Source organism: Calonectris borealis, chromosome 3 (genome assembly GCF_964195595.1).
Source record: "Calonectris borealis chromosome 3, bCalBor7.hap1.2, whole genome shotgun sequence".
NCBI classification, from domain to species: domain Eukaryota; kingdom Metazoa; phylum Chordata; class Aves; order Procellariiformes; family Procellariidae; genus Calonectris; species Calonectris borealis.
In genome coordinates, this window is record NC_134314.1 from 49876465 (window position 1) to 50016328 (window position 139864).

General features: G+C 42.2%; 1 protein-coding gene across 1 annotated transcript; it reads left to right on the forward strand.

The window, feature by feature from the left end:
• Positions 1-22943: 22943 nt before the first annotated feature.
• On the forward strand, positions 22944-113105 carry LIN28B (lin-28 RNA binding posttranscriptional regulator B). Its single transcript, XM_075148067.1, has 4 exons — positions 22944-23328; positions 30436-30623; positions 73378-73562; positions 112736-113105. The coding sequence occupies exons 1-4, from the start codon at positions 23295-23297 to the stop codon at positions 113103-113105; spliced, it is 777 nt and encodes a 258-aa protein (XP_075004168.1). The 5' UTR covers positions 22944-23294.
• The last annotated feature ends 26759 nt before the right edge of the window (positions 113106-139864 follow it).

The window sequence follows — 139864 nt, forward strand, 5'->3', positions numbered from 1 at the left end:
TCAAAGTGTGTTTAAATGGAATTTCCAGTATTTCTTCTTGTGCCCATCGTCTCTTGTCCTTTCACTGAGCACCACTGAGAAAAGCCTGGCTCTGCCATCTCTCCTTCTTCCCCATCAGGTATTTATACTCATTGATCAGATCTCCTTGAGCCTTCTCCTCTGCAGGCTGTACAGTCCCAGCTCTCTCAGCCTCTCCTCACATGGCAGATGTTCCAATCCCTTAATCGTCTTTGTGGCCCTTTGCTGGACTCACTCCAGCATGTCTCTCTTGTACTGGGAAGCCCAGAATTGGACCCAGCACTCCAGATGCTCCTCCTAATGCAGCCCAGGATACTGTTGCCCCTCTTTGCCACCAGGGCACGTTGCTGACTCATGTTCAACTTGGTGTCCACCAGGACCCCAGCCCATTTTCTGCCAAGCTGCTTTCCAGCCAGTCAGCCCCCAGCATGTGCTGGTGCATTGTTCCTTCCTAGGTGCAGGACTTGTCACTTCTCTTTGTGGAACTTAGAGGATGCCTCTCAGCCCATTTCTCCAGCCCATCCAGGTCCCTCTGAATGGCAGTGTAACTATCTGATCTATCAGCCACTCCTCACAGTTTTGCACTAAGAGCAAAAGAAAAAGCTTTTGTAACACTTACAACTGAAATTCATCTTTACAAAGCCTCTTACTTCTCTAAGACACTTTTTAGTCTTTGTGCAGGCTCTTTCTGGGGTTTGTCTCATAAGAAAGAATACAGCAACCCAGGTCTCTCCCTGTGAAAACCCATATCAAAGCTAGCATGACTTTTAAGAAGAAAAGGGATAGGCATTTTTGTTGTTTTTTCTTTATGTCTGTCCCTTCTTGTAGAATGCATCTCAAGTTTACAACTCACATCAATCCTTGGCTAAACTCCTAGAATGACCTGTTCTTCAAACAAGATTGTTGCAAGCTATAAATCTGCCTTAAAGGGTCTTTCGTTGCACAGAGGAGCTAACTGATGCCAGGAAATAGTGTCTTTTCTCTTAGTAACTCTCCTTTCAAAAGTAAAACTGAATCTTTGATAAAATCCTGCAGGTTCAAAGGAACTTGGTAGAGACCAAGGTCTTGGAAGAGATATTTGCAGTGTTTTTTAGGTTTTCCTAGAAACAATCAGTGTTTGAAGAGAAGTTGGAAAAGGCAGTACCCTAGTTAACTTCTATATATGGCAGGTTCTGAAGCAATGAAGGTTATCAGTATGTTTGAAACAGTAAGAAGGGCACTGCAAGCTGCTAAACAATGTCACATATTTGAAGTATGCACTTAGACCAGGTGATTGTCACCTGGGAAAGGCATATGTTTCTAAAAAGTACTTGTCAGCTGTGACTATTCACTGTGATGTTATAGTCCTATATACCTATATAGTAAGTTGAGCAGGTCCAGCGAAGGGTCACTAAGATGATTAAGGGATTGCAGCATCTATCATACAGGGAGAGGCTGACAGCTGGGGTTGTTTAGCTTGAAGAAGGCTTTTCTCAATGGTATCCAGTGACAGGACAAGAAGCAATGAGCACAGATTGAAACACAGCAGATATTACATTTAAACATAAAAAACATTTTTACTGTGAGGGTGGTTGAATGCTGGCACAGGTTGCCTGGTGAGGTTGTGGAGTTTCCATCCTTGGAGATATCAAAACCTGACTGGACATGGCCCTGAGCACCCTGCTGTAGGTGACCCTGCTTTGAGCGGAGGAGCTCAGAGGTGGTCTCCAGAGGTCCCTTCCAAACTCAACCATTCTGTGATCCTGTTTGGGGACTGTTTTGTTGAATGAGCACTGAAGCACAGTTTTAAGGTATCCTAAAGACCTCTTCTCTTTAAGCTACAGAGCTACACTGTCTTACTTGAAACTGAGTAGCAGCTGCATCATGACAGAATGAAGTAAGAGATCTGCAACAATCTCGCACCCAAGTCTTTGTCTCATCATGCCGTTGTCACAGCTCAGAGCCTGCTATGTCCACAGCAGCCTTCGATAGCTCTGTTCCTGCCTTATGAACACAGCAAGTCAGGGACTAAATCAGACATGTCAGGTGGGGTTGTTTTCCCCCTCTTGCCACCCAATTCACTCTCGTTCACTTGCACAGTGAACCACAACCATGGGATTTATCTAGCTGAAAAAATCACCTGTCTGTAAAAAGTATCTAACTGAAAAAAAAATTACTTCAGCCATGCCCAGGCCAGTTCCCAGCGAGAGAAGGCACCATTTGTGCCAGAATCGACTCGAGGCAGGATACTTTTTTTGTTGCCTTTCCAGCTTAGTGAATGGTTCAAATTATGATGCGTCAGAAGGTATCCCTATGAAAAGAGAGCAGGCCTGGAAAAAGATCAAAGACCAACTTCTGAGACAGGTATCGTGTCATCTAGACTACACTCTTCCAAATTGTGTTCTTATATGTGAAAACAGACCCTCTAGGTCAGGACCAAAAGATGTTGGTTCTTGCAAGAACCCAGCTACTTCCCATGTTGCAACTACTGTATATCTGATTACCTTTCAGAGGATTGTCAGTTTGTAATCTTTTATTGGTGTTACACTTGATTATGCAAGGAAAAAAACAAAGCAAGTACAAACCCTATGTATATCAGCAAATATCTTCTGCTTTTTCCAAGAATGTCTTACCCACTACTTGCTTGGTATCTCTTCACTGTTCCAGGCTGAAGAGAGCTCAGTTTTCATCTCTCTCATGAATGCTTTATCTCTTTACTTCTTTCCAGGTTTGTTTGTTAGCTTTTCCCCTTTCTTCAGAAGAAAGCAAGCTTGATACATTTTTAATAACAATCAAATCATCTCCTCAACGCTAACTATAATGCACATATAATTAACGATGGAAGCAAAAGATTGAGTAAACCAAAGGTCATGGCGATTGAGGCTGATTTCATTAGACAGTGTGGGTATGTTATTGTTCCCAATGCAGACATCTAGGTTTAAGGGAAGATAATGCCTTCATGAAGCTGGGCCACAGGAAATGATCATTCTTCCGTTACTTTTGGATCACCTGCAAATATTACTTTAATTAGGGTCACAAGCAGCCACTGCTAATATATAACCTGAAAACAATATATGAATAGAGCTATTAATTTGCTTTCATCAGAATAATTCACAATTAGATTCTTCCACACCTACTTATTGGGTAAAATTTCCCAGTATGAATAATCAATCGTATGTGTAAGGGTGGAAAAGTCTCTCCACTGATTTGTGTCACTTCCATTTTCATCTCTTGGTAGTAAGAGAGGAACAGGACACTGGGGTCCATGTGTTTTGATAAATTAAAATACAGCTAGGATTAGGAAGGGATACTTTATAACATGAAAACTGAAGCATGGTACTTACAGAAACACACAAAAAGAGCAGCTTTCAGCTCCTTGGATGAAGGATGTGTTGCTGAAGTACAGACAAACTGCTTGGGGAAAAGGACAGGGTTTAAAGCTACAAGTTACACACTAGGCTACTTAAACACGCATCAGTCTATATAAATTGCAGTACTGGTGGTCTAGAATAATTTTTTTGATACTTCCATTGCCTGCAGTGGAGTTTTTCTAGCAGTGGATTTAGCGCTGCACTTTAGTAGCCTATATTACTAAGCCTAATAACCTCAGAGTATCGATGAGATGATGCCAGTGCTCTGTTCCTGAGAGAGAGAAAAATGCCAGACACCTGGCATTTTTATATATTCACAGTTCATCACCCAGCTTTCCAGCTGCTGAGTGTCAGCCCTGCCTCCCTTCTTCCCCCATGTCCACCTGGCTTTGGCATGGAGTCTTCTCTTCAGTGGCTTCATTAACCAGCCAAATATTGCCAGTAGTCACACTACTCAGTCCTTCAGTGATTGTCAGATTTTTGATGCTCCAGTTTCTCTGTCCTCCTTTTCATCATCAGTAATTCTTCCCTGATTGCACAGAGAATCTTTGCCTCCATCGCCATTCTGTAGCTAACTGATTTGTTCGCTTTATTTTGAGCCTCAGACATGCCTTTGTTATTTATACTCCAGAATCTGTTGGGAAAAGTCCCGAGATCTTTCTGTTCCCACAGCAAGCTGATCCTCCACTTCCTAGCTCAGCTTTTTCTTTGGCCAAGGAGCAGCTCTTTTTCTCTTTTCATTCTGTGGTTTTTATCTCTAGCTGTTATCTGTCACTTCTTTTGCATATCTAAAAGATTAAATAAGTAGGATTTGCTAAGATTTCCGTTCCATGCTTCCTTCCCCACTCACATTTTAACTTGGACTCTGTCTGCCTGATCGTTTTCCAAATTAGTTCTGATAGTCAGTACAATGGGACTTAAACTATACTAACTTTTAAAAAAAGCCAGAAAACAACTCAAAATCTATTAGAACACCGTACTACTATTTCCATTGTCTTTTTTTTTATTTATTTAAAAGGGTATGGGAAACATGAAGGGAGGCTCTCCTGTATGAAAGCAGTTGCCATTTGAATCCGCTTTCAATCAGTTCACCCTTTAACATTGTGGTTTAGTTCTACAATTAATCTACGAGTGAATTCTGATTGACTCGAACTGAAGTGGCAGAGGTAAGCCAGGAGTAAAACAAAATCTTTTGAGACAATATTTTTGAGCACTTTAAGCCTTGCTTATCAATTAAGGTTTCACTCTTAAAATTTGTGATTAACAATAAAAGTGATGCTGAAAATGAATGCTTGGAAATTATTATTCTAGTTGCATATTATTCTAGTCCAGTGGAGATGCAGAGAAGCTCCTTCTAAATCACATTAACTTCTCTACCTGTTTTTTCAATATTCAATAGAATAGAGAAATGCTGACGTAAATGACTGTAATTAGTTCTTGTGATTGGAGTAATGGTAGATGAAGAAACAAAGCGAATGTATAAACCAACTGTGGCTCACCACCCACAGATGCATGAGGCAGGCACTTTCTCACTCTATGGCCCCAACTCCAAGCAATCATTTCCTTTCTTCACCACTGTATACTTTGAAAAATGTTCTGTAATTTTTTCCTACCAGCTAACAATTCAATTTTTTGAGGCTGCAGTTCCCCGAGGAAACTAGTTCAAACTCCTTAAATCAAGCTGCTATAAGGAGCCAGACAGTTTGAGCTGATGAAAACTGCATGCAGTGTAATGCAATAAAACCCACAGACCAGTCTCGGTCATAACAAAACAAAATTTATTCCTAACGTTAAACTAACATTTTCTTATGGTTGTTATTCTTAAAGGCTATACATATTGGTTTTAAAAGCATTAAAATGTTAATGATTAACCAAGTATATGTTGCTGAATTCCTAAAAAAGTATTTGAAAATGACTGTGGTCCTTTTGAAATAATGGTTTAAGTCTGAAGATCTTGTGCACTAATTCAGTTTTACCATAAATCCCTCGTTCTGCATCAGACTCTTTGCTGTTGCTGTTGCTTTTGATGAGCATTAGATGAAAAGCAACATACTATTTTTCCTTTTTAAAAAGTGCCACAACCACCACTCTGATAATTATTCTGTAGAGGAGCATGCTCAAACTTTTCTGTTTGAACTGGACCGAACAAGAGTCCCAGCATCCTGGGATCAGTAGTAGTTTAAACATTTAAAAATTTGGCTGCAAACTACCACTTTGGGTAGTCAGCTCAACACAAGGAGGCCTGAGCTTTTATTCCCTCCCTACTATCTTTTTTTTCTTCAGTGTTGGTGTAATGTAAAATACAGAAGCAATTCAGACCAGCAACCACTCAATCATTAGTCTCTTGTTGGAGCTGGCTCTTACAAAAGGGGTCCTCATAGTAGAGACCCTCTGCTCCCCCTCCTCCCACCAACTTCATCGTGGGGTCAAGACTCAAAGGCCATGTCTATTCTGGTAAATAAAACAGCACAGGGCTCATTTTCTGACCCTGTGGCCAGCTAGCCTGGCACATCTCACAACCACACAAAGGTTTAAACCGGCTATCCCTGCAACCAGGCCAAGAGCAATCTGCATATTAGGGCTTGGCTTTGGCCCATGCTAGTTCCCCAACCACAGCCCGGCACAGATCGTTTCGGCAAGGCCTGGTTGGCACAAAACCACTTCATGGACTGTGCACAACCAGTGCTCTGGCGTTTGCCCTGGCCCTCTTCTTTCTGCTAATTCAGATGTGGCCAAAGAGTCTTCATATCCCTGAAGGAGCAAATCAGCAGTGAGGACCCAGGCACAGGATTTTCCATCCGTGAAACAAAACATGATGGGGGAACAGACAGATCAAGAGCAGTAGTCCAATATACTCTGTTTTGTGAGGAGCAAAATATTTGTCTTTTTCGTTGATGTAAAACCAATTCCTGTGTGACACACACGTGGCACGCTTATTCACATTAATAGGAAAGCCCAAGCCAACAACACTTTTTCTGGAGTTGCATGTGTGGCCTCACTCTAGAACGCAGAAAGCAGGATCTGTGCTGACTGCTTCTTCTTTGGTTCGGTCTTCCTGGTCAACCCATCACCAGTTGATACCATGGCAAGGTTCTGGATGCACACAACTCAGTTTCTGCACCAGTTTAAACGAGCATAACCTCAGCTTTCATTCCTATTAGCATATCTGAGCCACTGAACAAGGACAGAAATTATCACACACTTGAAGAAGGCAAAGTAGCACTGGTTTGGAATTAAATGTACCACCTTGTAAAGCTGGTAAATAATGGTTTAGAAAAGGCATGGAGAAGTCAACAGCTGAGGCTTGGCAGAGTGCTCTTAGTGTGCCTGTAATAAAGGCTTGACTGAAATGCAGTTGACTTGGCTGCAACTAAATAAATGTCTAAAAAGGCATTTGTGATATATTGAATGTTCATGTGCTTAGATATCTCTCTAGGTTTGCAAATGGAATGTTCTTGAGAATCTTATATTAAAATTTAAAGCTTCGTAAAATGCTGCATGATTTTCACAAGGCCACAAAATAAAGCAGAACAGCATATTTTGGCACAGCTTTTCCAAACTAACTTAAAAATATCACTTCCTTTCTTTGGCCCCATTGGCAAAAGCAAATAAAATAGGAGGAAGACAGAAGAAAAATAGGAAACTTCTCTGTTACTAACATTTTCATTGGGTCATTAAAAAATTAGAACAATCCCAAAAGGCAAAGAAGGAGACTAACAGCTAAAAGGAGAAAAAATTAAGTTCTGTAACTGCATACAGCCATTGCCAGCTAAGAAGCAGAGCACAGTTTGGACCTTCATGAGGCATAAGCAGTTCTGAGGGAAAGAAAACAGGAAACGGAGAACAAGACCCTCACCAGGGTTCTTCTATAGCACATTTTATATCAGTTTTGCTGCCAGCATGCAGGGAACACTTAGCTTTGCAACTGCAGTAATTTTCCTTTGATTGAGTTTTACAGTACACTTGAGGTGTTTTTTAAAAAATAAATGAAAAGGGGGTTAAATGGAGTACATGGTAGTCATATGATTTATCACCAGGCTTGAAACCATCAGGGCATATACCTGGTATACACCTTCCACAGCTGAAGGAGCAATCCTGTACGATACTGCTCCTGAGACCACTGGTGTAATGTGAAGCCGTAGGAAAAGGTCCACGGCGAGTCCGCAGTGCCGGGGGCAGTGAGGGGAGGCTGCTCCGCAGGGGAAGGGGAGCCGGGAGCCACAGGTGACAGCAGGGCCAGCGTAGCAGGGTTTCACTGACAAGGGCACGGAGCAGGTCTGTTGGTGGCAACCAAGGCCAGCCAAGAGTCCAGACGGCCAGACAAGCACATGGGTATGAGCGAGGGCTGAAGTCAACCCTGTCACCAGTCAAGGTCCAGATGAACAGGCATGGGCATGGCTGCAGCACAGCTGCAATGGAGCTTAAGCCCGGGAGCAAGGGTGAGAGCCTCAGCTTAAAAACAGCTCCTGGGCGAAGGAGCAGCAGGCCCTCACTGAGGTTTCTTCTAGCTCTTTCTTCCAAGACTACCAGCTACACTATCTCCAAGCCCGCCCTGAGCCCAGGCAGCCACACACCCAGAAGGGGGGATGCACACAGGACCCCCACACACCAGCCATGTGTACATGTTCCACTCTCAAGTTTTTTCTACGTTTCTGTCCTGCCTTCGCCTACCACAGTTCCTTATCAAATCTATTTCCATACTCTCGTAATCCCCATTTTGCAGACAAGCATCTAAACAATTTTTTCTTTCTCCACTGCATTCCCAGACCCTTTTTCTCTTCCTTCTTTTAGTGTATCGCCTATTCGCCCACTAACTTCCCACGCTTCCCTCACGGTTTTGTAGTCAGTCTCCCCCACGCATACTCCCAGTCCCTGCCTCTCACAACTAATAGGGGAGATGCTGCTACTTCCCACAGATACATATGACAGGTCTTCCAGCCAACAGTAACCCTGTTGGTCTTCATTAACTCGTACTTCACATATTGTGGATTACGCTATGCTGGCAAATAAACACGCCGATATGAGGTGAAATGCTCTTGGGCAGTGAGTCTCTGCCTCCTCTCCCCGGTTTCTATACATAGCTTTTTGCCCCTTGAACAGTCCTGATCTCAAGAGACTCTTCCTCTTAATCTTTTTTTTTCCCCTCATCCTGGCCTCGCATTTGTCTTTTTTCCATTTGACTCAGACAGCTTCTTCCTTCATGCTTCCAGGGTGTTAGCAGTAGGGTCACCAAAAGGACAAGAGAGAGAAATTCCTCATTCTTAGTTCCCAAACAAGAACCTGTTTGGGAAAAGGAGCAGCTAAAAGCATCCATGGAAAGTTTTCCCTGCGATTCTGTAGCCTGGACAAGGAGGGGGAGTATGTATGTGAACTGTACCCATTCGCTGTAGAAGACCCGGTGCACAGAGGCTGCTTGGCGTTCAGTGTTGGAAGTGACTTGGGTTTTTGTTGGACCCAAAGTTTTTTAGATTTTAGCTGCTAAGAAAGTCTCTCATTGTGTGCAAACTGTGGTTTGGCAAGGGGTGATAGCTCAGCCAGATCTGGACAGAGTACTGCATGAACAACAAAAGGCATTTTCCTGTCATTACACCAGATTTGAAGTGCCTGCTCTAAATGTTGGGACTGCTAGATCATTTTGAAGAAAATAATTTTTTAACATGGACCAGATATATTTTTTTTTTATCTTCTTCCTGGAAATGACTGGGAAAAAATGTAAACAGCCTATAACAGGAGGCATGAAAAATTTCATACCAAAGAGCTAGCTTGCCAAAGATACAAGCAACTGGAAAACTGTCTTATAATGGGAATTTTTTAGACAATTTTAGTAATAGCTGACACAAATACATCCACTTATAACAAATAACAATTCATAGAAATATTGCAGATAAACTTGTACACAATCCCCAGAAGTGCCTACTCAGACCCTGGTTAAACTGGCATAAAGCAAGACCAATGAAGGGGCTGGCAACTGGGAGATGATACCGTCAGGAAAGAAAATGTAGCACGATTGAAACAGAACGCCAAGAGGATAAATGTGGAAGGACGGGAAACCTGAAGCAGCACAAAGCTGTGGGAGCAGAAGACTCTCTCTCCGGCACAAAATGAGTAAATGTACTCTCTGGTCTGAGTAGCTGTAGGGATGGAATAGGAGCAACTGCTCTCGGTCTAAAACCTTTGGCTTTGGACTGGTTTCCGACACCTGGGAATGTGCTGGAGGTGGTGTTTCCTGGAACCTCAGAAATTCCCTCCCCACGATCAACATCTCAGCTCCTTCTTCTCAAACGTTCAATGAATATTTCCCACAATTGGAGACACCATTACAGAATGGAAAACAGCGCTATTTACTGAATGCTTTTTTTTTTTTTTACTGAAGTGAAACAGCTTTAGTAGACCTCACTAGAAAAATATTCTACATAATGATTTTATGACATATTTTCATGAACTATTCCAGAAATTATTTTTGATTGCAGCACAACACAAATAGACTAAATGTTTTGTTTTGCGTTGGGTGGAACATATAGCATGAAAAATTAAAAGTGCTTTTTCAAGTACTATTTTTTTTTGCAAAGTATCTTCAGTGCTTTTTCTTTTTCACCAGGGATGGCAGGTCATTTTAACAGGTCACCTTAGGAAAAAATCTCATACGTCATGAAAATGCCTGGAACTGTTTAATCTGCATAGGAAGAAAGAAATTTTCCACCAAGTTCTCAGGGGAAACCCTATGAACAAGCCCTGTGAAAAAAGGCTCGGAAATGGAAAGTAATAGAAAAGAATGTGCAGTGTTTTCACAGCCTTTCAAACTGTTTGAAGTTCAGTTATTTATTGAAAGAGTTCAATTCTGCTTATGTTCCGTATATAACTTGTTTTTACAAACTTGCTATAAAATTAGATTGTTATATGCTGAGGGTACAAAAACAAAGCAGGTGGGTTTCTTTTTCTGAAAAAATATCTCAGCACAAGTACCAGGGACCAGGAAGGAACTCTTCCTCATCTATTAGAAATAAATGAAAAAATTAAGTGAGAAATCAAGTTCTGACCATGCTTTGGTTTTGTTTGTTTGTTTTTCAGAAAAGATAATGCATTCTAAAACTATTAGCAAAATACAGCTAGAGCTGTGTTAGGGTAAGATAACTATATATTGGGCTAGATTTATTTTTACATATATATATACACACACACACAGAGTGCACACTAAATTTTATGTAATATCGTCAAATATTAGGAGTACTAGCAAAATGTGGCTACTTAAATCTTATCTGGGAACCATGAATGAAGTAACTTTCTAGGGCTGCGCCTAGATAAGTCTAAGTGGAACGGCGTCATTTGGTGACTCTCTGCACAGGACTTTCTCCTGAGCCTTGAAAATATTTCACTATCCAATGCAAAACGTTTCTCAGCTAAGTAAGTCACAGTATTTGAAGGCTCGAGGGGCTCCATAGCTTCTTTAATCACAGGCTAAGATCACATAGCAAAACTCTGTGTAAAGCTTTTTTTGTGAAAAAGAAGTTAAAAAGCTATGCACGGTAAGTATTTTAGCACTGACTGGGCCCTTAATTGCACTGAAAAAGTGCTGATAAATTCTTGAAAGTCTCACTGGAGCCTCAAAAATGAAATCCACAAAGGAAAGCCCAAGAATGGCAAGTTGTGATCAAGGCAGGCATACTAATGTGAACCAGGCTCACCACAGAGTAGGAAATGAGCACTTCAAAAAAGCCATCTGTTCCACGTGCCACATTTTTATCTTGGTCTCTTAAGAAAACGCAATTCACTATCCATTGCATTCACTATCCATCTCCTTGCTCCCAAATAACTTTAGAACGCTTTTTACAATTTCAGTCAAATTCAACATAAAGGACCCAAAAATACTACATGTCATGAAAATCAGCAGTCAGATAAAAGACTGCTAAGCAGTGTCCCCACCAGAGGAAAGACGGTGTGACCTACCAGTTACCCACTGCTTGACTTACCAGTTGGCTGATGCCTGGTGAGCGTGCCAGCGTACACACCGCTGGGAACCACCTCCGTCTCGCTGGTGCGTGTGGGAAGAGGGGACTATTGGAGCCTATGTAGAGGGGATGGGTAGAAAAAGGATGTGGAACGTTAATCCATAGGTAACCAAGCTTTGTTAGCCCTGCTATTTCTAGAACAACATACTATATATACTATATACGCTATATACACTTGGGTGAAGTGTGTTCATGACGGTATGTAAACTGCCATTGGGGTGTTCTGTGGGTAAGTCAGAACGAGCTAGAAAAATGAAACTTTGGGATTAATACAGTCTCACACGCCATGAAAGGAACCCCATCGTGGTGCAAGACAACTGGGAACCGACACGCTCCGGACAAGCCACTTGTACAGCTAGAAGCCTGCCTGCTTCGGGGATGTGGACAGCACACGGTGACACCCACCACCACCAGCAGGTCGCGGCTGCAGCTGGTTAAGCTCTCGCTGTGCCAGATCCTCCACACGAGAGCGCAGCCCCACCTGCCAGCGGCAGATTTGGGGGTGGGCAGCAGCGCAAGCGGACTGGACGCGCTGCTGCCGGGGAGTCCAGTCCTCGGGGCGGTGGAGCCAGGTGCAATCACAGGAGCCAAATGGCCTCCACGATACGCAGCCGTGAGACACGGAGGTGCCTTCAAACGGCGGGGGAGAAGTGGCTGCTTGGATGCGGTGACCCGGGCCCCCAGGCTGGCTGCCGGAGGAGGAGGCCCTCGACCTCTGCGAGCGGGAGGCCGAGGACTGTGAGGTGACCTGGGCCCACGCCGTACCGGGCACAGCGGGAGCGGCTCGGAGGGGAGGGGAAGGGGCCTGCGGAAAGCCCGAGCCCGCACGGCCCCCCCGGCGCCCAGGGGGCGGCGGCCGGCGGCGGGAGGGCAAGCGGCACCGGCGGGGCGGCGCTGACAGGGCTGCGCGCGGGCGCCGGGGCGCGGCGGACTGGCGGGCGGCTCCCGGGGGGCGCGGGCGGCCCCGCCCCGCCCCGCCCGCCGGCTCGCGCTGCCCTCGAGCGCCCCCGCGCGCAGCCGCCGGGCGCCCGCCCGCCCGCGGGGAGGGCGGCGGGCAGGTGCGCGGCGGCTGCGGCGTGAGCCAGCGCTGGGGCCGTGTCTGCCCGCCGCCGCCCCTCCTCGCTGGCTGCCGCCGCCTTCCCGGCGTGAGCACCGGTTCCCTCCTGCCGCTGCGGCTCGCTTCGTCCTCCTCCTCCTGCGTTCCGTCCTCCCAGCGGCTCGGGAAGGCAAAGCCCCCGCGGGTGCCCGTCGGTGGGTGCGTGCCCCCAGCCCCTGCGCTCGCCTCCCCACCGCGGCAGCCGCAGGCGCAGCCCCGCTTAGCCCGGCCACCATGGCGCGCGGGAGGTAAGCGAGCTCCCTTCACCTCTCCTTCGCGGCGGGGCCGCCGCCGGGTCTCGCCCTCCCGCCGGCGCCGCACCTGCCGGGGCGCGCGCCTGTCCGCCTCCCGCCGCCCGCCGGACCCGGGCGGCTGCGGGGAGGGGGCGGCAGGCGGGTTTTTCCGATGCCGGAGGAAAAGTTGCGCTCGGTGGAGGCGAAGCGGCTCCGCATTGTTGTGTCGGGGCGCGGGTGTTTCCCTGCGGGCGGCGGCGTGGTGGGTGTACTTCCGGGTTCGCACCTTTTTTTCCTTCGCCGCCGCTCTGCGCCCCCTCCTCCGGCCGCGGCCGCTGCCCTCGAGCCGGGCCGGAGCTGCCGCCGGCCCGGCCGCCAGCACCTGAGCCGCGGCTCCCCCTCCAGGACGGGGGAAAGGGGGTGGCGGGGCTGCTCCGCACGTCAAACACGAACGACGGCAGCGGTCCTAGTAGAGGAAGGGTGAAGGGACGGAGCCTTCCCCGCCGCCGAGCGGGGCGCGGGGCGCAGCGCCCCGCCGAGAGCCGCCAGCGCCGCGGCCGGGGCCGAGGTAACGGCCGGGCAGCGGCCGCGGGGACGCTGCGGCAGCCCGACGCCAGGGGGCGGCCCGCCGCCGCCGCCGGATGGCGGTGACCGCCCGGCGAGCCGCTGCAGCCGCGGGGGGGGGCGGGCGAGGACCGGCGCGGAGCGCCCGCGGCCCGCCGGCCGGGGCGGAAGGGAAGGCCGGGGAGGAAAGTGGACGGACGGCGGCATGGGACCCGCCGGGCGGCGCGTCCGCCGTGAGGCGGTCGGGGAGCGGAGGATGGGGCCGCGGCGGTGCGCCCCGGAGGGCGCGGGGTGTGACCGCCCTGTGGTAACTACCGCCGGTGCGGGCGGGGGCGAGGGGCCGGGGCAGGCGCCGCCGCCGCCGGGTGTCACGCGCAGCGCCGTGTGCGCGGTGCGGGGGGTTTAAACGTGAGCGGTGGCGGGGCCGCCATTTTGAATGGTTCCCTGCCGCGCCGCAGGGAGCGCGGGGTCGCAGCCGGCCGCTGCCCGCCCTCGGCGGCGGCCGCCCCGCGGGGCTGCGGGGAGAGAGGGCCGGGGCGGTGCGGAGGTGCGTCCCCGCCGGCGGGGGTGCGGGCGGGCAGGCGGGCTTTCCAGATAACGGTCACATGTAGCCTGGCGGCTGGCTGTGAGGCGGAGTTGCCGGTGCCGACGGGACGCAGCGCGAGGGAGAACAAATAAAGTGCAGAAGTGCCTCCGGAGCGCCTCGTTTCTCCTTGTCCGGTTCCACGCCCGGGGGGCAGGCGGCGGAGTCGGTTTGGCCGGTGGGCGGAGGCTGGGCAGGCCGGCTACGACGCTGGCCGCCCCCGCCGGCCGCCGCGGTGGGAGGTGCGGTGGCATGTCAGCCTGTGCGGGGCTCCGGGCGCCCGGCCGCGGCCGGTGGCATCGCCCTGCGTGCTGCTGGCCGAACGCCGGCAACGTGGCTCGGCTGCAGCGATTAGACTGTAGTAGATCGTCCAGTGAATCAGATAAACAACTAGTAAATTAGTAGTTCAAAAATAAGCAAACATTTCAACAGCAACGCACGTAGATGTGTTGTCCAAGCTGTTACAGAATATGAAATTGGCATATCTAAATAAATCTGAAAACTCTAGGTTAATTTTAAATCTCTTGCTTTACCACGAGGGAATTATCCATTTTAATCTGATAAACAGATGACCTAAAGAGATTTGATTCATTTACTTGTTTCTCTCTTACCAGTTGTTAGCTTGTTAGTGGTTGTGAGTAAATTATGTATGATGTTCTTACAGTGATGGGACAAAATAGTAGTACGCTCTACCAATTTGTTTACGGACTTTATGCTTTCTCCTTATATAACTGATCTTGCTGTTCTTTTTAAATAGGCCGTACACGGGGCTGTTTTTTTCCGCCATTTACTAGCCTGTTTTGGAATTTCACATCTTGCATGGAAGCACTATCAAGAATTGCAAGTACAGAGAAATGTCCTGTCATGAACAAGTCACCACATACTCAGAAAATAATTAGTTAAATTTGGTTGTAGCTCATTTAAATATAGTTGTGTATAGTTTTAGTGGTATCTGGATATAATATTGTATATAAAATGCAATAGTGCATGTTTACTCTTAGATTGATATCTGTATGCTTTGCTTTACAAAACTACAAGTAATTTATTTTTTAAAACACACTAAAAAAACCCTTAAAACTTCAGAGGAGACACCACTGACAAGCTTGTTTGGAAAACTATAAGATATGCAACTAAGCCAATAGTTCTTTAAAGAATGATGATGGTTTTTTCCCCTTGGTATAGAGTAGTAAGAATCAATATTGAATTAAATTATGACCTTAATTATTAATACACCAGGAAGCCAAGTTTCCTTTGCTGTAGTGAAAAGAATCATATATGTAATGGCAAAAGTAGTGATTACGGCTGATGTTTGCCCTGTGTAGTAGTTACAAAAATGCAGCTGTAGTAAAAACTCTGCCTGTGTGCGTATGACAAAAATAGCTGTCTTCTACTCTGTTTTTAAAATACGTTCTGTAAAGGGCATGTGCTGCCATCTCAGTTTTATCAAAACTTCTTTCTTTTTTTTTTTGTAAATCTGAAAGTTTATTAGCTGGCACGTATAAAAAATTTCAGAAGAGCAAGAATGGTGATAAATAAGCGAAGAAGGAAACCCCAAACCCTCTCCCTCCTAGGCCTGAACGGCGGCTGCCTGAGCCTCTGCGAGGATGCGGTGGCAGGCACGGGCAGCGTTTCAGATCGCATCCCCAAGCACGGAAATGACTTTTAAAGCCGAAGCGGTTAAAATACTTGTTCCTCCTCTCTTTCCTTTTCTGTACCTCCGTGGTAGTGCTGTGTCTGAATCGCAGCCGAGACCCCCCCATACGCGGGGTTGCGTGAGCAGGCACGGCCCCAAGTGACGCCCCGAGCCGGGCGCCGGGGGGGAGGCAGTCTCCAGAGGAACCATTTTCCCCTCAGTGCGGTGCCAGGCGGGCTGGCGTGCGGCGGTCCCGGTGGCGGAAGGCGGCGAGCGGCGGGGCGAGCGGCGGGCCGGCCGGGGCCGCGGGTGCGGGCGCAGCCCCTCCCTCCTCCGGCCGGCGCGCCGCTGGCCGCGGTGCTGAATGCCGCCAGCCATCTTGGGTCGGCCGGAGCGGGCTGCCGGCGTGCCCTGCCCGCGGCCCGGGGGGTCGGGTGTCGCGGGCACGGCTGCGGGTTGTGCTCTCCTCCGATATTCGCCTCGTATCTTTGTGCGCCGTTCACAAGGGGTCACGGTAGGGAAATGCTGTCACCAAGAGCCTCTGTGTAATACACCCTATCACTTTGGTATCGAATGCTGGTCACGAAATCAATGACAGAAATACTATAGCGCTTTCTTGTTTAGAAAAGGAGCCCTTCCAGCAATAAAGATTTTTTGTAGACCACTTGCGAAGCATAATGTTACTTACATGAAATGGCATGCTGAAACCAACAACTAGACAGGGACTTGCTATGTGCTATTTTTAACCACAGGTTCAGTTTATGAAAGGACATTCTGAAAGCTAATATCAAAACAGCATGTCATCAGTGAGAGCGAAATAACCACTGATAGTATGGGGAAGGTTCAAGAAAAAACAGGTATCCATTAGCAGCAATACAAACACACACATGAGCTTTTTTCCTTTCTTCCTCTTTAAGAAAAGGCAGTTAAATTTCAAAAGGCGTGCATTCTAGAAGATTTTTTTTTCTGAATTCACTTTGATGTGCTTCAGCATCTCTAGTACATTAAAAAAATAAAAAAGCTTTTTTTCACCACAGAGACAAGTGTTCATTTTCTGTAATTGCATACTGGGTGTTTCAAATGCAGTTGCACAATAAAAAGCAAATACGCTACTCTGGTTTGATGTGTAGAGCCTAAAAAGACAAAAACAACCTGATGTGTTTCATATGGGAAGATAACAATTTTGCAAATATACAGACTTTTTAACATTCTGCTTCTAAAAATAGAATTAATTGATATGCAGGGTCTTCAAATTAAAGGTCAGAGGTGACAAACCGGGACAAAGGTCATGCAGCTCATTTTCAAGCAATCAGTTTCTATTTTTTTCATGGTTGAACAAAAGCTTAATTATACAGAAAAGCGAGGACTAGTCAATTTAACTAGTTAATTTGAACAGAGAAAGTTTTACACAATTACCTCTTTTCCTGATTGTGGCTGTAATACGGAATTATTTGTGCTACTGTTACTGATATAAAAATAGGTCTGTCTAAATTTAAACATTTAAATACATTTCTTAATTTAACATTTAATAATCTACAATCTGTATTTAGTATTTGTCCTTGAGAACTAAGAGTGTGTAGCCATTTTCCGCTTTTTCAGTGATCTTAGCAAAAAACAGAGGTCTATCCTGATGATACATGATTTCAATAAAGTTAAATTGTAGGTCCGTGCATTTTGGCATTCATGCACATACTTATCATTTCTAGCAAAGCACTTCCCGTTCCAAAAATCCTACTTCTAGTCTGCAGCATTCTCTATGTCACTGTGCAGTACTTACACAGACCTAAAACCTGATTGTTTAACTAGTATGTGTATGTGATTGTCATTTTATTATATGCAGTGTAGTATTCTTTCACTAATTAAGATTGTGTTGTTAACAATTTGAAGGGATTCTTTCAATGTTTATAATTAATAATATAACATTTACACTAAATCATGTTTTCATAAATATTCTAAAGGTATTTAATAAATATTCTATAGGTAACATTTGATATATATTTAGACCACATGCAGTATTGCAACCCCTAAGGATAATGCCCACAAATTATACTTTTAAAATTTGTACAGTCACTAGTATTTTTGTATCGCGTGGTACATTTTTGCTTTTCTTTCAGACACTGTGTCTCCTGTACCTACTTCAAATACTGATGTGTGCACTGATTTTAAAGATTTTCATCTTTGATTTTAGAGATTGTGAATTTTTAGTTATATATCACTGATGTTCCTGTGTACATTTTTCTGGTTTGAATTAATGACCTATCTGCACTAAAGTTTGTGAAAAATGACCATTTTATTTGTTCAGTTGTTTTAAACAGTGACTCGGCCAGAAGGTATGAGATGCAGGACTGCTGTCCACTCCGGTTAAAATGAGAAAAATGTCATACACCCTTACTATCCATACTTCTAGGAAAGTGAATATTGGTGTTTAAAATATAAGCACTCATCTGTTGTTTTATTTTTATAAGCTTTGGTTTGATTGTTTTAATCCACAATATCCATAGCAGTATTTGATGAGCATGTTATGAAATACAAATGATAAAAAAATTTCCATCTTTATTAACGCTTTCAAGTAATAATTCAGTGACTAAAAAAACGCCAAAAACCAAGAAAGAAGATTCTGTGTTTTGTAGGTAGATGGCATGTACAAATAAAACAAAAATTCTATGCAAAGGAAAGGATATGTGAAAGATGTGTAAATTCCATGAAACAAGTATTAGATTAATGTAAAATATCTCAGAAAGGAAGTCTGAATAAACCATGTTAAAGTTGTAATAAAAACAAATAAAAATCCATAGAATATATTTTTTCAAATAAAACTTGTTGTAGGGCCATCACTTTTGAGGGGATGATGTTAAAGTCTTAATTGGTTAGAGTATTTTTATAACGTAAATGAAAGTTGTAAGTTATACCATTTGTTTATAGAACAGATTTAATCTTGGTTTAATAATGGTTTTGCATTGAGGAAAAAGCATGTATAATTCTGGATTAAAAATGTAACATCTCTACATCAAATGTGAACAATACACATTCGATTTACTGTAATCGGGGAGAATGGAAAAAAACGCATTTTTCTTTAAACTAAAAACTTAAATACTGAATTCACCTTGTTGCCATAATGGCTCTTTCTTAATTTGGCCTTTAACATGTATCTTTTCAGGGCTTCATTTGGCATTGTTTTGTTTGCAAATGGTTTTCAGGTGGGGAAATAAAATCTTACTCTCTCTATATATAGTTTCTCATATAAATAAATAACTACCAAATAAATCAGTGATCAAACTATGAAAAATATGTTGATATGTCTATGATTTGAGGATTGTGGCTTTCAAAGGTTTTTTCTTTCCAAAGTACTGATACTAATTAATTTAAAAAACAGAAAGAAAAATACGCCTGAAAACAAATGTAATAAGATCACAAGGTAGTTTTCTCATTGTTTTATTTGCTGTATAGCAAATCAATGTGTGGCAATTTCAATATGCCCATGCTAACAGTAAACTGGGAAGAAAATACTTAAATATGAAGGAATTAGAAAAATAGTAGTAGTAGAGGGTGTGTTTTATTTTTAAATTGTGTATTTTAAAAATTTCAGCTTTGAATCTTACAAAATATTGTTTGAAACATACTTATTTTACATTGCTTTTTATTAAATAATTATCATAGTTGCTTAATATATGTACAATCAAATGCAGACTATATGAAATGGCAGATTATACTAAATCGAATACACTAAATATGAGAATTGTGTATACCTAATTTCAGTACTTGAAACAAAAATAATGTTGTTCAGCATGTTCCTTTAGTACATATTATTAAAGTTTTAACCTAAATAAATCGTAAATAGTTTTTAATGCTAAAATAATTGTCAATATTAATATAATAGCAGTATTTCATTTTGAAGAGAAACTTTGATCCTATTTAAATAGTTGGCAGGCTGTCACTGGCTCCGATTCTGATACGGTGGGTTTTATTACTCCTTTTTATCGCCCAAAAGAATCAGATTCGTAACAACAGTGGAAGCACATTTTACCTTTCTCTGTTCCTGTTCTCACTGTAGTCAAATGACATTCTTACAAATAGTTAAAAGGTGCATAACTGGATGTTTAATCTTCAAAAATGTGTGCTTCATTTCTTAAAAACTAAGGTATGCTTAGCCTCTTTTTATATCTGAGAAAAGCATGCCTGGACTATTGCCAAGCTATTTTATTTAGTTCAAACTGTAATTACCCTCCTTCAGATCAGTGACAAAATTGGGTGAAATTAGTAAAGAAAGACTGAATTTTAATTTGCTAGTTGTTCAATTAATTTTCTTGAATCAGCATTTTTTAAATGTTTTGGCATCTCATATGCGCTTGCTTTTATCTTCACTTGCTAGAAAAATATTGTAATGGTGTAAGAACAAAAGTATGGAAGAAAAGCAAAGAAAATTATGGCTAGACTAAGAATAAAATTGTGAGAGCTTTCAATTTCCGCCCCTCCTCCCCCCCCGTAATTACATAAGGACATTGACACCTGAGTGTACATTTTCAGGAAATTTTAATTTTTCTTACTTATGCATTTCAAACTAACTATATTTTACTGAATGAAACGAGAAGAAAGAGAGTTAGAACAATGAAAACATCTCAGGAGGAAATCCATTATTTAGAATTCTACATTAAGGAATCCATGTACATACTCTTAAAAAAAGTAAGACAACACTCATTTGTGATGTTTGAAATCAAAATACTGGGTGCATCATGCTTCTGCCAGCAGTCAAGAACTGTAAATGAGAATAAAGTGTTAGTTAATTTTTACTGAGTGGTTCAAAAGATAGACAGCAAAGTTTGTTAATTACAAAATGCATTTTCTAAATTAATATATCTGATCAATGTGTGTGTGTATATATATATTTAAAAAGCTGATGGTTTATGCTCTTTCTATGCTTGAGTTCTGTATACAGAGTTTTAAAATTTTGTATATACTTTGCAGCATTCATCCATTTAAGTCCTCACTCCTGATGAGTTAACTAAAAGAGGTCCTTTAACATCAGAATGTTTTCCCCTATTCCTTTGCATCACTATCATACTTGTTTGTTATAAAATAAAGTATTGGTGGGCTTTGTTTTCTAGTTCTTCTGCACTCTGATTGTACTTATAATATCAGGCATTCTTAAAAAAAATGCTACTGGTTTTACTCTATGGAAGAAATTAGTCCCCTGGCTACTATTGGCTGTGAAAGAAACAGGTTTAACATCTGAATTTTTCTTTTCAACTTATTTTTGGAGGAAAGCATATAACTTATTTAAATAGGGTAACTATGTATGTCTGTTTTACTTTCATTCAAATTATGTTTCTGAATCTTTTGGCAGCAAACTTGCTTAAGCTAATGAATTCAAAACAATGCTTATCAAAGAGAATTATTTTCTTTTTAAATAGGTATAAACTTACTATTATTTTCCACTGACCAGTAAGTTGTCAAAAAATAAACGATATAAGCTGTTAAGTAAGTTGAATTACAGGATGTGCTACCTGTAAGGAAAGGTGGATTACCTTTGTTGGATGTCTGTCAGTGTGTCTTTAACTGACAGAGATACTACTCTCTTCATTGTATTTATCCTGCAATAATTCCATATGGTGCTCTGTTGCATTATTTTTTGTGCCTACTGTTATTCTTCCACATGCTGTGAATGCGTACTTAAAACAAGGATTGCTTTCAAAGCAAGTAACTTTTTCTCTAAAAAAATCTTGTTGTCTAGTACATAATTCCTAGACAGCATTTATTTGGTTATTTGCGGTTTCAAAGTTCATGTAAATGCCAAGATAGTTTCAGAACTAAAACACCAAAATATTTTTGTTTTGTACAGCATAAGGAGGCATAGGAGAGCTCACCATGGGCTAATGGAAGCCCAAACCTGCTTCCATTTAAGTTGGGGACTGTTTTCTTATGGCTTTCAGTAGGATGCAGTAAAATACATGATAACTAGTTTCTCATTTAAACTATCTGGTTTAAATGAGTTCATAGAATTGGAACGTCTAGGCTTTTCTATGCTAACGTCCCTTGTGCTAAGTTTTGTGTATCATACTGGGAAGCTTTTTATAACTACTTTATTAAAAAAAATTGCATCTCCTTTTTTCTACTTAATAATCTGATATGTTTATGTGACGCTCTAAAGTATGTGATACTTACAAATGTGTGATGAAATGGCGATACTGGAAAGAAGAATAACTTGAGCTTGTGCTGTTTTCTGCTATAATTTTTAAGAACTGTACTTTTCCCCTTTGAGTCCCGACACCACTCCCCCAAATACTTGTTTTTAATCCCTTCATAAACTGAAGCAGACTACGTGCCAAAGCCAAGAACAGATCCTTTACTCTATGCTTGCATATTTCATTATGTTGCATAAATAATGCAAGTAAATCCAAAAGACACAAAAGCCACATAGCCACAGGTTGGCAGAACAAAGCAGCAGACGCAAGAGATTGGGCTTCAGTGCTTGAAGGTGTAAAAGCAGAGCTAGGTTTAATACAAGGCAAAAGTCCACACAATTCCAGTGGAAAACTTAGTTACTACAAAAGAAGAGGAACTGAATCAGCTTGCCAGTGTCATTGCACTGAAAAGAAAGATTGTACCAGCCCCTTTTCCGATTCCTGGTGTTGGAAAGGACTCAGGATAGCTGTAGGGGAAAAGAAGTTTAGTTCTCATTTGTCTTTGGTCATTCTTCTTCTGGCTTTGCTCACTCCTAGTGGAATATCCCATTTTTTAGTAAGAGAGCAGGGTAACTGTCAGGATGTGCTCTTAAATTGGAACAAGGCAAATCTCAGATTTCTCTAAAAGAGAAGAGAATTGGGCTTGTATCTAAACAGGAGGATAATGCAATTCCTTGCTTGTTTTGCATGGGTTTTAGTTCAAGTAGATGATTCAAAAGACAGTAGAGGGTGACAAGAGGACAGGCTTGTAGCAGGTGAGTTTGTGCATGCTCCTATCTATTCATCTTTCATTTATTAAACCAACTGGACAGCCTAAGTAACAAGCTTACTCCAAACCCAAGGTCTTTTCCTTCATGCTTCCTACCATCTGCGGTACTAATTTTCTGTGTGATATTTTTATTGGCATTATACAAAATTAGCCAGGCCTTGCTTAACTAGATCAAAAGTACACCTTTCACGTAGTTTCAGTCAACTCACAAATCCGTATTTTTATGACTAATTGGTTTTGTTCAGATTGAGACCTAGAATTTAAAATTATTACATAGTATGCTCTGCAATTTTATAACTGTCATTATTAAAAGCATTTTTCTATTGGTACTCAGAAATTGGCATCGAGTTGCAATTTTGACCCTGAAAGAATCCCAAAGAATCATTTTTATTGTTTTTTAAAATCATATCCAAGTATGACTAATTGTTTAATTTGTACAATTTAAGCATAGTAAAGACAACTCACTAGTTCTTAGGTTACCTATTGCAATTAAATATTGATAAAAGGAAACAAAACCACCTTCCAATATCCTGCAAATCTGTGTCTTTTCCCTCTGTTGACATCAACTGCGTAGCTTTCATACGAGACCAATGAAAGGGGCAATGCCTTTACGGATGCTTGGAAAAAAAAAAAAGCGGCTGATTTTTATCTTATGCCTTGGTTATCTCATTGTGGTTCTGATGAGCTAGGTAAGTCTCAAACAGTTAATAAGTTTACAGGTCACTTCACAGAGTCAATGCCCTGGCATTTTATGGCCTTCTAATGACCCGTTAAACTGGAGAAGAGGTAATTAAATATGGTACTCGGGGACAATGTACACAGTACTGACTCCAGCTCTCTGATTTTAGGTTCCTCAGAAGACGATGAGGTCATTCAAGAAGGTCTCCTCAGGCTCAGGTCAGTCTTCTCTATAGCGTCTTACATGGCTGACTTTGCACCTGTGAAACTGAGGTACTGCAGCGCTTGTCTCCCACTGACTCGGATGAACTTAATTCGGGGGGGGGCAATCATTAATTTTGCGCACAAGCTTCAGAGTTCTTGATGCAGTTTGAGTGTTCTGCTTCTGTAAGACAAATAAACAACTATATAAGGAAAGTTTATTTACAGTAACCCACCGTCAGACACCTGCTGTAAGTGGCAGGAGCCCGCAGGTCTGTGGAAGGCTGTGGGACTGCCGCCGAGCAGACGAGCGGGTGGCCGTACGCCGCTCAGCCGCTGACTAAAATTGTAACTCCTCGCGTTACTTCCGCGCCGCTGCCAAGTGACAGCGCCGGCGGGCGTTACCGCCCAGCAGCCCCCTCTGACCGCGACGCGGCTTCTATAAGCGCAGCGCGGCACGGCCGCCGAGCCCGCCCGTCCCAGCCTCCCGCCGCGGCGGCGGGGCGCGGCCCTTCCCCAGCGCCCGCCGTGCCCGGCCGCGGCGGCGCATGCGCGGGGCGGCGGGCAGGGGCGCGGAGCTCCCCGCGGAGAGGCGGTGCGTGCCGGCGGGCGGGGCGCTGGCCCCTTGCCCCAGGTACGCTTGTCAGCCGTCCCCGCCCCGGCTCCCGCGCAGCTGTAGACAGCCCGGGGCTGGCACTGGCAGAGGTCGGGTTTTACCTGTGTGCTGGGGCGGGAGGCGCTCCCCGTGCCACCGCCGGGCAGGCGCAGGCTGCCGTGCGGCGGGCGGGAGCGCCTGGGCGCTTTCCCGGCGGGGAGAGTGCGCGCCCCGCCGGGACACGCATACCGGGCCCGAGTGCGGCTGTCCCGGGTGGGGAGACGGGCTGAAGCGAGGGCGCCTGAGGCGCAGACCCGCCCGCTCATCCTCCCGCGCCGGCACCGCCGAAGGTGAAGCGGTGAAACCGGGCCGCTGGCCGCCGGCGCGGTTACTTCGGGCGTGCAGCGGCGTGCAGCCGGTCCCTCTGCCAGGGCCGGTCTTCCCTGCCGGGTGTTAGCCCTGTCAGGCGGTCTCCCGCGATGACTGGCTAGAGCCTCCTTAAATCCGCCGGGGAAGCGGTCGCTATCAGTTGCAAATCCGCAGCTGAGAGGCTGCTAATGTACGTGAGACCACATCCTGCAGCGGAGCTCTGCGAGTGGGCGCCTCCCGCGTCCTCCTGCCCCCGGATCACGCGCGGGATTAGACCAATTTCCAGTATTGCATAAATCCCGCTCGCGAGCCGCCGGCATTGCCGGCGACAACCCGCGGAAGGCAGGGGGGACCGCGCCAGAGGGCTGCGCGGCACCGGCAGCCGCCGCCTTTAATTTCAATAGAAAATGTCAGTAAAGCGCGTGTTTGAAAGCACGCTCCGGCCGTCAATTAAAACAGCGGTGCCTGCAAACCGCAGCGTGATCCTCCGGCGAGGGCCGCCCCGTCTCCGTAGCGAGGGCACAGGCGGGCCGAGGCGCGGGGCGCCGCGCGCGCCCGCGGGGGTGGCGGCGGCGGCGGCGGCTGACGCCTACCTCAGGTGTAACGGCTGAGGGGCGCCGGGGCAGCCGTTGGCGGGCTCCCGAAACCGCGCTCCAGTTGCGAACGGCGGGAGGAGAGGCGCCTGCCGTGCCTTAAAACGGCATTTCCCGAAAAGAGCCGTCGTTCGGGACGGGCGCGGTGCGCAGGCACCGTTATAAAGCCGGTAACTTCATACCCCGCAGAGGCACGTCGAGCAAATGCCGTCCCTCATCCTGCCTAGCCAGGGGAAGCGTGCAGCTGGTCGGGGGGGCTCGTACCTTCAGAAAATCTCCCAAAAGGTGTTTTGTTAAAAAATATTTTTAAATAATAATCATTCCTCGTGTACGGGAGGGTAGTAAGACCGAAGGAGGGAAAAGGGGAGAGCTGTGCGGTGGCTGGGCACGACCGACCCTGCTCTCCGAAATGCGCGGGAAGGCATGTCGCCACATTCCCCGGTGGAAAGAAACAGCATTTTCTGGAAGTGTTAAACAAAAGCTTAAAGCCCCGGGCCGGGGGAGGGTTGCGGGGACAGACCCGCCGCCTCAGGCACCGCCGCGTCCGCGGGCGCTGACAGAGTGCGGCCGTTAATCGACGAACAATCGGAAACGGACACCCCCCCCCCCCCCGCCCCCCTCAGAGCGAAACGGTCGCTGCCGAAAGGAAAGCCCGCCGGGCCGGTGGCAACCCCCGCCCTCGACCCGGGCGCTTCACGGCGGCGGAAAGGGAAGGCGGTTTTGGCGCCCAAACCGTAGGTGAGAGGGTTTTGGCGGGAAGAGCTTAGCACCGGCAGAGATCCTTGGCCCGGGGTCGGTGCGGCCCCTGGGGCCGCACCGACCCCCGGGCCAAGGGTCTCTGCCCTGAGGAAGCGGCCGGAAAGCCCCCCCCCACCACCTCCGCGTTAGGAAGAGCCGGTTTCGATAGAAACCGTGTAAGAAACACGACGGGCGTCTTATTCGGTTAAACATCAGCGGGAGCGAGGTGCGCGTGGGCCGCCCCCGTCGCGCGTGGGGCGGCCGCGACTGAAAGCAACCAACCCCAAGAAGTGAAGAAGAGGGAGGCGAGGGGCTCTCCGGGGCTTTTCCTGCTTTTTCTGCCTGCTCGTCGGCGAGAAGCGTTGGCTGTGCTTTGAAATGGGAAGTCGTGGCAGCACCCCGAGCTCTGCTTTCGAGTGTAAAACACGCGTTTTGTTTCAAATCCACGCGGGTCGGTCGTTTGCTTGTCTTGTTCTGGGTTGGTTTTTTTTTAGAGGTGGGGTCTTGGGGGGTGGGGGATAGAAAAAAGCAGAGTTAGGACTTTAAGTTTTAGGAAGGTGACAAATTGGAAATCCAACACCACTGGTTTTGGTTACATAGTTTCAAGTGAGCTCTTACTGTGCATTTAGAAAGACAATGATTCCAGCTTCCTATAATTGTCTTTACCAAAATTAGCATCTATTTAGCGAAATGTAAGGGCAGAGATATCTTTTTTTGTATGTGAACTATTACCATTAAACTAATTTTTCCACGAACTGGCTTGTTCTGTAGGGCTTTTGCCCTGTTTATCCTCTTGGCTCCCCCCCCGATTCTTTGCGAATGAATTTTGGAGGGGTGTTAGTGAGTTGGGTTCTTCTCTTCCCCCCCCCCCTTTTTTTTTTCCCGGAGAGTTCCCAGCTGGCAACAGCTCTCTACCTTCCACAAAACTTGAAAGGCTGATGTCCCTTGCAGGAAATGAATGAGTCGATAACATCTGACACCAGTGACCAGTCCAGTGACCCCAACCTTAATTCCACTAATACTGGAGGCCTGAAAATCTCAGTAAAGACCCTTTGCAAATCTCCCCCCCTCCATTTTACAAAATCTGCATTTATTTTGCAATGTGAGAAATACTTTGCAACAAATATCTTTACATTCATTTATTTCATTTATTGCTTTTCTAGTCTTTAACTTATTCGTCGAAGAACATATAGTGAATTTTTTTTAACTGAAATTTGCTACCAAGACATTTTTTCCATTTAATGAACTCAATCAACTTGTTTGTGTCTGTTTAACGAATATTCTAGCCTCTAAGGAATTTTTATACCAAATGTCGGTAGAATAAATCAATCTGAAAAAATAAAAACCTTTAAAGCGGTGTTAAACAGAATACTTTGTCTTTTCAAAGGGATGGACAGGGAGAGCTCGTATTTTATAAATGTGCCGTTCTGCTACAAGAAGTGTAGTCTTGTGCACTTCAAGTAAGTGGTATAAGCATTTTTTTTCTTCCGGTAACCTTAATTTCTTGTTCATAGCTGGGGTTTCACGTGTGTTAAAATCTCGTACATTTATTATATATTAGATATCGTCCCGGTCATAAAATCCAAGCATATAAAATTACTAGTGATTTAATATTGTGAAATAATCGCTATATCGCTATTGTAAAGGGGGAAGGGTGGTTACGAGCAAAAAGAAGTGGTATGTTGCACGAATGCGTAGGGCAGGTCAGTGTAGGAAGTCGACCTCCACTGTTGAAATAACCTATAGGAAATTTACGGTTGAAGACTGCAAAGGAATTTCAGGATTTAAAGCTTCTGCTCCACTTGCCCGGCTGCTTGTATTTGTACACTCTTGCCCACCCTCGCTTCTTTCTAGCAAACGATCAAACTGAGCACCTCGGTATTTCACACAGAAATGAGGCGCTAGCAGGGGAATTTACGCGTTCCTGAAAGGCAACAAAAGGAGTAAACAGGCCCATCGGGGCAAAGGCGTCCCCCTTAATTGGGCAGACTGATCGACGCCACTTCCAAAACAACAGCAAGTGCTTTGCAAACGCATAAACCCCTTGTATTCAGGTTCTGCTCGGATCGGTTTGTTGCTTTGGCTTTTGTTTGTGTGTGTCCTTGGGATAAGAGAGGATGCCGGCGGGGGGGGGGCGGCGGGGTTAATAAGAAGGTAGTTGAGCCCAGGTTTTAACAAGATATAGGCAACGTTTAAAGGTTATACAACCTCACTTTACGTCCAGTATTTTATCTGAGTAGGTGGTGGTGAGAACAGAAAAGGCAAAATCTGATGTTTTCATACCTTCATGTGCACGTTTACACTGAAAGAGATAGGACAGATGGAATATAAAACGGAATCTCACCTAATTGTGTGTGGGGGTTACGTTTCTAAAAATATTTTTTAAATAAGGGTTTGGCCGTAGACGCAGCAATAGCAGAGGCTGGCGAGCACGTTGGTAGCTGCGTACCTGTGAGAGCCGAAGGGGAGTGCCTCCGTGAAGGGGCGCTCGGGCTATTACCAAGCCCCTTGCACACAACACAGTTCTTTTCCGAGTTGGATCCCCCTCCCACTGGCCGTGAAGGCTTAAACCAGCAGTCCCCGGTCCGCGTTATTCCTCCCCTCTTTGTCTTCTTCCTCCGGCTTTTTTTTTTTTTTCGCCTTCCTCCTCTCCAGCAAATCCTTTTCTGTCAGTTCTCCTCCTCCTCTCCCTCTCCCTGTCCCCCACGCTCCTGGGGAACAATCGCTGCTGATTGAGGTTCACTCCAATACTAGGCTTGAAAACTGGGCTCTTATTTAGGAAGTCATTAATCACATCCCCTCCCCCGGAAAGAGATGGCGGAGAAACCTGTGAAGTACAATTCCTCGCCCCATCCCCCTCCAGAAATGTTTTGAAACGCTAAACCTCCGCACATTCTGGGCCATATTAAGGGGATATCGCGTTTCCGGCGCGCTTTTAATTTGAATGCGAAATTAGTAACGTACAGCAAAGGCGTGAGCGGCGGCAGCGGCCGCCCGGGAGCCGCGGCACACACGCGCACACACACACACGTGGGTAGGGAGAGGCAGCTTTCCCCCCCGGGACGCGGGCTGTGCCCGGCGCGGGCACGGGGAGGGGACGCAGGTCTCGCGTGGGCAGCGCCGCGGGGGCTCCGGTGAAGACGGTGCCGAAGGGCAGCGGCGCCGCGGGGGTCTCGGGCGGCTTTTCTTCAGGTGGAAGCTGCGGTCCGGTTGTACATATGCCCGTGTCCTGCGCAGACGGTAACACATGCTGATGCAGATGCCTCCCAACATACCTAGCGCATGTCTATACACATGTGTGTATTTCGTTTGTAAGCATCTTGCGTTCGTGTGTGTACGCGTACCTCACCTAGAGCGTGCACAGATACCCTGATAATCTCATCTGCATGACCGCCTCCGCATATATTTGCTGTTCTCTGGTCTGTGTCTAGAAACACACGGGTCTTCCTACGTATTTGTGCATGCAGAAACCCCAGAATAATACGTCATCTCGATTTCCCGTAAAGACGCGTGCAGATTAGCTGTCGAAAAAAAGACGTGTTGGAAATTTCTTGTTCATTCATAAATTATTTTGGTGTGTCAGCCTAGTTGAAATGGCGATTGGCTGCTCCTGCCTCCTGCCAACCCCTTAAGGATCCGATGTGAAATTAGTAGCAAGAAAGCATGTAATTGAGCAAGTCACGTGTGCGCAGGGGGCCAGAAACGGAGCGAGAGAGAAGGGGAAAAATCAAAAGAGGGAAAGCACATTAGACCATGCGAGCTAAATTTGCGATCGTTCAAAATCAGGATGTTAGATTAATGCAGAAGACCACTTCGATCCACAGGGAAAGTTTTCATCTCACGAGTTTGGAGCAGAGGGCCCGTGGGGCAACATGGCCGAAGGTTAATTTTCTTTTTCTATTGTTTTACTATGATTTTCGCTCGCTCGCTCGCTCTCTCCCTCTCTCCCCCCCTCTCTCCCCCCAACCCCCCTTTTAACCCAACTATGCATTACCCTTTTTAGCAGCTCGCGCAAGGGGGCTTTCTCCAAACCCATTGTTACCCAGCTCAGAAACTGTTCCGTACCGCCCACACCGATTCACAACTTGAAAAGCTTTCAGGGGGCTATTGTTTGAATTGTTCCTGTTTGATTAAGCACAGTTGCAGTGGTGGGATGAGAAAACGGCTGTACACCTGTCCCAACTTTAATCGAAAGTTTATTCCAAGGAGGGATGGATACACGTTGGAAAATAGTGGTTTCGGCGCTGCATGTGCAATAACCAGTCGTGCAATCTACCCAATTTTGCTTATTCTCGCTCCTCCACCCCTCCTCGGCCGGCCTCCCCCCTCGCCCCCCGGTCCTGCGCCTTGCGAGGAGAGACTAATTGGGCTAAGAATTTCTGTTGAGAAATGGGATCGGTCTTAAACCAGCAATATTCAAGTAAAGTATCGCGTTCCGTGCTGTAATGTGGCTGAAAGATGGAGTTAAATGGAAAAATGCACGTATGTACAGAAACGTGGGCTGCCCTGGGCAAAGCGAGAGGGAGAGCCTCTGTACGCAGTGTTTCCTCTCTGTAACCTCCGGTGATTTTATTTTTTTACGTATTTTGGGGAGAAGGTTGTTTATTTTAGGATTTAGGGAAAAATAAGCTCTTTTCGCCGTTTGCTTTTTGATTTTGTTTTGTTCGCCTTTTTTTTCCGCTTTCTTCTGTAGTAACTCCTTTACACAGTGGCAAAAGGATGTTACCAGAATTTAACTCTTTGCTTTGCATCTTGTCCCCCCCCTTCCTTCTTTTTCTCCCCCCTTCCCCCCACCACCCCCACCCCCCTCCGCCTTTCCCTCTTCCTCAGCAGGGGCGAGTAAAGGTGGAGACGAGCCCGGGAAGTTGCCGGAGCAGGAAGAAGAGGAGGAATCCCAGGTTTTGCACGGAGCCGGCCATTGCAAATGGTTCAATGTGAGAATGGGATTCGGGTTCATCTCCATGAGCAACCGAGAGGGAAGCCCCTTGGAGTCTCCAGTTGATGTCTTTGTACACCAAGTAAGACCCATTTTTGTTTTCCATCTCAGCCTGCCACATTTGGTTGAGCTCAGTGGGACTCCGGTTTCATATGAGGAGAAGTAACCTATTTTTCCTAGGTATTTAGGTACATCTGTAATTAAAAAGTGGCCTTAGGTAGTGGTTTCGTTGGCAGCGTACAATTCTGAGTATATAAGGTCGTTAGATTGTGCTTAGTCTTTGTGGCCGAAGATTTGTGCAAAGGGATAATGTTGTTTCTTCGTATCTTCCTCCTTGGTTAGAAACTTTTCCTGTGCTTTTTATTTATTTTCAAATGCCACACTTTTCTTTTTAACAAGGTTTATCATTTGTCACCAGACTGATCAGGAACAGATATGCCTTTCCTTGGAAACTGATTAAAATTAAGCTTGCAAAAGGATAAATAAATGTCGGTTTTCATTCAGATAACATTTGTATACAAGTTTAAACGCTTTTCTTGTAAACCTCGAATTGCTTTTTAAAAGCTCATCTGAGATTAGTTAGTGAAATTAAGACATAATTATAGTGTTATTTTGCAGTAATTCAGACCTGAGAGCGTCCCTGTGGTGATACACTGAAGCGTGCATGTGGTTTGGTTGGTTGATTTTTAAATATTCCTTCCTATTAAAAAAATGTAACGATTAAGGAATCGGACCAAAAGCAGCGTCTGTGTGAGGCTGTTCGGGAGAGAAGGGGCGTGTGGCCGTTGTTTTTATTTTTAAGCACAGCAGCGTGAACGGTGTTCGGATTTTGAACGTGGAAGCTTGTATGAATGCCTTCACGCAAAGGAGTTTCAGATGCAAGATACAAAATGATAAAGTTAAGGGAACTTTTCCCAAGATCTGTAGCGTGGTTTCTGAAGAAGGAGCACGTGTAGACCTTCCTTGGTCCTTCTGTTAGTCTCCAGTTGCAACAACGCTATTTTGCATTTCACCCGTCTTCTCTGTGATCAGAGAACAGAAGAGCGGTATCAGGTAAAGAGACCATTTTGGGTTTGGTTAAGGCCATGCTAGGCAAAAAGGCATCTTAACTTTTTACGTGGTTGTCCATTTTCTATGACGTTTCCAATGACGGTGCAGGGGGGTGTTCCATGATTATATAGTGATTCCCTTTTAATGTTCCGTTTCATGGCCCGGCCATATTTTGTGGTAACTTTCATCAGGTTTTTTTAAAGAATACGCCTTTCATTAGGTTAATAAAAAGGTGACTGAAACTTAGAAAGAGTGCTGCTGCTGTGGCATGTTGCCGTGCTCCTTGCGGCGGTGGAGTGGATTTGTGATCTTGCCGTCTTGCATGTACCCTATGCCTAAGGTCCTGCACATCAATATTCGCTGTTTGCCTTCGGAATTATGTATAAAGTGTAGAATCCAATAGCGAACTTACTGAATTCTTACACTTCCTGCTTTGTACTGGCATATGAGGTGCCCCCCTCTTTGCTGCTGCTTTTTCTTTTTAGAACTGAACGAATGAAATACTTACCGAAGAAGAAGCAGTCTTCCTCCTATTTTTCCCCCTTTCTTCTCTTCCTTGTATCTTTTTAAGTCGTGAAATTGCTCTTTACAGTACTTTACATTTATTTTATAGATAAACTTTTTCTTAATCTAATTTTGTGTTAATACATGTCATTCTTTTTGCTTCTCAAGTAACAGAAGACAAAATTTGAAGCATAACAGTGTTGTTAATAAAAAAACGCATTTGGAAACAAAGATATTCTTAGAGCTGCGGAAATAGAGAAGTGTCGAACGGCATGATAACGTGATGCATTTAAGTAATACTAGACAAGGTGTGCTGTTCCATAATGGAAAGTAACAATAGAAAATAATAAAAAAGTATGTGGTAAATTTGGAAGTCGCTATTCAGTTGTGTGCCCTAAAGAAGGGGAAAAGAAGGAAATGTTAGACATGTTTGTTTACACTTTAATAATCTACAATTTATCGATATCCTTAGGTTTCTAAGACATATCACAGTGTAAAATGCAGTGAAAAATAGCACGTTTCATTGCACATAAACTGTGCGCCTCAGTCATTTTGAGTATTACTTAGATGTATGTCTTACTGAGTGAATTTATTAGTATTCTGCAAAGGATTGCTCTTACAACAAAGAAAATACATTTCTCACCTTTTTCTTCCTGATGAAATCCAGTATATACATAAACTTTATGGTGACCTGAATCTTCTTTCCATCAGTCAAAAGCAGAATTTTTCCGTTTAATGTAATGGGGAGAAGCAGTATCTATTTCATTTCAGAGTACATTTTAGATCATTTATATTACTATATAGAATGCTTTGTGTTGGCTGACTAGCTGACCAGTGGTAACAGTAGTAGCCAGAGCATAAAAATGTCTTTAAATCAGTAATGTTATTTAACAGTGCTGCTTGTACAACAGAGTCTGTTGCCTGAACAGTGATTGGACCCTATTCCTACTAGTTTCATTGATTTGAAAAATTTAGTCATGTGAAAAGGGCTTTTCAAGGCAAAGATGTTAGTTTACTAATCTGTTGAAACAAAATATTGCTGTTCAAAACTGCTTTGAAAACACTTCATCATTTATTTAAGTGTGTGCATGCATTCACTTGTTCTGCAATATTTGTGGATACTAGTATCATTTTATAGAATCAGACAGTCTAAGCAGAGGAAAGAAACTTCTATCTTACTTAGTCCAAGTCCTGTCAAAGCTAGCTTGAACCCTGCAACGATATTTTTACTGCCTTATCTTACCTTTTCTTGGTGAGGTTATGCCCAGTTTATGAGATCTTGCTATGAGCAAAAACTTACTGGATGTCAAGTCAAAATTCCTGTAATAGTTTAAGCTCATTATACGTAGACTTTTGAGCTTGCAATAAATAATTTTGCTTTCTGCTTGGAGTTCCCCCTTGGTTATGTGCAGATTATAGTCATGTTTTTCTAAAGTCTATACAATTCACTAATTGTATGTATTGATACATTTTTAGAGGATGATGCTTTTGTTTGGACTTCTTTTCCCCTTCACCCAATGAGAGTTCTGTTCATGAAACAGCTGCAGTATTGAGTTTTTAACTCTTACCTTTTAAGTTCTTCCTTCAGCACTAATAATTTTGATTGATCTTCTCTGAACTACCTTCAGGTTGTTGTTTCCCTTCTGGTAATGAGGTACCTAGAGCTAGATGCATTATTTAAGGTAGAAACACGTCAGCCATTATGTATGTGCCTCTGTGTGTGTGTACAATGTAAATAGGGTACAAACATCTACACTCTTGTCCTTTTTTAGCTTTATTCTGATACAGCTTGTATCTTTAAGTCATGTGTTTGAGTCATTCAGTGTCATATAAAAATTACAAGTCCTAAAAACTGTTTAATTTTTCAAAGACAAGCCATGTCCAATGCAGCAGTGTGCCTAGTCCACTGTGTTTCTTTTACAAAAAAAAAAGAATACTAGCAATGTTAGTCCTGTGTAACTCTGTTAAATCCAAAGAATGTGCACCTTACTGAATTTGGCTCAGTATTGTCATTTGGACTTTTAATAGGTTAGCATGGGATGAATAATATAGCTTGTGTCTCTTCTATGATGTGAATTCTGCAGAGTTATGTGTGAACAGCTATTGTTAAATTTTAGGAAAAAAATCTATTTGTCAAAGAGTAAAACAGGCTGAAGATGTGAAGTGAGTGAAACCCTTTGTGGTGGCCATCAAAAAAGGTCTTCATTGCTAAGAAGAGCTCAAGCTTTCATAAAATCAGAGAAAAGAATGATGTTTGGTAAAATTTTTTTGCATGTTCAAAATTGTACACACAACTTAGATACGTACAAATTTTTTGGATGCTGGCAGTAAGGCAAAAATGCTGCCGATTCTTCTTTGCACACATTTTGTATGGACTGTGTTAGAAACATGTCTGTTTTCCTTTGCTTAGCATGAAGCCCAGGTGATAATGAAGGGTAGGGTGCTGGATGTAAATAGCCGCAATTAAACACCTGTTTGTGAATATCAAGGGTTATAGTTTTATGTTCTGTTTCTGAGTAATGTGGTCTTTCAGGATGAGATGGATTGTTCAGTTTAGAAGAATGTTTGTTGAGACCTGGCTCTGTAGTCCAAAATTCTTACTGCGTTAAAGGATTGATATAGGATTTCTTAACTGGGATCTTAAACATGATCCTTCTTTGGGATCCTCTTTTATGAGATGAGGAGAGGAAGGAAGGGAGGAGCAGCATGCAGGAGTTGGTGTATTTTGTTTTCTCATTAAAAGGAACATGGGTGGTTTGAAATTTTTCACTTTCGTCTGAACTTTCTTACTGTTGCTGCAAGTTACTGTTATTACAAGATCTGATAAAAACGGAAGAGTCTCTTTTCTTTCATTGAGTCCTTCTGCACTGCGCTATCGTTTGTATATTATAAATTTTGCTCTTAGTGTTGCAAATACCTATTACAAAAGAAGGAGGGAAAATTACTGAGACTATTCAGTTATGATTGTAAACAGAAGAATAAATGGAAAATTAGACGTGTAAGCAGCATCTGAAAAGTCTTTTCCCTTAATTTGACCGACCATCCTTTTTGCTGATGAATCAGATGCTTATTCTTTAAATTCCTAGTATTTTAGCCACAGCTGAACTACTTTTTCTAGGACGAAGTTGGGCATGGCATGAATGCTGACTTTCTAATATTGTGACACATGTGATCCTGTGCTTTTGCAAGGATGCATTCATTCATCTAGCAGATCTTTTCCATTTCTGTGTTATTAGGAGCCTGTAAAAAAGCTACTTAATTGCTCAGGATAGCTGGAAGTTCTGGGCAAGCAAGTGGGATCAATATTACATTGCTCCTTATTGTTAAATATGACATAGCAATGGCGCTTTGAAGTACAGAAGCCTCCGTGCAGAGTATGCGGTTACAGACTTGTCATCTTTGACTTCAGCTGGGGACCAGGCAAGCTCAGTCCTAATCAAAACAAAAGTGGCTAGCAGGATTTAGAGAGGGAAGCTGAGGAAGGAAGCGAATGGGGAGTAAACGTGTGTCTGCAGCGAGCATGTGTATCAGAGATCCGGCAGAGATCAGACCTATGCTAAAGATGTAGGTGTCAACGTCTGCTGAGCAGCCTCAATGTGAGTAGAATCTGTAACGGGTAACTGTTGGAGATCGGGAGCCAAGCTTTGGCACTCACCAGTTGTGTGGGAGCATATGAGAAAAATGACTTTAAATTATGGGGACCATGAATTTGTGGTGTGGAGCAATACAGCCTTGTTTGGGATTTTTTTTTTGTTTGGTTTGGTTTTGGTTTTAATTTATTTTGGCTACTAATTAGGCCCAGTCCTACATTTCAAGTCCTACCTATGGACGCATAGACAGATGGCAAAATACTTCACTGAGAGCTTAATGGTTTAAGATGGTTGTCTGAAGAAACTTGTCATTTGGTATTTAAGTTATGGAGCTGCCATCTGTGGAAATACCTTCCAGATTTCATCTATTTATATCTAAACCCAACATTACAGTGCATTTTTATTGATAGATGTATGTAGTATTTAAGTGAATGGCAAGTCCCATTAAACCGAAATGGTGTTGAATCAGATCAGATTTTGCTGAAGAAGTTTAAACATTAAATGTTGACAAGCAAAAATCACAAGCAGCTCAAAGACAGAGGCCTGCAATGGGACTATTTTGTCTTAAGAGAGATTTCCCTCTTTGGCAGAGCAGTAAGTATACCCTTTCCAGAGCATGCTATCCTCCTCTTCTCCAAGAATGAGGAAGTTGTGCACAGGGGTTGGGATACTGGAAGGAAGAGGATATTTTGTCTGGGGCACAAACATAAGATATCAAAGCAGATATATGAATCGAAGCTAAAAGGAAATGAATTGTCAAATTGGGAAAAATGATGTTATTGTTGCTTGTCCTGGTTTGCAACTGTATTACTGAGGTAGTAAGTATATCTAGACCCATCCAGAGTTTTGTTATAGACTCTTTACAAAGTATGCTTCCACGTAAATATTGTTTAATTCATCTTCCTTACATAACCGATCTCAGTAAAAGCCTGTCATCTTTCCCCACTAATTATCAACAGAAGCAAAATTAGGCCCATCAGTTTCTACAAAAGTGACCGTAAACGTATAATTTAAGTAAGATCCTAGGAACCTAGAAACTGGAGGGTAAAGACCATTTATGATGTTTCTTAAATGAATCCAAAGAAATAAGGACATACTGTTTACATTTTTCATTCCTGGTATTTAAGGGTGCTTTTTCCCCCCCTTTTTGTTAAATCAGCTGAAAGTTATCATGACTGATAGGTATCATGTGATACTTAGCTCATTCTAAGGGACAGTACTCAGGACAGGTCTGGACTAGCTTTTGCTTGCTGGATACCACTGGTGAAAGCAGTGAATCCTTAAATTGCTTTTACATCAGCAGAATATCAGTAAACACCTTTGCGTGGAAGGTGGGGAAGTGCTTCTGAGTGTTCGAGCATATGTCGGAGAAATTGGTGTCCAGGCCTTTCCTCAGATTATTCTGGCTGGTCCTGACTTAAAATGGGAGGTTAACTCCTTGGGAGATGGCTAGAGGGAATTCCAGATCCCCACTCCAGAGATGGCTCAGCTGCTTGTGGAGCAGCTGTGGAAACTGCTGCAAGTTTTACAGTCTGCTGTATGAAGGAAAACTGGCACTGATTTTTCTTAACATGCAAAGCTGTAACATGTGGCAGATCAGCAGCTGCTCCATAAGCAGCTGAGTTGGCTTTGCAGTAGCAGTGTGGTGAACAGGTGGAGGTTAAAACTCCTACAGCCAACCTTCTTGGTGGGAGTCCTATGGCCAAGATTTTACTTTTAAATTTGGCAGCAGTGCTGCTGCTTAAGTAAGCTTTAAGAGCTTTTATAGCACTCTCCCTGTTCGGCTAGCGTAAGTGCTTGTGAAGCTGCATGGCAAACCCAGCTGGGGAAATTTTGGGTTTCATATCTGATTTTTATCATTTTTCATATCAGAGAAACCCTCTGATCCCCACAAAGAAGGGTGGGCAGTGTTGGCACAGTGGAAGGGCTGCCAAGGATGCAAACCAGCAGCTGCCAGGGTGAGGTGAAAGTATCGGAGGAAAGAGAGCTGGAAGCTACCGTCGCAGAAATGTGAATGAAACTGCAGTCTCCTCTGGTGCAAAATAGAATACTGGTGTTACCTTCAGCTGGGGATGGAGAGACAACAAAAGTGTTTTCACGAAAAGAAAGACGTGAAAGACTTTTCAAGGAAAAGGGCACTTGTCAGCATTGGAATGAGTACAAGCATCTGAGCTTTCCTTGGAAGTGGAACGTTTCGGGAATCTTTTTTGGGTCATGCTTCAGTTCAATCTTACATGTTTCTATTTTTTTCTTTTTTCTTGTTTTATTGATTACAATTAAGCTGTGGCATTGAAATATATTGAATTACAGTTTTAAAACAGCACTGTTTATAAAACAAAACCAAAAAAATTAGGAGGAATTTTCTATTCATGACAATAATGTGTGTTTCTTACTTCTACAGAACAGAAGTGTATTTACAGGGCATGTTCGTAATAATTTGGATATATGTCTTTAGCAAATAGGTGAGAGCTTAGTGAAATTAGTTGATAATCTGAAAAGTAGAGCCCCCTAATTACTCCATATATATAACTTTGAAAACTAAATACATCAATACATTTGAAAAGTTATTTGTCTGAGACTATGTAGAATATCCTTGTTCTATTATCAGCGCAGGAGCCAAGAAAATCACACAGATACTTTCTATTCCAAAGTTCTAATCTAGTGCTAGAGTTACATTTTTTGGAAGGAGGGAGGCTGAAAGGTTTCTTTTGGTTTTGTTAGCATCATAGGTTAGTATTTTCACCTGTTAAAATTGTTTAACAGGTAGAATCTGAGTGAATGCATGTATAATCAGTATTTGGAGTGTATGAATTTGTCTACAAAATCGAAGTAATATTCCATGACTATGACAGATCTTACGATGCTCTGGTAGAAAACACTAATGTTATTACATTCATAAGTGTGTACTTCTCATGAGTATAGCTGATAGCGGCTTTCCCATCAAAGATAATCTGTTCCCAGAGAGGCCCTCTTCTAATTAGTCATGGTAATTTATAGGTATGCAGTTGAGGAATTTTTTTTTTCTAGATTGCTTTTATTACAGTGCCACCTGAGGCTACTTTAACATTTGTGTTATAACTTTCTTTGTTTATGATCGTATAAATACATGCACCAAAATAATCCTTGGGCTGAAATCGAGAGTAAATGTGATAGCCCTTATGTACTTTAACTAGACTAGAATAAGCATGAACTTGTATTTTTTCAAAGTATAGGTGTCTTTAAAATCTCTTAAGAGTGCACGTGTGCTACAAGTTTAAAAATGTTTTGTTTCATTTTACAACTGTGTTTTGCAAGCTAGTAATCAAAATCTTGGTTGGTTTTATGGGCTATTTGTAATAATACAATCTTAGTGGAAATACGGGGTTTTAAAAAGCCTCTGCTGACCATGTGTAGTAATTTCTGAATATTCTTAGACTCGTTATATTGGAAATACAAGAAATATATAGAAGTTTTAATCTAGAATGTACCTAATAGACCCAAGCTGACTTCTGTAGACTTTGGATTAGACCCCCAACTACTTCCTCTATTTAATAGATATATATTACTATCTTACCCTGTTTAATTACCTGGCCTAAGAAGGGTAGATGGCACATTTTGAGAATTAGCCGTTGTTGACACTAAAGTGGAATAAGATCAAAGAATTATTCACAAACCTGTTTGCTATCCTCTCCCCCAGATATTAAAAACAATAGTACATCAGGTGAATGGGAATTTGGGAATTATTTCAACAGTAAACAAAAACTTATCCTTAACATAATGAAACCATGACATCCCTTCTTTTCTTGTGGATATTACAGACCTGATGGGCCAAATTCTGCTCAGTCTTCTCATGTAAAGTGCTCCCACTGACCTGTGAAACTTCTTCAATAAACTGGACAGCATTAGGAGTGGATTTTAAGTCTCCTATATGAATGTTCTTACTGGAAGTAGATAGTTCACATCCTTTTGTTTTTGTGTGTAAGTGTGCTTTTTGTGCTGAAAAACTTGAAGGCCATATTATGATCTGATTTGTTCCCTGTAGAGTACCTAAAATGTAGAGTAGTAGACTAGGGTTTGGGTCAGTGCTGCTTAATTAAAAGTTAACTTAAAATGATACAACTTAACATGATGTGTATGCATGAACTTGACATTTATGTAACTTGTATATACTTTTCACAATATGCTACTTTTTTGGTACTGTGAATGTATAATATTTAATGTCTGACCTAAATTCACGTGACCGCTAATCTGCTAGGCTGCTTTGATGCAAAGCTTTTGGGCTGATAATGTGGGTTTTTTCATCTTCCTGCTGAAAAATTGCTCAGTCCCAAATCATTCCCTCACAGGAGGAAAGAGTGGTAGAAGTAGTACGTGGAATGCTCCCAGTGTGAAAAAGACCCCTCCCCATGGGTGCACAGGCAGGTTTTGTTGAAGGGAAATGAAGTTCACTCTTGCAGTGAAAGCACCTTGGGATCTTGAACAGCTATGCAGTAATCTAGACAGTTGGGGCCACCTCTACAGGGCCTTTGATTTCTGGCAGGGGTAATAGGATGCGGTAGGTGTTGGGAAGACTTCTGAAAAACTGTGTAAGTACAGTATTGTGTATCTGTGTTCACAAGGGAAGGAGGGGAATCCTGGAAGAGTCCTTCACGGTCTGCCTTTTTCCTATGAGATGTAGAGATCCCACCCAGATATAAGGGGGAGCACTGACTTATGGGGAGGGGAAGTAGCTGAATTCTCAGTCCAGACAGGAGGAAGTGGACAGTTTATAGATTTGGAGGCATAACATTGTCCTCAATTATTTGTAAATGCAGTTAGTCAAAAAGTTTCCATTTCACCACAGTGTTTAATAGCTCTTCACTACAGTGACTAATCTCATTCGGCTGTGCCAAACCTGCTTTTGTTTGTCTGCTTCATTGTTTGGTTTTGGGGTTTTTTGTGTGTGTGTGCTAATTAAAGAAAGCATGTTATATTTGTCATAGTTGTTTTATATGAATCAAAATCACATTTGTTTAATGCTTTCATGTAGCATGTTTTGCAAAAACTGTTTAATGGATGGGAAATGTAGGGTAGAAGTTAACCCTGTAAGTAATGAATAGTTTCTTGTATACGGGTTTGTGTGGCTGTAGTGTGCACACTGATTTTAACTAACAGGACATTCAGCAGGGCATCCTGTTCATTGTGTGTGATTCTGGTTTAGAAACTATTGCAACCTAGAAACAAAGATAAAAGTAAAATAACTTTTAAAAGTGTTTTAATTGGCTTCAGAAATTAGTGATAATTGTGAAAGATAGACATTACTTGTAAGGTGATTGATCTGGGTGTGAAGCAGATGCATGAATAAACAATGTCAGAAATTAAGAATTTCTTTATAGAGAACTTTGCATGTCACCATTGACTTTAAAGGACCAGTCAGAAGGAGGGGACTGTGGGATTGAACTGTAGATTATAAGAGAGAAAAGATTTTAAAGGTGAGTTGTCGAGATGAAAATCATATTCAAGATTGTCAGGCAGAAATAGAGTACATCTGAAGATAAAATCTTTGCTTAGACTAATTGGAATAGGATTTTGTTAGCATTAATTCATGCTTCTGCAAACACTTAATGCAGCAGTAAATACCACATCTTTCACGAAGGAGTGCTTCATTTTCCTGGACTATAGTCTATTGTCTACCCTAAGAAAGTAGGCTATCAGATTCTTCTCTTAGCAATGCCTTCTTTTCCTCAAGAATTAAAAAAAAAATCTACTAAACGTTCTAAAATCTGATTAGCAGATTTGAAAATGTTTAAAATTATTTACATTCAAAAATTCTGGTTGAGAAGGTTCCTTTAAATTTGATCTATGCTTACATTGTCTTCAGTAGAAATTAGCAAAGACTTTTGTAAAAAATAAAAATGCAATTTCCATTTTATATAATGTCTTTGCATTTAATGACTACATAACATTTTTGCAGGACAGCAAATACTTTTCAAAATTAACCTGCAGTCTGCTTTGAGCAACAAAATCTCTTTATGTTTAATAATGTAATTGGTGGATTCAGTTTCCCCAAAGAATTTTTACATTCATCTTCATTAATTTATTTTCATAAAGCAATTAAAGTATTTTTTTAAATGGCAGATTATTTTATTTTTGTAATATAGTAGTTTCTTTTTTACTGACAATTATTGATAGTTTATTGGAAAGTGATAGCCCATTCCATGCTTATGTGGTTTTATTGTTAATCTTCTTCACACAGATAGTACTTCTTCCTTGGATGATCATTTCTTTAACTGGTGACAACTGTAAATGGACCAAGCTGTTAAAATGGCCACAGTTGAAGCACTATCCTTTTGCCAAAGATTAATTATTTTTAGTGTTTGTTATTCGATAGTATAATCAATGTTTAACATTTTCTCTGATCTCCTACATGTTAATATAGTTTCTTTATATGGAAATCAGTAACTCTTTTTAATATGTATAAAACAATACTATGCTTTTATAGTTATAATTTATTTTCCTTGTATCCATATGTAATTTAGTGTTTATTCTTTATTAATAGTATGTCCATTACAAGGGAGCTAAACCAGCACTGACCACAATAGGTGTCATGAAACGCACTTACAGTATATTATATTCTCTTGAGAAGTATTGAGGTAATTGGCATTAAATGATTGTGTTGTAACATTTCTGGGTTTAGGATGATGAATATAATCTATTTGTTAAATCTTTAAAAACTGGTAAACTTTAGCTTAGTTTCTGTTTTCTCCCTCCATTTGACGTGCATTTTAAAAGTACAGTATATTTTAGCTAGACTGCAGGGACCAAATGTTACTAAGAGATGAAATGTTGAGCCAGGTGAAACAGTCATCAAGAAGTTTCAATAGGTATGCACAATTTCTCTCAAGAATTTTTTTTCTGATAGTTTCATTTGGGAGCTTAGATACTTAAAACAGAAAAGATTGATTACATAAATGTAAGGGGGTTTTGTGTGTATAAACTATTATTCAGTGTACTTGTTTTTACTATGTGAGTGCTTCACAACCCTTAAAATACCCCCAAAACTAATTCTATAACAGTATTATTTGTATGAACTTACCATATATGAATGGTCATCTGAATTTCTTGCAGCGCATTCAGCTGTGCCACATACCTTAAGAGAAATGTGACTCCTCTTTATTTACATCTTATGTGGCAGAAAATACTCCATCGGCTTCCTCTGTTCATTTTCACCAGGGTCTTCATTAGTTTAAGTGTAGCTTTGCCATTTTGTCGGCAAGTTTGAAATTCCTGGCATTTCAGGTCTGAAAGAAGACTAACTTGGCAGATAATTATTTATGATAATATGTAAGAGAATAAAAATGTGTACCGATCTATGGCTTTCTCCACTTAAGTTAACATGTAGAAAGTTTAGTTATGGGGGTTTTTTGTTGTTGTTTAATTCCAACGGTTTAACAAAGTTAATCTGAATGTCTGTGTCTTGCTAAGCATATTGTTCTTCTGGGTGCACTCACATCTCGTTGCTAATTATTCTAAGATGATGGACAAAAAAAGCAAATTATTTGCTTTTATTAAATCTGTATGGAAGTAAATTATCAAAAAATAAGGGTACATGCTAAATCTATATGAAAGATGGTAATCCTTGCTTCCTTTAAAAATTGGTTTGTTGAAAAATACTGATTACTTTATTGTAAAATAATTTTGACACATTTACTAGACAAAATATTTTCTTGCCAAAAACAGATGTTCAGATTTTGAAATGTCCCGTTTCCATGGATTTGACTAATTGTATAAAGAGCTATCTGGTAACAACGTTGCTATTAAAATGTTACCGTTTAAAAGCTACATTAAAGCATTAAGAAATTAAATTAGCAAAATTAATTTAGATATTTGCAAAAAACCCACAATGAAATATGAATTAATACAAGATCTCTTAAATACTTGCATACAAGCCTTGTTTCCATCTTCTACAGTGTCATGCCTATTTCAGGAAATATGTTTAACAGCGTAGGTCAGTTTGGATTCTGCTGCATAAAGGAATGGCAGAGACCGATGCTAATTGTCACCGTGGCTTTTATATTTGTAAGTCCCCTTCTGGATCAGTGCATTGCAAATCCATATAATTAGTATCTAGAAGGGGCTAAAAGTAAAGATCCTGGGTCTTAATTTTTCCACTTGCCGACAAGATTCGCCAGTTGGCTGTTGACTTCTCTGCTGTGCTACAGTTGGCGTGGATGGAGGAAAACCTCTGGTCTTGCAAAAAATGAGCTATGATTTTTCTTCTATAGATGTTGTATTTATTGTATGGTTAGTTGGTAGTATTCAAGCGGTGCATGTTGCTTCTAATAAAAAAGTTGTCTTGGACTGCTCTGGTAATGAAAGGACTGAAGGATAAATACTGTTAGTGTCTCTCTTCATTTAAAACATGCATGAATGGAATCACTGCAAATTTTTGTTGTTGTTCTTATGCCTATTTTTATCTAAGATCATCACTGTGAACATAAACAACAGCAAAACATTACCACTACAGTGAACAAAACATCTGAAATCCTGTTCTCGGTTACAGATTTATAAAATGTAGATTAATTGATTGGCTGATGTAAAGACAGATGATTCAATTCTGCTCTTTTTCATGCCGGTGGCAAAACAGGCAGGAAGACCGTGGGGTTTTATATTTTTAATGTAGCAGCATAAACCCATAGCCGGTTTTAACGCTTAGCTTAAAGGACTTAGGTAGGCAGCTAGGTATTTGACAGTGAGGTGTAGCGCTGTGTTGAGGTTTTTTCCGAACAGGCCAGGTGCCCGGCAGCGCGGTAGGCCCGACGGCGCGGGGTTCGGTGGCCGCGCTGAGGAGCCCCCCGCGCAGGCCGGAGCCTCCTTAACGGCGGCCGGCCCGCCTCGGCCGGGGCGGGAGGAATGTGCGCCCTCCCGGCTCGGGTTGCAGGCCCTCCGACCAAACCGGGGAAGCCAGGGTCAGGGCTATTCACTGCCTATCGTTTCCTGGGGCCATTTATAACCCAGTCCTCCCCTGGTAGTTAACTGTGGCCCAAGGAAGCGATTGGTGCGGAAGATTCAAAGATGTTCGGCTTATTACTCTCCTAATATGGTTTAAATTGTTTTTTAAAAGAAAAGTTAATTTAGCACACAGTGCAGAACTGGAAATGCTGGTTAGTATCTTTGAGAATGGAAGTAATGATAGATCAAAAAAAAGCTATCTGAGGGTCCGACTTGTTCGAGGGGGCGGCGCTGCTGAAGCCAGGGGCTTTCGTGCTGTGCCGCCTCTTGCCAGCACTGAAGCACGTACTGGCCATCCGCCGAAGGGCCAGCGCGGTGCCGCGGGGATGATCGCCATTTCCCACGCTGGAGGACCAATTTACCGTCAGCCACAGAGCAAATTAATCTACAGCAAACGCAAATTAAAGAAAGGTCAAATAAACAGCAGCACACTCAGACGCATACTTCCATTTTTCCCGGAGGTTTGCTACTATTTATGCCGGCGCTTAACGCCATGGTAGCATGTGTTTATACGGGGGGCTATTGAAGATGTAAACACTTTTAAACCGAGCCGGGGTTTAAGCCGGCACCCAACGGTTTGTTCTTATCTCGGCATCCCACGCAGGGGCCCGGCCCGGCCCGGCCCGCGGGACCAGCCCTCGCCGCACCAGGCCGCAGGCCCACAGGGGGCGCGGGGGCTGCCCACCAAGATGGCGGTGGGGCGGACGGCCCGGCCCGGGGGGAGGCGCGCCGCCTGCTGCCCCGGCGCGTTCAGGCGCAGGCACGGGCTCTCGTTACGATTCGCCGCGGCCCAGGGCCGCTTTTCGGCCCGCAGGCCCCACCCCGGGAGGGCAGCGGGCGGCCAGTGCCACCCTTTGTTCTGCGGCCGCGGGGCCCTGCCCCTTCCTCCGCCCCGCAGGAGAAAAACGCGGCGGCGGGCAGGGCGGTGTAAGGTGGCTGTCACACGTGGGCAGCCCGGAGGTGTGCTCGCAGCAACGGCTGTGCCTCGAAGCACGGTGCCTTGCTTGCACCTTCCGTTTTAACGGGGTTGGAGACACGTACCTCCAGAGAGGATCTCCCTTCCCACCCCCGCGCCAGCCCTTTGCGGCCCAGGCGGGAGCAAGCTGCCCAGCTAGCCCCTTCCCCGGCCTGGGAGCCCACCCCTCCGGGAACAACGGTACAGGCGTTATAATGGAGGGGTGCAGAGCTTGGGGATGGGGGGTGGTGGTGTCTTTCCCCCCTCACATTAAAAACGACTTTGAAAACAAATGCAACCTCCTTTTAAGGAACATATGAAACCTGAGCTAAGTGTTGCATTTGTTGTTTGCTTCCTTGGTGCTTAGAGGAGAAAGAATACTGGGTGGAGAATTAAATGTGGGTATGATAGAAAGTTAGACATGTAGTGATTTTCTTAGGCCTCTCAGTAAATAGGTAGACTTACCCTCTTAATGATCAAGCAAAACATGCTACTAAATAACATGCTGTGTTGAAGTCGTCGTATTTACAGAAATACTTGAAATTTTAAAGTGAATACATTTTTACCAACAACCAATGATTTTTCTTAAACTTGTTGGAACTTTTAAGCGGTGTTTTACTTCACGGCTTACAATTTCTCTTTAACTTCTGAGTGTTGTAACGTGACAACACAAAGAAAGGCTTTGCAAAATATTCAACAGAATTATCTGCTTTTGTTTGTTTTGAAGGAGAACATAGCCCTTCATGCTAAAAAGTAATTCAAAAAGATTAGTGATTGTAGGATTCCGATCTTGCAAACACTTGTTCTTTAAAGTAAGAACTATTCATGTAAATAAAGGTTTCAAGATTAAGACCTTAAATATGCGACTTTTATAACTATTCACCCCTTAAAAATGGTCTTCTGCTTTAGTCTGGCCTTGGGCAAAGTTCCACATGGGCTCGATGAGAGTTTTTTTTTCCTTCTGTAAGAACTACAGTTTCACTGCTTAAAATATTTTTTTAATTGAGGAAGATAGATAGTTTGGGGTTTTTTGTTTTCTTTTAAAAAATGAAAAAAAAAATCTATACTATGTAAGAAATACTTACACAACAGCAGTTCTGCTGCAAAAGAAATGGCTGAATTCTGTGTGGGTGAGTTGTATAAAACTTCTACAAGTTCTCTGATTGTAGCTTATAGCATATAATAGAAAAATAGTGGGTTTTTTTACATTTGAAAATACAAAATGTGCTTTTAGGCTGTGAGTGGTGCATAACAATGCACTATTCTGGGACAGTCTCCTATGGAATGAGTTTGGTGTAATTCCATTGACTTTGATACAATTGTGTCAGTTGCCCCTTCCTCCCCATCCAGCTCACTGGAATCTCATTGTTTTTTCTGATAACATTTTTACTTGCAAACGTTTTTTTTAGATGCCTATGTTGTGAAGGGAATTTGTACTGACAGAACCCTAAACTTGCTTTGGTTGTTTCAAAATAAAATAATGCAGGGATTAAAGTCTACATTACTTGTATTGTTAGCTTCAAATAGGTGACACATGCTTTTTTAAAGTGTTTGTCAAGCAGAAGTATTTCACATTTCAAACACAGATAGCTTTGTCTCAGGTTGATTAATTGACGTGCTGTCTGGGTGTGGATTTTCAATTAAACAGCATTGTTGTACAAAATGTACAGTTTTTTTACTGTACATGGCAGATAATTGGAAAATTTAGATAATGTTTCCGTTGGAGTTGGCAACTTATTTTAACCTGCCTATGTAAAATTCTTTGTCTGTTTTTAAGGTTAATGTTAAATGTTGCTCTTACAATCCCAAGTGGTAGAAATGCTTTTCAAAAATCACAAATCTCTGCAAGCCCAAGCATCATCACTCATATACGAGTGCTTTAACAACATTTTGGTTGATACACATCAAACTGTTCATTGCTGGTTTTGTGAGCCCCAGAATTATGCTGCATGGTTATTTTTAAATTAAGTAAGCATCTCTATTAATGTTGAAGAAAAAATTGTTTGCTGAAGATGTGGTACCACTCTACGTTTCTTGTTTCGTTTTTTTTTTGCTCGACAAAATCCTTGCTTGTTATAACTCTGCATTTTCATTATTGCCTTAAGCCACCTAACTGTAGATTTTTGCTAGAAGAGGCAATCCCACCCACCCTTGCCTCCACCCTGGCCACATGTTCCCACCCAGACTCCTGTGTCAATTCTGCTGCCTTGTAGCTGCAGGAGGAATTACAATCCCTTGCTGTTTGAGCTGAAAACTGGTCATTTACTTTGCATGTTTGAATTTCGTTTGTATGAATGAGCAAGCTCATAGGACTTTGGTTTTTCTACATGAAAATTGGAGCTAAGTTGAGGAAAGCAGTGGAAGCCTGCAGCCTGAGGAAATGCAGAATATGACCACTCTGTTTGCTGTCAGGACAGTGGTAGAGTGTAATTTTTGAGGAACTGAGCCAAAATAAAATGGAAGGTCTTGTTCCCTGAACAACTCTTCGGTCTCATTGATTTAACTTGCTAGCTAGGAAAAAATGGCATGAGACTTTGCACGACTGCATCTCATAGAACCTCCGTCTTTGTTGGCATATGCTCATACCTCGTATCAGTGCTGTGCTTGGTCTGGCATTGATTTCCTTAGAAAGAGATGTTAACAGTCCAGTCCTGCAAATAGTAGATGTATCTATTTCTGTAACTTTTTTAAAAATATAAATATTTGGGAGTGAGTTTCCCATTGCCATTGGCAACACGTCATTTGTGACTGCCCTGCTGGTGTGTAAATAGCAGGTATAGTTGAGCTGTCTCCCTCTGCCTAGTGTACCTTTTACTTAATATTACAGGAGGATCAAGTTAAGCACCCTTGAAGGGTCTCCATGATTTAAAGTTTCTTAGCAGACCCTACGTAATGTATATTAGCTGAACTCAGTGGCTACTTTGACTAAGGTTTAGGACCAACCAATGCTACATCAAATAAGCCATAAACAGCTGCTCTCCTGGTGCCCAAGCTCTGCTTCGAAGCAGGCTGTAGCAGTAATTTTTGCTTCTCTTTTAAGGACACTTGAAAAATATTTTCACAGAAATAAACCACTGAAGTGTCCTGAATGAACTGAAAAGTGTTTTTAAAGAAATACTTCTTCTCATGCACGTGCACGTGTTTGTCATTCAGGGTATTTGTTCAGTGCTGCAAAGCACTGGTTACCTGTGCCATACCTACAGAGTTAAGAAGTCACTTGGACTTCATTGGACTTGGCTGATGATGGTCGAGGTCCCAAACGGAGCGCTGTGCAGGACTCTCTTGCGCGGCAAGTTGCAGGATGGGCTCCCAATTTGTCTGAGAGCAGGCAGGGCTGAATTCTGTCTGTGCAGGGTCAATGAAATTATGCTGGGTACTGCACACGCATAACCTGGGCAGATTAGTAGATACATTGAAAATGTTGAGGTCTGGTTGCTGCTAATTTAACATAAAGTCAGAAGGATGTTGTAGTTAATAAAAAGCAAGAGTCATTATCTTGAAATTGTTTATTGATACAAGTTGTGCTCTGGCTGGCTAAGGTGCACCATACTACAGATACAGTATGTTACTACTGTACGTTAGTGTGCAGCCTTCGCACTGAGGGATGTTTTGTGACGAGGTAATACAGATGAATGTAAATTGAAGGAGCCTTTTTTGTATTTATATAAAAAATACATACATAATTTCTGGCAGGGGTGTGTAGCCTCGGGCAGCTGAGAATGGGCAGAATAGGAGTGTAAGATATCTGGCAGCTCTTCAGGGCGCTGCTGACAGTCTACGCTGGGCAGGGTCAGTGTGGTTTGGGAGAAACTGCTGCGTGCATCTGGTTTTAATTGAGAAATAAGTATGTCCTGAAATTTTGGGAAATATTTCTCTTACAGAGATAGATTGCCATTGATGAATGGAACCTATCCAGTAGGAAGCTCTGTGTTAATAGCATTTGGTCAGGATCCTCGCAATAAAGTTGTCTTTCATGTATAAAATTATATATGGTTTGAATTTGTAGCTGCTTTTCATGTAAATGCATCTAGGTATTTATTTTAGAAAGAAAAACAGCCAAATGCCACTAAAAAAATTCTGTTCGATTGCAACATGTAACTGTGAGGAAATCATTACACTTTTCAGTAACTTTCATTTATTGCATGGATTAATGGTTGATTAAAGTAATTTGGCACTTTATCTTGCAAACAGTAATTTGTGTGCCTTGTGCACTGATCTTACATACGTGCTCTAAGTGGATCACAACTGTACACAATTGCCTTAATATAAGACCAATAGTAGGTATGTCTGTTCCTGGCACACAGATAAGAATAAGAAGGATATCAATATTGGGTATATTATAACAAATTGGATTATTTGGCAAATTATTATAGCAAAGACTGAGTTAAGTGAACAAAATACTATTTATCTTTATTTGTAGGTTGTTCTTTGGGTCATTATTGATTTCCAAATTTCAGGTAGTTATAATAAGTTACCACAGTGACATTAACAGTAAGCAATTTATCTTTTTTCAGTGACTGAGGGAGAGTATGTTGCAAACAAATGGAAAATTTAATGTAAGAAAGTACAGGCTGCATGTGAGAAAATATTTTTAAAGGGAGTATTAGCTGTGAAAGTAATGTTTTAAAAACTTATGCTTATAAAATGTAAATTTAACTTCCATTTAAAGGTATTTGCATAGCACAGGATTTTCTTTATTTTACAAAATGAAATAATATCTACCTTTTCTGAGCAAAAATATATAAATCTCTAATTTCACAAAGAGGAAATGTTATAAACTATTTTCTCTTCCATCAGCTTAGCATTTGTAGGTCAGCATCTTACCATAAACACTTGATTTCTTTACAAATAGGATATAACCTATAGTAAATAAATAATTTCAGAATTGCCCCTGGAAATCTGGGGAGGTTGACCAAGGAAGAGTTTTTCTTTAACACCTTGTTTTAATTCTCAAGTAGTGATAAGGAAACACTACTTCAGCAGAGCTGAGCAATATGCAGCATACACTGTAGACATTTCTGCTGGCTTTCCTTCATCTTCTGCAGCTGCCCCTCCTCCATTTTGTTTTCCTTTTCACAAGTTTTCTGGTTGTGCTCTCTCTTGACCTCACCATGCGAGCTTGTAGCCACACAGGACACTGGTAAGATCAGAGAATACCACTGTTGGATTAAAACGTGAGTGCGCAAGCCAGGAAAAAGACTGCAAAGGCAGCAAAAGGAAAGTGAACATCTACTGGTTTGTCTATAAAATAATGCAGTAGTCTTAAGCCAGAGCTTGAGGTTTTGTACAGATTGTTTGACATTTAATATTGAAAGATAGCATGGCGATTTGTAAAAAATCCGTAAAAAGATTTCATTAAGATCTATTTTTCGATTGTGATTTGTTATCATAATTCTGAAAAAATAAGAATAGTTAGAAGCACTCTTGGTCTAAAAAGGCAAGCAAGCTCCAAATAGAATGATTATTTCCTTTCTGGTTTTCTATGTTTCAAACAAGTTTCCCTAAGATAAACTCTTGAAAACCATGTGACACAATTTAAGTATTAATTGGTCCATTTGTAAAATGAATGCCTTTTATTTATTCCTAAGAAACGACATCTCTGATCTACGCATAAATACACTTTTTCATTCAGAAGTTTACCTTAACTTAGTGTTTTGTAATAATGATATTTTAAAGCCTTATATTAACATATTTAACCTATCTCTTGGCATTAGTGTGCTGGGTTCAGTGTTCTGTAGAACAGTGTATTCATTTACAGAATATAAGCAGAAAACACTTGTAGTTTTGTGATGAAGTATGCTTATACCTGGCTAGTTGAGTAGATGATGAAGCTATTTAAAGTGTTTTAGAAAGTGCTTCTTTAAACAAATGTAAGAAACCTACATTCTTCTTGTCCTTAGGTCTCCACAAAGTCATATCCATCTTTAGTTTGATTTTCATCTTTCCTTTGATAGGATTTTAGCACTACCATTTGTTAACCATGCCATACACCTGAACACCAGGGAAACGTATTCTGCAGTCAGTATTACATTTCCATGTTTATCAGTCATGATTCTCCATGTACAATGAGGGGAGGCATTCACAAGTTTTGAGAAATAGGTACAGTATCTGATTATAGAATCTCCTGAATACTGTGTTCAGTGGTTTTAAGCAGTCTTTTAAGAGAAAATACGTGTAGCATTAGTTTGCTATTTTTCTGTACCTGTGGGTCTGCTTTTTACACGTCTGACTATGGATTCAGTTTCTTGGCAACTGCTTGTTGATTATATTAAAAAGTTGTGCAGAGATTTCTGTCAGGATCCAGAGATGAGAGAGGACTGCTGCTGAGCTGTGCTCACAGATACCAGGGTACAGGTTCTTGCTTAAATTAAGGCATGGGTCAGTTAAACATAATTACTGCAAACGCCTGCCTGATCAGTAGCAGAAAGTCTCCCTTATTAACTGAACCAGTATTACTCACTTTGTGGGCTTTAAGACTGCATCTGGTGATAAATAAACCACGGTCAGGAGCAGGCTGAGGCAGTGGAGTGTGATCCCCTGGGCTCTGTGAGAGGTAGCATGTTGTTCCCTATCGGTTTTTCTCCCCACAGCAACTGCTACTGCATCTGGCACATCTGGCAGAAGGGTGCATGCGTGGTGGCATCGCTCTGGTCAGCAGTCTGAGCACAGCTACCCTGTCTTTTGGGAATGGGGCGGAGATGGGGAAGGAAAGAATTTTGCCAGATGGACATTAAATTATGCTGTGCCACCTCGCTTCTCAGCCAGGGAATGATGCCCGAGCTGTATTGATTAGCGACATGTATGTAAGCCTGAGACATGGAGAGATGGAGAGGCAGGACAGACTTTGAAATGGGTGCATATGTGGCTGCCAGCAGATGTAGTCAGGAGCCCATGAATCACAATGTTTGTGATAATGGTAAAATTTTCGTAGCCCACACAGTTTTGTTGAATTTTTTTTATTTATTATTATTCATTTTTTCCTCACCTTTCTGTTTAATAATAACAGATTGCAAAGACGGGTATTTTTGTTCCCTTTCCAAAGGGATTAGAACATAGTAAATTTTAAAAGATGAGAGGCCCTACAATGGGTAGGTAAAGCCACGCAGGGATTAGTTTGTACCTGGTTAAGGACAGCTTTGCAATAGATCTACCCCATGCAAGTGGGATAGAGGCATTTGGCAGCAGTGTGGTTTTGTGTTGGCTTGAACCACAGGTGAAAGTGTCCTGAGCTGCGTACTGTTTAATGTGATTGAGTGAAGTACTTGTGCCATGTGGGAGGTAACAGCAATTCACTAAGCACACGTGCAAATGCCATGTGTGGATGCACTGACTCATGTTAATGTAATTACCTCATTGTAATTGAGTTAAGTACAATTGATTTAACAGTAGTGAAGATGAGCCCACAGTTACAGTCAGGGTTTCTTGCAGGATGAAAATTTTCTTCATAATACAGTGAATGAAGAACGTGCTTAACTTTAGCCACATCCACAGTCCGAGTGGAACTTACCCAGGACAGTAGTTTTCGTTTCGTTGCATGTTGTTTTCCAAATACTGTGTGATCTATCAATAATACACCTTTTGCACATTGGGAGGGATCAGCACATTGTGCACAGCACTGTTTTACTTGATTAGCTGTTCTGTAGGCTGAGTTCCGATACTGAGGTAGAAATATCTTTTCTTGTTACTTAATTGCTTTTTGGGGGGATCTCATGGCAGTAAGTTTTAAAGCTCTGTGGTTCACTGCTTCACAAGCTTTATCTTTTCTCAGAAACGTTTTTCATTCCTGCCTTATATTAGTTCCCAGTTACTAAGAAGCTCAGCTGTTTAACCAGACTTACTCCAACAGTAGTTGCAATCTCTAATTCAGTATGTTAGCATTTACTAATCCACGATTTTGGAGGCAATGGATGTGTGAAGATGACATGAGAAAGGGGTTGAAAAAAACTAGTATCTTGATTGGCTCATCAGATAATGAGCTTATCAGATATTAATTGTATAGATTTGGTATCGTATGTTGATACAAACAGATTAACTTCCCAGTGAGGTGGGTTTTTTTCACTTTGAAAATTTTTTCTTTTCTCTGTAGAGGTCTGTACTGGTCTTTGTAGTTATTGATAGAAAGGTTTTCTCACAAATTCCAAATTTTCCATGAAGAGTTCATCTGTGTCCCTCTGAGTTCTGACCATAGTGTGTGACTACTTTAATGAAACTTCCCACAAAGAAAAATATTTTGAAATTACTATTATTTACTAAACTTCATTTATCTTTTAAAGGTTTAGGTGACTGGTACTCTCAGGGTCTGATTTGACATCACAGTTTAGCCCATTTAGGTTAGCTGCATCGGGAGAAGCAGTCTTACCTGCTTTGCTCTTTCTGTGCTGGCCCAGGCTCCAGCATGAGTCAGTTCAGCAAGCTAAAGCTGTTTTAAAAACAAAACAAACAAACCCCTCAAAAACCCCACCCTTTTTTTGTAGAATTAGTTTTGTGCTGGCATTGCTACCTAAACTAGTGATGACTCAGATAAATGCCAAATCTGGTACACAGCATGGAGGAAAGAATCTGCATCTGCAGCTGGGAAGAGCAGAAGGGAGCTGCTCCCTTGTCCTGAAAAGGCCATCATTTAAATTAAAAATGACGTTAACGAGTTTATATGAGTAATTCTAACATTTTAGTTTTGTTGTCATTCCAGAAATACTCAGTTTCTGAAAACAGGATACTCTGTATGTATCTACATAGAGATATCCCTATCCCTGTCTTTGTCCACACGTATTCTTAGGAATTTAGTAAGACATTGTAGATTCAAGCTGCTGTTTAAAGAGCCGGGTATTTTTATTTTATGAACAGTTCATTTGTAATGTTCTGTTTTGGTTGGTTGGTTGGTTTGGTTTGTTTTTAAGAACCAAAATGTCATATTTGGCCAAAAAATTTGCGTGGCTACCTTCTCATATTAAGTGAAATGGAGCAGAAAACAACAGAGACAAAAACAAAATATTACATGCAATTGTAACTACAGGTTGTTACAGCATAAAATGCAATTAGATTATGTTATACATCTAAGCACATTATTAAGTATATTACCGTTTCCTTATTAGAAATTCCAGTTAAGCCCTGAAGGTGAAGCATGTTAAGGAAGCTAAAAATATTCCTGATGTTTAGATAGCATATGATTGAGTCAGAAGGTTTTCAAGACTTAGGGGCAGGCTGTATCAGAAATGATGCAGTGTTACTATTTGATGTAGAAAAAGGAACACGAAACAGATGCAACAAATGTATTTATATATAACAGGTCATTAATAATGCATCGTGGTGGGTGAGATTTTTTCAAATTTCAGAAAAACACCATTGATGGTCATCTATCTAGTAGTGATAGTTTAAACTCTGAGACTTGGTGAGTGAAGCTGCTGTTGGCTCGACTGAGTTTTACCCTGGTTTGAAGCGGGAGGCATTTTGACCAGTGAAAAAAGTTATCTATTCCTATGAAGTCAAGGGCTCGGACACCTACGATTGTTCAAACATCAGCAACTGTAATTGAGACCAAGCCTTGTCTGAATCTTTGTATAGACAAAACCAATGTTTCTGCCTTTATGTCTTATTCTTGGGAGGGGGGGCGCGGGCAGAAAACCAAAGGGACAAGTGCAAGAAGGGGGACTCTGTGCGTTGAAATAAACTAGTGATATTTGCAGTGCAAGCCATCCAGACCTTGAGAAGGGCCTTTCCAACTCTTCAGTGTTTATTTTTTAATTTCCAAGTGGAATATCCATGTTACTTCATCTTGGATCCTAGCATTTGTCCAAGTTGTTGCCTGCTGCTTTGCTGGGCTGTTCTTATGTGGAGCGCTGCTGGAGAGCTTTCTGTTACTGCCCTGGCCATGTGCTTACTCGACTGATTATACGTAGCCAGTTCTGTGTCCCTTTCACCAGACAACAAATGACTTTGCTACTGGTTTTGATTTTATATGTGATAGGCCTTCATTCTGTATCATATCAGGCAATGAAAAATGGATTGGGTAAGTGTGTTATTTCCCAGGAGAGATACCTGTGGCTTAGGTGTCTGTGAGTACATTCACAGTATATTTTTTTTTTGACTGAGAAAGAAAAGTTTTTAGATGCCCATTTTCCTTCTGCGCCCTTTGGAAGACAGGGCAGAGGGATTTTTAGTTTTTAAAAGATGCATCCATGGGAAAGCAGTCAATCCCCATTTTTACTCTCTAAGAAAGCTTTTCATTCACTTTAGCTTATGTTATTTAAGAAAAAAACAGGTCTTAAGCTGTGTTGGGGTATCCATTTGGTGGTTTATACTTCTTTAATGCTCTTCTAAATCAACAGCTGAACTGAAAATACAAACATTTTACTGATTCAGGACTAATTCTTGCATCTTTAGGTGCTCCTAGTTTTAGTTGCTTACAGGAGGGAAGCCTGAGGTCTTGAGTCTGTGGAGAATCATGCATCTCCCAGCTCTGTATCTGTTTTTACCGTGTCTCTTTTCTATGCATTTAAATATCCTAACTTGCCAGGAGCTGTCCCCTCCCTCTCTTTTAAGTTTCTCATGCTTGTTGTTAGCCTCAGGGGCTTAATTCTCTGGAAACACTGAGGGTGATTAATCAACCTAATTTGTGTTAACTTTTAAAAAACCAAACAATCTGACTTTAATTTTGTGTAGTCTTGACTTTCTATTTTCTTGTCAACATTTTTTTTAATTTCTTATCTCAAAAATATCTTGCCTGTCTACATAACAGACATTTATGCACCTGATTACTCTGAAGAATATTCCTGTGTCTGCAGAACAAAGCCAGCCGTAAGAAATCCCACATGGTATATGAACTGGAGAAACTTCACAGGTGACTAATCATGAACATAATCTTATGCTTTTCTCGCATTCTTAAAACAACTCTTCACATGATGTAGTGGTCATGTCTAAGTGGTCTGGGAGGTACAGAAATATTGTGTAGCTATAAAGAAAAAAGCTGTTTTACTAAGTTGTCTTTAAGATCCATTGAATTGAAGGGGTATGTGTTTAAGAAAGTGAAATAGATTATGTAGGATTGGCCTCAAAATGATACACATCTGTTCACCTGTGCTGATACACAGATATTCACCTGTGCTGATACATCTGTTCACCTGAACAGATATAGGAAAGTCTCCTAAGTTTTATGTTTGGTTTTTTTTTCCTATGTCTCTGTTCACGAGCACATTTTGCGCATGAGCAGAATGTTCACTGAGCCTAATGGTCCTGTGGACCATGTTACTTACCTGTATCCTGGAAGAGGCAGTTGTTCGTCTGTCATAACTGTCCTGTGTGAGTTTTTCCCTGGGGTGTGGAAGCGCACTCTGAGTATGCTTCAAGCTCATGGTGTCCAGTCTCCTGACCAGCTGTGATTGTGTCGTGTGCCTGCTGGGTACATTGCTGCACAGCCTGCCAAGTCTTCATGCAGTCCTTTATGCAGCCTCATATCCACACTTGAATCATCATTGTGTTCTCTGACACCGAAAAGGTGGTGCAAAAGCGTTGTCATCTTCTCCCTGCTGTGTAAGGTGGTGATCAGCTTCTGGAATTAGTGCGCTATTTCTTTGTGCATACAGCCATTAGTAGTGTATTTTTTGAACCTTTAGGATACCAAACAATCAGATTAAATTATCAGCACAGTGAACAGAAATGCAAGAGCTCTACCACAGAACATTTTCTTAGACTCTGCCTGTCTAATTAGAGACATATTTATTGTGTTACCCAAAATTGCTGGAACTTTTTTTCCCGAGGAGGTCTTAGTCTCGCTTGGGTATCAGTACCTTCTTTGTCCTTCGGTCAATGAAATTCTTATCTGCTCATCTATTTATGCTTTTAATCCTACATGTGTTTTAGAAGAGAAGACGAGACTCTCCATTGTTCATGTTCCCATCTGGCTGAGGCAGCCAGGTCTGCTCCCCAGCTCATCCCTGTGCACCCCCTGTACAACCCTAGGGCTCTCAGGCCTCCTTTCTCACGGCAGGAGGGGGATGTGCAATCCAAATCTGTATTTCCTCCCTGTCATTGTATGGAGCCTGGATGACTCCTGACAACCAGTAGATCCTGCTTGTCCCCTTTCTTATCTGTAGCAGTTTTGAGTCTCTACCTGACAGTAGAGATAGTTTTTGACTGAGTAAGCAAAATCTGACTCAGCTTAAAAAGTGAGCATGTTCTCCAGCTATCCAAGCCTGGTGGAAATAGAGCACAACGTCTACTCTGTGTTCTCACCACTGGTACTTTTATCTTCTCTAATTCTATGTCACAGTACTTTCAGGGGTCTAATTAAGGTGGAACATGAACAGCCTTTCAGATGGGACTACCACTCGTGTTGATGACGGTCTGCTTGCTACTACTATATTTTTGGGAAGTGGTGTGGTATTTTTGGGATTGCAGAGGACAGTAGTAACAAATCTTCCCTGAGGATTCACCGTGTTCCTACTTAAGGTTTTCAAGTTATTTCACATAACAATTTCATCTACCATCTTCCAAAAAGCTGAGTCATTCTCACACATACATAGTTTTTCAGTTTTTCCTGGTAAGTTTACTTCACTGCATCTCCACAGCTATTTGTAGCTATAACTGGGAGTCAGAGACTTCACAAATGGATGTTGACCCATGCTCAGGTGAATATACTGGTAATTGTTAGAGTTCATTTAACCAGAGCTTAAGCAATTGCTCGGTAGCCTTCCTTCTCCTGTGCCACTTCTGATTCTGCTCGCTTCCCTCTCCCAATGGGATACCTCTGTGGAAGCTGCTGGTGCAGGAACTGCTGGGCACATGCATCCAGAGTAGATACTGCCTAGATTAAAAAATGCCTTTGTGGTTAAATACCACAACATACCTGTTCCCCTGTAGCATAATATGTACAAGAGGCAGAACTCAAGTTAGTAGCAAGTAATTTTTTCTGCCAGCAAGACCTTTTTAGCTAACCCTTTATTATACTTTGTAATGGTCACCTTGTGTGGCCTAGTGTTTAATTTGGCCTCTGTTTGATTTATCTATTTGGTCAAGGTAGGTTATGGACTTGGCTTTAAATTACTGTGCATTTGCACATGCACACACATGCACATACACGTATATAAACTGTGATAAGGGAAAACTGAGTTTGTACAGTCAAGGAGGAAAAAATTTAGAAAATACTGAAGCTGAAGTTGCACATGCAGCTGCGAGTCTGACCCCTTTTTATTTCTCTCACTTTAATTTGTACTTACTTGATTTTATGATCACCTACAATCCCCCCCCCCAAATAATGTGTTGTGCTTTCAGCTACAAATGGCTGTATCTTGCATAGTAGCCAGAAAATAAATGTTGCTGTGAATATAGTCATAAGATACGTCACTGAAAGGAGTCTAAATAAAAAAATAATACACAGAATTTATTGTTTCCTAGAACTCAGCTGTGTTTCTTGCATATTAGTTACTATGTGATGTACCTCTGGTTTAGCCTTTGGAGTTTTCTCTTTCAAACAGTGCAATAAAAACAGAGCCTGGAATTTGTTTACTTCTAGTATTAAAAGCAAACAGCTCATGGAGCAGGCAACTTTTATTGGACCTGTAAAGGAGTAATATAGATGGTAGAGATTTCAGGCTCTATTTTGTTTATCGTGAGTTTCGGTTTTTTGGAGGCACTGGGCTGTTCGTGTGGGGAGGGTTGGCAGCTTTCCCTGATGTTAGGCAGTCCGTGAGACCAGGCCATTGCACTAATGCAGCAAAAAGACTGAGTGGAAACATAAATCTGTTGTAGTGAAAAGACTTCAGTTTTTATACAGTTCTTTTTTTTTCTCCCCTATAAAGTGTAATGTTATGAGGAGGAAAAGTCTTTGGCCAGAACCGAGAGGAATAAAATCATTATGTAGAGAACAGTTTTAATGTTATTACAGATGGGTACAATAGAAATAAACTTCTCAGAAGTTAAGAAAACGTAACTACTGCAAAGCCAGTGTCCTGGTCTTGCGCTACCTTGGCCTGGAAAAGCTGTTTGGAAGAGAAGATACTTGTTCGTTGTTCGGTCTCCCTTCATCAGCCAGGATCTGTACCCCCGACAGGCAGTGGAAACCTGAGGTGCCACGTATGCCACTGATGCCCTACGAAACAATGTGCTTTTAGTATTGAAAGAAGGATGGGGGAGAGTCTACAGCTCAAATCATGATATTGAAAGAATATTACTAGGTGATGCAGCTAAACCATAAATGTGTGTTTGGAAGGATTTCTCCTGTGGAATATTTGCCTTATAACTGCATCAGAACTAGTCACCTGCCTGCATTTCATAATGAGATGTGTCTGGCATGTCTGAGGTGTAACCAACCCACAAAAGCAAACAAATTCAGGGTTAACAGGCTGATACTTCTGGGTCTGCTCTCCCGCATGAGTGTTGATGGGAGCTGCGTCAGCTGATTGTAAGAGGAAGGACTTGTCCTTAAGGAACCCCTTTGTGTCTTCCTGCTGCAGCTGGTCTGACCTTCTTTCAGGAGGCCTCGGAAAACATTTACATTCTTTGGCAGAGCATGCAAAAATTAGGGGATAAAAACGACAGATTAAATATTGGAGTCTTAAACATATTTAAGTAGTCTTGCATTATGTAATCTGCACAGAAGCCAACATTACTGTCATTTGATTAATGCAGTTATATGTGTGATATTCCAGTTTCACAATTACTTCCTCAATAAATATAATCAAAACTACAGTAATAAGACACCATTTTAAAAGTAAAGTTTTTCAAGCACTTCTGAGTACTTCCCCAATACCTATGCTAATAAATTTAAATAGTTTTATCTTTTATAGTTAAAATCCTTTGTCCTCTTCCATAAAAATCACTTTAATCTGCCTTCTGTTTACTTTAGAAGGGTTTTGCCTTATGTGCTGTTTTCTCATTTGTATCACTGTAAATTCAGAAGTGTTTCATTGAAACACAGGACGTGTCCTTTGTAACAGAATATAGCTTATGCTTTGATAACAGAAGTGGCTCCAAACCAACCATTTCTGTCAGCTTTTAAAATGTAGCTGTGTAGAGAACTAGTTCACAGTGAAGTTAATTAAATACTCCCCCAAATAATAATTTAAAGATGCTGCTAAATTAAAGTTACTTTTTGAATCATCAATACTATCTCCTTCTACTGCTCTGTATTTCTAAAAAATAATTTAATTTGAAGTCACCCACTCGTTTCCTGTTATGTCCAGACCATGTTAGACATTTATTACTAGTTTCACTGCTCTCTAGTACCTTAACTGTCATATATTTAGATGATCTGCCACTACCTTCCCTCCAAAAAAAAGTGATAAAGGTTTCAAGTATAAAATAACGTTGTACTCATTCTTCCTCCAAGACAAAAGTGTTCTTTTATTCAAATATCTGAATATCGAATCAATATTTGTAATCTGATAAAATTGTACCTAATTAAGATTTGCTAATTATAACTTTAAGTTGGTAGAACTGATGGGATACTAGATTATCTAGTACTAGATTAAAAAAAAAAAAAAAAAAAGAAAAAATTAGTAAATGTATAATCTGCTGTACAAGAATAGCTAAGGAGGATTAACCACAATAAAAAAGCATAGACATACTAGGGAACTTGAATCATAAGTCAGGAATTGTTAATACAGTATAAATGTTGCAGTTTAATTTTGCTTTTATAGTAAAGGAAAAAGTGTTTTGTTTTTACAGTATTGATAATGTTGTGAAAATAACTACAACTTAAAAATAAACCAGCCCCAATAAAAATTTCAGCCTATTTATCACTTCTTTGCTTTAGGAGCAATGGCATTTGAACCCCAACAATTTTGTCAGATATTCTTGTCTTATTTTTGTGTGCATGGTGGCTTTGATTTTATTAAACAAATATTCTAACCAGTATTTTATTTTTGTTTCACTTACATATTGGCATTTTAAATAAATTGAATTAAAAAATAAATAGTAAATGTAGGTTCTGACCTCCAAATGATTTAGCAGCGTTGGTGTATTGACTGTTGATAAACTATGCCTTCCGGTATCTTTTGTGCAGGACCTTGCACAGTGTAGCCTGAGTCCTCGGTGGGAACCAAGGACACCTGTACCATAAAAGTAAAACAATATTTGCCCAAAAGCTTGAGAATAATTCGAGAGAGGTTCCTGTTTACAAGGTAATGGTTTTTTATCTTGGGATTACTTAGGGCATAGTTACTCCCAGTTGGCTAAAATATCATCCATGCTCACTTAGTCCCTCACTCCCCGCCTGGCAGTAGCTTTCAAGCAGACAGCTTTTTTCTCTCTGAAGAATTAGAAGAGGTCATTGAAGCATGGAGGGGCTTTGCGCTAATGCAGCTGATGGTAGTTTTCAGAAAGCATCCTCCACAGCAGGGATCTCCAGTTTCTGAGGCAAGGGCCCGTGAGGTTGTAGTCGTGGCACTGTGCTGGGCTGGCGGGCTCCGTTTCTCAGGCAAGGACCTAGGAGAGGAGGTGGTGGTGTGAGGACAATTCTTCGGGCTCCAACCTATAGGTAGCTGGGACCAGCCAGAGGAGAAGGAGAAAGAAAAGAAGGTAGTGGCAGGGGTGGACTGCTAGCACAGGCTAAGTCAGGATTGGGCTGTAAACCCTTGTTCTGCTTCCAGGACTTGAGTTGCTCCTGTACCTTCGCAGCCTGGGAAGAGAGGGGAGTTGGCTCTTCTGTGGCTTTGAGAACCTGTAGGCACTGTAACTGTCAGCCACTACTTTTCCACAGATCAGTTTTTGCTTGAATTGTCAGTGTCACCCATCTCTGGTCTTTGGGCATGGCTGAGCCCTTCCACCACCCTGTACCCTGCCCCTTGAGAGTCAAGTTGCTGAGTTCCAGCATGATCCAACCCCCATCCTCTCTCTTACCTCCATTCTTCCCACCCCACAGCCCTGCCTCAACTTACTGCTCACAAGTAAGATCCTTTCTGTCCTGGGTATGGATTAGCCTGTATCTGCCAACACAACCCAGCTCCTCTCTCCCCAGCTGCTGGACCCCTATTGGTCTGCAGAGTTGGTAGCTACCTGTTACGCCACGTTTCAGGAAGAAAGAGACAGGTTGGTATAATCACGGATTCTGCCATGAGAATAAGGTGAGCAGAACTGTCTTAACAGGTTCAGGACTCCCTCTGTACTGCTGACTTGCTAAATCATTTGTATGAAATGCCTTTTTTCAGTGTCAGCCTGTGACTTCTGTAGTTGCCCACAGTGTTAGCCGTTCCTCTCTTGACCGGTGAGATGTGAACTGCTCAATTTTCTCATGTAAAGCTGGGATGCAAAAAGGTGGATGAACCGCTTTCTCAGTATTTTCCTGGTACTATTTTTCACTACTCGTATCCAATTTAAAGGTTAAGGACAGCTTCCCAGAGATGGATGGTAAAGGTCTGCAGTAAGAAAACATGACTCTCTTTCAGGCCACTTTTATGCAGGGGAAGGGAAAGGTGCGTGTGCAGAGAGAGATCCTGCTACATCTGAATTAGCAGAGCACAATCTGGGCCTAATTTCTTTTTAATTGTATGCAATTAAGGTAGGAGGTGGTGAGGGAGGTGGATAGGAAACCTTTATATAGCTAAAACATCTCCTGGCATAGGAGATTGTCATTCCCATGCATGGGGGTGTATAGAGGAGCACAGAAACGAAGCTTGTAGACATCGTAAGGCAGGCGTGGAAAACAGAGGTGCTGCCGTTGTTTCTGAAAATGTGGTTAACGACACCAGAAAGGTGTAGTAAATCTGGAGGAAATTGTGGTTTAGTTTTAGGTGAAATAACTCTACCATTAAGTCTGTGCTTTCTACCCCAGTACGTTTTCAGTACTTGAAAAATGCAGCAAACTGCGTGGGTTGTACATTGTGCCTTCCTGTGCTTTTGCACTTCCACCTGCGTTTATGGGACGATCTACACTGAAAGCATTGAAATAGATTTTTAGATCTGTTACAGGAGAACGATGTTCCAGTATATTCAGTGTGCTTTTTAAAATGAATGAATCATAGCCATACTGTATTCTGTCCTCACCATTAAACTCATGGGAGAGATGCCAGGCAGAAGGCAGCTCAGCCACATCCATCATGCAGGTTTCAGTGTATTTGTATCCCTTGTGGAAGAAATGTGAGAACTGGACTTGGTGGCATTCATGGATTTTCTGGTGGCCCACACTTTTTTAAATTTCTTTTTTCTTTTTTTTTTTTTTTTGCCAGAAGGGAAAAAAACACAAGCCTGTGACTCTGTGTTGGCACCTCCTTTCTTCAGATAACAGAAGACGAGCTGCAAGAATGGGTTTTTTTGACCTCTGCCTTGGAGGTTTGGGTTTTTAACAGAAAGGAGGCTTGAAAAATACTCTGCCTAGGTGGACACTACAGAAGTACGCAGCTCACCTTTGTCATGAGTTTTTCAGTGTACAGCATGTTGTCAGGGGAAGAGGTACACGTGCCCACAGTCTAGCCATGCTAGTTTTCTCCCCCATAGGGAAGTTTTGCACTTACGCTTCACTAAAATGAATTGAATATCAGGGTGCCTTGGAGAGCCTGTTCATCTGGACCTCAGGCCCTTGTCTCATGAAAGAAGAAAAAACAGGGAAAAAAGTGCCTTCTCCGAATGAAAATAGAGGGAGGATAATCTGCCTTATTTATTGATTGCATAAAAGGTCGTGTTCGTTTGTTCCTAATTTTTATAGAAATTGTAGCAAATTTTGTAGCATTTGGGTTTCTGCAAAACTGCCTTACAGCAGATGAGTATTTGGAACAGAAAATGAGGTGTTTTCAGTTGCATGAAATGACTGTGCTCACCTGAGGGTGGAATAGCTCCGTGGCGACTGAAGGAAGGGAAGGATCTCCATCCTGGGGGGATCTGTGGGGCTCCCAAAGGCAGTGTGGTCAGCTGGTAGCGAGGGAGCATTTGTGAGGAGGGAGCTTGGAAGTGTTCAACCATTGGGAGACCGTCAAGAGAAGATGCTTCTCAATGGGTGGACTTCAGAGGGTATTATAAACTGTCTGGGATTAACGATGTGGTTTCAGGAAATCGCTGAGGCAATGTAAGTAGTAAGTTGGCAAGGTACTGCACAGGACAGTCATGGCTGCACACTTGCGTAGCTTCTTTTGAGGTGTGATGGTGGTTTTTTTGACTCTACATAGAACTGATACAGAGAGCAGAAACATAGCAGAAAACCTGACATTACCAAGAAGAGGTAAACGGTTTTCTTCCTGAGTCAATGTGAGACTGAGGTGGGGGAAGAGGAACCATCCCTTTGAAATGGCTGAACTGAGTCCTAAAACTCTATCTTGTGCCTAGCATGACTGACAAAATGACTGAGAAAATACTTAAACTAAGAAATGGGAGAAGAGGCTGTGCTTGGTATTAAAGCACAGAAGAGGGAAAATTGGATAAATGAGAATTGCACATGGAGTACACAAATGGTCTATGCAAAGGAGCAAAGGAAGGGTGAAAACTAGTAGTAGAAGACTAGTTGTGTAGGTGCTACACTAACAAAAAAATACACTTACTATAACGAGAAAAGAGGGTGAGGTCAGGAAGGAAAAGCAAATGAGATGTTTACTATCCAGGCTCTTTTCATTAGTATACAAAACTAGAATAGCTGGTGTCAAATGGGTAACCAGATACAGAGGCAGCAGAAACATGGTGAAATAGCGTTCATAGCCTGAACACAAATACTGAAAATTATGCAGAAAATTAGTAAGGAGAATGAAGTGTCGTGAATGAAGTGGCACATTTAAAGAAACAAACAGTAGCATGGACATAGTAGAATCTGTTTGGTCAGAATCACTTTGGGAAAGAATTATGAAAGACGTGTTGTAGACCTCTAGCTTAGGATTTATATACAGACAATGTAATAACACTATTATGAGAGAGGAATAGTAACTTTATAGGTAGGTTATGTAGCAGGCCAGATCTATATTTAAGCACAAATGATACTATAATGATGTGATATTTCTGTACATGACAGTCAATAGTTTTCTTACCAAAAGAGTACTTCAGAATCATAGAATCATAGAATCATTAAGGTTGGAAAAGACAGCTCTAAGATCATCGATCCAACCATCAACTCAACACAACCATGCCTACTACACCATGTCCCTAAGGGCCTCATCTACACGTTTTTTAAATACTTCCAGGGATGGTGACTCAACCACTTCCCTGGGCAGCCTGTTCCAAGGCCTGACCACTCTTTCAGTGAAGAAATTTCTCCTAATGTCCAATCCAAACCTCCCTTGGCGCAACTTGAGGCCATTTCCTCTTGTCCTATCGCTTGTTATTTGGGAGAAGAGACCAACACCCACCTCGCTACAACCTCCTTTCAGGTAGTTGTAGAGCGCGATGAGGTCTCCCCTCAGCCTCCTCTTCTCCAGGCTAAACAGTCCCAGTTCCCTCAGCCGCTCCTCATAAGGCTTGTGCTCCAGACCCTTCACCGGCTTCGTTGCCCTCCTCTGGACACGCTCCAGCACCTCCATGTCCTTCTTGTAGTGAGGGGCCCAAAACTGAACACAGGATTCGAGGTGCGGCCTCACCAGTGCCGAGTACAGGGGCACGATCACCTCCCTGCTCCTGCTGGCCATACTATTTCTGATACAGGCCAGGATGCCGTTGGCCTTCTTGGCCACCTGGGCACACTGCCGGCTCATGTTCAGCCGGCTGTCAACCAGCACCCCCAGGTCCTTTTCCTCTGGGCAGCTTTCCAGCCACTCTTCCCCAAGCCTGTAGCGTTGCCTGGGGTTGTTGTGGCCGAAGTGCAGGACCCGGCACTTGGCCTTGTTGAACCTCATACAGTTGGCCTCGGCCCATCGATCCAGCCTGTCCAGGTCCCTCTGCAGAGCCTTCCTACCCTCCAGCAGATCAACACTCCCGCCCAGCTTGGTGTCATCTGCAAACTTACTGAGGGAGCACTCGATCCCCTCGTCCAGATCATTGATGAAGATATTGAACAGGACCGGCCCCAGCACTGAGCCCTGGGGAACACCGCTCGTGACCGGCCGCCAGCTGGATTTAACTCCGTTGACCACAACTCTCTGGGCTCGGCCGTCCAGCCAGTTTTTTACCCAGCGAAGAGTATACCTGTCTAAGCCGTGAGCCGCCAGCTTCTCTAGGAGAATGCTGTGGGAGACAGTGTCAAAGGCTTTACTGAAGTCCAGGTAGACCACATCCACAGCCTTTCCCTCATCCACGAGGCGGGTCACCTGGTCATAGAAGGAGATCAGGTTGGTCAAGCAGGACCTGCCTTCCATGAACCCGTGCTGGCTGGGGCTGATCCCCCGGTTGTCCCACACATGGCTCGTGAGCGCCCTCAAAACCAACCGCTCCATGATCTTCCCCGGCACCGAGGTCAGGCTGACCAGCCTGTAGTTCCCCGGATCCTCCTTCCGGCCTTTCTTGTAGATGGGAGTCACATTGGCAAGCCTCCAGTCGTCCAGGACCTCCCCAGTTAACCAGGACTGCTGGTGAATGATGGAGAGTGGCTCGGCAAGCTCCTCCGCCAGCTCCCTCAGTACCCTCGGGTGGATCCCATCCGGCCCCATAGACTTGTGAGCATCCAGGTGGCATAGCAGATCATTAACTACTTCTTGGATTATGGGGGATTTATCCTGCTCGCCGTTCCTGTCTTCCAGCTCAGGGGGCTGAGTACCCTGAGGATAACTGCTCTGACTATTAAAGATTGAGGCAAAGAAGGCGTTGAGTACCTCAGCCTTATCCTCGTCCTTGGTGGCAATAGAATAGAAGTTGTGTTATTTTGGACTTGGAAGGAATTACTGACCTTATAGAAAACTTGATTGTTTAAAAAATTAAGACAAAACGTGAACTGGGTTAATTTGGTTTTAGTTAAATGGGATGATAAAAAGTCAGTAACAATTTTTTTAAGGCAAACGTGTGTTAAATTAGGAAAACTGATTAGTGAACATAGGTGAGCTGAAGTAGCAGAGGCTTAAATGGAGAAAAGGTTCAACTTGAATCCCAAGTAAAGGAAAAGGAGAATTGTGGGAAATTATCTAATCCTTCTAGCAGAGAATCTTCTCCTGGGAGGGATATTGGTAGAGAAAAGGTAATGCGAAAGGAAGGAGGAGTAGATTATTAAAGGAAGTCACTTCTTGGAAGTTGTGGTGGAACAAGAACCGAAAGTATTAAACCAAGTTAGAATTTGCTTAAAGTTCTTAAGAGTTAAAGCAGTTAGTAAAAGTTTCTTTAGACATATAAATAAATTGAGAAAGAAGAAATTCTTCTGTTATACAGGGAGGGTGGTTTTGAATTAAAGAGAGCCTTTTGTTCAAAAGCTAAATAAATACCTTTGCACACTTCTCAGTAAGAAGAGTAACAGTGTGGGGACAGCGACATGATGATGAATGGGAGCCAGGTTATGACATGACTGCAGCTGAGGTGGAAATTCAAGACAGAAACAAATTCCACGTAAATAAGAATGTGAAATTGTAGTGTATCAGCTGCATTGCAGTAACTGCCTACGTACCAGTTCTTTCCCTACTGTAAAGTTACTTGCAGTAGGTCACCCTATCTAATAAACGTTGTATACATGTAGTGAACATGGTTCTTCATTGCCTAAGAGCTGAAGTGCGAATCTTTGAGGAGTGGTTTATAGCTTTATTTTTAAAGTAAAGTTAATTTATATTACGTTGAGCTTTAAAAAAAAAATTGTAATACTGTAGATTTTTCTTTTTTACATAAAATATTAAGGAACACATTCTGATCTCAGAAGCTGCTGTTTCCACTGTACATGCCCTGGAGCTCGTTGAACTTTTCTGTGAACAGATTTAGCTCACTGGAAAAAAACAAAAATCTATACCTGTTTCCTCTTCCTCTTATCACACACCCCCCTCCCCCCCCCCCCGCCCCCTTTTTAAACTGAGTTTGTTTCCTGTCAGATTACTGAGTTAAATTGGCTTATGGCGGGGACCAAGATGTGCCAGATTTGGTGCAAGATAAGCCTCTAGGAGCAGGAAAAAGCCCTTGAGGTCAGCGGGAGCAATGGCAAGTTGTCTTGTGGGTGCCTGGCCTTCAAATTCTCTGTTAGTGCTGCAGAGCTATGCGTTGCTCTTAGAGGGGCTGTTGTTCAGTGTAGTGGGTTTTTTGTTTGTTTCAGCATTCTGTGTGCAAAAATACATGATCTTCACAAACCTCCTAAAATGAACTTTTGGTGGACAGCAAAAGTCCTTGCAGCAGGACTTGTATCATGCAACTGATATTGTTTTGCAGTGCTTCCCCTAACATTTGCAGCGTACAACAGTAAAATACTGGTTTTGACCTAATGCAAGTAAAAGCACTAGTATAGATCCAGTGTAAATTGTTTTACTTCTGTGTCCTCTTACTCTGTACTCTTGCTTTACTCAAAGTTTGCTAGCTCTTGACGGAACTGTACAAGGTTGTTTTGGAAAGAATTTCTTCTACGATCTTCAGTGTGGTTGGGCTTCAGGATATGCTTTCCTTCATGTCTGGATTTAATTGCAGATAATTTTGGAGGGAAAACCATTTTCTTACTTCGGTAAACCCGGCATACTGGTGGCATCTGGTCATTGTATCGAGCAATCAATCAATCACTAGATAAAAAGGGGCAGAAATGAGAGATACAGAAAATAAAACGATCTAAGTAGAATGCCACCGAATAACTTTTTTTCCCCCGCTAAAGAATTTGATGTCTGTGACAGCACTTGTTCACAACCCTGACTAGAAATGGCAAAGAAGTTGTGAAGAGGCGCTTACTGGGCCCTTGTTCTTCCTTCTCTCCCCATACGTTAATAAAAGTAATGCACACGTATCGGAGGCGATTGGACCCCTGTAATGAGCCTTAATTCCAAACTTCCTTTCTTTTGTAGAGCCCAGTGAGACTTGTAAGCACTCCCTGACACTGCCCAGGAAATGGTACTTTTCTTTGGGACCATCTTGCTCATACAGTTTATATTTGTTATGTTTTAGCTTTTGTTTTGTAGTAGGAAATGCTTTCCAAGAACTTGTGATCATGGATTTTTCCACTCTTTTTTTTTGTTGTTGCTAATACTCTTATGAAATTGCCAGCATTTTGGACCAAGCCATTGCTTGTGACATAGGTGTGTGAGACACTACATTATAGGCTAAAATACCAAGAAATAATAGGATACCTATAAAAAAAAAAATGGCACTGTCAAGTTAAAAAAGAAAAAGAAAAAAAGCTCTAGTCTGAAATCACTCTATTGACTGTAGGTAAAAATAACAGCAAAGTCTCTGACAGCTGAAAGAGAGAGAAAGGAGGAAAAGCATGTTGCTTCTAAGTTTTTCCCTTTGTTCATTGGCGGTGTGCCCATATACTCCATTCAGGGCTCGAGAAATGGTTCACTGACTTGAAACTGGCTGCTTTTAATTGTGTGGGTTTTATTTGTTTAAGTAATGTGAGGAAAATACTGAGCTAGGTCTCTCAACATTAAATTATCAACTTTACAGGCATTTTTTATCCAACTCTTCAGACAAGTTAAGAGGGATTCAGGTTTTAGATTTGTTTTGCTGGTTTCCAAATGCCATTTTTTCACTATGGCTTTGAATTGTTATTGCACTCTCAGAATCTCACCATGAGCTGGCTGACAGCGTGGTAGTATACATTTACACAATAAGTCAGACAGCACCAAATCCATCTATAACATTGAAAAGCTCTTGAGGTGTATTCAAGGAGAGTACTGTGCAAGTCATTTGGAGTGTTTTTTTCAATATTTTCTGTTGTTAAAAGTGCTTGAAAAAACAAACATGCAAAAAAAATGTACACTTGCATAGTATGTGATTTATGAAAGCGTAATTGTTCCATTACTTTGACTTTCAGATATATTTTAAAATCCCTTTTGTAAGTGTAGTGCTTTGTTTGGAAATAAAAGTTCTGTTGCTAAAAGTGACATGAGAAAAACATTTTAGAGCACTAATAATGCCCTGTTTTAGGTTGTGTTTTAAATAAGTACTTCTTTCTTTTGAAGTAAAGTAGAAGACATAATGTTATGTGCGTATGAGATGTCAACCTTTTGGCGTTTGTTTTATAACAGTGAAATTCAGAGAGGAAAAACACAAGTCTTGCTGAGACTTAACTATATCTTCATTAAGTTGTAATTAAACAAAAAGACAAAAGCATCCATGCTGTGTTCAGTATTGCTGAGAAGTAAGGGCTTATGTGTATCTGCTTGAGGCTCCCCTTGTGATTAGCACCCACCTGTGTTGTCATGATGGTCTAGTTTTGGAACATTTAACTAAATGTTTCAGTTTGGGACAAAATACATGTTGTTCAGATCTTTCCTTTTAACAAGATTTTTCCTGGTGGCTGCTGAAGACCGAAGAGGTGTGGATGGACCTAGGGGTGGATTCACGCTACAGGCAGAATCTGTTGTTTCAGTTGATGAGTGGTGGTGTCATCTTTGGGCATATTCAGAACTTGGATGTTTCTTCATTGTGACAAAGATCCCCTTACACACAGGCATTTCAAAGTGGAGGGCTTGCTTGAAATAAAATTGCCTTCCTGAGTGGTTTGTTTCATTGGTTTATGTACAATTACTGTCTTCCAGTTGTATTAGTGAGAACATGTGGGTATTTCCTTTTTCATACTTACATTTTCATTTCAAAAAAGAGCCAAGAATATGATTCAGGGAACAGATATTATATATTTCTTCTTTCATGTGTGTCCTCATACCATGCCCCCCTTTTTATATAGTGCTCAACCTCTCATCTAGAAAGTCAACTATTTGTCTCATGCTTCACACTGTTACAACATTTGGTGGAAAAGCCACATGTACGAGAGCTGCACAACTGGATAAGCAAAAACAGCCTTCGTCCTAACCATTGGAGCTGTGTTCTTGCTTACTTTTGGCTGAGTCCCTCTGTCAGACTAGCATTGGTAGTGTCTTGTTGCTGCTGGGTAGACTGTGAGAACTCAGCTGGTCTGGTACTTGAGGTTTTTGGAAGCAAAGGTGCGTGTGCTTTCACATGGTTTCATTAAAATAAATATTCCCAATTATTTTATACTTTTTCACTTAGTTTATTAGTGCTGTGGGAAATAGACTTTGCAGTGGTGTCCCTCTTTAGAAAGACAGGGAGACGTTAAGTGACACAGGTTTCCCGAGGTAACTCCGCTGCAGAAGCAGGAACTGGAATCCTATTTCCCAGTCTTACAGGGTGTGATTCGGCTCCGGATTAAGATAGCTGAATCACAGAAAAGTCTAGGTTGGAAGGGACCTCTTGAGATCGTCTGATCCAATCTTTTGCTGAAAGCAGGGCCTTGGATTAGGTTATTCAGTGCCCTGTTAAGCTGAGTCTTAGCTATTTCCAGCAAAGGGAACTATAGTACTTCTCTGGGCTTCTCTGTTTAATTCTTCTCATAGTGAGCAACTTCTCATGTCTGGATGGAGTTTCCCCTGAAGCAGCTCGGGCCTGTTGCCTCCTGTCCTCTTCTCCGTGCATCCTTGTGAAGAGACCAGCTTCTTCTTTGTGTATGAACTATGAACACTGTAGCTGTCAGTTCTTGTGCTCTGCTAAAATAGTGTCTTGGTGGTGCAGACCTCCCATACCCATAACATGAACACAAGGAGACCGTGTCAGGGATTGCCATCTGATTGGAACACATTCTCAAGTTGCACTTGTGGGGTAGTAGATGTGACTTACACAGTCGAGCACCGCTCGGCTCTTTTTGAGATGTGACTGAGTGGGATGATACCTGCAGTGAAGATTCCCTTCTTGACTCCATGGTTCGGCCAAGTGAATGCTGGAGCACAGAGTAAGAATCAGTCAGGATACATTTTTCTCTTTGCTATGAAAAGTTCATGAGCAAAGGAAGAAACCATGTTTCATAACTCTCCTTGCAAAAACCAGAAGTGTTTGGAAATTGGCGGATTTTGTAATCTCTGTGAGTCCAACTGCTCTCATTCATGCAATGTGAAACTTCTAAAATGAACGTTTAGTGCAACCAGTGTCTATCATTGTATCTTTATCCCCCCCAAAAATTGTCTCACTTAACTTGATCATTTTATTTAAAAGTTTGATTCATCAGATTTGTCCTGGGATGTAGACTTACTATTGTACATAATTTTTTAGGAATTGAGATGAAAATTTTCATTGCATCAAAATCAATGGTGAGCTCTTGTTGACCTCAGTTTGTTCAAGATTTTGCTGCTGCAGTGTAATAGCAAAAGATTTATCAGTATTTATTTCACTTGTCCTGATGATGATAATTTCCTTTTCTGTGAATGAAAATACAAATCCATACCTAAATCATGCTAACTACATAAGATTTTTGGAGTAGTGAACAGAAATTTAGCAGCTCACTAGGGATGTTTGAATTGCCAGTTTCAGTGGACTTTGTTCAGAGTGCCTTCCTCCTGCCTTTTGTGCGCGTTGTATCATTGATTCATTTTTAGAGCAGCAGAGCCATGTCCCAGATAGAAGGAATATGATAATTTTGATAATAAACAAATTAGCTCTGAAGTGAACATTTGCTTTCTTTCCATTTTGTTAAAAAAGCTTTTTCAGTTCCCGATGCCTGTTAGACAGGGGTTTTAAGAATACAGCATTTTCTCTGCTTCTTACATCTATAGCATTCATCACAGAAAACGAAAATGTTATTTCAGTTTTGTTGATACTGAAAATAGGTTCTTGTCACTTGTTTAGTGTTGAATAGTATTTTCAGTGTATCCAGAACTATAATTCGTAGTATCGTCTGCTCACACAGAGGAAACTGTTATTAAACCTGTATGTATTCTAGGATAATAGATAGGATAATTTGTCCTGTTGATTATGAATGTAAATATTGTTTTTAAGGCAATGGTAACCGAGAGTATTTTTCCTATTTACAGAGCAAGCTTTACATGGAAGGATTTAGAAGCCTAAAAGAAGGAGAACCAGTGGAATTTACTTTTAAGAAATCTTCCAAAGGCCTTGAGTCAATACGGGTAACAGGCCCTGGTGGGAGCCCCTGTTTAGGAAGTGAAAGACGACCCAAAGGGAAGACAGTACAAAAAAGAAAACCAAAGGGAGATAGGTAATTACCTTACTTTGCTATTCCTCCCCTTTTTTTTTTCTTCGCAAGTTTTTCTTGAAATTATGTTTACAGCATTTATTCATTTGTGAAGGGAAACCCTTCTATGTAAATTTGGCTTTTACATGTAGCCTCGTAGTTTGATTAAACTTATTAAGCTGTATCTGTACAACTACATAAATCACCCACTTGATTGGTTTTACTTGAGAAGGTTTTATTGAATTAGAGGGAGCCTGCAAAGGAATGTAATATTATTTTGAAAATATTGCTATTAGACTCAGTCTGAATACAGGTGAAATAACGTCATGTTTAGGTGAGAATTGTGCATGCTAAAAACACTATTGTGTGCAGTGGGGTTTTAAACTGTGCATCAGTAGTTTTATACAGAAGAAAGTGTAGGTGGTGCAGTCAAGGTTGAGATGTACATAATTTGATTAATTACATTTTTACTTAGTGAACAGAGTATCAGGTATTTCCAAAAGTTTTAATGCCTGGTGGTCTGAAGAACTGTTGTAATAATATTTTACAAATTCCAGGTTAGTCTCGAGAGCTGCACTTCTTTATACACAAGTGCACCAGTCTGATTTGCACTGTTGTACTTTACTTTCTGCCTCTGATGGCTTGAAGAAATTTTGTAATCCTCTTCATTATGAAGCCACCTGCACCTAGTTCCCCAAGGGCACCCTTCCTGCCCAAAAGCTTTGTATTTAGGTGAATCTCCCTTTTTTCCTCATGGTATTGCCCAGCCCAGAAGCTGTAATGACTGAGAGCAAGGGGAATATACAGTTTGTGAAGGATCCTAGTAAGAACATCCAAACAGCCAAGTTTTGCCTGCAGTATTTGATGAATGGCATGACTGAGAGGTGGCTCTCTTTCATTGCAAATTCTGAAGCAAAGAGTAGCTTGGGAAAGAGGAGGTCACCTGGAAAGCCAGTGTAGCCCAGCCTCAAGAAATGGGGGATCAGAAGCCTTTGCTGGCTACGGATGAACTCCACTTGTCCCCACCTCTGTTAAAAGACTTCTTTTTTTTTTCCCTCTTTTTTTCTTTTTTTTTTCTTTTAATTAAGGACTGGAGACAACATGATAGTTGTCCCTCTTTCACCTTCTTTGTAAAGGCTAAAGGCCATGAACAAAATTTATTGCTGCTGTAACTGATCAGAGTCCATAACCACAACAAGGAGAGACTTTGTAAGCCGGACAAAGCTTTCTTTTTGATTGCTCACCATATCTGGCCTTTCAGAGTTGTGTTGCATGCAATGGCTATGAAAAATCTTTTTTTTTTCTTCTTTCTTCTTCTTTTTTTTTTTTTTTTTTTTTGAGCTAGGTTTCCAATATAGTTCTTATTTAAACCATTGGTTTTCCATGGACTGTAATTACGAATACTTTTAGGGTATCAGCATTACCATTGTTATTGATGTTTCATACTGTGGCAGCAAATAAAAGGCCACAGTCACGATACTGCAGTCCTATTTGTTGCACATGTGTATGAAGGAAGACAGTCCATGCTTCAAAAACCTTGAAATTTAAATGGACAGATTGTAAGTAGACCAGGAAAAACTACATATTGAAGGAGACAGGGATTTGAACAACTGTAGATATCTATAGTGCACAGTATAGTCAATGCAGAGGAAGCAGTACTTTAAGAGTGCAATTCATCTCATCTTAGGAAAGCATCTAAAATACTGGGGATGAATCTTGCCTTGTGGCTGTTTCTCTTCAGGGACTACAAAGGGAGCCTACCTCCAATGCTGTAGATACTTCCCTTACAAGTCTCTAAAGTTAGGTGAGATTAATCCTACTTGAAATTATATTTTTTCATAGCTAAAGCATAGAAAAAATTGGAACAGATATACCCTAAAAAACAGTGCAGAGGGGTGATCCATGAGACAATGTACTCTTTCATGTTCACTTGCCTTTAAAGAAGGAAAAATTCAAAATTAAATTGAATTAATTTGAATATGAAAACATGGGCAAAAACATCTACCCACTTCTGTCTCAAAATTCTTATGCTTAAGTTGTAAGACACCAAAAAAGTCTAAAATTTGAAATGTCTGAAGTAGCACTGACATCATCACTCAGTGAGGAGCAGTGTCTTTGCTTGAAGGAAAATTAGTTTTGATTTAAGTTTTTTTATTTGATTGAATTAGTTTTTATTGGCCTAGCCAATAAAAAGTCTCCAACATGTAGTGGAAAATTTCTTGAAGATTGCTGTTGTACTGTGAGAACTGCCTCCATTCGTGAAAGCTAATTCCACATTCTTGTGTTCATCTCTTTTCTATGTTATCAGTGTAACAGTGTGAGGGCCCAGCCTCACTGCATCTTTTTAAATGGATCGCATTTGAATGGATCCTATGACTCTGTTAATGGTGTAGGTGGGATGTAATGCAGAAGGGAAGAATGACAGGAAGAGTTAGAGATAGCAAAGGTGGGATAAAGAAAGTGAAAAGCAGCAAGATGTGCTGAGAGGGGAAAAAAAAAAGTCATGACACTGAGGTTACCAAATATTGGTGCTTTTTGGTAGATTTTGTGGTGCTTCCACAATAGACTCAGAGTCTCTGTAATTTGCAGATCATTGTTGCTGTGGGGACCCTGCTATGATAATATTTCCCCTTCAGCATTACCGTGGGCCACATTAATTTTATAACGTGGGTGGGAAGGCTTTGTAATTGCTGTTGGTGATATTGGCCACTTCAGCATCTTTCCCAGCCAGCATGCTAGCACATGCCAGTACGAGGAAGGGAATGTCTTTTGTGGTCCATGTGAAATGAAGCTGCGGCTATAAGCAGCCTGCAGGCTTTAAGCTCCCAGACCTTACTTTAAGTTATTGTAATGTCCATGTGTCTTATGTATGTATTTTTTCACAGTGTGTAGAGTAATCTGGGCAGAAGGGGAATTTCTAAACGAAACTCGGCTGGGATTTGCATCTGACAAGTGCTGGGTTCAGAAGTGGTGTATTATGGCAGAGATGCACAGTGGCAGCTCTTGGGCCTGCTCTCTACTTAAGTAAGCCAGGGGATGAATTTACAACGCGTGACACTACGGCAGGTTGCGGCTCCCTTCGTAGAAGCTCTTAACACATGCCAAACACAGTGTGTTTTGCTCAACTTTGACAGTGAGCTGACAGAAAAGCATTCTATGCTGCTCTCTAGGAATGACCGTGGGGAGCTGATGCAGAAAAGATAAAGTAGTCTGAATTCACACCTTAATCACCTGCTCAGTAACTTGTAGACAAGTCTGTGAAATCTTGGTTTAGAGTAGAATAAATGAAATCAGAACTTAGCCCACCATCTCAGAATAAGGTTTGGAGGAGGGAAAAGGGAGGAAGGAAAAAAAATTACACGCTTTTTTTTGTTTTTTTAAACAAACACTCCCAGTGTTTGTATGTGACCTAAAATGAAACCAGGTAAAGGACCATTTTATCAGTTGTAATTATTTATTTAAGTTTATTTTTATAAATTTATATAGCTGGGAAAATATTCTTTAGTGCAGTGTATGTTTAAATAAATCTAATTCACAGACCTTTGGCACAATATTAACAAAGATGCGTGATGCTCACAGGACTAGAAGCTGGAGTTATCTTTGGGACCTAGAGGTATTATCCAATATCTGCAAATATTCCTAGTAGGAGCTTAAAGTTGGATACGTTTTCAGCAGGGTGTCTGTAGCGCTGTATCTGCTCAGCTTGGCACTTGCTTCACGTGGAACATTTCAGGGAGACGAGGATGATGACAACTTTTTTCTTCTTTTTTTGGTTTTGAAGTATTTACACCAAAATGGAAGCGATAAAATAAAGCAAGAAGGAAGGGACAAGGAAGAAATAATTAAGGATATAGCTCCATCTCCCAATTCTAATTTATGACATTTCAGTCCTATGCTACCCTCCACTAACATCACATTTGTGGCAGGGAAGCCTTCTAGCACAGGTGACCTATATCAGTAAGTGGTTTGGATTTAAACATGTAATACGTAAGCAGTATGTTGTGAGATTTTGGGTTTGACATAAACATTTCACTGACTTGGTTTACAGCGCAGGCCTGCAAGTAAACTGAGGGAGGGAGTTGGGAGCTGCTGGAAATGAGGGAGCTTAACAAAGCATTGCCACTGGATAAATGGTGATACTGAATTATGTTCTGGGAATACGGCTAGTGAAATAGCTGTGTATTTGTAGCTCAGTTGGCTAAATAGTAATGAGCACTGCAGCATCACTGTAACACTTCAAAAACCTTTTTCCAACGTCGACATCTATGAAGGAGAGACAACTAGAAAAGAAGTGGTTTTGTGTTAAGATGTAATAAGTGGTGTTTGCCAGTAACTCTTGGACATGACCAAAAGCATAATTTTCAAATAAAGAAAAACATACTTCTAAACCACAAATTGGGTGGAAATACAGCCACTTAGGGAAGGGGGGCTGTAATTAAATAATATAATACTTCCCTGATGAACTGTCACTTAAAATTAGTTTGTGTCTGAGTCAGACAGAAAACGGATTTAATATCTGAAGACATTCTGCGGATGATCTGAAGTCAGACTATAATAAGAACATCTTCAAAGTTTTCTTTAAAAGCTCGTGATCTGCACAAACAGCCGCTAAACCAGCGTGATGCAGGCAGAGATGACGGCATGGTGGAGACATTTGGATTGAAGTTAATAGGACTAGGAGAGCTAGTTTAGGACAGCAAAGTTACATGATACAGAGTCACTTCAAACTTGAGATGATATCAATTCCATTGCTACTGACTGAATCATGCTCAAGTGTATAATTTAATTTTCATAGAAAAGCTTCCTACGGCTCGAGCCAAGCAGATTTTTGTGAAGGAGATGTGAATAATGGGAGTGGTACAAGTTGGGAAGGAGAGCCCTGAACTAGTACCGAAATGGGAGAAGCTCATAAAAACCGTGCTTAACAGACAGGTGGGGCCGAGGCGGATGGAGAAAGCCCCTCAGAGTCCCTTTGCCCAAGAGCTGGGAGGCAAGGCCAAGAGGGTGGTCACCGCACACAGCTACAACGCAGGGGGCATGTCCGCTCCTGCCCTCGGCCAGCCCTGGGGACCTGCTTGGGGCAGGTCCTGAACAGCACCAGGGTGAAACCCGGGGCAGGCGAAGCAAGAGCGCCCAGCCATCCAGAGAAACGGATGAAAAGTTCAGGGAGTTGTAGCCTTTGGCACAAAATGGTGTCAGCATGTCACTGTCAAAGGGTTGAATTTTCCTGCTCCTCTCTGAGGTAGATCGGGTTCACAGTTCTGCCATTTTCTAAAGAGGAAGCTGGCACAGAAGTAATGCAGAAGTTGCATGGCTTTTACACAGATTTCTTAAAAATACAGCCTTGCAAAAGGACCTTACTCGAGGGTGGTGTTTCAGAAATAAAAACGTGAACACCTCCTCCTCCTCCCTGACTCTCTTTCACCTGGTTTTAGATGGTAAGAATTTCTTTCTTTCCAGTTTTCATTCTTGCTTTTCCCATTTTTCAAGCGTAGAGCATTTTCTTGGCTGTTTGCTTTTTCCGTGCTTCACAGTGATTCTGTTGGGTGTTTAGTTCCTCTTTCCAGTGATGTTTGAGACCCCTCTTAGGCTTATGGACTGCAAAGACCACCGTAGTTTTTATTCTCTTAGACGAAAACTGCCATATGAAATAAGATCTCTCTGGCCTACTCTCCTCTTTCCAACAGGAGCATGGATTTAAGGAGGGATTGTAAGAAATGGGGAGGTATAGCTTTCTATCTCTGGCAATTAGTGGTTTAGGCATTTCTTCATTGTTAAGACCTAATCTGCAAAAGACAGTTAGATGATGTCTTAAGTACCTGAGCTGCTGGACGCAACTTCCCCTTGGATCCTTAAGCAAAATTTGAGATTATTTGTGCAGAGTTTTATATAGTTAATAATTTGCACACTTAGACAATGGGTTAGAAAGGGGGATAAACACCAGTCTGAGATGTGCTTTTTTTATATGATCTTATTATTGATATTTACTGACTGTGCCATAATAAGCCACTAAACTAGTATGAACTGCTTGTAAGAGGAGCAGAAAAAAAGCCTGACAGCTTTGCACTACTCCAGTACTTTAAGAAGGTTAAAGGTTATATCCTTGCTGGACTGCAATCATGAGGGACAAAGTTTTCCATATTTGCTCTTTTTTTCAGGCTGACAGCTTTTTGGAAGGTTTAACAACAGTGCAGGTTTTTCCAAGAGTGGGATAAAACCAGAGGGCTTTATTAATAGGGTTAAAAAAGAGGTAACTTTTAAAAATAGCTGCCACTTGGTGCTGTGGATCGGAGGCTTGAAAGCTGGCTTGGAGATGGATCTCTAGGGCAGGGCATTAATCTTTCCTTGTCTTTGTGCAGACCCATCCAACTCTAAGTTAGAAGCCTCTGAAAAGTGTTACTGCATATATTCATTAGATAGCCCTTGTTAAAATCTCTACATCATCCATCTGTGTTTAAGGGAGCTCAGCAGCCACAGCCTTCCTGCATACCAAACACATGGCATGCTTCCAGGACTCGGTCCATCCAGCCTGATGAGAACAGAATCAGATCTCCAAGACCGGGTATTTTCTTCACCAAAAGATGAATGGAAGGTGGCTTAAGGGAGGAAAGACGAAACAACTGGCACTGACTGTTGTTATAGCGCCCAGTATCTATGGACCATACACTATTTGGAATGATTTCATCTCCAGCCTAGAGCGTAGCTAAACTTCAGTCTTCTGGAAATGCCGGGTGTAGAGCTATGGTAGATTAAGTGCCCCAGAGTGAGAGCACAAGCAGGAAAGCCTCGCCTCTCAGGAGACAGCAAGCCATTACTAGCTTAACTTCAACCCCTAGATCCAGCACACAGCATCGGGAGTTGCCTTCCTCAAAAGATAATGGCTTTCCCTTCCTGCCTACTTCCATAGCTCAAACAGTCAGGAGCCAGGATGCAGAGCTGAAAGATCAATACTCGAATGTTGGAGCTAGGTGTAGGAATAGTTACAGTTGTGCATAACAACATGTGTAATATTAGAATAAGGTTTTGTCTTTCAGAAGACATGTAGGAAATCCCATTCCAAATTTCAAACGTAGAGAACATTATTTAATTGGCAAAGCCAAGTTCCCATAGTTAGATGCAGGCTACAAAGCTTAATTTGGTGCCTTAGCAGCTGCACTGCTTCTGAGACCAAGATCAGTTAGAGCTATGCTGGGTGGTGATACAGGCATTTCCTCGTTCCATTGAAGGGCCGTTTGCTCGTTTCACATGCTTTTAACTACGAAAGTCATCACAAAGCAACTTGAAAGTAAGGGCTCATTTCAGATACCACGTTGCTGGTGTACCTGCATGAACATGCAGTATTTCAGCTCACTCAGGTGCGTCTGGGAATTGGGCTTCACAGTTAGGTGCAGTAATCAACAAAACACATGAAAATACGTGCTTTCTTTCCATCAGATGTGCCTTCTGATAGGGCTATTCACATACTTTAAGTGAATACAAATTTCTGCACTAAAACAGGAGCTGGGAACCTGGTGGCAGCGATATCACTAAGCCTGATTTTCTTCACTGCAAGCTTATATTAAGAACAGAGTAAAGTCTGAATAAAATTGTCTTTGGTATCTGTTTGTATGAGTATACAGTTAAAAAGGGATAGGCCCCAAATTTTTCATAGTGTTTATAATAAGAAATTCAAATTTGATGCTAAAGTAAGTAGATACAATTCTGAAAATGTGCAAGGAACAGATGAAGTGAGTAGGAAGGTGTCGTTTTTATGCAGCCTCATGTAGAGTAAAGCTGTCCCTGCACAGCAGATGGGTCTCTTTAAGTATATATACTGTTTTCGGAATGCAGAATATTTTTCTTTAATCAGATGTCTTCTCAGGCCTTGTGTTTTCTGAGTATTTCACCCGCTTTCATCAAGGGATGAGCTCTCTCTCATTTACAGTAAAGTACCAACATACATTCAGGCCTTTGCTATGGTGTACTGATATGCCTAATGATCACGCTGGAGTCTTACCCATACCTGAAGGTAAGCAAGAAAAAATGGCGAACTTTGCACAATTTAACAAAGAGTACACATAACTTCAGTAGAGTGTATGTTAAAAGTATTTTAGTAAATAATTTATGAAACATTGTTTCTGGTTCTAAGAATCTTCCTAATATAACTGGTATCTTCCTTAATTCAAATTTCTCTCTTGCTGTTTAATTTCTTACTACTATGCGAATATACTATTTCCAAGTAGACAAGAATAAACAAAAAAAGTGCATACATTTTCAGGGCCCAAATCAGTAAATACTTATGCCTGTGCTTTGAAAGTACTAGAGAAGAGGGCATTATTTGAAAAGATTTCCCCAATAGTGGAAATTTCTTTTTAAGCTGATGTTGACCATGACTACAGACTCTGCTGATTTTTGCTCATGTGACATGCTACATCTATCGATGAACTGGGAACAGAACTGCTTACAGAACAAATTGTCTTTTAAAAAGATGCAGGCGGTCCGTGCTATATTTTATTACAGAAAAGTTCAGTGTAAATACTTACACACCAAATCCCTTTTATTTTAGGAAAACAGTTGCATTTCCTTGCTTTTCTTGATGTATTGCCCTCCAGCATCACCTAGCAAATGTACTCAAAGTATGTAATAAATATATAACAATAAGGAAAGATTATCATGGTGATTACAGATGATGGAAAAATTTGCCATATATCTTGGCCTGTTGAAAAAGATACCAAGAACTTGAAAGCTGGAGAAAACTGAATTATAGCATAGCTGCTAAATCAGATATTCCCAAAACGTTGCCTTTGATTTACTGTTGTTGATGAATCTCAAGCTCCTCAGAAGGAATAAAAGTTCTGGAGCCCTTTAACGTCAAATTAATAAAGTCTGTGCAGTAATATAAATCCAAACTGCTACAGCTGTTTCTTTTATTAGCTGTGGCTTCATGTTTCTGTCCTTGACACTTAAAGATCAAACCTACGTAAATATGAATCATTTTAAAAATGTGAATTTACTTCAATATCTTATTTTGTCAAGAAGCTCAGCAGTTCATTATATAAGAGGAATGTGTCACGGAGGTAGTCATCTCTGTAGTGGTGGTACAGGCACGCTACTGCTATTCCCACTGTGCACACCCCCGACCCCCCCAAGTGCACCTACAGTGTGCTACAGCACTTCTCAAGCAGGTGTTAAGACATAGGCTATGTACTGAAGGAAATCATGGGTTTAAGGGCGTATTTACATCAGGAAAGGTAGGTTTATTTGGGGAAAAAAGTACCGGTCCAAGCCACCCCTGCACAGTGATGTGGCATCCTCCATCCAGAAGTAGCAGGACTGAGTGGGACTTTGCAGTTGCTTTTTTCTGCTTGTGGGAAACTGTTCAGAGACGAGACAGTGGAGCTCAAATAGAAATGCTCCTGTGATGTCCGTGATCCCTCAGGCAGGGTGACAGGAAGATATTTCAAGGGCAACGGGTAGGGAGAAGATTAGGAAGGAGCAGGAATATGGAAACACAGACCCCCAGGAGATCAGGAAGGAGAGGGAAGAGAAGGGCTTGGGGAGGGGAGGACAGACCATTGAAAATGGTGTCGATACGAGAAGCACAGAGTTTTTCCAGTCTCCAAATGATCACCTCAAAGCTGGTAGTTCAGGCACTCTTCAGGGAGTGCAGAGGATCCTGATTCCCCTCAGGCACAAAGAGGGGTTGAATCAAAGTTTCCTCCATTTTGAAAGATTGCTGCAAGTCAAGAGCTAATGTACAAGGAGCTGAAGTGTAAGTGGGAGCTAAGCTCCTGCTTTGCAGCCCTGCAAAGACTGAGGTGATTCCAGCGGATCTGGGAGGGTTGATCTGAAATGGGACTTTTTGCAGTAGTCTGCTTATTGTGTGTTCCTTGTTTACCAGGTGACAAACGTGACACATCTGGAGTTTGTTTTGCAGAACCACAAATGCTCCCAGCTGTAACAGTTGCTCAGTTTGAGCTTTGTCCTAAATGTATCGGATGCTATAAAATAGTAAGTGTTCTGTGGGCTCTAATATTTCAAATTGGGCACCTAGAATAAGGCTCCTCTGGAAAACAACTTTGGCTTTTTTCTTGTGCTCCAGAATCCTGTGCATTTCCTTGAGACCCATTAAACCACACCATTTCATACAGCAGTTGCAAGGTAATTAGCCCCAAAGTCAGTACTTCTATATTGTGTTCAGGATTTAGGTGGATTTAGTGGTGAGTCTAGGCATTGGATTGAGTAGGCTGAAGAAGTAGTATACAATAACTGTCTTCTATTTCATGCAGCAAACAAGAAAAGGCAATGTAGGAGAACTCACATGTCATCATATGGTTCACAGGCTGTTACTACAGCGTAAATTGTTTCCTTCTTTTTTGAATGCTGAATTTGTAGGGAATGGATAGAAATTAGCCTGAACACTCCTCTAACTAGCAGCTAGGCTTGGGGATTTGGATGAAGGGATGGGTTTCGCAGAAGAAATTGCACATACATGTGCAAGAGAGAACAAAGGTGGCCATGGCCAAGCTGGAGGAATAGTGAGCTGAGGCCGGCGTTATTGATGGAGTAGAGGGTGCTGGGTTTGCTCAGTAGCAGACCCATGGAACAGTTAAGGAGGAAAGAGTTGTGAAGGGTCACTATGAAATATGGGAGTGAGCTAAACAATTTCTTTTCTTTGATCTCCATTCATTTATAATCTTATTGGTGTTGAGTCTTCTGGCACTAGAGCTTTTATAATGAAGAGTTGAAAGTACAAAAATTGATTTAAATTGTGCTGGTTTTGTGCTGAATGGCTTTCTTTAGCCTAGAAGTTACTTGCAGTTTTACTCTTTTAGCTGTTGGACGGCTTAAATGCTAAGCATTTAATTTGCTTCAGACAGCTCTGAAAACAATAGCAAACCACAGACTGCTCTTATTTCATTGTCTGCAATTAATGTTGCAACAGCCTTTGCATCAAAGTTTAACCAGAATGCTTTGATTTCTTCAATGATAAATGGATATCTTTTGACCAATACAAAATAGTTCAATGTTTCAAATTCAGCTTCAGATTTGCTAGTGTTTAAAATTAGTACCTCTGCCTTTTTGTTGTGCTAAACTAATAATGTAAAACAAAACAATAGAGTGTGTGTGTGTGTCAGTCTGTGTCTGCATAATGAGACAAGTTGTTCTATAAAATTACACAGTGTTACTTCTTCATCAATGGGAGGGAATCATCAGTAGTTGGCAACAGGATTAGAAATTGTATGTAGCTCAGATGTAAGCCTATTTATTTACCTTTTTAAAGGTTTAAATTTATTTACATTCTTTTTTCCGAGTTAGTTGTTGTAAATCACTTCTTTCTAGTAAGTATATGAAAAGTCTTTAATTTCCTGTTGATCAGGCTCATTTCCATGTTTTTGTGCTTTGATATATTTTTGGAGAATCATGGTTATCTGCTCCCATAATAATTGCTAGGAGTATGTGCCTACATCTCCTTTTAATAATTACTTAAAATGTGAGAAGCACTTTAGTTTTCTAAGTCAAAAAAGAATCCACAGAGTGTTTTAATTTACTTTTTGTTAAATAGTTCAATGGGATTTTATGTTATTAAATGTGGGAGTATCATTAATCACTTCAATTTTAGAATTTTTGTCCTTACGTACATTGTGTAATGTACAAATTTTACTTGGAGCTCAGGAATAATTTTATCAAATGGTTCGTTCTTGTTATCCCTGTATTTCTAACTCACTGGAGCCTCATGAAGTTATCTTTCTCCTTTACAATCTATACATTTCATTTATGCATAGAAAAGAAACATCTGGCATTTTTTTAATGAGAGCTGTAGGCTCATTCACCAAACAACCAGCAAGGAATCTGTTGTATGGCTGATTATGGCAAGAAAATGAGGTAGTAGTCTCACTAATAATCAGTAAAATTTGTATAAACTGGTGGTGTTTCATTTTCTGAGTTAGCTGATCTCATACTTTCACCCTTACAAGAAAACAAATAGTGTTTAAAAATGCCTGGTGTGGAAAAATGCTACTTTCAAATGTAGAGGTTAGAAACATTTAAAACATACGTATCTGTGGTTAAAGATGCCGACTCTTAATTCTCTCCTGTCTAGAGCTTTCCTTTTTTATCTTTGAAGTGCAGTCATTATTCCATGTCGATGCCATTGGTTTTATTTATTTTTGTATCCAACAGAAATCAATTCATACTGTTTAGATGCAGTCTTTTTAGAATATTTATGAATGTAACATATCAACAAGTTTATGTTTTATGCAGCTTATGGAGCTGGATTTTGGAATTTGCTTTTTTAGTGGTTCTTTTGTGGGAGAGAAATCTTTCAGGCATGAATTGATAGTCCAGATCTTTTGAGGTCTGTCTGTGCTAACCTATGACCTCTGTTCTTAGGAGGTCAACATCTGAGGGCAGGAGATTAAGGCAGTTAAAAGATTGGAATGGGAACTGGAATGGAAAAATTAGCCAGCACATTTTGGGTGGAAAACATCAAAGTCATCAAACAATTTGCTTATTTTAAACTCAGTTTAAGGGTAACAAGCTAATTGTACTGTGTTTGTTGATGCAAGCAATTTATATTATTTGAGAACATTAACACTGAAGAATTTTTTTTTATTGGAGAAACATAATGCCTGTTCAGTATAAACGCACTGTGAATTTTGTATACTAAATGCTTTTGTGCAGCATCTCTTAGGATAATAATTTAGGATCTGATCATACAGTCTGTATGCACTTAATTAGCTCTATTTCTTACAAATAGCAATAGTAAGTGTTGTGGAACCTGAATCTTGCTTGTGGTCTGCTTGAAGAGCCTTTGCTCTCATTGGAAAACACAGGTGCTCTCAGTGCATGGGAGAAATAATTCCCATATTAAAATTTCCTGACTGTGATGCTTAAAAACATTTGTAAGCATCTCTCTTTGTTACAGCTTTTCAAATGTGAATTCCTTTCCTATGCAAACTTGTCACCAAGGAATGTTCTTTCATAGATTATAAATTGATTTAAAAGAAAACAGCACTGCCTGTTTGTTCTTGTCTGTCATAGTTCTAAATTCATTAGTATGTGTTTTTAGAAGAATGAGGACTTCCATCTTTCATCTGTACAATCGATTTCAAAGATGATATTATCTAGAAAAGATACCTTTACACGTGAAAATTATGCAAGTTCAAGGATTGTGTAAGCCATCACATTTTTGTCTTGCTTGTTTAAAGTGCAAATAAAAGTGGTTTCAGTATCAAATGCAAAAGCCAGACTAGTGTTTCTGCATGCAAACCCACCTAGCAGGAAAGAAAACAAAAAGTTATGGATATCTCACAGGTCAGGCTCTGACTAACTGTGCATGGATTATGGTACTTCTCCTATAGGTATGGCTACTAATTAAATTAAAGTACTATAAAATACAGCTAACTTCAAGCAGACAGCCATCTGTAAGCCTCAGTCTAACCTCTACACGTTATTATTTCCTTTAATAGTGAAGGTTATGAGATTTAAACCCCTTTGCAAGATTATAACTTTCCAAACTCTTCCTCTAAAGGCTAAAACCTTCCTTTTGGAGCTTTTAGCCCTGACTTGCAGCTCAGGGGAAATTGAGCAAAATGATCACCATCATTTGTTCCTCCTTCACGGAAGGAAAAGAAGGGAAGGCAGGAGGAGCTGTTGTGGACTGCAGCAGCCCGTGGACCGTTCCCACGGACACAGCCACCGCTTTGTTTCCTTCCTGCCGTTTCACTGGGGCGGCTGGAGAAGCTCTACCAGCTGCAAGGCTGCCGTGGCCGGGTGTGCCCTGCAACCCCGGCAGTGCCGCCATTGAACGCGTGTGCCCTGCATCCCTGGTGGTACTGCCACAACCAGCTGTGCCCCACATCCCCAGCAGTACCACAGGCCTAGGGGAAACAGGGAGCGTTTGAAGGGGCAGGACCAGCCCTGAAGGCTGTTTTATCTTGGAGATCTGTCCCCCATTTGGATTTTTGGGATAAAATGGGGTAGCTTCTGAGCAGCCATTTTGTGATTCTTGCTTGTCAGCCCTCTCTGTTAAATAAATCAGTAGGATCAGTGGATGGAGAGCTAATTCTGTTTTACAGAACGGCTTTGGTTACCCACTTGTGAGAACACGTGAATCATTGTGAAGGAACAGAGAACTTGTTAATTAATAAAGGAAAAAAGTTAAGCAACTACAAAGTTGGCGTGCCTGACGTGACTTAAGATACCTTTCTTGTTTGCCTAAGCCCTTTCTGTACCTTCCCTCTGTTCTGCCTGTTTAGATAGTAAACTCTTCAATGCAGAATTGGTTTCCTTCATAGTCCATACAATACTTAAAATCGCTGCTGTTTTTAATTACAATAGTAATTGTGATTCTTGGCTATTTTAATTATTAGAGAGCAGTGGTATATACAGACACATTTTTTTAATCTGGAAGACCTGCTCCCCAGGATTTTTGTTGGATATGTGTATCCTCTTGTTTCATGAATTTTGATCATTCAAACATCCTATCCACAAGCCTGCTTTTCTTAACTCTTTTGCCCACCCTTTAAAGTAGTCTACAGATACCTGCGATCTACAGATCAAAAACTGCTCTAGGGTGCTGGAGGTTTTTCATCCCTTAATTATCGTTGCATTAGTTCTAAATGGACTAAGAACTGCCTCCAAGTTTTGTGTGTGGTAGCTTGCAGGGCAGAGTTAGACTGCTTGCTGAGTTTGAGGAAGGGGGAATTGAAAACTCAGGGAAGTTACAATACAATTCTTGAATGACTTAGAAATTATATTTTACTTTTTATGATTAAACCCTGCTTTGTTTTTGCTTGATCTGTGTGAGAAATAGGTGGAGAATATATCCTCAGTTCCCTCACATGTTCTTTTTCGCAACAAAAGAATTGCTGCAGAGCTAGACAAGACTGATCAGAATTACTGCAAATAGTATTTTCAGGCTTATGTGCTAGTGAAGGTTGAAATTTCTGGCAGTGCAGCTGCGCCAGATTTCTGACTGCAGCCCCCAGTTCTCTTGGAATCAGTGTCTCCAAATGGACTCTGTAATTTGCCTCAGCTGAGTCACTTCCTTACCATGAACTGCCATAGAGAGATGATTTTTTCTGCTTTGCTTTCTAGGGTTTAGCCTGCACTGCCCCCCTCCTTTTCAAAATAAGAACTCATCAGAAAATACCTTTTGTAGTAATGCAGTCAAGTTCAGAGGGTTTCAGAAATCTGGATTATTGGTGGCCTTTTTTGTTGAAGGGACTACTGGTTTTTGTGTTCCTCCTCTGTTTCTAGCTGTTAATTTGAATGAGAAGCCAGCAAAGAAGCATGTTGGTTTTCTTTGTAAGTAGTAGTTATAGTTCCCAACTGCCAGGTGAACATGAATGTCTATGAGATACTTCAGGTGATAGCTATCCATAAAATCTTTAGAAGTATATCATAACGCTGTTATACCTAATTTTTCTTAATGACGCACATTTCTTGCTTAATGGTTGCATAAAATATGAATGAGTCAAATTCGAAAGCCTTTGAATTTGGCAGAATAATAATAGTCTTTACACTAGTGTAATGTTAAGATGCATTTTATAGAAGATTGACTTTAATTGTGAAGAGCCCAAAATATTTATTAAATCTGTTGTATACATATATTGTACACACATATATAGTATACACGTAAATGTACACACAATAGATTTATGAAAGGTTGCCTTAGCTGCATTGAAGAAAGTGGGTATCAAAAGGAAGACGACTTAATAAAAGATCAGTTAAGAATGAGATGTACATGTTGATAACGTCATCGATTAAAAAAAACACCACCACCAAAAAACCCCAAAACACAAAAAAAACCCAAACAAACAAACACACAAAAAACCCAAATGTCGTTTTTATAGTTGCAAGGTAAAGCTGACAGGAACTGATTAGTGCTTCTTTCTTATGCTGACAGTGATACTCCCTTTGTATTCCAAACTTCCACGAGGTGAGCTTGGTACAGGTAGTCATGTAATAAAGTGACGCTGTGGAACGTGATGAATCCTGGCTTTGTAACCCAGTTTAGTTTATTGCAGTCGCTGGTAGCTAAGACTCGCTGTGAGTGGTTGCTTCTAAAAGATGCTGCATGTGTTGCATTAGTAGGACATCTTCCTCTAACCAGCCCGCAGTCCCCAGTCTATGTCTGTGTAGTCAGCGTGTGCTCCTTTCTCCTGCTTCTCTCTGCTGATGCGTCCTAGAGTGCATTGGTTCACATTATTCCCCTTTTGCAGTATGAGGTATTGGACAAAATAAAGCTGTACCAATATAGCTGTGTTAGCTTGCTCTCATTAGGCCAGGTAACAACAGAAGTAACGATGTCACAACATGCACTTTTTGCATCCATGGTCTTGCCTGTGTTAGAAGGTCAGTTGAGAGTTTTCACAAACCTGCAAAAAATTCTTGAATTATAGATTATGGTTGAGGCTGTAAGTGAAAAAGTATATGAATTGTAAGGTGGTATTAGTACTGGAAATTAATCGTGACACTGTATGCACACTAATCACTGTAGTGGAAACATCTGGCTGCTATAATGAGATGCTCTGTTGGGGTCAGGATACCACCATGTTCCCTTTCTATGGTAGCAGGTGGTAAATTTGCTTAAGCTTGCATATTTTGTTACACTGTAGAGGACTACAGTTTGTATGTGGCATATAAATCCATTTTCATTTAACTTGGAATTGTTATCTTAAAGCAGTTTCTAATTTAGTTAAAGAAAAAAGATTCCACAGGGACAGGTTTATGTGTAAAGACTTGAAAGAAATCTGTTTAAAAAAAAAAAACAAACAAAACAGGCATTGCTTTATTAAACGATAGTTTAAGTTTGTCAGTTTAAAAATCCTCATTTCCTTGAAGTAGCCAGCTGTGACCTCTGAAATGGTTCATGCATATCGGTATGTAAAAGGTAAATGTGACGATTAAGAGCAGAACTGGGATGGAAGTGAAGGTGGAGGTGTGAAAAAACTGGAGGTGGGGAGGAAATGTGGTAAAAGGGGTCACTGGATATGAACTAGGTAGTTTGTGGGACTGGGGCTGACTGGATTAAAGAGAAGTGGTGGGTGGACAGTGCTTACCTCTCCATGGCAGACGGAGGCAGGGCTGCTTCTGACCTGATGCTTTCTGTGGACTGATGACTTCCAGTGCCTGTAGACAGGTCTTCAGCATACTTCTGCCCCAAATCAGGCAGGCTGTAGTGCTCACCTTTCTTTTGCCCCTATTTTCCCCCTGGAAAAGGTGAGGAATACTTAGAGAAGCTTCTTTAACATGCATATTTCACATGATTCAGAGGAAGTGGAGTGCCAAACATGGGTCAGCCACGAGCTGACCAAGAGACAGAGAACAGCAAGAGGTGGTAGCTGTGTGCTTTGCCCTCATGGTACAGGGTGCATGACTGGCCAGGGCTCTCCCCGGCTGGGATACAGCTCTCTGCTGGGGCAGGCTGGGTGCTCACCCCATTGTACCTGCCCAGGGGCCCCAGGCACTCTGTGTGCATGGGGTGTGCATTATCTGTGAAAGCCAGCAAAATGAAGACGTGTGCCGCAGCTGTGGTTGCACTGAAGTCTGGTGGGGGAATGGCTTGGCACCAAGTGCCAGGCTGCCTGTAGGAGTGGCTGTGGCTGGTGTGTAGCCCTGGGGAGCGGGAGGGCTGGTTTTCCTGGCTGTGCACGGACTATTTGAGGAAGGAGGCCAAGTGTGTGGCCTGAAGGTAGGGGTTCTGCTGCTGCCGTGTGGGATGTGGATGAGCAGGCTCAGGTGTCCCAGGGTGGCCTCCTGGGAGAGAATGGGCTGCACACTGCTCACTGTAAAAAGGCGCTTGTAAAATTCCCCTCTCAGTATTTCAGACAGGCAGCGCTCGTGACACTGCCAAACGTACCCACGGGCTGAGACTGCCGAGATGGTCAAGCAGCATGGCCAGGACAGTTCTCATGAGGATGCTGTAATAGATGCAACCCTAGAGATCTGTTTGGCAGAGCATGCCAATAACTTAATTCTGCCTATACTGCAGCCTCTTTCTACAGAGGAACAGAGCCTCTCTGGAAGAAAGATGAAGTCTGCAGTCTGGTCAGGTCAGGGTTCCCCTGCCAAGTGCAAATGGATTGGTATGTACCCCTCAGCAGATGGGGAAGGTACAGAGATGGTCTTGGCCCAATCCCAGGCTACCCCCTTTCTAGGGGGATTCACGACAGATTCCTTCAGATTTGGGGGTTAACTTAAAATTTCTTGTGTCAATAATGGTGTTCTTAAACATGCAGTAAATGTGTACATGTAGGTTATTGTCGATGTAGGCACTGAACATCCTGAGATTATTTTTTTTCCGTTGTATGTGCTTGTAAATCACATATGCTGAATATCAAGAGCATAAACTTCCAGCGACTGGTTCTGTATTTCATCCCTGTGTCCATTAATACATAGCCGGGTCTTGGGACTTTTCCTCTTCACACGCTGACATCCCCTGGGGACACACAGCTAGTGTTCAACTGCATCTGGTCCAGGCTCGCCAAAACTCTCCCCAGCAATTGTCCCAAAACTCTTCATCCAAAGACTCAGACAGCTGCACTTCACAGTCCAACCGATTCTTTTTTTTTGTGGCTGACAAATGATGCCTTTCAGGGTGTTTTTCCTTGTTAGAGAGACACTATTAAGTTGAAAATACTGTAAATACTGAAAAAGCGATACTGCACTAGTTTTAAGTATAAAGCATACTAGGTTTTTTTGTTGTTGTTGATTTTTCTGCACTGTGCCGTACAAGCTGAAGAAACGGGAATCTCCCAGGTACTGGACAGCATTAACAGATTGAAACCCCATTCGTTATTTTTCCTGTAGGGGAACTGTGACTTTAAAAGAAATGGATGCTGCCCCTGGCTCTGTGAGCCAGGTCTCTGCCAGGGTGCAGTTTCACATTACCAGGGGCTGGCTGGCTGCCATGGCCCCCCTGCATCCCCAGCCAGCGTCGTGGTCCTCTCCCCACAGGGTCGCTGCTGCTGATCTAATCCCGCAGAGAGCCAGTTCAGGGAGCGTAACTGAGAGAAACTAATCCTGCAAAAAAAAAAGGTACCGAGGAGCAAACGGATAGGGTGGAGGCAGAGCGGGGGATGCCTCCTGGTAACAGCTCTGCATTTGGTGCGTTTATCTGAAGTATGAAACCCTACAGGCAGCTCGGCATGAAACGTGTTGTGCTTTCTGCTCGGCGTCACAGAGACGTTCCCTGCAACATGTTGGCGACTTCGTGGCCGCTGTAGTAGGAGCGATGCGCGGTCTGCCCTTGTTGGTGGCAGGTGGTGATTTAAGAGGCAGCAGGGTTCACTGGAGGAAAGTGTCAGGAGCACAAAACCCAAGAGGGAGTTGGGTTTGGCCTCCAAAAGGCCAGAGGTGTAAATCGGCATTGGCAAAACCTCCCAGAGGGTTTGGGGCGTGTCCCAGGCAAGTCCTTTTCTATTCTGACTGCCACGCAGATCTGAAGTACCACATCCCACTGCACACCAGTTCCCCACAAGAACAATGGTCTGTGCTTTTCACAGGGCTGCAGCTTGTGGTTTTCCTGGCCAGGGAAAGAAAAGAGGATGAGAAAAGCAAATTTTACCTATTTTAGATGCTTTGGTGCCACCACACCATTAACTTGTCTATTAAACTGTACAGTACCAGGAAGTTGGCGACTGACTGGGAGGGTAAGCAGCATTCCTCAGCTCTGTGCCCAACATCCCTGTGGGGCTGAAGAGCAACCTTTAAAAGCTGAAGTGATCAGATTTAATTCACTGTTAACTGGCTTCTAAGCTACAGAAGCAGTGTGTTCCAGGGGTGCAGCTAGCAGAGCTCAGCTGATAGAGGTCTGCAGCCCATGCTGGAGCCAGCACTGGGCACGGTTTCAGCATGCGTTCCTCCAGACCAACTCTTTTGCTCTGCAGCTCTGCTCCTGTTGGGTTACACTGCTTGCTGCTGGAGACGCTGCCTTTGACCACTAAAATAGTTCTTATACTTAAAGAAACAGATTGCTTGAATTCTTTAATGGCAGATTTGTGTTTCTTTCAACCAGAATTAAGAAATAAAAAACAAATAATTTGGTAGGCTGCATAATGAGCAAAGCAGATATATTGAACCCTTCATTCCACAAGAAGCTGACGCTAAGGACTGATCCTCCAGGTTGCAGAGGAGCATCCCAGTATGCTTGTGAATGTACAGTCTGCCTTTAAGCATAAAAATTGGAACCCAATAATTTATTTCTTTTAAGCAAAATATATTCAGGATATCACTTATTGTAAGTAAGATTAGTATCATTCATAAACTGCAAATCTTTCAATTACCCTCAGTTACCAGGAAAATTAAACAAGTACCTTAAAAAAAAACAACCAAAAAAACCAAAAAAACCCCCAACAAGTTCACTTTTTCAAAATAATTTATGATAAAGCTCTACAGTGATATTAATGTTATTCAGAGTTCCTTTTGTACAAAGAGTGTGATATTGGCAACTAAAGTCCTGATTTATTGATGACTCCCCTTTCTATAAGACAGCTTGAGGTCTTCTTGTTGTCATCATCATCAGAGGAAAGTTACCAGCTGAACTAATTCATTCTACAAGACTTCACAGGAAAAATAATTTTGCAGCTATTTTTTCTAACTGATACACACGTGATTTTAACTGTGGTGGCAAGAGGCAGGGTAAGGTATGGAAATGCAGACAGCTGCCTCTGAAAGAAACAAAGCTTCAAGGAAGCTTATCATGCTGAAATCAAAGGGGGCATATAATCTCCATCCTAGGGTGCTGAAGTACTGACCGTCACATCAGTCCAGGGTTATTAACAGCTTTTGCTTTGGGATACGGACTTAGGAGTAAAGAGTGCTCATGAAAGAAGGATATAAAAACTGCAGGCAATGACAATCAAGCCAGTCCGATCTCAAAATATGTATGACAGCTGTCCTGGTTTTGGTATCCTACTAATAGAGAGACTTGGAAAAATTAGGAAAAGTGGGTGAAGTACAGTGTTAGTTTATCAGTTGCAAATTGTGTCTTACCTTTGTTATTGTACCTAGCATTTGTATTTTATTAACTAGCTTGTTTTCTTAGACAGTGGAAATTACTAAAGGTAATCTGGCCTTCAAAAATGATCTGTTACAGTGTGCAAGGGAAAATTATCAGTTAAAATAAGGTTTACCACAGGAACTCTGAAATGGGTAAAAAAATAGTTTACTGAGCCCAAGAGCTTCACTTGTTTTTGAACCTCCCACGCTCCCCTATGATTTATGATTTGGAATTAGAAATGTTTTTAACAACATAGTGAGTATAAAACTGCCGTGCCTTATGCAGTGTATCCCACTGAGCCACCTCATAGCATCTAGGCAGCCTTTAAGGATGTATTGAAGAAATATTCAAGTGAAAAGTAACTTTCCTAAGTTGCACCCTACTATTTATGTAAAAGATAAAGGGGTGAGGGACAGAATTTAAACTGACCTTCTTGCTGTGGGGAGAAAGTAGAGGTTATCATGTCCTGCCTTTCCTGCCGGTGTGCCTTTCCAGTGGCTCCCCAGTTCATTGGTCTTCCCCTTCGGCAGCCAGCCATGGTTGCCCAAAAGCTTTTATGTCAGGTTATAGGAACACCAGGTTTGGCTGGCATTTTTCTGCTTTTGGGGAGCGTGTAGAATGGGGGAAGCAGCTCTTCCCAAAGATGTCAGGAGCAGCTTGGGGAAAGAAAAGAAGAGAAATGACCAGGTCCTTGATTCCCTACTCCAGTTCACACTAGAGCAGGCTCAGCGCTGCTGAACTTCAGGTGCCTCCTGGCTCCTCTTCCTAAAGGCCCACAGGCCAGCTGGGAACAGCAGGAATACAGTATATTTCAGTGAGTAGTGTCTCTCCTATGCCAGATGAGGCACTGACCTGGGGATCTGGTAATGGGATTTCCTTCCTTACTCTGCCAGTGTAGTGCCAAAACAAGTCGCTTTGAACATGTCAGGGAATTTACTCTACAGTATTGATGATGGTTTCTCAGCCCGTTTAATAACCTGATTAGCCCCAATGTTGCAAAAGCCTCTGTGTAGTTTCTGTAACAACAGATAATTGTTCGCAGCATCCCTCTAATATCATTCGCAGGTTATGCTAACTGCATTGTCTTCAGGAGCCAGTATGTCAAATTCCTCTCGCAAAGAGGCAGACACATTATTTGGTGGTCGGTGGTGCAATTCAGTAATTTCTGGCTGCAGTCTCCTTTTCGTGAGGTGCAGTTTGCTTTTCTAATGGCCAGCCTATTGGGGAGGAAGGGCTGGAGGGATGCTTTGCGCTTTTCTCATCCCATTCAGAACAGCACGCACCACAGCTGGGATAAACAGGGAGAACAGTACTCCCCTCTCCCGACCTTACGATATCTCGCACCACAGTTGGAAACCTGCTAGGCAGCCAGCCATAGTCTTGTGGGTTTTTCACTACCTCTGTTACATCGTGTGTTGCTGCTTTTTATCAGCAAATGTCTGACGTTGCTGCATCATGGCACAGGCATTGCGAGATGTTATCTTCTACATCACAAGTCCTGTACAGATGGGTCTTGGCATGTAACAATTTGCAAGCTTCCCCTTATTTCTCAGACTGAGGAGTCTGCTGTGGGCTATCTTTACTCAAAACTCCTCTTGCTTTCATTTTCATCATAAAGGCACAAAAGAGGTCAAGACACGGAAATTTGACAAAATTTTCAGAAGGTGATGATCAGTAACAAAAATTATGCAGGCACAGGTTACCTGGGTTTGCTAGGAAAGAAATTACGACCTGACTGTTGATGAAGTCAGTGATGATTATTTGTGTGATTAAGAACCACTGGGGCAGGGTCTGAGGCTGCAAGGGAGGGAGACTCTGGGACTTTTTGATGAATATTTGGGGTAATGAACCTGAGGGTAATGTATGATGTGCTACATAGGACAGAGTTAGGGTTTGGTTTCACTCAAGAACCGACAGATCAGGATTTTAAGAAGGGCAGGGGGAGAATGGGGGAGTAGAATGGACCTGCTGCTGCTGCTAACAACCATTAAAAAAATACAAAGCCAGCTGCTCTCGGAGCAGAGCTTGATCCTTTCAGTGCCTTTAACAGCACAGTATATATTCAGAGGAGGGAAATTCATGAGGCCCTATGGACCTACACCATGGCATTACACAAAAATGCAAACCCGAACAATGGGTGGCCTCAGCGGTTCCATCTGGCTTGCCATTAACAAGGTTAAAGTAAAGTGGGTTTCCTTGGCTGTGTCACACGCAATTTACACTTCAGATGCTTTAACTTTGGAGCTGGACCGGAGGGAGCACCGCTCTAAACGCACGTGGCAAGGATCTCTTAACATGTGTGGTAAGCGCACTTGGTATTGATGCTCTTTGAAAGATACAGAGTAGTAGGATTTAGATAATTTGTAAGTACTATTTGGAAAGTGCATATTTTTTGGCTAAATCGTTTACCAAAAAAAAAAATTCCTGTCAACAAATTAAAATTACAGTCAAATATTGTTTACTCAAAATATTTTAAGGACATTATAATATTAGTGGCTGGATTCAGCTAACAGCAGGAATTATTAGAGGCCTGAGAAATGTTACCACCAGCATTTCTGGTATGGTAACCTGAAAACCTTGTAAGCTAAAAGGGATATTGATACACGGAAATGTAATCTGTTGTAAAGCATTCTGCTTTCAGAGCCACCAAAATACTTAGCTAATAGCATAGTTAACCATGGCAAATAATGACCTTTAAAAAATTTCAGCTGTAGAGAGCCAGTGGTATATCAACAGGTATGTTGGCCTGTTAATTTCTATGCCATTGAGTGTAATAAATTGGAATTACCACAGCATTTTGCAGAAATCATGCTCTTTGTCTCAGCTTTGAGATGCTTCAAGGGAACCTGACTGTCCTATAGGCTGTCCTATTCTTGAATAAAAATTCAGTTGTTGTTGAATGAGTATCAAAGTTGATGATGATTCAATATATGAAGCTGTTTTATGATCTGTAAGACAAGCATTTGAGCAGTTAACTCAGTGGTAAAGATCTAAGGTAATTTCCAGAGAGAGAATACATTAGAGGTGCTGAAGACAATCCACAGAGCAGGGCGAGTGTTGCACTGAACAACAAATACAAGAAACGTAGCCGTCTCAGCTGCCTTCGACCCCAAATCATGAGTTCAATAACGGAGCAGAACTTCTTACTCCTCCTGAAGTTAAACAATTAAACTTGTGTACCATAAAACCAGCAGACGTTGTTGACGTTGTCCTAGTGACTTCAGAAGGAAGGCCCTGAGCAAGCAGCCTGCCAGGCTGAGCTTCCTCCTTGGTGAGCTCTGCAGTACCACTGTGATGGGGCACTCTTCCTCTCGAGTGTGCTGCCGAAAGGTTGGCTTCAGCCTCGCCAGCGTTCAACAGCCCTGCAGTTGCTTCATGCTTTCTAGGCTTTGCCAGCAGGTGAGCCAGTGTCACTGATGATGCCTCAGCTACGTGCCGTTAATAGAGGGGTTGGCGTAGGTGGCCCTGTGCTTGTTTATCCCTCTCCCTCCTCTGTTGTCCCACTCTCTGACACACCCTCATGGCCCCTCTGTGCTGCCCTTTTGTATGTCTTACAAAGACAGGAATATCCTTAAACATTACACTTCTGTTTCTGACTGTATGCAGCAGTCCTGTAATCATAGCCATGATTATTGTAAGATGCCATTTGACAGGCATATTGAGGTTGCCAAGTTCCTCTCAAAGGCTTCCTGCCCACTGCATCTGAGGTAACTACAGGCAAAGTAAATGGAGCTGAGAGGTCATCTCATGACTAATTGGTCACAAAACATTGACAATCCCTTCTCTTCTCTCTTTTTAGCTACCAGTCTGCTCTCTGTCCATGAACAGCAGCTTTTGACTCAAGCCCTGTCTTCACAATAGCCTCAGAAACAAAATAGAGAGCTATTCTTGCTGAGTCCTGACAGGTGCAATGCTTCCACACCAAGCATTGCAGTGGAAGGGAAATGAAGAAAGAATAATGTAGCAAGGCAGAACCTGTGAAGGAGGTAGAAGGGAAATTGTCCAGCTGCAAGTAGCACTTGCATGAGCATAAGGTAGGAAATGCCCCAGCTATGCTATGCATGAGTAGAGAGAGAGTTCACAAAAAAAGGATTAATTAACCTGAAATAGGGATGGTTGATTTTATGGGGAATATGTAAAAGAATAGTGTAAAAACATATTTACTTAGAGGAGGGAAAATACACATTTCTGTCTGCTGTATTTATTGTGTATTTAACTCAAAGCACACTTTGCAGCCAACTCGGCTACTTTTTTGTCAGTTAAGTTCTTTTCCAGCTCATTGTCTCTAACTGAAAGGGAATTTAGCCACAGCCACCCTGTTTACAAAACTAAGTTCAAATCTGCATCTTGTGCCTGGACTTCTGATGCGTGATTCTTTCATCAATCCTTCACATACGCTCTCCTACTGATGCAGATCAGATAAATGAAATACTACAGATTGACATATTCATAAACGCAGGTAGAAATCCAGTGTAGGTTTGTGTAAAGGCAATGTGTGTGCTGTGGCCAGGGTTAAGTCCCAGACACGGGGTGCGGTTCCACATTGCTGTTCCTCTGGCAAGAATGTTTGAGGACGATGGGAATCACATTGCTTAATCTATTCCCTCCCACCTCCTGCCAGTGTTTATCACACCCGCAGTTGTGCCAATGCAATGGTTTATGATTTTGCCTCGAAACTGGAGGTGTGATGTGAACCAAGCTAAACAAACACTACAAACCAAAAAAAGCAGATGAATTAACTGAAAACTTTTGCTGTTGAGAATTGGCTAGCAGTGGATCATCCTCAGGAGTTTTTGAAAGCAAATCATATGTCTTTGGAAGTATTCTTCTTGAAAAGGGGGCTGTTTACTCTGATTATTATCTTCCATTTATTTTCACATTACCAAAGAAAAGCTATGAATGAAATGCAAAGTAGTTGAGCTGGAGTCCTGGTCACTGCTTACAGTTCTGGGTGGGTTGCAGCACTCAAGCAGGATCCCTGGCAGTTCCCTGCGTGCTGCCTGGCAGAGCATACTGTTGCTGGCTTGTTTCACAGTACGTAGTGTGAAAATAGAAGGGCACCCCAGGAGCTGTCGCTGATGCTGCCAAGATAGCAGGCAGCGGTGGCACTCGCTGTGCAAAGCTTTGTGGGAAACTGGGATGAAAGCTAAGCACAGTAGTTGAAGACATTCTGGTTCAGACTTTTGCACCATGTAGAAAGTGTGTGTTTTCTGCATCTGATTGTCATTGTTGTGCTTCCTGCCAACAGGGAATGAAAAAGACCTGTAGAGGGGTTTTCTGCATTTGTGCGAAGTCCAGTTAAGCTCTTGATAGCCCTCATTTTCCATGTAATGTTTGGGTTGTAGTGACAAGTGAGATGACTTTTCACAACTTGTCTATGACTTTTCATCCCAATAGCTGGACAGCAGTGAAACAGCTGTAACATAGACAACAATTTCAAAATTGAGTATTTTATGCGTTGTCCAGAATGTGCTTGATTCCTGCTCTAGTTTAGTGAATGCCAATTAATTTGTGTTCTGATCACCGTATGGTTGAACTCTGTTGTACCATAACTTCCCTCCCCTCCCCCCTTGCTTTACCAGATATAATCCCGAGGGGCACAGACTCAGATCCTCAAAGCTGTGAGGATCTTGCTTGCCTCTGAAATCAGTGGGACTTAGGTATTTAAATACCTGTAAACGTTTGATTATACATGACAAGGTCACACAGGCTGCCTGTGACAGAGAAAGAAGGTGATGCCACACTCTCCATCACCAGCTGCTGAGCCTGGGAAGTATGAGACTTTTCATGAGGGAAGTATGTGGGCTGTGCTTGAGGTCCAGAGTCTTGGGGGGGGGGGGACAGTTTGCCTCCACTCTGGTTATTTGGAATTGGGTATTTCCATGTATTTTGGATATTTAGAATTGGAAGGTTTGTAAGGAGGAGGAGGGCCAAAGGGATCTTGATTTAGGAGCAAGGCTTTCTGGCCTTCGAGGTTTTCAAGAGTGAGGATGGTTTAATAAACAATTTGTTTGTTCCTGGAAGTATCCAGGAATAGTGTGGGAAATGTCAGATTTTTAAAGGTCTGGTCCCTTGTCTTCTATGGCTAAAGCTGTTCAGGTGTTACTATTTTCAGCCACACAGAAGACATTGGGTTCCTAGATTTAATATTTGGGTCCTGCCGAGAGCCTCAAAAGCCAAATTTACCTGCTGTCTGTGTCTTGTATCAGTTGGGGTTTCTACTGAACAGCCAGCAACTCAGTGCTCTAGCTTACAGCTGAACCCTGCAAAATTATCAGGTTGGCTCCTCAGCCCTCCCCTTCACCTGAATGGCCCAAGCACACACTAACCTGCACAAAAGGTCCCTGAGAGTTCACCGCATACCTCACTCAGTGTGAAAGACATGTTTGGATGCAAGTCTTCCCTGCTGCTGTGATCTCCAGATGGTCGTCGTTCAGCCTTTTGAAGAAGGATTAGTAGATTTTAGGTAAGAGACAGGGGTTTCTCATCTTCACTCTCTGGGGAGCAGGGGTCACGGAGCATTTCCAGGAGGATTACACCCAGTGGTGGAAGCAGCACCGCGAGGTGTGGGGGGAGACTGTGCCTGAAGAGGGCAGGCAGCGATGGAGGCTCTGGGCTGTACAGGGTGAAGAGTTCAGCTACCAAGCCTACGGCAGCTCCTAAGGCTGGTGTCGCGGTTTTTACAATGGTGCAGTAATACAAATACGTAACACTGACACCCGATACAATTTGTTATTGCACAGATTGAGAGTTGTGGCACTCATATGCCACCCCTCAGGAGTAGCTCTGGGGAGGAAGCATTCACGCAAATGGAGGACACTGACTGGAGGGTAGGGGTCCTGCTCCAGCCTGGCGCTGAGCAGCTGGGCTCCCTTGCTCTGCCTGCCAGCAATCTCCCTGCTCCCTCTACCAACCAATGGGCATTTATCCAGCATGGGAAAGAAAATAGATCCAGTTCTCTGTCTAGCTGTGAGTTCAAATCCACTGCCCCAGCTGGTTCAGCTGCAGTATTTTTAAGGTCTTGTGGGAGAAGGATACTCTCAATTTTTCCTGCGGAAGATCTATCACTGGAATAATGTAACTGCTCAATGAATAGTAAGAGTTGTCTCCATAACCTCGTAGCAGTATGGCCAATAATCACTAAAACAGGAAGAAACTGGGTTTCAGTCAGAGCTAATGAAATCCTGTGGATTCCTATGGATTTGACATGCCATATGTTCCATTCCTAGCCACTGCAGTATGTCCCAGTCACCTTTCCGTGTCTTCTAACCTGCCCCCAGAGCCTGGGATCGGAGAAGAGCGCATACGTGCCGTCTTCCACCCCAACCAGAGGTCTGATTCATCACTAGCAACTTCAGGGCTTGCAATAAAAATGTGTTGCCCTTTCTGCCTCCATGCGCTTCCAATCTTAACATAGTTTTCCTGCCTTGCACAGTGAGTGCTACCGGATAACTGGAAGGTTGGTTGGTGGTTTAGAGTATAGATGAATTGTTAAGGCACAGACATGATGCTGGCATTAATCACCCTTCTGGTTTGTGACTGCTTCCAAAATCGTAAATTCAGGGCTTCCATAATCAAAGTCGTGGCTTGGGTATGAATTTCTGATCAAAACTACAGTTAGTTGCTTGTGCTGTGCTCGGTGAGCATATCCATTGCGTTTTTCTTTGGCCAGTGCACTCAGTGTCCAACTTGTAATCTGCTGTCCCCTTGCATTGATCGTGACTGGGGTGCCCTTATTTGAATTGTTCTTTGCTTTCAAACATTTTATTTGAGTCTAGGGTTCCTGTTTTATCTAAATCTCCTGATGCGGAGTTCATCAGTCATGCAGGAAAATTGATCTTTGGCCTGTAAACATCCTTACTTTTTAAATTGTTCATTCATTCTTTCTTAACCTGAAAGGCTGAGCGTAAATGGGCAGAAGAATCAAACACATCACTCCTCTACCTTGGCTATAATTCTTTGGTTTTCTTTTTTCAACTTTGTGATTTATGCTGCGTTATGCTTTCAAGTGTTACATCAACCAGCAAACACGGACTTACAGGTGAAACTGAGGGGCTTCAGCCTGCATCGCTGCATTGCCTTGCAGCTTGTATCAGCCTGATGTCTGCAACCAGCTTTGGCTACTGCAATGTGACTTTTCAGTATTCATGCACAGTGGGAAATTCTTTTCTCAGTTACACTATTAAAGTTAACGGAGAATAAGCTCAGTGAAGTCATCAAAATTGCTCTGAATTTACACCCATGTGACAGAGAGCAGAATTAAGACCGTTAAGTTGTTCTGTTTCTGGGAAGATGCAATCTTTTAGAAAAGTTTTATTAACCTTATTGTTATCATTTTACTGGAGTGATACCACTTAATCTACGTAATCACAACCAAGAGGGATAAAGTGATCTAGTTTACCACATATAGTGAAATGCTTTCAGTTATGTTTCATTATTTTTAACTGTACGTAGACTTCACAGAATTCGGAGAAAGAAATATTAAACTCAAACTGTGCATGAGATTTGCCATCCTGAGGCCAAACTAAGAGAAAGGAAACACGAAATTTTGAATTAACAATGTTGGTTTTATGTGCACAAATGTGTTTTTTATTTTTATGTACACAATTATAGAGAGAATTAACCACAAAGATAAATCTGGTGGTGAGATAGGGCGGAATAGTAGAAAATGGCATTATTTCACTTTTAATTCTCAGGGATCAGGCAGTGTGGGGCAACAGAAATACCTGCCTCAGATGGGAATTAAAAGCTTTAACATATGAGGCTTAATCCTGTTGCAGCTGAAATCCTCTTTTCATACTTTACTGTTGCTTCTGCATTTTGATATGAAAAGTTTCAAAATTAATTTTTTTCTTTAAGATGTTGAAAGCCTCTTAAGATGCAAGTTTGGAAAAGTGAATTAGGAACTGACTGCTTGCTTTCTCAGTAAGTGCTTCAGAGTGATACAGATTTCCCTTAACAGTAAAATGTGGCTATAGAGCATCTGAATGGCTTAATTCTTCTTGGAGGTATTGAACACGTGAACTTACATGTGCTATTTCAAGGAAAACCAACCACCATGTTTGATGTCCTTTTATTATGCAGTTGGGAAAGGGAAGCCCTGTGTGTATTTCATGTGACACGACTTACTCTGTCAATTCCATGAGCTCTGGAAGAAACCCCTATAGAGATAGCTGGCATGGCCTCCTCATCGTGTGTCAGACAGTAATTGTCCCTTTATTTCTGAAGAATGAAATGAAGATGTGAGTTGCTGGTCAAATCCTGCAATCTTTAACATTTGTGAAGCCTATATTCCTGCAAGTCATCTAATTCAGTGAATGTAGTAAGAGAATCCATTTGAAGGCTAGGATCTAAGTCAGTCCGTACTCCTGTCGCTAGATATTTCTGAAACTTTGTGCATGATACGGATTTATAAGGGATACCCAAAGTCACACGACTCTAAACTGGTATTTGGGGAAGAAGAATAGGTTATGAACTTCCAGAGCAGCCCTCCTTCTCCTCTTCCTCTACCGCTGCTTGCATCAGTGCTCCGACCTACTGCTAGGATGCTATTTGCTGTTTCCTGCTGTTGTGAGGAGTTGGTGTTACTTGTATTTGCTGCTAACGTTACTGATAAAATAAGGAACAAAAGGGAAATGGCAGTTTTTAACAGCTGATTCCCAGTTACCTACTACCCTTTTATCTCATCGGTGGATTAGCTGATCAGTGGTTGTAGAAACCCTGGAACCGGCTCTGCTGAGAGGCAGATAAGGTCAGGCATGCCTCTTAGCTCGTGAACAGCACTTCACTGACCCAGAAAGAGTTGAGCCAGTTTTATGCAGCATGCATCCTTATCCACATGGCCGGAGGCTCAAGCCACCTCTGTGAAGACTTCTGGTGTTACTGAACTATGCTTCTGGAAACAGGCGCACCCTGTGGTGGAGGTGGTTTCAGCCACAGCCAGCCAAGGTCTACTTAGTCCTGGCCACCCCCACACCGGCCCAGCGCTGCACCCCAGCTAACTTTGGCAATAGGCTGCAAATGTGGGTACACACTGCAGCAATAACTGGAGCAAACCTGTATGGCAGCCTTTCCACCAACATGAACTGTGGAAAATACTTACTGTTTTTAGAAGTACTGCATACAGAACTGTTTTAATTTAAAATCCCCTTTTTTTATTATTCTCACAGAAATTAAGGTTTACAAGGGAAATTTGTGGTTAAGAATATTTGTGTGTGTGGTTTCATAATTCAAAAAGATTAACAGTAGTATTTGAAATCATGGTATAGCATTTCATGTTTGATATGTGTGATATACGACTGTTTAAAACATTACTTACTTAAACCGTCACTGATCTTGTATCTGCTTTGTCTGGATGGGTTAAAGCCATTAAAATATACACATTCTTTCTGTGCTATATTGATACTATTGGGGTAAAACCATCTTTCATGTTATTTAGAAAAAAGACCTCACTTTGTAAATTGTTATTTCAGGAGTTCTTAACTCTCAATATAAAGAAAACCTTTTTGTTGTAACAAATGAAAGTACATCCAAAGCATTCCTCCGTGAGGATGCATTTCATAAGGATTTTTATGTGATTATGTGAAAAGTAATTTTCCTCCATGCCTGTAAAGAGGGCTGAGTGCGTGGCAGAGATAAGGTTTCATGGAAAGGAAGAAAGAATGGAAACAACATTGTTGAGGTTATTTTTTAAGAGCTGCTGTCCACCTAGTCCTTTCAATTTTTGTGGAGAAAAAGACGGCATTTTGTGCATTTTGAAGCACCTTTCTGTTTCATTGTTGGTTTTGGTTCTCAAAAAAAAAAAAAAATCCACCTTCCAGTAAAATCGTATTAGCAGATTTTAAACAAATTCATTTCCTCATGAACTTAAGCTAAATTGTATCCCGACAGGCCTGATTTATCAGGCAAATGCCGCACGTTGTTTGTCAGCTTCTTTGTTGGGGGGTGAGGGGGAGGGGAAACCCAAGCAACAAAAGACCGTAACCTATTGATACTACTTCTGCTATACACCGGGGAAAATAGATTGATTTAGAACTAACCACAGAAAACCAGTCAATCTGATGAGTTTACAACAGAGCATTTTTATTTATTTATTTGTAACAAGAGTAAACATCATCAATATTCAACCCTGTGTTATTGAAAGCCTTGCAGACAGTGGGTTTGTGTCAGCGTGCTGGGGCTATCTGTAAGATGAAAGAAGGCAAGCTTAAAAAAATGGAGGGATCTTGTTTTTCTCACGAAATTGAAAGTCTCCAATCTCTGATACGTTATCATGTGTTGTAGGATTTGGAGGAGAAATAGATAAATTAGCATTTTTATTTTACTTCATCTTTATTTCTTTAGGAGGTTTTTTTTTTTAGAAAATGATATTTTTGTTAATCTCAAAAAGCTAGTAAAGCACAGGAAATTTTCAAACTGAATTTTATTGAAGAACAACAGCCTGCAATTAACTTTCCCAGCATGTCGCCTCTGCACAGTGTTTTGCGTGAACGAGGGGTTCAGGGTAGCAAATACTCACAGGATCAGCACAAATCTAAATATGGCCCCAATGTGCCACTTTCTGAATTGATAAGACACCATTTTCCAACGTACTTGGCTAAAAATAGTTACAGTTTTAAAATTAAACTGATTTTTTTTTTTCATGGATTGATAAATGAGAGTGCTAGTGAAGTTTTCTGCCTTAGTGTGACCCTGCTTGCTGGGCACACCATAAATGCTCTGATGAAGATGCTAAATGCTCCGATCTCTAGTTTTTGTAACAAGATAATTTCACTTGACCTTAAATGATTTTTTCAGTATTATTTCAGTATTCGGTATTTTGAATACCAATACCTTATTAAAGCGTTTTCAGTTACCTGTGTTCTCTCCTGCATTCAGCTACAGCTTAAGAATTCAAGGTTGATAAACAAAATGGCATAAAACCCAGCGATGTGCACGTGAGCAGAAATATTCCAGCAATTTCCCTCTCGGAGGGCGCAGGCAGGGCGTGTACGTTCAGTGCATCTTGTGTATGTCTCATTGACTCACAGGCGGGTTTTCATCCTTTAAGAACAAAAAGCTGGGCCACGTTTCTGTGGGTTGATTCCTCGCTGGGTGCGGGGAGTGGGGCAGCTGCAGGGCACGGTCAGCAGCAAGGGAGCGCAGCCATGCGCTGCGGCAAGGCTCCCTCCTAAGCCCCATGATTTTTCAAAAAACACAGGCTGGCTTTATTTCTCCTGGGGTTTAATGCTGCTTAAAAGGTTCAGGGAAGGGGTGGAGGGGGAGAAATCTCCTGAACCAATGCCTGCAAGGGAATCCCCCGGTAAAAGTGGCGGAAGAAGGAGTGAAGTGCCAGAGGAGCTGGTGCCCAGCATGGGGCGGCTGGCAGGCGCTGGCTGCTGCTCGGGGTGCGTGGGGGTCCCCACCGCCTCCCGCTCCTCCCCTGCCACGCGCTGCCACTGCTCCTGCCGCTGCTTCTGCTGCTCCTCCTTCTGCTGCTTGTTGCCCTGGCAGCCGACCAAACTTTTTATTTTCCAGGGACAGTTGCTGCCTGTTTTTAAGTTGCGGCCACTGCAGCCTCATACTTAGTTTCAGCATTTCTTGCTGTAAAAGCATGAGGTCTGCAGGTGCTATCTGTTTCAAGGCGCAAGGGTAATGCCCTGTTTCAAAAAATACTCAAACTGTTTTTTCACTTCTAAGTGTAGGCTTCTCAGCAAGAAGGATTTTCATATTATACCTGTATTAAGTAAAAGTGATTAGTCCTTTTATAATACAGTAAGATACGAGAGGTGCCCATTTAGCAGCAATCACCTGTGATCCTGTCAGTCTTCGGAGTGCTACTGTGTCAGATTTGATATCTAAGACTAGGTTACTGGAATATTTAAATAATCCATTAAAATATACTTTATTTACCTCAAAGACAATTTGAAACTAGCAGATCCTCAACAGTCCAGAAGACACTTTCTGTCCTGCAGAGGTGTTGGAGGTGTTTGTCACTGCCCCAGGTGGTGCCTGGGCACACACCTCCCCGAGCTTTTCCAGGTGTTCACATCTACCAGCGAGAAGTGTCCCCTTGCGCTGCCCCATGGCCTGATTTTTCAAGACAAGTCACTGAAGCCCTTGAAGAGTAAAACATCTTAGTTTTGTCTAAGATCCGTGTTTCTGTTAGATCATGGATGGTTTAACCTCCCTTTACCGCAAAATAGGGTAGTTCAAGCAATCTGCTGCATGTTCTTTCTGCAAGAACTGGCCTTTCTTTAGGTGTGCTGTGAAAGTAATTACTAAAAAAGACATCACATTTAGGTACAGTTTTAAACATTTCCTTTATGCTTTAACTGCTTAGTTGGCGTTCGGTGTACATCTGACTTGCACATGCTGTTAGAATACCATGCCATTTTTCAAAGCGTTAACATTGCTAGATGGAGCACTGCTAGCCAAGACGCAGTTTTTTGCTGTCTGATAGCATTCAAAAGGAAAAACAAAAGAGGAGTTGGTGTAGGGAATATCCTGGTGAATTATTTTAGTCTTCCTCTGACGATCCCCCCTTTCTTCCCTTTGCTATCCCTGTTAGATGTTAACCCCTCCCCTCCTCCTCCCTCCCCAAGAAAAAGTCCGTCATTAGGGTAATTTTAAAGCTTTTTCTCTCAACAGATAATAGTGTGGAGCCACTTGTAGATTCTCTACTTGTCATATATATTGGATTATCATCTAAATCGTATTATAAAGCAGCATAAAGAAGCAAGCAGTTGTGCTTACCCTCCTTACTGCTTAGCTCAGCTGAGCTGTTAGTGTGGCGAACGTATTTGCAAGGCAGGGGTGTTGTCATTTTAAAAGGGATAGGGCTGGGGTGTGCTTCCCAAGGAGGAGTTGACTGCTGGGACAAGGAAGAAAGCTGAAGACTAGAGATTATTTTATTTTGCGTTTTCATTTGGTTGTGAATTTGAGTACTTCTAATCAATTTCAGTCATCAGCTTATTGCAATTAATACAACATAGTTTATGTTGGAATCTCTACGGTTTTTGCTTCTTTATGTTTCCTTTAATATGTATAATTGTGTGCAATCACAAATCCGCAGTGGAGGACAATTTAGAAGTGTTTTTTAACCTTGCTATGTGCTCTCTTTTTTCTTCACTAGTAGGTATTAATGTTACTGTTTTCTTGAGAATATTGAAATACAATGCTAGACAAGTTCCTCAAGGTGTTCCTTTATTAAAATATTCATCTTTTTTATATCAAAAAATCACCCTGACTCACCTTCCTGTCAGTGCTGTAGTGAAGAAAGGATTCCCTGTTAGGATAATTGCCATCTTTTTATTTACTCTGTTGCATTAATTTTGAGCCTGAAGCTACCAAGTAAATCATGGGAGCCTACTGTGAGAAAGACAGTCCTGTTTTAACGAATCCTCTTGCCGTTGCTTTTTTGTAAGGGTTGCTTCTACTATAATTGCATTTTTAAGGGCTTTTTGTGGTTTACTCATCTCATGATGTAATTTACATATAAAGTTTTATGTTGTGTTTAAGCTAACATACATTATTTCCATGGTGCTTCTGAAGTGAAGAAACGCTTTTATGGTTGTACTAATCTAGAGTTTCTGAGAACATACTCAAATGAGAGTTTGCTAATTTTATTAGCAGGAGCCAGCTTGTATATTGTTCTATGTATTTATGTATATAGAGATGTGGATGTATAAGCTTGCGTGCGCATATCATGCTATCAGGTTTCATTATGTGTAATGTAAGTATATTCAGCAGAGAGGAGCAGAGAGTTGAAGTGTTTTGGATAAAAGGGTTAATACCATACCGTAATGCACGCGAATGATGCCATGTGGTATCATTTGTGAGCTCTGAGGTGGCCGACCATTTCCATTTTTGTGTAAATCCCTTGAGAGGGAAGGCATTTCAGAGCGGGGTGTGATCTGTTCTCCTGGTAAGAGTGATTGACAAGGAGTGAATAAATAGTTAAAAGAACTGAATAAATACCACCCTCCTGTTTAAGTCCAGGCACACCCCGGCTGGCACATATATATTCTAATGCGACACTTTAGCCAGATGCTTGAGTTGGTTGGTGACAAAAAACATTTCTGAAAAGCCAAATCATAGTTTAATCACAACTGCCTCTGATAGAGTTTTCTTTTATGGTGACATTTCAGCAGCGATTTGAATAAATGCAGGGAATTACAATATTTTGCAAGTAGGATGTATTGATAAACATATATGCAAAAGGTGACAGAGGCCTCTTGAGTGGAAGCAGGGGCCCTGACAGCAGGTTCTTGGTCAATTGGTGAGGTGAAATGGTTCACTGAATTGGATAACACAGTGCATACCATAGTGACTGATTAAATTGATTTGTCCGTGGCTACTGCCTACCCTGCCACTGAGGCCCTTTAACCTATTTTCAAACTTTATTTTTTAAACCACTCTAAATATATGTGATATTAAGGGAAGGAGGCAAGTGCAAATGCATTCATGGCTATAAAATTCTGTATTCTGAATTAAGATAAAATGCACAATGTCTGCACACTCCCATGTTATACTGTATTATACTATACTTAGCCCAGGAACAAGTACACTGTTAGAAACCGATGAAGAAGATAATAATAAACATCATTCTTTAATAGAACCTACATTATAATAAATACCACATTTGTGAATTCTTAGATGTATTTATTGGAGGGGGAGAAAGTAAAACATTTAAGGGTTTTTGTTGTTGCTGTTCTTCTGTTTTTCTAATTGCAAGTTTTACTTCCATATTATTTTATCCAGAAGGTGTTTAGAAAGCTTGTCGGGGAAACATAGCTGAATACCAGTTAAGAAGACTGAATGCTACTGTTAAGTGGGGGTCACTAATTTGAAAATATCTGCAATGGTTTGGGAAAAAGTAGTCGGATGTTGTTTAATAACTTAAAACTTTTTTTTTTAAATTATAGGAGAAAAAAGCTTGATGTTTTGATCTTAGATCAGGATGTTTGTATTTTACAACATATGTAGTATGTCCTTGCTAGGGAAATCAATACTGAATGACAATGGGGCTTGTACGTGTTATTTTCTGCTTGATTCAAGGGAAGCTTTATATTCTGTGTCTCTTCATGGGTTATTTTGTAGTATATGCAGACAGACTATTGTAAGCGTGGTCTTCAAATCTCACTGAAAATCGCGTAAAACTTCTGTGCAGTGGTGACATAAAAATGGAACCAGTTCACCTAAAATACGTTATTGCAGTTGTCACAGAAGTGCTGAGTTCAGTATAATGGGTTTGGTTTCTTGTTTCTTATTAATTTTTAGGGAAGATACGACAATATAATTACAATGTTTTCTGAAAGGATAATGAAGTTCTGTTCATCATTTAACTCCTCTGAATTATAGGTTGGTCTTGTAGGACATGACAGCATGCTATGGGCAACTTATGCTGCTTTTTCATTTGTCTGTTAAAGATGTGGTTATTATCTTGCTAATAATAAAGATATGGTTAGTATCTTGCTAATAGTGAAGAAGGCAGATTAAGAGGGAGGTGCTGAGGGATTGTTGCTTGGAATGGATTTGCAAATGTTAACAGCCATTTTGCAAGCTTTTTAAAAAATTATGCAGGTTTTATCAATAGCATTTCTTTGGAAGGTAAAGTATATTCTGTAGGTGAGACTCCAGCTGTACGTACAGCTTTGCATGGACTAAACTTCTTGGTTTCGTATAGACTAGTAGTGACCACTAAATGCTAGCTGAAACAGTGCCTTTCCAGGAATGTGAAAATTTAAAATGTTTTGATGTGGGCTTGAGCCAGAACATGTTGCGCTATTTTGTACATATAGTTAGTTATAGTTCCAGTCTTTTTTAATCCTTCAGTTGACTCCACCAGGCCTAAGTATTTGTGCAATTCTTTTTTAAACTAGATGATGGTTAAGGGAAAGCAAAACCAATCATCATTACTGGTTTAGTTCTCTCCAGTAGCATGTTAGATTATAATAAATTAAATTTCTATGCATTCAGTGCAAGTTTTATAAAACAAAGAAACAGAAACCATAGAAAAATAGCCAAAATAGAAAGCTCAGTGGTGAACATGACCAGCATAGGGTCACCAAGACAAAGGCATATAATCACTTCTCCGTATCATGTGTTAGAATAACGTAATCCAAGGACTGGCGTTCCTGGCATATGTTACAAAGTGAGAGGATTCAGTGAGGAATTGCTGGAGATCTCTTCAGGACTCTCCTGCCTAACAAGGTCAATAGAAGAGTATGTAGTGGATTTTAGCTGTTTTTGAGAACTGGGGAGGAGCCCTTGCCCATGCAGCGTGGAGGAGGCACTCTGCGCCCATCAGCTCCTGGGCAGCCGTGACCTGTTGAAGATGGCACCCCAGGTCACCACCACTTGCACGTGGCTTGGGAAATTCCAGAGAAAATAAACGAACCCTGTTTTATGACTCTTGCCGGGTCTTTATTTTCTTTTGAATCGAAACCGTAAATGCCATTACGAACCCCCTGCAACATAAGCATTGTAAAAGTTTGGCCCCCACCCCTGAGCCGGAGGAGGCAAGGTGCTGGGCCCTGGGCGAGATCCTGGCTAGTGACAGGGCACCGCCTCCCTCCTCCACGTTTGGGTTTCCCTGGCTGAAAGCAGCGTGTCCATTGGGACGTCTGAGGCTGAGCATCTCCTCTCTGCACGTTTCTTTGTGGCCCTGACGAGGTGACGGGCGCAGCAGAGTGAAGCCGCCTCAGAGTGAAGCCGCCCGAGGGTGAGGAGGCCGGCGCCTGCCTCGGCGCCTCTCCTCGCCCCGCTGTGCGGTGTTGGTCCTGTCAGGCGCTGGAGCACCAGTACTCGCAGGCGTTTAATGCTGTAAATAACCGGGAGACGGAGGCGTTCGCGGCGGCGGGATGCTTGAGTATCGGGTGCCCTCTAGTGGGGCCGAGTGCCGGGGCCCTGCGCGGGAGGCGGCGGCCGCGCCCCGGCGATGGCCGTGTGGGGAGAGCGGAGCCGGCAGGCTGGGATCCCGGGTAAAAAGTTCCCCATTCCAAGCACAAAGTGTTTTCTGGCACCGGTGCGACAAAGGGGCACCTTCCAGGTGACTTAAAAAGCAAAACTCAAATGTACCTCAGCCTGTGGCAGTGGGATATCGGTGCAGAAGCCCCCACTGTTTCACCAGCAGACCTTGTGCACGCTGACACTGAGCTTACCTGACGTAGAAAATCTTACTGTTTGATGCTGCATTTTATAACTAGCTGTCTCTCTTTGTTTTTAGATGCTACAACTGTGGTGGCCTTGACCACCACGCTAAAGAATGTAGTCTACCTCCGCAGCCAAAGAAGTGCCATTACTGTCAGAGCATCATGCACATGGTGGCTAACTGCCCCCATAAAACTCTCTCGCAGCAGCCCACTAGTTCTCAGGGAAGACATGAAGCTGAACCGCAGCCTTCCACTTCTGCTTTCCCGAGAGAAGGGGGAGGAACGCATGGCTACGCGTCTCCATCGTACTCTCAGGAGGGCAGGTTGGAGATCTCAGAGCGCTCAGGCAGGTCACCACAGGAGGCTTCGTCGAGTAAGTTGTCTGTGTCGCCTGAAGAACCGAGCAGAAAGGGGCCTTCTGTTCAGAAAAGGAAAAAAACTTAAAGTGTTTGTCATAACTTACCATTTTCTTTATCCTCTTGGGATGTCTACCTCATGCAAGTACAGGGGAAATAATTTCATTATCAGTAGCTGACCTGGAATTTTAACTACTGTTGAGGAACTGTGAATTTTTTTTCTTTAATAGACAAATCACTCCAAGCAAAGTACATTTGAGCAGGGTGCATTACGTTTTACCTTCTGTATGTGTGTGTATGAGTGTGCACGCGCGTGTGTGTATGTGTGCATATCTATAAATATATTTTTTTTCCATCAGACCACTCTCCAGCTCCCACAAGACATTACTGTAAAGCAATAGGCACAGTAGCCACAAATATTCCTGAATGCATTCCTAGAACCTATTTCCAAATGTGTTCAAAAAAACAAACGAGAAAACCCAAGAAATCTCACTCAAAAGCAAACCAAACCTGAAAAACCACACACAGAACTGAGATCAAGACTGTTACTTCTCTTGTGAACCAAAGGATACTTTACTATTTTAAAGCTGCCATATGGTACTAAAGATACTAAGACATCCCCCACGCCATCAATTTGAGTTACTTTCTTTCTCATCTCTGCGAAGTATCAAAACCCCTCCCCTCCCCGTGCCCATGCAGGGCAGTGTCATGACTCAACACGGCTCTCATTGCCACCATCCTTTGTCGGTGAGGAGTTTAAAGCTCCAGAAAAGACAATGAATGTGTAGTTTCTGTGCTGGTTTCTCAAAATGTTTTGTTAAATTAATATGGTTGTAACTGTAATTTAGATGACTGTTGTGTAGGGGAGAATGTATAAGTTGTTACCGAACAGACCCTTTTGAGTGGTAGCAGGATACCATCCTGTTTAACCCTTTGTATTCTGTGAACATTTAGGGGACCTTGGTGGCAGTCGTAGCAGCAGCAGCAGCAACTTCTCTTGGTCCCAAGTAGTGCTGCTCAATTTGAAGGGACTTCCCCCTTCTTTTCTGTTGAAATGCTATGGAGAGAACTCCCTAGGGTTTTTTGTTGTTGTTGTCTGTTTGGGTTTTAAAGAAAATGAAATGCAAAGCTAATGAGATCCTAGGATAAATAGCTTCTTAAGAATAGAGGTAGATGGGTGCTTGCGGTTGCTCAGCCAGGCTCCCTTGCTGATGATACAGCATGTGTATAGTCAAGAAAGACAGGTGGCTGCTGCAGACAAGCCTGAGTGAAGGGACCTGCAAATTTGCCAGAAGCCCTGGGCTTCTCCTTCTTGTGAATTGGAGACTGTTGCTGACCAGAGTGTGCTGGGACCACACACTTCTGCATTAAAAAGGAGAAAGATTGGTGGCCTCAGAGTGAGACTCCCTGGGCTGCAGCCCTTGCTCGGGGTTAATAGAGTTGGAGCCTATCAAAACTTGAAGTCGCTTTCCATTTGTAACTTCTGAATTACCAAGTCATACGTAAGATAACGTACTTTGACAAATCCCATTGCGGATGTAAGTTAATTAGAGAAACCTGTATAATCCTTAACATTGGCAATAAACACAGGCTGTTAAAGCTTGAAAGAGTCAGGTAGGTTTAAGCTCGGATAATCAAACTAAAGAAACAGCCTGCATGAAAGGCTACAGTGAGCCAAAGTCCTACCCGTGGTAACTCTTTTGCAGCAGATAGTTGCAACAGGTATGCAGCTGGCTCATTACGTGGCCTTCCCCTTCCCACTTGTCCTGCCAGATGAGACTTTTACTGTTGCTGCTGCTGCTGCTTCAGTAAACAGGTAGTAATCAAACGCCTCAGTGAAGGGCACAATTTCAAGAAAAATATTTTGTGTGAATTCCTTGCCAGTGTTTGCGAGAATCTCGATGGTTTATACTGAAGTTCTCAGTATGCTAATGCAAAGCTTACCTTTGACGATATTGAATGTGATATATCTATAGAGAAGAACTTCCTTGCCTTACGTGAGGATAGTAAACTTATTTAAATTATGTAGACAAATCAAAGTGGCATTGCTTAACCTTCTAGTCGGTGTAAAAACGAGGTTAAACAGCAAAGATGCAAAACTTAGGTCACTTTGAAAATTTAAACCAAAGTTCCTTATAGAAATAGGCAATTGTGGATTTGAAAACTGGTCATTCCCTGTTTGTATGTAAGAAGTTCAGAGCTGAGATAAGGAAATATTTTCAACATGCAGATTTTTATTGGTGCTGTTTGAAATCCCTGTGCGCACCAAAGTCAGACTGAACTGCTAAGAGCACATACCAAACCCTATCTTATTGTTGAAAGCTTAAGGTTTTATTTTTATATATTAGAATGTTATCACTATTACATAACATACTCAGGACAAAGAACTTTGCTCAGGGAATATACCATGTAATGTTGTTTTTTCTTTACAGAATAGTCTACAGACCTGCTTACTCAGAACAAACCAAATAGTCTTAGACCTTTTTATCTCTATATAAGTATTATGTACTGATATTAGTAACTACCTCTGAGTTGACATAGACCTACATTTCTGATAATCAGATCTCAGCATTTTGTATTATAAGTTCCTGTGAAATGATAGTCTGTACTGGTTGCTTATGTGAGCATTTGTGTCTTTACATTCACAGGGTCTGAGTTTTCAGAGATGCTGGGCAACCACAGCTCCCACTGACTTCCAGTCGGAGTTACTCGTGCTTAGCTTTTTCTAGGAGGGGAGGGATGGGGGACGGGGGGTGGAGGGGGAAGAATAAAAACACAAAAGCATCAAGCCCACTTTGTTTACATAGGTGACAATAAAATTATTCTGTTTACAGCAAAAGGCTACCTCATATTTACTGCATAAACACACCTTTGTGCTGCTCTAGCCTTAAAGGTGGCTGTTGATCTATGGTACATACTTTTTATCTGTACTAAATGTGTAACTGATAGTTCACCACTGCATACATTATGACAAATACTTGTTTAAGATGAAGCATCCATTTGAAATTATGAGACGTTTCCAAACATTTCTTTGAAAGTTTTTATTTTTCTGTCTAAAGGATTATGGGCACTGTTCACAAAAATAAATACATCTCCAGAAGAGACAAAAATGTACATGCCTAAGTTAAACATACAGCAGCGCAAGCTGCGGCAGGTAACTACTTAGCACTGGACTGCAGTAGAAAAAAATCTAGTTGTACTCATTCAATAGGCTGCTCCAAATAAGCAAAGAACCCTTTAAAGGAGGAGGCACAACTGAGTTTGGGATTCTTCCTTCATGTCTACGGACAAAATTAATACTCTGCAGCATTGGTTCAGCCTAGATTTCCCCTATTCACCAGCCTGTCCTTGCCAGAATGCTTCACAATAAAACTCGTTTGAGTAGAAATAGTTCAAATATCTGCTCAGAGAGATGTATTTTTCTCCTAACAATAGTGGAGATAAGGTTAAACCTGGAACAAGAGTATATCTTCCTCCCAATTCCCCCCCCAAAATACTCAATTTAATCATAAGGGACATAGTTAGGTGTTTTTCACTCTCCCCCAAGGAGAGGTCAAGGTATTTATTTACATGCTACAAAAGTTGGGCCGTGAGGAAGACTTGTATTTGGAGGAAGAGCCAAGTAACTTTTTGCTGCAGTTGATGGTAAATCTGGCATTGTAATACCATTTGCAATATTTTGCTTTTAGCCAGCTTTCAGGGAGTGCCAAACACATTTGGATCCTACCTCTTCCCTTTGCAGGCCACCTTTTTTCAGCCCAGTTTTACTCTGCACCAGTGTTATCCTGGAGTTCCTGCTTAGTCGTACTTAGTTTTGTGAATAGAGCCCCATAAAAAGTGTTTATAGATCTTGTAACATTCTTTGTAAGAAGAATTATAAAAGAACATGGGAAATCTCATCAAGTCTTAATTTAATTAATTTATCTGTAAGAAATGTTTATCATAAAAAATATATATGTATTCCCCTCTGCTAGATATAAAAATAATTGGGAAGATATGTACATGTGCAGATGCACTGATTTTAATTTTCTAGAAGTCTTAATGAGATTTGAGTATTGTTTTAGAAACAAGCAGAGCCTTGTTAAATGCATTGATCTTAGTTTGCTTAGTATATCAACAGCCTCTTCTTTAAGATCCGTTGGTTGTGTTACCCCTGTTACAACTGTTGACTGATAACAAGAGGTTGATCTATGAACACACGCTTCTTTTTTTATACTAAACTGGAGCTGTGTATTAGCAGCTTCGGCAGTGTTTTTATGAGAATGTTGAAAAGTACCAAGGTATTTGCTGCCATTGTCATTGCACCAAATGTAAGAGCAACCATCTTTACAAAGGATAATGGTTTTGACTACCTCTTGAATTACTAAGTTAAGCAACAACTGGCTGACAAACATCACCAGACTGGCTTAAACTAGTATGTGTTGCTTGTGGTAATAATAACAATAACCATACTAGAGACCAAAGTGAACACTGATTTCTATATGTCTTTAATACTGTGTCTTATCTAGTGTTTTTAAATTATCTTCTGTAGTATAGATTACCTCATTGTCCATTTTGACTTGTATGTTGTTTACAAGGTGAAATAAAAGAAAAATCACTTGAATTTTATGTTTTAAGAAAAAGACAGTGAGTTAAGTTTTGAAGGTCATTTCACCTGCTTACTGTCTTGAGGGACTAAAGCACTGATTGCCTTTCTACATATCATGTATTTTATATTCTCATTTCATGCCTAATGTCTTTTTTTCCTGTCAGTCATGGATATTGTGAGGTTTAAAAGAATTACTTGATTAAAAATAAAACATACATATAACGTTGGCATTTACAGCGAGCCTTTGAGATTTTCTTTATTTGCATGATAAAAAAGCACCGTACAGTTGCTCGGCAGACTTTTCATATGCACCTATGTTCACTTAGTTTTAGGGTATTATCTTCAGAAAACATAATTTTAGTTATAAAAGCTGTTGTTGGAGGGAGGGAGAAATAATTGATTAATGCATACATGGAGCATACTAGCAATGCTGCAGAAATTGCACCCCAAACCCTATTCAGCTGTCAAAATTAAACTGCAAGAATTAAGGCTTTTGGTACTTACTCTCTGTGAGAATACCTTAGTCATTAAAGTTATCAGACATTTGGGTTATTCTCTGGGATGAAAAGCTTTTGGTATTTAAGTCCCGTCTTTATTACTTCTTCCATAATCTGTAAGCTTGTACCTGTCGATTACATGCTAATTTAAAATTATTTGAAGAGTTGTTTCTTTTTTAGAAGTGAAAGTGCTGTCACCTACCGTTACCTGGAAATGCCATCCCTAAATTACATAAAGTGTATTAGTGAATTGGAGAGCGTTAGTTCATCATTCTATATTAAAAGATTTGAGGGCTTGTATATGCTAGCTCCAGTGCCTCTGTGTTTTAATACAGGGCTTCATATATAGGTGATTAATAGCAAAACTTAGCAGTCTCTACTAAACACAAGGTAGAAGAGGTTTTTTTGCCATTACTCTATCATCTACTCTTCTAGTCACATAAAACTTTCTTTACTTCCCCGCCCATCCCACCCCTCTAATTCATGGCCTCAAAAAAAAGAGTGAGCTATGAACACGTGTCCCAAACACATGTCCCATCACATCCAGTCCTGTCCCCACCCCACTCCCAACCTATAGCCAAATGGTTTCATCACTTTCCTGGAAAGGGGAAGAGGTGACTCCGAATCCCCTTGGCTAAGATCTCCCACATGTCCCACTTTTGGGTCAATCGTGAGGAACAAGGCTTTCTTTAAAACGTCTTACAAGTGTTCTTTAAGGAACGCAGTTCACACCGGGTTATTATGCATGCTCCTGGCCTGCCAAACCCCCCTGTTTTGGGGAATGGGAGGGGACACCTTGGGCATGCCATCATCTAGCTTCTGCGCCACCCCGCAAGATGACACAGGCAGGAGCAAGCGTTGGGGAGTTGTGAGCAGCTCTGGACATGCACAGATGTAAGAAGCCCTTGGAATAAGTAAAATGGAGAAGTGTCCCCTCCAGCAGTGCCTAACGGGATGAAACCAAAACGCCTGGAAGAGCAGCAACACCTAATTCCTCCCACCTAGTCTCCAATAAGTGCATGTCTCCCGCCCAGAGCATCTAGAAGTCAGTGGTCTTTATCCTTTCGGCTGCTCCCCCAGACAGTTAAGAACTATTATCTTCATGTTAAAGACAGGAAGTCATGTCCTGTGCACTAGGCAAAGAAGACAGATCATCGGGAGCACCTCAATCCACTGCAGCAAGCCAAGCCCCTCCTTCCTAACCTTGCAGAGAAGAGGTAACTGCCGGGTGACATTAACAGCAACGTTGATTCATGCCAACAAGAAGAAATTCTTGGGTTGAAGCTTCCAAATTAGTCAACAGAGTAACATCAAAATCACAGCAGCCCTTTGAAATAATTATAAAAGCAGCATGTTCATTTGCTTCCCCTTCTGTAGGTCTTAGGATGCATGCTTCCAAGCTATTTCCAGCCTTTCTGTAACCCCAAGTGCTGAAACAAATTTAGCTTGTTTTGAAAGAATTATATTTTTCCTGCAATCTGCTGGGACCAGGAGCTGTTTACACAAGCCAGGCATTTCAAAATTACTCTTAATTCACGAAAGGCTCCATACCTATCTCCTTCCCTCCAGACCAGTCACCTCTTCCCCAGTAATAAAAATATCCCAGATGCAAACAATTTCATGTACTTTCAAGTCGCTTATGTATTTAAAACTCTCCTTATATTTGCACAGGAAGAAACTCTGTGGCAGAGAGGAGGGAGTTCATTCTGTGGCTGTCCTGCTCCTGTTTATTCATATCATTTAGGTGATGGCCTGATTAATTAATTTAAAGACGTTTTCAGCGAAGTGCTCTGCTGTGCCCAGTGGCATCTGCTGCCTGCAATGCTGTTGACCTCCAGGACGACCGGTCCCCTCGAGAGCAGGTTACTGAGTGCCGGTTGTATTTTGCAAGCATTGCCCACTGCATGATTGCGGAGTTGTTGCCATCGAGCCCCGGGCACATTTTCAGGCTGCTGATGCTCAGTTAACACGCAGCTGGTCGATTTTTGTTCCCTGGCTGTTCAATATTCGGCCCCAGGCGTTACTTGCTGCACAGCACTTAGCCTAGATATTCAGGGCTGGAGCAGCCAAACAGTTCATAAAACAACGCAGATGAACTGGTGTCGTTACTCCCATTTGACCAGCCAGGAGAAGGTGGATTAGGCAGAAAGGGTAACAAGTACTGAGCTTAGCTATCCATCCAGCTTTAGATGCTTACAACCCAGTTTTTTCCAAATAATCGAAAACTCAAAGCCAGAAAGTATCAGTAGTTTATCTAGTTTGACCTGCTGCATGACACAGGCTATTAAATTCAGGGTGGTTACCGTTGTATTGAATTCTAGCACTCAGCTTTAACTGGAGCCTTGTTTGCTTGGCTGCTTTAAGCATATTTTCCAGTTGGGCTTCAGATCAGGCCTGAATGCTCTTGATAAAAAAGAGATGCTCCGCTCTGTGACAGCTTGTTTTAATCACCTGCTGCTAACAAGCAGTGCCTCATTTCCAGTTCCTCTGGCCTCAACTTCCAGCTCTTGGCTTTGTCCAAGAGAGTAAAAAGTCCCTTTGTGCACCAGTGAGAAAAGGCACCCCCCCCTTTTTTTTTTTTCTTTTTTTAAATGATAGACAAGACCCAGTATCTTTTTTTATGAGGAGTTGCCTCCTCCTTTATCGTCATTTTGAGAAACTTGCTACTCTCCTCCTCCAGAGTCCTTCCACTTTGATGCCGTACCCAGAGCGATCCAGCTCTGGCTTTAAAACCAGCCTCCTGTCTCCAGCTAGGCAGACTATGGTTCAAAGGCTGCATTACCCAAAACAGACACTAGCTAAACAACATAGTCCTACTAGCCATGGCGATATGGCATTTACTGGGCCACTGCTGGAAGTGAAGATCATTAACCAACAGAACAATCCCCCAACCAAGGCACGGAGCTGGACTGTGATTTCTTTCCTTTGACGTCTTTCAAGACTAAATGTCTAGAGATGTTTGTAGCTGGAAAAGAATTGATGGATTCATTTTGGCCATTGCTGAGTAAATCTGTTACTGGCAGTACTACACAAAATCAGTTTTTCAGTCATTCTGGCTTACTACATGGATTTATATAGCAGGTGGTTGCACTGCCACACTCTTGGTCTTCAATATTCTAGAAAACTAATTCTTTTGTCTTCCTTCCCTTTTAGAAATGTGCTGAATTATCAAGCCCTAAGTTCTTTAAAGCAACTAGCTAAAAAAGCCCCACCAAAACCAACCAAAACAAAATAAAAAAGCCTTTTAGTTGGAGCATCCAAAATATTTGAGGAAAACAGACTAACTAGACATTTTGGGAAATGCTGGCTGAAAGTTACTGGAGTAACTTAAAATAAGTTAAATTTGGAAGTATTTTGGAAGTTGCCTATGAAAGAAAGCAGAAATGCTCCTTCTCCCCCAAGGCAGCACAGCAAGGGTGGGGGCTCGCAGTGCAGCAAGTTCCTTTCCATCCAGCCCGTTTCTTTCATCTCTCCTTGACCTACACTGACAGCTGCAACAAAAAGTCACAGTCAAGCCTGCTGAACCGTAACTTCTGTGGAGTTTCAAGCCTGAGAGTTTCTGAAAAGCCGTTGTCTCGCACAAAGCTGCGCAGAGAGGAGCAGAGGCTCCCCTCACAGAGACCCTCTGCTTGGCAGCCCCAGCATGGGAGGGGAAAGGCGCAAGCACCACCCCAGTGTTCCCCGAGCCCTAGGATCTATTTCTGTGTTAGCGAAAGCCAAGGGGAGTTAAAGCAAAAGAACTGCAGGAACGGGCATATGGTTCCAGCATTAGGTGATTTTTAAAAAAAAAAAAAAAAAAAAGAGGGTAAGGTTTTCTAGCCCTTCTGACCAAAGAATCTGGAAAAATGGGATTACTGGCAGCTCCTGGAGTTTAGGGACAGCCTATGAGGGGGTTTCAAAGAGCAGCAATAGGCTCAGCTCCACTTCCACCCGCTGTGGTAAAGCTCCATTTCCAGGAGCTTCCATTTCCCATTCCCCAAGGATTGGGGTTGCTTTTCCCAATAACTCATGAAGAAATGATGGCCTTGAATTGGCCCCTCTACTAAAAGCTACAGCCTTGTTCCCCTGAAGTCATTTCAGTTGAGCTCTTAGTCATTCTCAGCCAACACCAGAGAGTGCCATTAGCCATATTAGCATATTTGGAGGTGATTTAACCTTCACACTCACATGCTAAAGAGAGCACATATGTCAGGAGGAGCGTTTAGACCATCTCCCTGAGGCATTTCACCCCGGTCTCCTGAAACCCCTGGACAGGACAGTTAGACTGTGGGAACGTCGCTGTGGGCAGGCACAGCTTCCCGAGCCACACCAATGTTTCGGCTAATGCATTTGGGAAGGGGAAGACTGAGATTCTCCTTTCTACCAGCTTGGCTGTGCACTTCTTTGTGGGTTTTTGGGTTTTGTTTTTTTTTGTCGGGTTTTTTTTTTTCATTTTTTGTTTTGTTTTGGTTTTTTTTTTTTTGCTAGCATTACTCAGCATTGCACCGTTGGATGAAACAGCAAAAAAACCCTGAAATGAGCAACAAATTTGAAGAAGAATTTGTCAAACAATTAAGAAAATTGCATACAGAAGTTAAAGCAAGCTACAAACTACATTAGAAGCATCAAGTACGTTGTTACCAGATGAATCTCACTGTTAGTATCGAACAAGTCACCTCACTGTTCTGAGTGCTGGAAAGACATAGGCACTTAGGGCTGAAAATGTTTTTCCTGGCTGGGGCCAGCCCTATGGATTCAGGCCAACCCCATGCCAGGCAGCAGGACATATGAAGCAGAACACGTCCTGCTGTTTCAACAGCTCAGCTGGAGGACGACCACTCCCTTCAGTGGACATTTAAGTACCACGCATTCCCCCAAATGCAATTCCCTTCCCTGCTTCCCTGTATTCTGTTTAACTGTTTCCTTGGGTGCTTGAACGCTTTTCACATCACGCCTGCCCCGGAGCACGTGCTGTAGCTGTTCCCTAGAGCACTTGCGTGGCTAAGTTTTATTTTGCACCTTTGATGTCTATGCATGCGTTGGACCTGTACCACAGGTACATGCACTGCCGCAGTGAAGGGCACGTGTCTCCTCTGTACTGTATTTGCAGACCATTAACTAGAGTGGCTCCCAACCCAGGGAACATCATTGCCCAGACTTTCTCCTGCAGTGCTGTCCAATTACTACCTACAAGGACCGGAGGGTGCCTATAGCTGAACTCAGACCAGTCTAACCCACCTTGGCACAAAGAACAGCCCCCATCATCTCCTCTATGAAGTTCTGCTATGGTCATGAGCATCAAACCCATTAAAGCCTCCCTCCCTTCCCAGTGGAGCCACCAGCATCTTTTCTGACTTCAGGCTGTGGTGAGAACATCTAAGAAGAGCATCTGTAAGATGCATCTTTGGTAAGAGCAGCTGTGTCAGATTCCTGTTTGGGGCTATGGGGTAGCCAAAGGGCAGCTTAAAACCTATGAGCTTTTAGCACCAAAGCAGGAGGTGGGTTCTGTGCACCATCTGGTTTTGTTTCAAAAGTTTCCCCAGCACGTGCGGCTTCCAAATGGGCGAGCATAACATCACGTGCCGGCTGGTATCATGTGCCTTGGCACCAATAACTGACCCCTGCCCAAAATCAAGAGAGGCTAAGAGGATTTCACCTTGGGCCCTTGCCAGTACCACTGGGCGACAGCCACCTCTGCAGAATATCCTTCCTCTGGGTGCTGCGCTCTGCAGGGTTCACCGCTATCCCAGTTGGATAAAGGCCATGCATTGCAAAGAGGAAGGTAAAAACCTGTTCCTAGAAACCTCTGCTGATGCACAGATCCTCCCGCAGATCCTAGAAAGCAGCAAGGGAGGGGTTGAAATTCCAGTTCCCACCTCCAGCTGTTAGACCCGACAGCAGCATCTCTACAGGTAATGACATAAAACCTCCCATATTTTGTCTACTCACAATTTCCTGCTGTCGAGCTTGACAAGGTGGCAAAGCTGGGCCTAGAGTTCTTCCCAACAAGGCTGCAAGATAAACATTTTCTGAGCACTCTGGCAACTGGTAAGTTCTTGGGGCTGGGAGTGACAATAGGCTGATCTATCTCTGAGGCTTCAAGAGGTGTTTTTCTCTACAAGCACAAGAAGTTCCTCAAATCAGCAGTATTGACAGTGCTTTCCACAAAGCAGGGATTCGGACTGATTTCCAGGTGAAATTTTCCAGAGGAAAAAGCCTACCTGCTTCTTTTTACATACATCTGGTATCCGGATATGAGGAGCTTCAGCTAGACAGGGAGACGCAACAGGTACAGGGAAGATAATGGAAGAAAATACACGGATCAGCACAGATCTTGAGCCCCTAAGTAACACAAGGTATTTATTAGCTTGCAGCTAAAAGCCACAAGTAGTTACCAGGAAAACTTTGTCACCCCTGTGAGTCACGCAGGGACATGCTATACTCACTCAAAATAAAAACAAAATCATCCATTTCCCGGAACGCTACCACCACAAAGCGTAAGACAGAAAGTGAAGTGACAGGATACAAGAAGAAAGGGCTGGTGGGAGAATAAAGAAGGTCAAGAGTCTCTTTCAATTGGCTTCCTCTGGCTGCAGAGGGACACCGGCAGGTCCCGAGGGCCACGGGCTCCCGGGGGCACCCGGAGCCCCCACCAGAGCTTCCCAGGCCCACGGGGCTCCTGGGGGCACCCGGAGCCCCCAGCAGAGCTTCCCAGGCCCGGCACCCCCAGGATCCACCCACACTCATCACCGGCGCCTCTTCAGTGTCCGTCTAAACTGTTCCAGAGGGGCTTCTGAGCCTGGTTTTGTCCCCACTGAGTCAAAGGGGGGATTTGGGTCACTGTGAGCTTTTGTCAGAAGAGTTCCCTAAATTAGCTCCTCTATTTGAGATAAAAGGAAGAAAGAGGTCCATCTTTATTTTCCCCATTCACCCGCCGTAATTACTCCGTCTTATCCCTGTCTGCTATTCACTGGCTCTCAGCAAGGCCCCGGCAGCCAGGTCACAGGTCAGCGCGGAGGACAAGCCTCTGCTTCCCCGAAAAGGATTGAAATGTCTTAAGTGCAGCTTCAGCAGCTTCCAGAAAGTGCCCATCTCTTCTGAAAACGCGGGCTTGGTGAACAACACTGGCAGTGACACAGCAAGGAGACCAGGGGCCTGGAAATCACTGCTCCTGCACTTCATTCTCCAGACGTTGCTTGGTTTGTTCAGAGTCTCAAGAGGACAGTTAATGTACCCCAAATCTCCTCATTGTGCACTGCTTTATTCCTCCAGATTATATAGCAAGGTATTTGCCTTGTGAATTTTCAGATCTACTCATGTGCCTCTTCTGTATCTTTAATTATTTTTAATTCAATGCATCGTTTTGCTGCTGTTGTTATTCTTATTAACAGTCACCAGGCAATAGCTCTTTTCTTTTGAGGCCCGAGAGAAGATTTTACCTGTACATTTCATATTAGAGCTAGTGCTGGACATGCGTACAGAGGTCTAACAGCTCCTCTAACTTCTTACAAAACGTGCTTTTCTATTTTGGAGTCTTTTACACAGAAAGGATTTCCTGAAACAACTAACTTTAACAATTATAAAAATACTTGGTCTTGAATTCATGCATAGTATTAGCTGCACTAGAAGCCAAATCCCCGGACTACACTCATCCAGCCAACAGGAATGTGTTTTATTATTCCTGCATTGAGTCACCACCTCCTGGTTTGGATACTTGCTATGAAAAACCAGGAACACCAGACTATCCACAGAAAGTATTTGTGACAAACTTTTGCCAGTAGCCAATGTGTTTGGACACATCAAAACCAGGCTACCGGGTGGTCCACAAATAACAGAGGTAGCACGTGAATCAACAGCTGAGAGTTACTAACCCAGCTGTTCTTGGGACATGAGAAACTATGGGAAATGCGAGGTTATCCCCGTGCCGGAGATGGGGGCTCTGGTGGACAGAGGTACCAATGTCAGGGCTGCTCATCACCACCTCCAGGTAAGGAGCCTCCTCTCCTTGCACCAGTGGTGGGCTGGTGTCGCAGTGAGTGCTTCTGCAAACCAAACTTCTCAAGCTGTTAAGCCACCTCTGCTCTTTGAACACCCACCTTGTCCCTTCCTCAACACAACAGCTGCCCGCCTCGGGACACGGCAGTGCGGGCAGGGCTCGCTCTGCCTTCCCTCTGCCAGCAGCGAGAGCTCTCAACTCTCAGGTGACAGCTGGAAACCTAAGCCTCGCAGAGGTGGTCCAACTGCCGGCAGCAGCTAAGTTTTCCCTTGGTGTCCTCGCCTCTGCTGCCACCACCCTCACTATTTCCAAGCATCAGCTTTCACACATGCCGACTTAATTTTGGAAACCCAAGACGTGGTCTGCAGAGGTGCCGGGTGTTCAGAGCAGCGCTTAGAGCTGCGGGGCATCCCCGCTCACGGGACGGGCACCGTGCAACTTTGCCACCTTCACAGACGTTTACAGGTAATGGATTAGAAGGTCCTACTTGAAGTTGACCCAGACATATCATCAGAAAAACTGCCTCGCATACACAAAAAGTACAGGGTATATCAGATAACCAAAAGAAAATGGCAGCGTATGTTTCCGAGTATAACATATTGCCCTTCAGCTGTAAGGCATGAGCCAGTATTCACTGAAGCAAAGAAAGCTCCTGGCAGTGTTACTGGGCAGCACAGATAAGGCCATATGAGAAAAGCGTGATTTTGAACTATACATGACTGAAGCACTCAGAAATGCCTGGGTGTGGTCACGTCCTGGTTCTTTCCCATTAAAAAAAGATCAAACAGGCAAAGAAAGCAGCGACATGATTCTTGCTCAGGCAGGAACACGAGTCCTAACATGAGGCCATCTGCTTGAGGGAGGTATTTTTTTATTCATAGTTTAAGCTCAAAGCAAGAGGAGAATGTCACACTGTCCAACCCCTGGCACACTCTTACCTCATTCAGGAATTTGTGAGGCTCTGTTGAATTTATTCTACATAAAAGCTGTTTGCTGCCCTGTGCAAAGATGCTTATTTCAGAGGTGTGCCCCTAGATACACGTCTAGATAGACCTCGCACGATCCTGTGAGTGCGGGATGCCCACATACATTACACAGCCCATTCAAAAGGAATCTGAGGACACACAACTGCAGGGTCGCTGTTATGAGCATTATTAATGCAGACCAGCAGCCCGTACGAGTACATGCTGCTTACGTAAGGAACTGTCCCCAAAAAGAAGCATAACTCCCTGTATCCAATAGGTGTTCCTGGGAAAGTATAAAGACTCATAACTTTTAGCTCAAGTAGAAGAAGTGGGACCATAAAGGTTATACGTCGCAAAATAACACCCCACCTATGATTTTGAACAACCCCTCCCCAGTCCGTGAGCCGATCTTACGATTCCCAGGGGCCCAAGTCAATTTTTGCCCGCCAGCACTGGCAGGATTATTCCCCTCCTTCACGCGCCCAGCTCACTCCTGCCAGACGGAAGGAACTTGCGTCTGACACCCTGAAACCTCTGCTGTTATTCTCGTTGCCAGCTGAGAGGAGGAAAGCCCAGCTGCCTCAAGGCGCAGCTCTATGAAAGGGCGGGGGGTGTCTGTGCGAGCAGCTTTCCTGGCTACCCCCGGCCGACGCTGCGTTACTCTGGTGCCAGAGCAAGCGCCCGGCCACTGCTCTCAGCCCTGCGCTCGCCAAGGCACCGTAGAGTCGCAGCTAACGTCCCTGGAGGATAAGCTCTTATTTTGCACTCCCACGGTTTACCTACATATCAACACAAGCGCTGTATTATTTTTCTCTTCTTTCTACAGTGCTGTCAGCCTTATCTCTGCTGGAAATCAGCAATAGATGAAAGAGGAAAATTGGTGTTTTCTGCTCATGTTTTCATGTAATTACTAATATTACAAGACCCATATGTTTTTGTATCGCTCGTCCAGATAGCTCCTCTCTTGAACCATGACCAGATAGATCTTCTCCACTTCAGGATGGGGTTTGCATTCAGCAGTGAAAATGCCCTCATGGGGCTGAGTCTCACCTGCAGTAGTTACACCAGTGACCTTCCTCCTCTCAAAGGGAATCTAAAGCCCTGGTCATGGCTCCAGCCCTGTTCAGCACTCTCAGCACCGATGGGGGGATGGAAAGTGCCCTCAGATGGCATGAAGCTAAACGGAATGACGGCAGGCACTTTCGAGGATCAGGTTAGAGGAAGAACATACACATTTAGCAGGGTGGATTTCAATAGTGCCAAGCAGGGTGCAGGACCTTTCCAGAGGACACAGAGTATCTGCAAATTATTTGGCAGCACTGGAAGAAAGAAATAGGAAAATTGTGATGGGCCAGCTACTGAATGTGTATCAACAACATGTAATTGTTGCTGGAAGTTTGTTTGAGAAGATACACGTTGAAACATGATATAAGCAAACATCTGAGGGAATTCGCTCTGTTCTGGCATCAGCGCTGAGGACCCAGCTGGAGCAGCTTTTCTAGTTGAAGGTACCACACCATAAGGTGACAGCTTCTGGTACAAACAATAAATGCAAAAAAATGCCAGCTATGAGGGTAGGCTGAAAGAAGCAGAATTTGTTGTCTCTCTTTTAGCAGCCTCCTTTTACAAAGGAAGGCTGGCTCAGAGGGACTTACAAACAGTTGTTCTCCCAGTCCAAAGCTGGGGGACACACACACCACTAAACCCAGTTTCCTTTTGCAGCAGTTTTAAACAGGTCAGCAGTAGGCAAGCACTGAGCACCCACCTGTCTGGCCTTACCGGGAGGATTCCCAGGTCCGGCCAGACAAGGCCAGGAGAATCAGGTTCATCTTTCCTCTCCCTGCCCCGTTCTGAGGGGGTAGAGGCCATCGAGGAAGAGGCAGAGTAGCTAGCTGGGATCTTGAATGCCTTAGGACTACCACAGCATTAGCTGCCAAAATTAATCTGTTGCTTCCCTGCTATGCTGCACAACGTACCAAAATCATAATAGGCAGGCTTCGACAAGAAATATCCCATTTACCTGGCCATGAGGGCAACACTCACTCTGCAAGAGCCATACTGCAGATGCCAAAAATTCCTTTAATAACAGTAGATGTTATCTTTTTCTCTTCATAGTACAAGCCAGCGCTGGGCTTGGATATTAGTGCATTAAGGTTAATATACATAAGCTGGTAAGGAAAACAAAAAGAGTGTAAGAAAGTATGTAAGAGGGTTTGATTTTCAAAACTGAAGTTTAATTTAGAGCTGGAAAGTGCCAGGTGACAGTGGAAATTCTCCAGAAACATTTCCCCCTTTGGAACAGAAATTTTTTTTTTCCCCCCACTTTGGAAGCCATCAAAATATTTCCCGTACTGTTTACATACGTCGTCTCCTTTTTCAGCTTGACTCTATTGAGGATTTCCATTACTTTCAGCAGTCAGCACTTTTTAGAAGTACTAAATGTACTGTATAGCATAATAAATATGATGCTGGACAAGAGCAGAACTCATATCTACTGCTTCAAGATACAAATAGCTCAGTGATCATTCTTCCCATGACATGATTAAGTTACTGCACAATTGATTTTTCCCTTGTCTTTCTTCAGTAGGCTCTATTGCCTTTAACTCAGAGAGGTGGAGAAAGCACCTCTAAGAGGAAGTCAGGAATTGGGAAGAGAGATGCACTGTCACCTGTAGTACAATGTTGTCGCTATGTGCTTCTTTAATGGGAATAGCTATCTGGTGAAGCTGTTGCAGGGGCAGCTTACAGATCTACCAATTATCAAAACAATTCTGTTCATTTTAGTAGTTTCCCCAAAAAGTTTATGATCATAACTATACTTATTCACCTCAGCCTAGAGAAATGTTACCTCCATTGCTTACTTTGGGCACCACGAGACATCCTCTAAGCTCATCTGGCTCATCATCAAGCCTAAAGCTTGCTTGCACTTGCTAAATCAAAGTCTTTCCAATTAACTGAATTTTTTTGGCTTCCCCACTGATATCAATAGCATTTGCACAAAGCATGGGAGGTTTCTCCCCAGCAGAGGCTGCTGTTTGTCTGCATTCTCATCTTCCAACATGAGCAATTTTTAGATTTCTCCTCTGCTGAGCAAAACAGCACAAATTCCAGGGTGCTGTCATACATAACTCGTTTCTGTTACAGCATCTGACAGTCGATCAGAGCTCAGCTGCGGTCAGGCCATCGGGCTGTGCTGGAAGAAACACTTGTGTTGGCTGAGAAGCAGTTTAGGAACAGGCTTGGCCATAATGCTGCCTCCCAGCTCCACCTTTCCTGACCCTGACTAGGCACCTGCAGCAGAGAAGAGTTATTGATTCAGCTCTCTTTGCTGCTTCCATTTTTAACATAACATTCAGAAAGCAATCGGTCTTCTGACATGCTTATAATGAGTGGAGATAAGATTTAAAATTTAGCAGAGTCTCCATCCATTAAGACAGTCAATGTAAATATAAACCGGTTTGAGCTGAATGCAATGTAAGCAACATGTAGACAAACTGTAATTAGTTCCAACCGACTGATTTAAATGAATATAACAGAAAAATTCCATGGATTCCATGGTAATATCCCGTGGATACATACTGCCTATGTATTCATGTGCCATTTAGGACACAAAGTAAATATGCTGAACCCGAATTTTTGTCTGTTCTGTGAGAAAGCCAGGGTTCTCAGCCTGCTAAAACAAAGCGTAAAAATAAATCCCACTCATCTTGTTACAGATTTGCTTTAAAAGGTTATTTAGGAGTCTTTATTTGGCTTTTCACCTGCAAAGGCTCAGATTCCCCATGTCTAGGGCAAGGCAGCAGAGGGAACAGGCATTTGCTGCAGAGTGTTGAGAAGAATTCAAGTTCTCCAGGAATCACACTAAAAATACATTTTCTTGGTCTTTTACTTCTCCTGCCCTCCTTAAGAAGAGCTCATAGTACTAGGTTTATTGCAATTAAAGGATGTCCAAGATACACTAGGACATCTTTTGGAAGGAAAAAAACCCCAACTTTTTAACAAACTCCACTTTTTTCTATTTGAGTAATATGATTTTTCCCCTTGACATTTAAGTAAGGCTATGTTTTTAAATGTTCATATTCTGTAAGGTGTTTTACAACACACCCGGTGCATGAAAAAAAAAAAAACAAACCAACAACATTTTCTGTTCAATATACTCTAAGCCCAAAGAAGCAGTAATTTTTTAGTTATTCCTCCAAATATAATGCTTTATGATGTCAAAGAGAGTTTTTCAAGGTCTCTGATCAGAGTTGCCGTTGCCAACTATAAAGCTTAGCAGTGAATATATTAAAATCTATGAATGAACATAATAGTTTCTTTTGGTAACTGTCCCCGCTGCCAGATTTGGTTCAAAGAAGGAAAGAGGGAAGGGAGTAGAAAAGAGACAGGTAGCCAGACAGCCCCACGATGCTTGTGTGGGCTTCATTTCTCTATGGGGTTTCCAGAAGAGCAACTCAGATTTCCCATCCTCACCACCAAGCATCTTTTGATTTTAGACAAAATTGTATCATTGCAATTCCTCCTTATGCTTGCAAAGATGAAATACCAGCTGGAACAAAGGACTAAATCTGGCCTTATTTCTAAGAAGGATAAACCCCTGTGGAGGTATAAGCCGCAGGGACTATGCAGACATTTGCCCTGTGCTCAGGATCACTTACCTCTCCCCAGCCCGCAGGCAAGACCGCCACAGACACGCGCCACAGACAGACATGCACCACAGCCGCCGCCATTTAAGCACACCCCACAAACACACCTTCAATGAATTTTCCCAAGCACAGAGGGAAGCCACAGATGATCTAGCTCAACCCCAAGAAGACAAAGATCACCTCCACCACACCCATGTGTTGATTTGCTCCTGCTGGCTCGGCTCGCTCCTCTCTTATCACACCCAGCCAAATGAATCAGCCACCTCCACCGGGGCTTGCCCATTGCCGTTGGTCCTAGTGCAATCCCCATGTCGAGGGAAAAAACCCTGTTCCTCCAACCCAGCTCACAGCTCTGTCCCAGCTGTGCTTTGGCACAGGCCAATGGTTGTGAGCTCCAGGAAAGGGAAATGGTGGTGGAGGTGCGATGGGAAAATGTCAACGACGATGCTGTGATTTTAAGACATTTAACTAATGTTTGAAAAGATCTCGTTAAAGTCCTGCCGCTGAGCAGTACAAAGAGTTTCTGTCCTGCTCCCCTGGAAGTGACCGCATGCACCGTGCCTCCACGCTCATCCCAAAGCCTTTAGAAATCAGAACAATACCACCTTCGTACCCCATGTAGCCAGGAGCCGGGGTGCTACATGCTACATGCCCTTTCTAAGCCTAAGCCAGCCACCCAGCCGAAGAGCAGTGCCACCTGCCAGCTCTCCTGAGTACCCCTGCATGGAGAAGTGGCCCAAGGGACGAGGTTATGGACTTGACTAGAAAATGAAATTTGAGGCCTTTTGAAAGGGATTCCTTCCTCCCTGATCCCCTTTTCATAGTCTTATGACAGCTTTTGAAAAATTATATGAGGAGGAAAAGGTGGAGAGAGAAACACAGATCAGTGTTTGGTTTTCTAAGTCAGCTTTCAGTAAGCAGTAGTCCTCAGAAATTGTTGCTGTTGAAAGCCAAACAAGGTATTTTCAGATATGAGTGACCAAACCCTGGAAATTTTTAGCCAAGAAAAGTTTTTACAGAAAAAGCTTTCCCTAAAAATTTTCCTGTAAGAACTTTTCATAAAAAAAAAACTTATGAAACCAAGATGGAAAAGCAGTAAGAAAAGGTGTGAAAACAGCTGTCAAAAGGAATGAGATGACAGGAAAAACAATGAAAAAAGGTTTAGGACTGAGCCAGCTCAGCAGCAGTAGCAATGGGATAGCTCGTGAGTGGGCTGACCCAGACTCACAGAATGGCTGAAGCTGGAAGGCACCTCTGGAGTCCAGCCCCTCTGCTCAAAGCAGGGTCAGCTACAGTAAGGTGCTTAGGGCTGTGTCCAGCTGTTTTTTGAATACCTCCACGGGCAGAGGCCCCACCACAGGCCCCAACCTGTTCTAGTGTTTCACCACCCTCACAGTAATATTTTTTCTTATGCTTAAATAAAATTTCCTGTATTTCGGTTTGTGCCATCGCCTCTTGTCTTATTACTGGACACCACTCCAGAGAGCCTGGCTCTGTCTTCTTTATTCCCTCCCATCAGGTATTTATATACATTGATAAGATTCCCCCCTGAGCCTCCTCTTCTCCAGGCTGAACGGTCCCAGGTCTTTCAGCCTCTCCTTGTAGGACAGATGCTCCAATCTCTTAATCATCTTTCTGGCCCTTTGCTGGACTCGGTCCGATATGTCCATGTCTCTGTTGTACTGGGGAACCCAGAACCGGACCCAGCACACCAGATGCGTCTCACCAGTGCTGAGTAGAGAGGAAGGATCACCCCCACCTTGACCTGCTGGCAATGCTCTTCCTAAAGCAGCCCAGGATACTGTTGCCCCTCTTTGCTGCAAGGTCCTATTGCTGGCTCATGTTCAACTTGGTGCCCACAGGACCCCCAGGTCCTTTTCTGCAAAGATGTTGTCCAGTGGGCTGATCCCAGCATGTACTGGTGCATGGGGTTGTTCCTCCCCAAATGCAGGACTCTGCACTTCTCTTTGTGAAACTTAGAAGATCCCTGTTGGCCCATTTCTCCAGCCTGCGCAGGTCTCTCTGAACAGCAGCACAACCATCTGGTCTATCAGCTACTCACAATTTTCTATTGTCCGAAGGCTTGTTGAGAGTGCATGCTGTCCCATCATCCAGGTCATTAATGAAGATATTAAACAATATTGACTCTGTCATTAACTCTAGAGGTATTCCACTAGTGCCTGGCCACCATCACAACCCTTCTGAGCCTGCCCGTTCAGATGGTTTTCAGCCCACCTCACTGTCCACTTATGTAGCCCATATTTCATCAGTTTGTTTGCGATGACGTTACAGCAGACAGGGTCGACTGTCTTGCTGAAGTCAAGATAAACAACATCCACTGCTCTCCCCTCACCCACCAAGCCAGTCAGTTCACTATAGCCATGAGGTTGGTTAAGAAGGATTTCATTTTCATAAATCCGTATTGGCCGCTCCCAATCACATTCTTGTCCTTAATGTTTGGAAATTGTTTCCAGGATTATCTACTCCATCCCCTTTCCCAGGACCCGAGATGTGGTTGATGAGCCTGGAATTCCCCAGATCCTCCTTCTCGCCCTTCTTGTAGGAAGGACTGACATTTGCTTTCTTCCAGTCCTCAGAAACCTGTTGCCGGCAGGTCAGGGGAGGTGATCCTTCCCCTCCATTCAGCACCGGTGAGGCCACACCTGGAGTGCCCAGTTCTGGGCTCCTCAGTACAAGAGAGACATGGGACCTGTCCACCTTGGCAGACTCACCACGATGTCCTAGGTCTGAGGCCCCAGCAAGCAGGTCAGGTCGGCAGCTGGGGGTCTACTAGAAAGAGAAATCCCTGTTCTCAAGCTACAGTAACTTGTTTGCGTAGCAAGGACAAGTTAATAAAGTGAAAAAAAAATGGAGGATTGATTTGTGGTTAAGCAACACCTACATTAAAGCTGATTCTCACCCTTTTCCCATTTACATGAAACTCCGCAGTATATGAACCTTCCCAGTCTGAGCAACTGCAATCAGATAGCTGCCCAGGTTTTCCTTTATTTCTATCTAGACAAACCTGTCATCTTAAGGCACCTCCACATGAACAGAATACGAACAGAAATGTGTTTTCGTGCTGTTAAAGCATTTTATATACTACTGGTTTTTCTTCATCCCTTCATCATAAGCCATTTTGCCTGCTGCTTGTGTGTTCTATATCATTTGGAGAGAAGCCCAAGTACACTGAACAATAAAAAAGCACAATGTAAAAGTCCAGAGGGTGGTGTGATCAGGGAAATTATTTTTCAAAAATTGAAGGAGAGCATGCTTTCTTCAGCATTTAAAAGCTTAGAAGATTCGTATTGCTTCACAGTATTTTGGCAGACAATATCTATACTATTATTAAATTCCTTAGTTTTCTGGAACAGAATAGAGCACTGAGTAGCAGCGAACACAACAGTATTGATGCAGTAGCATACAAGTGGATGCGTGTCAAGAGGCATTGCTTTTGATCTGTTCTTTGCTACAAAGGATGATAGGGAATTGTTCTCCCAAAAGCACTTTGTACAGGAAATCAGGATGTGGCCGTAACAGATATTAATCCCCCAGGAGAAAGTGAAGGCGGAATTCAAGTACAGTAAATTGCAGTGGCTGGACAGTATTCATTTGAGGTATCTGATAGCTACAGTAGGTGTCTGGAGATCGTAACACAACTTACGTCCATCCCTGTGCAAAGCCCTAATTTCTACTCAAGCTCTGACTTATGGGTCTTGAAGAGGTTTCTGGAAAAGAAAGCAGGTGCTCTCAGGCTTCTAGAGCTATTTAGCAAACATGCAGGCATGGCATGGCATGGCTGTACTTAGATTTGTACCTTATTTTAGGTTCATTAAGTGCTAAGTAAATATTCTTGTGAACTAAAATTCAGCTGATATTTAAGCTCACTGAAAATGCTTTATTCCACCTGTAGTCATAATAACTTTATCAACTGAAAAGCAATTTTTTCTGTTAAATGACCCATCAACTTTTGCCACATTGTCAAGCCACTCTGCAGTGCTCTCCTTTTTGAAAAAAAGTATAGGGACTGTATTGCAATCAATCCTGAGCGATCCTGCAACTTTTGCTTTCATATTGCCTCTCTGCAGTCTCTAATGACTTTCATATTATCATCATCATGCTCTCAGGAAGTTGAAATGTCAGGGCTAATTAATTAAGATGGTTTGTCTTCTCTTATTAATCCCTTAAGTACTGAGAACCCATTCCCCTTTAATCAGAAGCAGCTGTGACCAACATCGCACCAGAGACGGAAAAACAACATTTTACTCCCAGGCACTTCCTACAACTACCTTTGTGAAACAATAATGAAAGTAACTGTTGCTGGGATTCCAGTAATAACGTTAAAATGTGTCACCACAATTTCACTTCCCGAAACTCCATCCAAATGATTTGTGAATGTATCTGTGACAGCCGATCATGCACAATGTTGCTGATGAAATCGCTGCTTTCCGCATGTGAGATACTTTCTGAGTCTTTACTTGACTCTACCTAGACGCCAGAAATTACTGAAGAACCGAGCCCTTGCCTTTTAACTGTATCAGTATTGCTACTCTTTCTTTTTTTTTTTTTTTTTTTATGGAAGTGCCTCTTTTGTTAGATCTTTGTTTTGCTTTCTAATGCATATATCAAAGAAAGTAGCCTATTTTCCATAAGGCGATTATAATTCAGTTGTACTTATTTCCTAAAGGGAAATAGTATAGGAAAAAAAATTAAGTATTTAGTATTCACATACCAGTTCAACACATTAATTTTTTTGAATTTAAATACATTGGGCTTGTTTATAAAATGACCATTTAAAAAAATAGTCCTAGCTAAACTATGTTCATATTACTGAAATAGTTTTGATCATTGAATTGACCTGTTCTAAGCTTGCTATTTACTGCCAATATCCATCATGGACTAGAACCTGTAGAAACGTGCTGTGGGTAGTGACTAGCACCTTTCTTTATGTTAACCAAGGTCTAGAGGTTCACCAGCTCCGCAGCTGGAGCATTTTTTACATGCCTGACTTCCCAAGCACTGGGCTACAACTGATTTTCTGAATCCTCTTCTAGATGCCCAAATTAATTTTTCAAGCTTTGGACAACTTCTTCAAAGTGGGTTCACCTCCTGGGGTAGGAGTACGCAAGCTCCTGTGCGCATGAGTTACGGCTGAAGAGATATTGGGTCAACTCCACGTGAAGTTTATTCCATACGGTTTAAGAGCGAGACAAACAGCCCTTTGCTAATGAGAGCAGGACAGAGCTTGAAATGAATCTCTAAGACATTTCTTGATACAGCCGATTGACACCTTTTAGTTCAGTCTCCCTGACAAACGTGGGGGGTTTATCCTGCTCACTGTCCCTGTCTTCCAGCTCAGGGGGCTGAGTACCCTGAGGATAACTGCTCTGATATTAAAGACTGAGGCAAAGAAGGCGTTGAGTACCTCAGCCTTATCCTTGTCCTCAGTGGCAATGTTCCCCCCCCACATCCAATAAAGGATGGAGATTCTCCTTGGCTCTCCTTTTGTCATTAACATATTTGTAAAAACATTTTTTGTTGTCTCTCACGACAGTGGCCAGATTGCGTTCTAGCTGGGCTTTTGCCCACAATTCTTGAAAAATTCACAAAATTCTTGAAAAAAATTATAAAAATTATAAAAAATACATTTTGATTAAGTACCTTTTTTTCCCCCCACAGGCATTCTGGTTAGTAAAAAGAACTATTTGCCAGTACAGTCCACATCTGCGCATAGTAGAAGTTATGACCAATGGAACATGATGTTATGATTTAAAAGCATATGTTGTTTTATGTTTGATTTACTAGTCACACCTTGAAATGAGCTACCAATGGGTTTATAGCCCGTCTCTGCCCACGCACATAAACACTCCTCCTTTAAATCTGAATTATTACGGGATGCTTTTCCTTACCTTCTGCAACAGCCATGGAAAGGCATGCCTCATTCAATACAGAAAAGCAGGCGACAGTCTATTCTGACTTCTGTTGTCTCCGTAACAACTCTATTTGAAACAATAGGAACAGAGGTAAACAGACTTTGTAAGTTGTGTTTATCAAGTAAACTTACTAGCTGTTCATTTTATCCATTCATCAGGAATTTTAAAATTTCCAGTTCGTTATTTTTGGGTAATAAAATGTATTGTTTCCAGTAGACTAACACAGTTATTTATCATTATTTGCTGTGTTATTGCTGTACTATCCTTAGCACGTGTGATGCTTTGCAGGCATAAAGATGACTTGGTTCTTGTCCCCAGCAGACAACAGTTTATGGTCCTGAGGCTGGGATACACAACGGGTATGCAGAGCTCTGCTCCTGTAGAGCCTCCCTGATTTTTAAGACAAATTCTGTTCAAGAGATGCAATCTCTCCAGGCATTGAATATTGCTTGAATTTACAACAATACATTAGAAATTATTCTGCTGGAGAGGGAAGAAGAAGAAAGGAAACTACTATTTTTATTTCAGCCACTCTGCTTTTCTGGTTATTCACTTGCTAAACTGTATGAGCTCTATTCCACCAGCTTGGGTTTCCTCTTCAAAGGAGCCTGAAAACCAGCAGAAGTTAGAGAAAATTACATCAGGACAAGGACATGGCTCCCTGTGTCTCCTCTTAAATAAAATAATTCCCATTTCCTCTCTCACCTTCCCAGTAGCCAAGAGGCAACCTCAGAGCTATCGCCCTGTCAATGTCCTTGAGACATTGAACCAACGATGCACTTGCTTCTTATGTATAAAAGATCTTTTGTTTGTAATCCAGGAAGGAGGACAGGTTTTTTGCATATTTTCAGCATGGTCAAACGAGTTAAGTGATTTTTTTAGTCCTAACCACTAAAAATCATGTAGCGGCATCCTTCCTCTGACTGGCATGTTTTATCCACAGGGATCATTTTATCTGGAATGGGAGTAAAACGTCACTTCTTACACAGAGCTTGAACTGCTGCTGGGAGCAGGGAAGCCTTCACCCACCCACCTGCGAGTCTCTCACCATCGCGTTACTTACACGGCTTGATCATCAACTACTTGGAACAGCTTTTGTAAAACCTGCAAAAACATACAGAATTGTTTTATTTACAATATCTGGCTACGTTGTAATCCAAAAGGAAGGTAAGCATTTCAAACATATGATTCTCACTCGTAGCCATGTTCCCGTAACAGCACTTGTTAATATTTGTCTCCATCATTACAACATTTCCACTCTTTTGGAAGTTGACCCTCCTTTAAGCAGGTGGCTGGATCAGATGACCTGCAGAGGTCTTAACCTAAATAAGTCTATATTCCTATAATTTATCCTATTGAAATATTCTGCAAGTATTCTTCTTTTAATTAAAAGAAACAGGACATCAGAAAACTCAGATAAGTTTACACCTTTACACCAAGCAGTTGCTGGAGTTATGAGGATACATATTTCTCCTTTGGTATGCATTTTATTGCGTAGAGAATGTTTCCTATTTTTCTAATATATTCAGTCATCTCGTTGTCTACTGTATTTTGCTCCTGGTGTAATCTGTTCAGTTGCTAGTATTTGACAGTCAGCTACTAAAACTGTGGTATAATTTTAAATATGCATTTATGTTTTAGTTGCTGAATCACAGCTGTACCCCAGTAGACTCACCACTGATGTTACCTATCATTTTGGCTTATTAAACCAGTGGTTTTAAAAGCTGTTCCAACTAACACTTGTGCATAAGTTAAAACAGCTGCAGGAAGACTTCCTATTTTCTATCTATGAAGATTTTCATAACATTAAATCAGATTCAGATGATAAACTACATCGACTCCAACAGAAGCCAATGTGTTCTCTTTTGCATATGTGTGGCATAAAAATATTGTACATCTATTAACACAAATTAGTAAGTATGTCTCACCTCAGTGCGACATTTTTAATAAAGTAAACCTGACCGAACCACAAGACATATGGATGCAATATTAAACACTGGATTTAAATTCACAGAAGCAGGAACGCTGATGATGCAGGTCAAACTTCCAATCGTTTAACTGCACATTTTGATATTGCACAAGCATTTGATGAGGGAATAAATGGGTTGTATAACTCAGATGCAGACTGATTCAAGGATGCTTTGTGAGGGTAAATTTTAGAAATAAAATGGAATGACACAAGCCAGCAAAACCCAGACTCTGACACCTCTGACTGCTTGAGAGTTTACGCCAAACTTCTATTA

Bases quoted from the DNA above. Each gene is read 5' to 3' on its own strand.
- LIN28B (XM_075148067.1), top strand. From the start codon at position 23,295: ATGAGGTCATTCAAGAAGGTCTCCTCAGGCTCAG. The intron at 23,329-30,435 runs GTCAGTCTTCTC...CCTCTTCCTCAG, and splicing joins GAAGGTCTCCTCAGGCTCAG to CAGGGGCGAGTAAAGGTGGA. The intron at 30,624-73,377 runs GTAAGACCCATT...TCCTATTTACAG, and splicing joins TTGATGTCTTTGTACACCAA to AGCAAGCTTTACATGGAAGG.